The following is a 144,179-nucleotide window of genomic DNA, read 5'->3' on the forward strand; positions in this document are numbered from 1 at the left end:
GAAGTGTGCGTGGTTTAATTAAGTTTTACCAGCGCACGTACTTCTTGCATAGAGAACGTGTGTTGAACATGTCATAAGAACTCTTGACTATAAGATTCTGAATCGGGTTGGATAACGTCGTTAGAACCGTTTAACAACATTCTGCCTTTAAGATTCAGGAGGGAGTTAGGCAAACGTTTTTATAACCGTTCAAGAACATATCGTGGCAGACAAGAATGTTTAACAGGCTTTTCATAAAATGTGTTCAAGGTGTTCGCTCATAAGTTATTTTTTTCTTCATTTAATCCTTTATTTGTGAGAAATGTCGCTTTACGATATTTAACTACCAGTTTTTTTTTGTAATTTATTAGTTTGGACAGGGATACGCCATTTATGAATGATGGATAATAAAAAATATCAACCATAAAAAATCATTCATTTTCTTAATTATGTCTTTAGGATTTTTTTTCAATAATGTTTGAGTGCTAATTAACATCGCTTGCTAACACTACTACTCTACTACTGCTGCTGGAACACGAACGCGAACTTCACATAAACAACTAGTTTACGAGAAATCCCAGCCGAAGCCAAAGGTCAAATCTGCTATGTTATCACGTTTAGCAAACTGAAATGAAACATCATGTCTGCAAATGTCATTTTGCTTTTCGAGTTCTACAAGCATGTTGCATTTAGGTCAGAATAAACTTCAAAATGAACTGTTCGTAATCCGTTGCTAGATTTGGCATTTGTGTTACACAGCCATGTTGAACAATGGTTTTTTGGTCAAAATGTGAACAATTGACCAAATTTTTTGACACTTGTTCAATAATTAACGAATAAAAACACTTATGCAACAATTGTTGAACAACAAAATAAAGAGCGATGTTTTTCTTGCTACTTGGGTGAAAATCATCTTTTTGGTGGATTCAATAAATTTGCTGTAATATGAAATTTTGCGATTTTCTACATGTATGTAACCCCTTAATTAAATTGAAGATTGGAGTCTCATTCTAATATTCCTACATTTTCTATATCTGCCAATATTTCAGCAACTAATGGTCCAATTTTCAATGTTGAATAATTATACATTTGTGAAATTTTATGATTCTTTCGAAAAAAATATTTTGAAATTGAATGAAATTTTTGATCAAGACTAACATATCAAATGGTCGTAATATTGAATGTGTGGCCACAAATCGATCAGAAATTCCTTTAAAAGTTGCAGATTTTCGAATATTTACGTACCTTTTTTGGATTTTTTTTTTATATTTCAGATCATTTTCTATTTTTGTAGATGTACAAGAGTAAATGAATCATTTTTATTGAACCTTTATTTTTCTAGCATTCAAACTTACTGAGAGCATCGCGTTTTGCAAACAGGAAGGAAATTGCTGTCAGATAGCGTGCGCCAGCCTTTGGAAAGGCAGTTGACCACCCCCCGGAGGAGGGAAACCCGGAAAGAATACGTCAAACGGCGGCGATGATGCCTCCACTGGCTATGTACTCGTTTGGGCGTGCCGGAATTTATGGCGATAATAAACACATTCGCTCGTTCACTCTGTATACTTCATACGGTTCAGTAGCAAGTATAGCGTCTCTGCGATAGGTTCCGGAAAACATTGGCGTCATCGGTCGGCCAATGTTCAAGATATGGGGTACCTGTTGCAGCCGGCGTCGGTGGGAAACTTGGCCGGGGAAGTTGTTTCAACGAGGTTGAAGATTCAATCTTGCACATCCTGCGGTTGATTTATTGGAAATTAAATGCAGTAAATCTGGCATAATTTAATATTTGATGGACTTAAATGTGAATTATCGTTGATCAGCGTGGAATAGTGGGAACAGATTGAAGTCAAAGAAAATGAAGAGAAATTCAGCCTCCACTTTGCCGTCTATTGTTCAAAGAGTAATTTTATGTAAAGAAGAGCATTGAAACCCTTAGATCTTGAAGAAACACTCTGAAAAAGTGAACAAAGGGAATTCTCCAAAGCAGAACGAGCAAAAAGTCCAACTTTTGTACGACAAACTCTCATCGTTCCCTAGTAGTAACGATCCTTGACGACGATAGATGTTGGAAAAACTTACACATCTCAACAAGATGAAACTGAGTCTTTGTGGCAGCATGCCTTCCCCGATACACGTTTACATACCGCCAGGGCAAAAGATATCGCAGAACGTGGGAGCACTTCAAACCAGACAAATTCTGAGTGTTTTCGAGTTTTGATTTGCGCCGATTTCGATACACACACTTAAAATCGCGGTCGCTTGCCTCGGAAAGTTCACGAGAGTGATCTCCAGGTGATTCCTCACCATTGACATTTGAATAAACGAAAATGAACTTCCGCTCGCCGGAGGCTCCTCCCTAGCGCTGTGAAGTGGTTCCGCCAGCACAATAACGAGGCTTCCGGTTCAATAAGTGAGTACCGCCACCGGCTTTTGAGCTTTCTTTTTGTGATTTTTGCTAAAATGTGAAGAGTGCCAATCAGCGCACAACACTCGAACGTTTGGGCGAAAAAATGGTCAGAAACAACTACAGGTGGGTACTTGAAAAAACAAGTTTGATGATCCTTGAAGAATCTTGAAAAAACAATGTAATCTTCTCAATCTGAGGTGATACTTACTTGATATCCTAATGATTAAAATATCATTTTTTGAAAGTTTAATATTGAAATAACAAAAAATTCAAATCAACATGAGTGCAAACATTGAGATTACTTGATTTATTTATTTTCAAAGCAAACAAACCTCCGGAAATTGAACTTTATCCCAAATCCTGAAGCAGTTTGTGCAGAGCAGTTTGTTTTGCAAACATTGTCGATCTATCTTAATATTCCCTAGTCTTGCAGCTGATTAGAACAAATAGCCTGTCTGCCTTCACTCAGAGTGGTAAAACGTCAGCAGCAGGTGTTATTGGTTTATTCAGCTGCTTAAATTCATACACCATACCGACAAACCGACACACTTTTCATCCCCCCAAAACCCCACATTTTTGTGAGGCTTCACCGCTGGTGGCTTTCCTTCCAATTTTCCATATTGATTCCACACAAACTTTGAGCCAAATTACGCAAATTAACCCTGGAAGCGCCACCACCCCCCTGCTCTGTCCCACCAGGTAGCAGCTTTGATGAGGTTCGATGGAAATCATTAAGGCAACCAAGCGCGCGCGAGAGGAAACCGCTTGCAATGGAGATGGAAATTTGATCGATCGATAAATGCTGCTGGTTTGCGTTTTATGCGGCGTTTTCACCAGCTGGCAGGCAAATGGTCCTGGCAAGCGGGAGGGGATGGGGGAAGAAATGGTGTTACCACCTGGAGTTCTAAGTTGTACAACCCCGACCGGCTGGATAATGGCAAGTTCAAATAACGACTCACCAGGAGAGAGCGGTGCGTAGTTGATTGAGCGACTAAACAATTCAATTAAACCTGCTCACCTGGGGCTTGCTTATAGTGATGAATTTAACCCTTTGATGGGATTTGGGGGTAGTGGAAGAAAAATAAATGTTAGATAAGTAAGTGAACAGCCAATGGGTTAAACCCCACATAAATGTTTAAAAACAATAGAAAATTTCAAATAATTTCAATAGAAAAAAATATAAAATAATAAAATGAGGCGATTTCAAAAGTAGGCTCCATACAATTTTGCTCTGGTCTTACAAAATGGGCACGTGAATATTCTAAAATCTGTAACTTTTAAAAGAGATTTTCTGATCGATTTTGTGTCTTCGGCAAAGTTGTAGGTTATGCACAGAAAAAAATCAATTCCCGTAATTGTGATAAAAGTTCACGAATGTGAGATCCACGAAGGAATTTATTCATGAGTATGGTGCATTTGCACCATAAACGTGAATATATTCCTTCGTGGTTCTCATACTCGTGAACTGACTTCACGGTTTCGAGAATTGATTTTTTTCTGTGTGATTAGGAGTCAGGAGTAGGTACACAGACAAAAGTGTTATTTCTTCTTCAATTTAGTTTTATGGCTATATTTATGTTGAAATCCAAAAATACTTTTTTGCATTTTCGTTTTTCTAACCCTACCACGATTTGCGTGCAACTTTGTTCTTAGAAGTAATTATTTTAATTAAAAAAAGAAAATACAAAAAAATAGCTTTAAACCCTCTTTTATTTTTTATTTCTTAACTGTACACATTTTAGGAATATGTTTTTGGGAGCGATAACCCAAAAAGGTCATAATGGCACTTAAAACAAAAAAAATCATTTTAAGATAAGAGTTTTTTTTTGCAGTATATATAATAATAACGGGTATAACCATAAAGGGTTTGGTTGTATTTGTAACCATTACGAGTTATCGCGATATTACGAAACAAAAGTTTTGAAAAGGTTGGGTGTGCTAATCATGGCCGTTCAAGGTCACTTGTGACCAGGGTTACCATGGCTACCTGCCAGGTCAAAATTTGAAAAATCTGGAAAAATCTGGTAGTTTTGAATGCTGAAGGGGGATGAATTTATGGATTAATTAAACAGTTTGTTGAATTTAGATGGATTGACTGATTTTATGGCCAACATATAAGAATTACCATTTTCTTTTAGAAAAACACATGCTAAATTTTTCGATTTTCAACTAAATTCGTTCGTTTTAATCAAAAAGTTGTTCAAAATGGCCATAAAGTGAAAAATCTGGCAAAATCTGTCAATATCTGGCACAGAAAAAAAAATCTTTATTCTGGCTGACACTTGAAAAATCTGGCATTCCCAGATTTATCTGGCTACCTGGCAACCCTGCTCGTGACAGACACGAACAAACAAACAGAAAAAGTTACTTTTTGCAATTCCGTCGTGAAACTACTTACTTTTCCTGTCATTCTTGAACGACGAAATAGCCTACTTTTCTATACCAAAAATAACAGAATCGAATGGCAACACTTTTCAAAATAAATGCTGAAAAGTTCTACTTTTCAGCACTCAAATGGGTGCTGAAAAGTTTAACTTTTCAGCACTTGTTTCGAAAAGTAACACTTTTCAACATTTTTTTGATTGAAACGATTTATTGACAAAATACATGAAAATTTGACATAAAATTTCACTCAGTGTGTGTTTTTTGGAATTGCAAAAAATGTTGTATAGAACTCGTTGCAAAACTTGATTTTTTCAGCACTTTTCGTATTTATCCAACTCGGTGAACCTCGTTGGATAAATGTACGACTCGTGCTGAAAAAATCCTCTTTTTGTAACTTGTTGCATAAACTACTATTTTTAATTAAAACTTTGTTTACAAAAAAGCGATAACTCGTGACTCTTGTTGCTGTTGTTAATGGTCATTCGCATACAGGCTCGTTATGGTTAGGGTAGAGTAGTCATCAATGAGACACGGGGAACAATGATAAAATGGCTCTCACAAGTCGTAGTTTCAACCAATCAGGCTCATATTTGGGGGAAAGGTGTATCTACTAGATACACGTCTGCTATAAAAGTGGCTTTGGTTATGGACGCTCCCTTGAAAAGTTATTCATAAATGTTTGATTCTGGGGTGTAAAAGTAATTTATGGACAAAAATTACTTTTTCGCTCGTAGGCTGCCATTTACACCAATACTAATATTTCTTTAAATTTCTTTCGACGTTCCATAGGGATTGAGTTAGGCTACAATGTCCTTTCATTAGGTTTGACCAAAATTTCATTTAACCAAGAATACAAAGTTATTTGAAATAAATAATTGGATTTTACTAAATTCAAATACTTTTAAGTACAACTTTTGTTAATTAAAGTTTCATGTTGGCAAAATTGCTCCAAAATGTTCAAGGCAAGTCACCTGTAATGGAACAATACAAAAACATGATGTTTTACTAAAAAAGTATTGATTTTCGTAGAGTGTCTCATTGTCTCCCAGCTGTCTCATTGTTCCTGCCAAGTGCGTCTACAATGAGACAGTTGAATAACTCTGGCTGTAGAAGTCGGATCGATCTCATATTTTGGTCAATGTTAGAACACACTAAAAGAAAGAAAATGCAACAAAAGCTCATTAAAACATGCTGATGAAAAAATTAGAAAAATCGATGAAAGTTGAAAACCAAAAGTGTCTCATTGATGACTACCCTACCCTACAAACAAACCCTTTATGTTTGTACATTAAATTTTTAAATTGTTTTTTTCCAATCTAAAAATTAACCCTGAAAACATAAAATTTTAAAATGACAAAAAATGTTCTGAATGAAAATAACCCTTCTGGATTATTGCAGATTCGAAAAGAGCATCAAAGTTTCCACAAAACCCGAGCATGGGTAAATAACAAGGGAAATGCAAAATAATACCATTCAATGGTATCAATACCAAATGTTGGTTTTCGCGAGCCCTTGAAAAAATGTCTAAAGTGTAAGTTAATACCAATCTCTGGTATTATACCAAATTTTGGTATTGTTTTGTTATTGAGCAAATGTTAGGAAAATATCGAATTTTGACATACTGTTACTTACTTACATACTTAAAAACGCAAATCTACTCCAAATTAAAGCCAACTATTTTATTTTGGTCTAAAAAAGTCATTTGATGATCTTTATAAATTAGGGAATACCATACATTGGTATTGTAAAGGTATTTTAAATAAAAATATTATAAAATAAAGGTGATTCATAAAAAAAAACTATTTTAAATGATGTTTAACATTCTTAAAAGTATGCTGATACATTTGAAATTGATAAGAAAAACATTTATATATTTAGACGATTAACTTTACGACAACAATAGGTTTAACGTGAAAAAAATAAATTTTAGAATGGATTTTATTTAACATTGTGTGCCTTTTGCGTCATAATCGATAAACTCAAAAAAATAATGTCAATCTTTGTTAATTTGATGAAATAACTCTTTCAATACCAAAATGTTGGTATGCATGTGGTATTCGAACTTCGTTCTAAAATCCTTTTAATATTGAATTTGTGTTGAATCCTATTCAGTTGGAATCATGCATCCTCAAAAATCTCACGAAAAATGCCACGCTGCCTGGGCTATAGCCTTTCTCGTTCTGGTTTAGTTTGTTTCTCTTTCGTTGAATTTCCTGATATTTTTGCCTGCAGCTAAAACATGTTGATGCAGCAGCAGCTCGTTTCCAACAAGCGTTGATTGCTCAGTTGGTAAACGGGTAGCTAAAATGGTGTCTGCACCTTACCTGTCATGAGTTCGATTCCAGTATTTTCTTTACCTGATATTTTTTGGCTCTCCAAGCAAGACTTCGTTTTCCTGCCTGTTCGAAGAATTTAAATATAGCATCAAAATTCTACCCATATCTCATTGCAATCCCATTAGCCAAATTGAATTCCCGTTGTAATTCTATAGAGAATTCTCATTTTTTTTTGTCCAACGAGATTTTTATTTACCCGGAAAGTTGTAATTTGTCAGGTATTCATTTTCCCTTGGAATGGCACGTTTTGGTATTGCTTTGGTCTTCCCCATACAGTTTTTTGGTATGATTTCATGGTATTATACCATCTATTACTGGGCAACCAAGGGCACATTTTGGTATTTGTTATTATGCCAAGTAATACCAAAATATGGTATTCCCGTGTTATTTACCCCTGCTCGGGTATATGACTGATAATATGACTACTTACAACTGGTAATAGATCTTGCTTAGTTGTTGGGCAACAAAAATAATGCTATTATGGATTAACAAAATATATTTTAATTTTGGTTACCTTTTTTAACGAAAATTATTGTAATATCATTTGAAAATAAGATATCAACTCTTTCTGGCCAAGATGATGTTTTTAAAAGTTTTTTTGTTTACCGTAGCAAAATTGGATGAAAAAACTATTTGAAAGGCAGCATTTGTATATTTTCTTAATGTTGTATATTTTTTTGCAAGCAGACAAGCCATTAATTGATCATCACTTTTATTTTTGACCATTATAGTTGCCGTTCTGCAAAATTTTGTTGCAAAATTATTTTCAGAAACGGGATCAGAATAATTTTTTTGAAAATTTCCCGTTTCCCGGGAAATTTTATAACCCCGGGAAATCGGACTCTTAATGAAGGAAAAGCACCCCAACAAAAATATTTTCAACAATTATCTAATTTTGACTTTTTTGATCGGACTGAGTCCAAAACTCAAAGCTCTCAGTTTTCAATTCGCAATAATTCGAAAACTATGGGTTCAATTTTCATTGTTAAATTCGAAATGTTAAAATTAAGACCAACATTTGAAAATGTCAGAAATAAAGTATTTTACTACTTTCAATTCATTCATTCAACTTATTCAATATTATTTATTTCAAAACCCAATTTGGTTACTCAAAAAAAACCAATAAAGTTAAAGCAAATTAAGATAATATATTGAAAATAACAGATTGTATTTGTAAATACACGTAGCTATTGCTGGTTATTCAGCAATGTTCAATTAATAAGTTCTTCGAAGTGCAAAGTTACTTTCACATCCACCGGCTGCACAATAAACCGAATAATAATTTTCGAGGAAAGGCAAAAAAACCACAAAGTCCTTTTAATTTAATTAAACCCCCCTTTTCCAGCTTAACAACAATATACGCACACACATACAGCAAAAAAATAATGCTCGCACACACTTACACTCACAGCCCGGACAGAGTACCAGCCGAACGGTTTTGACATTTAATTAGCCGATCCAATTTAAGTGATGTCACCGGACACATGGCCCAAGTCTCGGTACTGCCGCACAACACCACTTCCATTTGGAACCCCCTTGTCTGATGGGCTCTGTTGTGAGCCTGTGTGTGTGTAACTCTGCTGGTGGTATTGATTTTGGAAGAGGGGAAGGTGGGTCCAGAATGCGTCCTTTTTTCATCGATATATGTACAACACACAACCATTCAGAACTAATAAAAAAGGGCTCAATGGTTAGAATGGTGTGTGGCCATACGGGGGCGCCTTTAATATACAGGAAAAGCGGTTTATTAAACTAATGCCGGCGGTGATCGGATAAAATATCAATTACTAGTAACCACTGAATAAATCATGTTCCGACCTCTTCCCTGTTGCACTGGTGGGAAACCCCGTTGCGAGTAAATAAAGCAAAAGGCAGCCCGAACGTTGTTCTAAACTAAACATAATGTATTGATGTGAACGTTCATCGGCTGATGCCGTGTTCTTGATTGTAGCAGCGATTATCTTTGCAACTTTTTATTTCAAGTGTTTGAATTATGAATGAAACATTGACTCATTTTGATACTGTGCTATATTCAGTTGAACACGGTTATATTTTTTTCAAAATTCATCGGATCATTGCTACCAAAAAATATAGAGGGAGAGGGGGTAATATGCACCCCCTAAGGACAAACTATGAATTCTCAACCATACATAATTTCTGTGCAAGAATTTTGTTAGATGTTTCTAACACAACTTTTATTCTTCTTCATCCATGTGCAAAAATTCTTCAAAGGTTTAAAATTACCAAATTCCTGAAAACATTTTTGATTCATTTCAAACAATCATGCGGGACAATATGCACCACAACATTTGGGCAAAATGCACTACAACAACGGGGCAAAATGCTTCACAAAAATAGGGCAAAATGCACCGGGTAAAAGCAGTTTTCACTAGTCACCACTAGATGACACCGCTGTTTTTACAGAGGAGCATCACAGCGGTGCATTTTGCCCCGACCACGCTTTTTGCATAAAATTCAATTAAAAATACATTTTTTAATGTTTTGGACTCATCTATCTAAAGAATAATAAAGATAATGGCAAAAACTATATAAATCAACACTTACAATATCAATAAATGCTTTTTTATATTGTCCAAAAATAATATTGAAAGTTCAATAAAAGTTAGATCAAAACACAACATTTTAAAGTTTTGCAAATAACTTTAGCTGTTTTTATTCTACGATCCTCAAACTCTTCCCAATACCGAGAAAAGCAGGGGTGCATATTACCCACTCTCCCCCTAAACCGGTAGAAAAAATGATTTCTGTTTTCACACAGTGTGTTTCCTTGGACAAACAGAACATAAAAAAAATCGTCAGGTCTGATATTTGGCACTATGACATTTTGCGGGGACCGTCGAAATATTTCGTTGAGAGCCTAGAGCACTTTTTTAAAGCTTTTTTTCGTTTTTGTAGTTTTTTTTAGAAAAGTTGCTAAACATCGATCGATTCATGTACATATTTATCAATTTCTCGTAAATATGGATTGGCCAATATTTGACCTCCGGACCAAATTTCTACCTTCCATTGAAACAACCCCATAATCAAAGCTAAAAGCCTCAATACGACCAAATAACACAGTCCAACAAGATCTTGTCTCTGAGACGAGTATATAAGAATTGCTCCAAATGGTCCCAATTTTGAGATACACTCGTTTGAAATGTTAGTTTAGGCCAAAATTAGCTACTTTGTCGACTATTTTACAAAAGAACTATTGAATAAACAAATAAACCAATACATGTGTCTTAAAGTTTACGTTTTCCCCTTTCTGAAACACCCCTGGTTTTTAAAATTTGATTATTTCTACGCATATTTATAGCAATTTTAAAATTATATTTTCAGTTGGTTCTCATTCAAATTTTTCCAACTTGCATGCAAGTCAAATTCTAATTTTAAAATGGCTATAAATATGCGTAGAAACAATCAAATTTTAAAAACCAGGGGTATTTCAGAAAGGGGAGAACGTGAACTTTAACCCTCTAACGCCCAGAGCTGTTTGCATATCGTAAAAATAGTAAATGGCTTAATTTTGGTACAATAATGCAGGAAATACTTTACTTTGACCCACAAACATCGAATTGGGGCAAAAAAGTAGAATTTGAAGTGGTGCACCAGAGCACCATCAGGAAGATGAGCAACTTTTTTTTAAACCACAAAATCTCGTTTTCTTCAAATCTATTGGTTCATTTGTTTGAAAAGCTTCGAAATGTGTTAAAAACTACTTATTCTTTGCTGTAAGACCATATTTCTGAAGTATTGACTACAAATTCTAAAATCTCTGCATTTTCAGGTTTCTTTGATTGGCTCATTCAAAACCCACAAACAACCATTTTCATGAAAAATGAGGAAAATAATAAAACTATCGGTCTAATAACAATGTTTTGTCTTGTTTATGAATAGTCAAAACGTTTATAAACTTTTGTTTTGATAAAAATAAGCTTTTTCTGTAATTTAGAAAAAAGTGCTCCTGAATATTTAGTTGCTCATATGCCTAGGTGGTGCTCTGGTGCACCAAATAAAAAAGGTTGAAAAACACTTAAAACCGGTCCAAACTCACAATGTTATTCACAGGGGTTCTTGTCCAAGGTTCAAATGATAGCAAAACATTTTTTGTTTCATAAAATTTTGTGTTTGGTAATTTTTACGGGCTTTCGAAAACAGGTCTTATTTATTTCCCTAAAATTGGCCCATTTTTGTTTACATTTCACACTGTAACTTTGCTTGTGCTTAACCAAATTTGATGAAATTTGGGGAGATGTTAGTATACATTCTACATGAACACCTGCAACTTAAAGCATCATGAAAAGTTGTGTCAGTTCCGAGATATTTGAGTTCAAAGTGTTGGTGCTCTGGAGTAACCATGGGCGGGAGAGGGTTAAGATACATGTTTTGGTTTATTTGTTTATTCAATAGTTCTTTTGTAAAATAGTCGACAAAGTAGCAAATTTTGGCATAAACTTACATTTCAAACGGGTGTATCTTGAAATTGGGACCATTTGGAGCAATTCTGGATCCGGATTCGGATTCAGCAGGCAAAAATCTACTAGGAACACATATTCTCGTCTCAGAGACAAGAAACATTTGATTTTTTGTTGAACTGTGTAATTTACCAACAAGTTCTCTAAAAAAAAGTATCAGATTAGATTCATTATAAGCACAGATATGCCCAACTTCGTAAAATAAAAAGTGAATGTCTCAATTAAGGGGTTACATACATGTAGAAAATCACAAAATTTCATATTACAGAAAATTTATTAAATATTAAATTTATTAAAAGATGATTTTCAATCACTCCTGAAATTTCCATGAAGATATTTCATGATTTAACTGAGTAAGAGCCGATTTAGGCTCAGAATTTTGCCATGCGCAAAGCCAACTGTCTAACTTTCTGAGCGTTTTTCTCTGAACACCAAGTTGATTTACGGGTGCCACGATATCTCGAGATGGGACGGACCAAATTGGTTGAAATTTTGGGTGAAGCCTCTCAAGACATATCCCGTGTGCATGACAAAGCCCGATTTTGAAATTTTGAATTATCAAAAAATACAAAAATCAAAAACTGGCAATTTTTTATATGTAAAACAGAAAAATATTTTTATCTTTTTTTTTTAACAAACTTTTTGAAAATCGGCCTTCGTCATGCACACGGAACCGCTTTAACGAGTCTTCACCAAAAAATTTTTTGAAGCTGCTAACTTCAAATAGCTATATCTCGGCAACGGTACAACCAAATGGCTTCAAATTTGTTTTGTTAGTAAATGAAAATGTATATTTTAATGCCTTGAAAACGGATTTTGAAAAAAGTTTAAGTGTGTGCTCAAACCAACCTCTGACATTTTAGCCGATTTACATGTATGTAACCCCTTAATGAATTCGACGAAGTTTTTTCCACTAGGTTCGCTGTTGTTCCAGCGGTGTTCGGAATGACAGCCCCCATAAAGTTTGAGCAGTTTTTAGGAAAAAAATGCGTTTATAATGAAAAATCTAGCATTTTCAGAAACGTGAGGTATTGCAAAGTGTGACAATTTCGCTAACGATCATAATGTGTGGTGATTTGTAGTGATTAATTGTGGCTGGCATTTTATTTAAACGATTTTTCTCAAATGATGATCGATATTTTGGATAACTTAAGTTAAATGTTGCAAAAGTTGAAAGTGATGATCAAATTTAATGTAAAAGTGTTTAAACATTACTTTTCTTCCTATTTGACCAAAATATTGACCTTCAAAAGCTTTTCGGTGATTTTTTGATTTTTTTTTTGGAAAAAATCTAATAACTGGTAATTTTATAAGAAAATTATTGTAATTATGCTGTAATATGACTCTAATAGTTGCTTCTACCAATAATACACACATAAGGAGCTTTATCAATCAATTAAATCTAATTTAAATCAATTTTTCAAAAGAGCTTTTTGGTTAATTTGAGGAAAAAAGCATGAAAAACTAACTCAGCCCATATGAATTATATATCATTCGATTCGTTAATGCGATTGTCACACTTTACAACAACTTTCACATCGATGCATATCGAGCATATTTAAATGAATTAAAAATCAAAGCACTGTCAAAGCGCTGTCATTCTGAACATCGTCGCGTAGTGCTTCTACTCGCCACCAGAATGCGTGCACGTTTCTGTAAGATCTTTCAATCTGTTGCTTTATTTTCATGAAAAATTGTAAAAAAAAAGATTTTTATTTGTTCGTTTCGGAATTTTCAGCTAGGGTTATGAGTTTTTATTGTAATTCTGAGTCTCTCAAGGCACACCGTGAATACACTCGAATACACTGCTCGAAATTGCAAAATTACATTAATTCTTTTCAGATTTAGCAATCAAATTTCGTGCATGGTTATCAGTTTGTCCCGCCCGTGTGGATCAATCGGACCGCGCACTGGACTCACAATTCAGAGATCGCCGGATCGAATCCCGCGGCGGGCGCTCTAAAATTCTTTGTGTAAACATGGGTACTCGGCGCCGTCGCTCCGTGTCATACTTTCATACTCTTAGGAGCCCATGGCGGCGAAGTCCTTGTAGATAAAAAGGAAGACACTAGTGGTTGGTACTAGCAATGGTGGCCGACAGCTATAAAGTCAACTTCGTTTTTATCAGTGATTCATCATCATCTGCATTTTCCGTGTAATAATCACACGCAAAACGAGATCCATCGGTCACCTTGAAAAAAAAAAAACAACGCAAAACAATTCACAGAGAGAGAGTTGATACATTATTCCCGTCACAACCTGTCCTCGCCCCTCAAACCAACACTGCTGGGACGACGAGAAAATTACGTGGGAGTTTGTTGCTGCGGGGAAAAGATGCTGCTCTCTATACCTGAAGTCGGATTCGTGGTGGGAAAATATGTAAATTTGTCATGCTTGTCGTTCGTTTTCGATGAGTAGGGTTAGTGAAAATTTCGAAATGAAAAAACCCGTTCGAGTGTGATATTCAATAAAAACAATGGGAGAATGCAGAAAATGTCAAGACAAACCCGGGGACCGGGCATCGGTCCGTGTATAATGTGAGAACCGACGACAATTGGCGACCTTCTTGGGTTTTATTTGAGCTGTCCCACATTGGGAATCGGAAGGATCTTCGTGTTTTTTGTATGATGTAACCTCTTAGAATTCATTACGCAGATGGTAATCATATTAAATTTTGATAAAATCCAACCAAATATTTTTTTTAATTCTTCAAAATTACGGTTGTTTTTAATATATTTGAGCAGATGTACCAGAATTGCTCTGAAGGTTAAACATTCGATCCATAGTTTGATCTCAATTACCGGCAAAACAACGCCAAAAAAGGAAGAAAAAAACAAAGAAACATCGTTAGGGGGGCACGCTCGAAATGGGTCGCAAGTTCAGTTCCATCCAATATCTGAAGCGTTTTCCAAAGTGGCCACATTTTGACTCGAAGAAGCTGTCCCCCTCCCACACCTCGGCTCCCACGGGGACCACCGTAGAGAGAGCAAGCGAATGGCATTATTATTCTAAATTTAGCTTTGCAAATAACAGTCCAGACTGTATCGTCTTCCAGTATTTTTTTTCTTGTGTCGAACATTCATGAATTCAGAGTAGTATAGATAGACAGGCCAGTTTCTGGAACGAAATGCGTCCCGCCCGGTATGTTCAGTGGGGCGATCTAAAGGGAAAATCTGTCATAATTATGAAGCTTTGCAATGGTTCAGTGAGTTTTAGCAAAGACTCGGAGGCAATCATCGGTAAGCTTGCAAATTTGTCGAATCGGCTCGGATGCTTTGTCCTTGGAGGTCAGCTTGTGAAATATCTACTATATCACTAGCGTGTACAGGGATACGAGAGCTGGGCACGCTAGTCTGTCCATTAAAATTATATATCATGAAAATTTTCACCAAAATGCACATTTTTCCTGTATTTTGAAAATGCAACGTTTCTCGAAAAAATACTCAAAATTATTGTTATTGCAATATGAGCATCAAATGGTTGGCATTTTTTCATACATTACAAATGTAAAATCATTTTTTCTGAAAACACACAAAATTTTCACAAAACCACGTATTTTCGAAAAAAATACTCAAAATTTCAGTTTTTACAATAAGGGGACAAATTATCGGGATTTTTTCATACATTTTGAATGTAATAACATCATTTTTTGGAAATACTCAAAATTTTCACAAAACTACGTATTTTTGAAAAAATACTCTAAAGTTCAATTTTTACAATATGGTTATCAAACGATTAGGATTTTTTCATACATTTCGAATGTAATAAAATTTTTTTTTGAAAACACTCAAACTTTTCACAAAACTGCGTATTTTGGAAAAAAAATATTCAAAATTTAAGTTTTTTAAATATGGGTATCAAAGGATTGGGATTTTTTCATGCATTTCGAATGTAATAACAACATTTTTTTGGAAATACTCAAAAAAAATTCAAAAACTACGTATTTTCGAAAAAATACTCAAAATTTCAGCTTTTACAGTATGGTATCAAACGAACGGGATTTTTTGATGCATTTCGAATGTAATAAAAAGATTTTTTGAAAATACTAAAAAAAAATCAAAAAATCTCGATGGTTTGATACCCATATTGTAAAAACTGAAATTTTGAGTATTTTTCAAAAAATACGTAGTTCTATGAAAATTTTCAGTATTTTCAAAAATGTTGCTATTACATTCGAAATATATGAAAAAATCCCAATCATTTGATACCCACATTGTGAAAACGGAACTTTTGAGTATTTTTTTTTTTTTGAAAATTCGTAGTTTGTTGATTTTTTTTGTATTTTCAAAAAATGTTGTTATTACATTCGAAATGTATGAAAAAAATCCTGATCCTTTGATACCCACATTGTAAAAACGAACATTTAGAGTAGTTTTGTAAAAAAAATTAGTATTTTTAAAAATGTTACTATTACATTTGAAGTGTATGAAAAAATCCTGATCGTTTGATACTCATATTGTAAAAACTGAAATTTTCATTATTTTTTTCAAACATACGTAGTTTTGTCAAAATTTTGAGTGCTTTAAAAAAATACTGATTTAACCTTCGAAATTTATGAAGAAAACTAATTATTTGATACCCATATTGCAATAACAATATATTCTTGGTTTATTTAGAGAATGAAAATGCAATTTCAAAATACAGGAAAAATACGTATTTTTGTGAAAATTTTCATGAAATTATAATTTTAATGGATAGCTGACAGCATCCCGATTCCAAAACACTATAATTTTCTTAGGTTTGCATGATTTTTCATACGATTATAGCCAATGTCTCCAATATAGCCAAAATCCCATAAGCTCTGTGCCTCGGTTATGCACGCCTCGGTTTTGCATCCCCCATATGCGGTGCTTAACCGAGGAATGTCTGTAATATTACAATCGTAAAGTTGGTAAAAAGTCAACCCTTGGCTCAAAGTCACCCCATTTCATATAAGTTTTGTGCAATCTAGTTTTCCTTGGTTCAATTGCCTTATGTAGGAGTCTTTATTAGATATTTATGTACAAACTTGTAAATTATATACTTAAGTCACTTAACTTAGGCTGTATCCGGCTAAGTCAGTCCGGTTAATCGTTTTATATCATTCTGCTACCTGTAAGAACAATTTAAAACCATGACCAGTAACAGTTAACACATTGAAACTTTTAACTTTTCCTACGCATTTTACATGCGATTTCCCCTTAATTTCTACTCAAAACACTAAAACTGACCGTATTCGAAATTTCTACCTGCAAAGATTTCGAAACTCGGCCGAAAGATGCAGAATGGTCCCAGGAACCATGTCCAATCATTGGTTTGGATAGATGTTTTTTGAAATTTTAAAGTTATCGCAACTTTTTTTTATGAAGGTTGCTTTTTTGCCGATTTCTTAATTTTACCGTTTTTGCGCGTGGAGCGTCGAAAAATCCAGTACGGTTCGACTTCGCCAATTTTTTGATGTGTTATCCGAGGAATCTGACAAAAATATTTTCAGGCTCTCTCTCTTACCAAGTAACATTTTTAAACCAACTAGCCACCCCCTAGTTTTATTAAGGTTTTATGGTAGCGTCTTGATTGCTTAAAAGTTTTATTTGGGCATTCACCGCAACCAATAAGCAAGAGCTAATTGATAGGTTCTAACAGGGTTTTAAGCCTCGGACATAACACCTTGTGACAGTAAAAGCTAAATGGCTTTCAATAAGGTTTTATGAAAGTTTTAAGAGAGTCTTGAGTACCCAATGGCAACGTCAAACCAAACGGTTTCAACGCACGCTTCTTTAAAACCAAGGGTGTTTTAGCTGTTAAGTGCCAATAGGCATGCAAAAAGCTTACTTAAAACCACAAGCTCCTGAAAAAGCTTTTAACGCGGCCAATTAGCAGTGCATAAATATGGCGCTAAATGCGTGTTCTGTTTGAATGTGATTGACCGCCATCTTGGTTGAAAAAATAGAGAACTGAGAAATTTGATTTAAATTTCACGAAAACCCTCATTTATGCTGAATTGCTGATACAATTAATATAGTGATAGATGTATAAACATATTTTGAACATTTTTTCAAAGAATTGCAATTTAATATTTGTTAACATTAAAAACTATGATTACCAAATAATGATTTTTTATGAAGCGAGTTGATTTTTTTTTGCGCTATCTCCCCTACATTTATCAATAAAATTTCAACCGCAACTGAATTTGAGCCCCGAGCAGACGGAAATAACTTGGGAAGGTCAGTTTTTGATATTGTGAGAAGATCGAAATATGTTATTGGGATGATCGGATTAGTTGTTAAAATAACAAAAATCAATAACAAAGATTTGTTCGAAGAATAACTTAAACTGTTATTATGTTGTTATTGCAATAACAAACCAATAACACAGAAGGAATCATGAAGGAATAACAATTTGTTATTTTGTGCAGAGAGGTGGAGCAGCATAATAACAAAAAATGTTATTGAACTGGTATGTCTCCATAACAAAAAAAGTTATTGTTTTGGTTTATTTGTAATTTGCAAATAAACCTGCAGTTGCCATAACTCCTCTGTGCTAGTCAGGGCTGCAGAGTCGGGTACCTCCAAGCGACTTTGAATCCATACTTTGAAGACAACTCCGACTCTGGATGCAGGATATGACGTCAACGACGACTTCAGCTCTCCAAAAATACCCGACTTCACAGATTCCGACTCCAAGTAAAAGTTGCTGAAAATTTGCTGAATCCGATGCAGTCTCCGAGGTCTCACTCCAGCTCGAACTTCAACGTCAATTCCGACTTCCTGGCTCTGTGAAAATAACAACAGTTTTTGTTATTCACACTTCAATAATTCTCAATAAATAAATCAATTCCGTTAGGGAATATAACAAAATTAAAAAAAAAATGAACTCTCAAAAGTTAATTTTATCGGATTAATTTTAGCTTGAAACTCCATTTCAAGGTGAAATAAATGACCCCGATGTAATTGGACAAAATTATTCCATAGTTCTAACCATTTTAAACAAAGTCCTTTAGGGGGTATATCAAATAATTAAAAAAATCAGCTTTCAAAATTTCAGCTTTTCAGAATAATTTTAGCTTAAGGACTCCATTTCATGGCCAAAATAATGATCCCGACGAAATTGGTCAAAATTATTCCATAGTTCTAGCCAATTTTAGCATAGTCCCTTAGGGGGGTACATCAAATAATTAAAAAAGTCAACTTTCAAAATTTCAACTTTTCAGAATAATTTTAGCTTAAGGACCCCATTTCATGGCCAAAATAATTATCCCGACGAAATTGGTCAAAATTATCCCATAGTTCTAGCCAATTTAAGCAAAGTCCTTTAGGGGGTATATCAAATAATTAAAAAATCAACTTTCAAAATTTCAACTTTTTAGAACAATTTTAGCTTAAGGACCCCATTTCATGGCCAAAATAATGACCCTGACAAAATTAAACAAAATTATCCCAAAGATCTAAACATATTTAACATAAGAAAAAATAATAACAGATTGTGTTATGGACACTTAGAAACTTTTCCATCTGTGCGATTTATGGTAAATTTATTTCTAAGTCAGTATACCGAACGAATAACAAATTTTGTTGAGTAGTGCGGTGCCTGTGTGGACGCTCAGTCCTGTTTTTTCGTGTTATTTTCCGTCTCTTTTGTGTCGCTGTTCGAGTGCAAGGGGTGATTGGTCATTATAATTAAATAATGGCATCAGTAGTGCGGTGCCTGTGTGGACGCTCAGTCCTGTTTTTTCGTGTTATTTTCCGTCTCTTTGTGTCGCTGTTCGAGTGCATGGGGTGATTGGTCATTATAATTAAATAATGGCATCAGTAGTACGGTGCCTGTGTGGACGCTCAGTCCTGTTTTTTCGTGTTATTTTCCGTCTCTTTGTGTCGCTGTTCGAGTGCATGGGGTGATTGGTCATTATAATTAAATAATGGCATCAGTAGTGCGGTGCCTGTGTGGACGCTCAGTCCTGTTTTTTCGTGTTATTTTCCGTCTCTTTTGTGTCGCTGTTCGAGTGCAAGGGGTGATTGGTCATTATAATTAAATAATGGCATCAGTAGTGCGGTGCCTGTGTGGACGCGAAGTCCTGTTTTTTCGTGTTATTTTCCGTCTCTTTTGTGTCGCTGTTCGAGTGCATGGGGTGATTGGTCATTATAATTAAATAATGGCATCAGTAGTGCGGTGCCTGTGTGGACGCTCAGTCCTGTTTTTTCGTGTTATTTTCCGTCTCTTTTGTGTCGCTGTTCGAGTGCATGGGGTGATTGGTCATTATAATTAAATAATGGCATCAGTAGTACGGTGCCTGTGTGGACGCTCAGTCCTGTTTTTTCGTGTTATTTTCCGTCTCTTTGTGTCGCTGTTCGAGTGCATGGGGTGATTGGTCATTATAATTAAATAATGGCATCAGTAGTGCGGTGCCTGTGTGGACGCTCAGTCCTGTTTTTTCGTGTTATTTTCCGTCTCTTTTGTGTCGCTGTTCGAGTGCAAGGGGTGATTGGTCATTATAATTAAATAATGGCATCAGTAGTACGGTGCCTGTGTGGACGCTCAGTCCTGTTTTTTCGTGTTATTTTCCGTCTCTTTTGTGTCGCTGTTCGAGTGCATGGGGTGATTGGTCATTATAATTAAATAATGGCATCAGTAGTGCGGTGCCTGTGTGGACGCTCAGTCCTGTTTTTTCGTGTTATTTTCCGTCTCTTTTGTGTCGCTGTTCGAGTGCAAGGGGTGATTGGTCATTATAATTAAATAATGGCATCAGTAGTGCGGTGCCTGTGTGGACGCGAAGTCCTGTTTTTTCGTGTTATTTTCCGTCTCTTTTGTGTCGCTGTTCGAGTGCAAGGGGTGATTGGTCATTATAATTAAATAATGGCATCAGTAGTACGGTGCCTGTGTGGACGCTCAGTCCTGTTTTTTCGTGTTATTTTCCGTCTCTTTTGTGTCGCTGTTCGAGTGCATGGGGTGATTGGTCATTATAATTAAATAATGGCATCAGTAGTGCGGTGCCTGTGTGGACGCTCAGTCCTGTTTTTTCGTGTTATTTTCCGTCTCTTTGTGTCGCTGTTCGAGTGCATGGGGTGATTGGTCATTATAATTAAATAATGGCATCAGTAGTGCGGTGCCTGTGTGGACGCTCAGTCCTGTTTTTTCGTGTTATTTTCCGTCTCTTTTGTGTCGCTGTTCGAGTGCAAGGGGTGATTGGTCATTATAATTAAATAATGGCATCAGTAGTGCGGTGCCTGTGTGGACGCTCAGTCCTGTTTTTTCGTGTTATTTTCCGTCTCTTTTGTGTCGCTGTTCGAGTGCAAGGGGTGATTGGTCATTATAATTAAATAATGGCATCAGTAGTGCGGTGCCTGTGTGGACGCGAAGTCCTGTTTTTTCGTGTTATTTTCCATCTCTTTTGTGTCGCTGTTCGAGTGCATGGGGTGATTGGTCATTATAATTAAATAATGGCATCAGTAGTGCGGTGCCTGTGTGGACGCTCAGTCCTGTTTTTTCGTGTTATTTTCCGTCTCTTTTGTGTCGCTGTTCGAGTGCATGGGGTGATTGGTCATTATAATTAAATAATGGCATCAGTAGTACGGTGCCTGTGTGGACGCTCAGTCCTGTTTTTTCGTGTTATTTTCCGTCTCTTTGTGTCGCTGTTCGAGTGCATGGGGTGATTGGTCATTATAATTAAATAATGGCATCAGTAGTGCGGTGCCTGTGTGGACGCTCAGTCCTGTTTTTTCGTGTTATTTTCCGTCTCTTTTGTGTCGCTGTTCGAGTGCAAGGGGTGATTGGTCATTATAATTAAATAATGGCATCAGTAGTACGGTGCCTGTGTGGACGCTCAGTCCTGTTTTTTCGTGTTATTTTCCGTCTCTTTTGTGTCGCTGTTCGAGTGCATGGGGTGATTGGTCATTATAATTAAATAATGGCATCAGTAGTGCGGTGCCTGTGTGGACGCTCAGTCCTGTTTTTTCGTGTTATTTTCCGTCTCTTTGTGTCGCTGTTCGAGTGCATGGGGTGATTGGTCATTATAATTAAATAATGGCATCAGTAGTGCGGTGCCTGTGTGGACGCTCAGTCCTGTTTTTTCGTGTTATTTTCCGTCTCTTTTGTGTCGCTGTTCGAGTGCAAGGGGTGATTGGTCATTATAATTAAATAATGGCATCAGTAGTGCGGTGCCTGTGTGGACGCGAAGTCCTGTTTTTTCGTGTTATTTTCCATCTCTTTTGTGTCGCTGTTCGAGTGCATGGGGTGATTGGTCATTATAATTAAATAATGGCATCAGTAGTGCGGTGCCTGTGTGGACGCTCAGTCCTGTTTTTTCGTGTTATTTTCCGTCTCTTTTGTGTCGCTGTTCGAGTGCATGGGGTGATTGGTCATTATAATTAAATAATGGCATCAGTAGTACGGTGCCTGTGTGGACGCTCAGTCCTGTTTTTTCGTGTTATTTTCCGTCTCTTTTGTGTCGCTGTTCGAGTGCATGGGGTGATTGGTCATTATAATTAAATAATGGCATCAGTAGTGCGGTGCCTGTGTGGACGCTCAGTCCTGTTTTTTCGTGTTATTTTCCGTCTCTTTTGTGTCGCTGTTCGAGTGCAGAGTGCATTATTGGCAAAGGGAGCGCGTGGTCGTAAAAAATATTCGGAGTGAAAAGTGATTTTTTTTTGTGTGCCTTTTGTTTCGCATTTTTATCGTGTATTGTGTGCTGCGAGGAGAAGATTACCCTCTGAAAATGCAGCGTCATCAGTGCATAATTGGCAAAGGGAGCGCGTGGTCGTAAAAATATGCGGAGTGAAAAGTGATTTCTTTTGTGATTTTCAAAGCCCTTCCTATATCATCGTTGATCGGAAGGCACGGCGTCGGGTGGATTGTGCTTAAATTTTTCGAATAAGGTTTATTTTTTTTTGCGGTGAAAAAGCCAATTCTATATAATGAACGTAATACGCACTGACAATTTGGATCGTTGAGTTAATAGTGGAGCAAAATAACTGTGTGTGAGTGATTTTGTGTGTTAACCAGAAAGACCTTCCCATAGCATCGTTGCTCGGAAGGCTCGCCGACGGATCTGTTATGAAAGTCCTCCCCATAGCGTCGTAGCTCGGGAGGCATCGAAAAGCCAATACCTTATCCCACTAACCCAAAAAAAATTTAATCACGTGATGCTTGAAGGAGATGCTGTGGATTCAACGGTCTCAAGCGGTATCAACAAGTATAAAGCGAAAAACTATGTGCTTGATGAGTCTGCAACTTCAACTATCGGACTAACATTCCTCCCTTTCGTTGAACTGCAGGCTTCTTGGGAGGGCGCCGGTATTGACTAATAAAGTCGGGGTCTTCAGGGGTTAAACAGTGAACGGGTGGTTGGCTCCCACTGATCATTTTTGATTCATTGTTTAACTTCAGCTGATCTGTCAATAACGGAGTAGCAGCTCATTGGCAGTCAACCATGCTCATGCTCATGCTCATGCTCAAGTCAGTATACCGAACGAATAACAAATTTTGTTATTAGGAGAGTTTTTGAAATGTATAACATTTCCTCTTATTAGCGTGTTATTAAACATGTTCAATATAATATCACTTCAATACCAAATTTTGTTATTTATCAGAAACTGTTATTAATTTTTCTTCATGAAGTTGAATTTGAGGATAAAATAATAACACTTTTTGTTATTTTAACAGGATTTGTTATTGATATATTATTAATTTTGTTATTACCGTCTGCCCGGGCCACCAATTGCGAGAATTAATCTTTCAAATTATTTTGATTACCTCCAATATCTATTATTTATTGTCGCCTTTTTTGCTAACCATCTCCATTCTATGTTTAGCCAAAATAAAACCTTTTTGGCATAAGACGTTTGAAGACGTATGAAAAGTCAGTTTTCCTTAACTTCTGACTAGGTTTTAACAAAGGTTTTATCAAGGTTTTGAGGATGTTGTTAGGATTCAGTTGTAAAGCATTGAACTCCTATGTAGGTTTTATAAATAGGCCGTCACAACCTTTTGTGCAGGTCTTTTTGGGTTTTAAGTGAGGTTTATCTGGGTTCTGGGGAGGCTGTTAGGACTTAGTGGTTTCGATGTTGGTTTTGGTGGGTAGATATTATAACGGTTGTGACAGCTTTGATAAAGCATAAAATTTCACTTGGGATAATCTCCTTTCATTTGCGTCCGCTAAAATCTGTTGAAACGACACGGAGTTATGATTTAAAAAAAATGTGTTTTTTTTTTGCGAGAATTGGCCATATTTGGGACCACCCTAGCACGGTGCAGGTCCTCCTTACGGCCAAACAAAAAAAACTAAAATAGAAGTTTTATTATTTCGTTTTATTACCCTCAGACAAATTTTGAGCCCCACCGAAGAACTTTTTTTTCGGTTTGGAAAAACAGCAATAATTTGGCAAAAAACCTGAAATTCCGGGGTCCCAGGAAATAGCGAAAATCAACTCTCGATACCCGGAAAATTGGAAATCTCGAGAATCGCCACCCTAATGTCTTTGAAAAGTAAAGAGTCAATTCACTAAAAAATGAATGGAAGAGATAATAGTCTTGTCAAAAATAATATTTCCATCATCTTGTTATGCGTCAAAAATGTTGGAAAAAGAATTGGTGGACAAGTCTTAAATAGCCGGTTTCTAGATACATAGCAAAAAATCTTAAACCTATCAAAATCACCCCATTATACGGTGATTGATGTTCCCAGGCGAAACAATAGCCCTTATCTGACGGTTGACTTCCCGCAGAATTGTGCTACGCTCGACGCTTTTGTTCTGACAGCTAAAGTTGTCCTTCCGAAAACGACGACGATTTCCACTTTAGCCGTCAACAGCTCCTCTGATGAGTGCATCCGCGACAGCAGCACTACCTCACTGTATCGACCTGTCAGCCGCTCTAAAGTTTTCCCGGCATCAGTTTCAATTCCATTACGGCCACTTCATTGCTACAAATTAAATACAGCACACTATCGCACTCTGTGTGTGTGTGTATAGGATTCACCAGTCAGAACCACAAAGCCCGCCGGCTGTCGTTTGATATTTTCATAACCTGCAACTCTCGGGCACAGTACAGCCAGGCAACACACAAAGTTGTGACTGTCGACGGAGATGAGATAGCTCGGGAAGCTTCCCGTTCAAACAGTATTCCCAACCGGCAACCTACCCTCCAAACCATCATGGAGTCGAAACTGTCAACAGAGCTGTCAGCAGAATTGAGATGCCGACGGATGAAAAAATATATATATGTAGAGTGGAGCGTATGTGGTCTGTCTCTCTGAGTCTGATAAAAAAAACTTAAAACAGCATTAAAAAATTGCTTCATCCAAACAAATTTCAAAGAAGCTATTCTTAATTGTTTGATAAGAGCTTAAAAATGTTATGAAGATAACTTTCAAATTAAACTAAACATCTTTTTTACTGTGCAAACCCACAAAAGAAGGATCATATCTGCCTACAGAAATGCAGTTTCACAGTCTTTCATTGATTCGATTCGCCTCGGATACTGGCTAGTGACTATAGATTAAACTTTGCATCGGGCATCGTCATCATCGATATCTTTGGGACCGTTAGATTATTGAAAAAAACGAAGTTTACTTTAAAGCTGTCGGCCACCATTGCTAGTACCAACCACTAGTGTCATCCTTTTTATCTACAAGGACTTCGTCGCCCTGGGCTCCTAAGTGTATGAAAGTATGGCACACAAAGAATTTTAGAGCGCCCGCCGCGGGATTCGAACCGGCGACCTCTGGATTGTGAATCAAGTGCGCGGTCCGATTGATCTAACGGGTGGGACTACGTTAGATTATTACGATACACAATATTTCACAATGATTCTGGGTTCGATTCCCATCTGCTGCAACCTTCCATCGGATGAGGAAGTAAAATGTCGGTCCCGGCCTTGGTTGTTAGGCCGTTAAGTCATTCCAGGTGTAGGAATCGTTTCCATGCCATAAGTACAAACAACACACCAAACCAAGCCTACTCCGGTGGAATCGCTGGCGGCGGTTGGACTCACAATCCGAAGGTCGTCAGTTCAAACACTGGGGTGGAAGGTTTCTGGAGTAAAAAGAGGTTTGGGTGCCCTCCCCATTCAAGCCTTCGGACTCCTAGGTTCGAGCAGAAACTTGCAATAGAGACCACAAAAGACCCGGGGGTCGTTAATGTGGATGGTTTAATTTTTTTTGAATATTTCGCAACTTTTGATACCCATTTTCCAACGTAACTAAATTAGACAAAAACAACCTAACTGAGTTAAGTAATGTTTGAATGAACCTTTATGCAAAATGCATTGGATTTTTTTTTAACCGAAATGTGGTCTTCGTTTCATAAAGAAATTTGATAAAATCGACATAATGCTATATTATTTTATATTATTTGTATGACAAAATGATACGAAATACTGCGTAAATCGTGGATGGCACACAAAAGAAGAAATAAAACGTACGTTTAAAAACAAAAATAAACATGTTTTCTAGATTGTGTATTACCCTACACAGTAAAAAATTTGGATGGTGTATAATTGTCTCTTTTATGGTGAGCAGTTCTCTCAGATTTCAGTCATTCGATTTTTTTTTTGTTTTTTTTTAATCCGACTGAAACTTTTTTGGTGCCTTCGGTATGCCTAAGGCTACCAACTCTTGCTGAACAAAAATCCGTACACTTTGCCGATATGACACCATGGTGTAACAAAAACTGTCAATGAATTATTTAGATAAATTAAATTTAATTCAATTCAATTCAATTCAGTTTATTTCTTTAGTTTATCGACTAACAGTAGTTTTGTAAGTGCAGTACAGAGTTTTGGGGGATCCTTTCAGCTGTGTATGAAGCATTTATCACAATGGATACAAATAAAGTTGGTTGTAAAGGAAACAGAAAACATGAAAACAACTCGCAAATAACCTGTCACTATTGCTGGCATAGAAGGGGGATAGGAGGAGGAAAAGGGTTTCTTAAAAACTAGATCACAGTATCACGGCACCAAACTCGATATCAGAGCGTTCTCCGACATCGTGCAACTAGTCCTAAATCGTTGTAGCAGCTTGCTGGTCCAGGTTTCCAGCGATTCCGTGTTGGCCGCCTCCTCGAGCTCGTCCGTCGGGAAATTAAACGGCAAGTCCAGTATCATTTTCAGGATCTTGTTTTGGCGCGTCTGCAGCTTTTTGCGGCGGGTTGAAGCACAGCTGTGCCAGGCTGGGAATCCGTGCGTGAGCGTCGGACGGAAGATGAGCTTGTAGAGCAGAAGTTTGTTGGCGTTTGGCGTTTGTTGTCAATGAATTATTTAGATAAATTAAATTTAATAAATTTGAGAATTAAAAACATAAAACTGTGTCGTTTTTACAGCTAACAAATTTCACAAAATGCTATCAGAGTGCTTATGACTTGCACGTTTAAAAGTATTCATAAAATAAACCGTGATTTGAATCAAATCATTATGTTCTTCAATTTTTTTTTGTTAAGCGTTTGAAAGTTTACGAAATGTCAAGTTTGCTTTTACGAATGATATCGTTCTCAGTGTTTCACGAACACTTTTCCAGAGTTTTTTTTTTCATTGAAAAGGTCCTATACTGCCGCTCTAATCGTGTCCGTCCCATAGGTAAAAACAGCAAGCCGAGAAAAACGCGTGTCAAAGTTGTCCCGCCCATAAGGCTACGTGTTAGAATTTCACGAAAAAAAGGATTTTCTCCGGCTTTCTAGAACAAAGTACTACATTTTATTGGTTTTTCTGATAGTTTACATGATTTTGAACCAAACTGCATCATTTCCTCAAAATTGACGAAATTACATATGGGACGGACTAGCTTCGAGCGGCAGTATAACATGTGAAACACAACAGTTTATAGGACCTTTAAAAAAACTCTAAATTTGTTAATTCAAATGTTCAAATGTTTTCACATGTTTTCGAAAGCCTTTGAAAATGGATAAATATATTTAGTAAGGAATTTCTAAAAGAACAATTCTGGAGTTATTTTAAAAGGTCCTATCAACATATGAAAGACAATAGTTCAAAAACTCTAGAATTATTGATAATCAAGTTTGAATTGAGGAAACCCCGGAAAACTCTCCCTTTTTAAATCAAACTCACAGAAAAATAAAAATTTCTAGTTAACAAAAGCTTGGACTAAATTAAAAAAAGCAATAATTCAATGATTAAAAAGTTGTTAAAATTCCTTACAAATTGGTATTATGCGTAACATTCCCTACAAAAATTCCGGCCTGTTAAAAACGTACGTAGGGGAGAGTGGGGAGACTTGATCCCCTTTTTTTGTATCGCACATAACTCTGTCAATTTCTCACAAAACCATGATCTTTTTGCATGAATTGAAAGCTTAAACATTCAACTATGTTTGGCTGATAAGGGTATTTCATCAGATAAACTCTTAGAATAATGCCAAGCGTTTTAAAAAAATATTTTAAACCGGCATTTTCAAAATGTTGGGGGTAATTTGATCCCCCTTTCAACATTTTGAAGAAATCTTAAGCAAAATGTTTCTTATTAATACAAACTTTTAATTTTCTATAAGATACAGCAATTTCACATTGAACCTGTACGTTTGTGTTCAAAATATAACAAGTTTAGCATGTAAAATATTTAAAAACCTAAAATTTTCTTTTTTAGACCAAAATTGAGCATGTTTACAAAAGCTGGTAATTTTTGTTTACAATACTTTTGAAAAATGGTTCAAACTGCAGTAAGTAATGTACAACTATACTAAAGGAAACTATGTACGAAAACCCAGCCCAATTATTTAATCTTGAGGCTGATTCCAGTGAATGTAAAAATGCAGGGAACAAGTCTCCCTAAACGCACTTTTTTAAACAATTGATTGTAAAAATAGTATGACGATAAATTTAACGTAAAATGCATAAGGATTTTGGAGTTGATATGTTTATCAAACAATTCATGTATAAAAAATATTTTTTTGAATAATTTTTGAGTGTTTTCTATACTTATCAAAACAAAGATAAAAGATCTCTTGGAAGTTTTTTGCAGCACTTCTTCGAAAAATGTGTGTAACTCAATCTAAACATTTTTTATTTTTTTTCTTTGTTTTCTACAATGAGTTTTAGTCAATTTCGCACAACTTTCTAGAACAAAGCTAATTATTTTACCCACATGCTGACGAGATACAGGCTTGGGATCAAGTCTCCCCGGGGATCAAGTCTCCCCACTCTCCCCTATGGTAAGGAAAAAATCCGTACAGTTGGTAGCCTTAGCGTATGCCCATTGGGCCAAACATTCAATATTACGCCCATTTGAAATGTTAGTCTTGATTTTAATGTTTTGAAGTATTTTTTTCGAAAAGATCGGAAAATTTCACGAATGTTTCATATTTTAACATTGTAAATCGGACCTATAGTTGCTGAGATATCGACATTAGAAAATGGTGGGTTGTTTGGGTGAGACTTACAAAACATCAATTTTCCTGTTTTTTAACATTTGCATGGCAATATCTCAGCAACTATGGGTCGTATCAACAAAGTCCGAAAAAGCAAAATGTAGAGAATTTTCTCAGCTTTTCAAAAGTATTTTTTTCAAAGGTGGGCAAACATGGGCACCAATTTAAAAAAATGAAAAACTGCGACTATTTTCAAAAAAGTTACCTAAAAATGGCTATAACTTGAAAACGGTGCAAAAATACACTTAAGTACTTTTTGATTGCAAATTCCATTTTACATCGAAAAATGAAGTTGAAAAATTTTTGCGACCAATATTTCGATTTTTTGAAAAAATCTGTATTGATTCAAAAAATCATAACTCGGTCAAAGATTTTTTGCCCATTCTGGAAATTTCTAAAAAGTTGGCATTTTATGTCCTCTAAAACATACATACATGTTTTTTTTTGCAAATCAAGTTGTAATGACAAAAAGTGAAATTAAAAATCACCAATTTTTTTTTACCGTGTATCATTTTTTTTCAGTGTAGTCTATATCCATACCTACAACTTTGCCGAAGACACCAAATCGATCAGAAAATTCCATCAAAAGATACAGAATTTTGAATTTTCACATATCAATTTTGTATGGACAGCTGCCAAATTTGTATGGAAAATTATATGGACAAACTAATGATGCAAAATGGCTTTTTTGGGCATACCGAAGGCACCAAAAAAGTTTCAGCCGGATTAAAAAATACAAAAATTAAAATTAAAGAAAAAAAGACCGATTCCGTAGAGAACTGCTCTGCTCTAAATGATTGATGCCGATGAGCTCAAGACGCGGCCGCTCGCCTGTGCTTTGAATTGTCAAGCAAAAAAGCCTCTCCGACCACGATTGTTGAGGCTTGTGAACTTTAGCGGGACTGATTAATATATTAACTCAAAACAAACAAGAAAATTGAAAGCATTTTCAGTAGGATTGTATTGCGATTTGTATGGAGGCAAGGATTTTAGGACAAAAAATAGGTATTCGGACTCACGAATTGTGTTAAATGTAAAATTTTTTGAATGGCTAAATTAGATTTTTATGGAGAATAAAATATCAATTCAACAAGGAGAACTGTCTAAACATTACTGCACGGAGAAAAAAAGAGTTCCGAAAATCGTGAACATGCGTTCATGAAAATGGAAATCCCGAACAAAGTGTTCAAATTGCATGGTACGTTTTCCAAAAACGTGAATTATGAACATTTTGTTCGTGGTTCCATTTTTCATGAACTCATGTTCACGATTTTGGGAACTCTTTTTTCACCGTCAAATGGGGTGTAAACGGAACAATACTTTACCCCACGTTCCGGTCATTAGTGACAAAAGCCCTACAAATAATATCCGTTTATTTGGCTCGCGGTTCCCGTCAGTGAGTTATGCAACTCGACTTGTCCATCTCTCTACCTTCCACTACTCTCATTACGGACATAGCCCGTCCGTTCGTCCATCCATCAATCGCCATTCTCCGATGGCCATTGATAACTCCACGCGGCTTACACAAATTGGATATTCTATAATGGTATATAGTTGCTCGTCGTGGGACGAGAATGCATTAGCCTCAGCACAAAAAAGGAGGACAAACGTGTAAGTGCTGCCACCTGGAGGGCAAAAACCCCCACACCAAAAACTTCACCCAGTCAGACATGACCGAGTACGGCTACACTCACTGTGGGGACGGGGGGTCAAGAAGTGCAAAAAAGAACTCCCAAAGCATAATACAAAATCAATAAACATAAAGCACAGTGGAGCGCAATGAGTGCAAGTCGTTTCTTTATGTTTTGTTGATTTCTTTCATTTTCCCCCGATTCATAAGCTACGACCCCGCGTTCCACTAGCAATGGTTGTGTGGCTTGAATCAACGGCGGGGAGCCCACAAATAGTGTGTCACACACTCACTGGCACTGTCATAAGGATAAGAGCCCGCTTGTGGTGAGTGTGTTGACACATAGTCGGCGGCGACGACCCAACCAACCCAACAACAACAGTCAACGTACCTGTTACGGATGAGACGTCGTCGTCTGGTGATGAGTCCTCCCCCTCACTGTGGCCTGCTAGGCTCTCTCTCTCCCTCACACTTCCTGTTCCTGTTTCCCTTTCTCTCACCACACTCTCACTGAACTGTTTCGCTACATTTGTTGTCACTACGGATGTTGTTGTGCTAGTGTTTTGGGTTGTTACCGATTTTCCACAAACACAAACACACAACACGATCGACTCAGCTGTCAAACTGCGATGAAGCGGAGAGGCTGTTCGGTGATGACGTCGACACTGTCGGTTTCTTCCGGAAAGATTTTTTTCCGTGCTTGCACTTTTGAAGTTTTATAGCTGTTTTTTTTTCTTCTTCTTCGTCACCTTGTTCACTTCTTCGAGTTGTTCTTCCTTATGCTACACGTCACGTCAACGAATGAAAGAGAGTGGAAATTCATTGAATTACAAATTTTCATTGCACTAATACTACTGTGCGAGTGGTGTGCGTCAGTGTATGTGCGTCCGAGTATGTCGGAGTAGCCACAAAGGATGGGCGTGCTAGGGTTTCCCGAAAGGAGTGATTTCTTGCAAAACTTGAAACATCATGCGCCTCCATTAAATTGTACTAAGTCAACATACTTCTTTATCATGAGTGAGACTTGTTGTTTTCTTTCAAAATTGCTTTTCAACAGGGTGTAACTCATTCGCATTTTTAAGGAGACACAATAAGCATTATCCGCATTATTAAAATTTTATGGAGACGCATGATGTTTTACGTTTTGGTTTTGGGCACAGTCAACTGAGGTGAATAAAAGGCGACTAAGAGGGCTATTACAAACAAACATGGTGGATTGTAGAATAACAATGCGATAGTTTCAATTAGAGCAGATTTAGAGAACAGCATCAAAATATACATTTTGAATTATACCCATATAAAGTCATTTTTTCAGATTTTCCCAAACCAATTCCACGATATATCGTTAACATTTACTGGTTTGCGGTGGATAACAATGAGAAGGCTGTTAACAGAAATAGAAAGCTTCTGGGATATGTTGATGCTGCTTTAGAATTTTGAAAAAAAAAAACGTTGTCAAGGTTTCAGATAAATATGTGGTTATACAATGCCTAAGCAAAATATATTTCATGTTTTTGTTTTCCCGCCTCCTTCAAACATTTTCCGGAGCAAAAAAAATATTGTAGAAAACATGTAAACTATTTTCGATACTTTTTATCCTGAAATTCAAATTCAGACTTTGCTTTTTGCCACTCGAAAATTGAATTTGTCACTCGAAAATTTAACTTCTTAAATATACCTTCTAGATATACCTTCACATCTGTGGGGATGTGTGTAGACATAATTTTTTTTCCACACGATTTTCTCAGAACTGGCTGAACCGATTTTGGCCGGGTCAGCATCATTCGATTCGTTTTGGGGTCCCATAAGACCCTATTAAAATTTATTCTGTTTAGTAAAGTATTCAAAAAGTTATGCTAAGAAAAAGATATTTGTATCTACAAAAAAGGGTGATTTTTTGCATAACCTCAAAAGGCCGGGTCTTTTTGTTTACGTGCGAGAGTCGCGCCAGATGCGAAACGCCCGGTTGCCACATTGCTTCAAATGAGAGTCTGCATGTTTTCTGGAAAAGTCTGTATCAGGTATATATTTTTTCATAAACTTATTTTCATTATTACTTTGTAAATATGAGGAAGGCACCAACCACCAAATGGTGGATTAAGAAACGTTTTTCAGTTAAAACGCCCAGTCGTCACGAGATACAGGGTGGCCAATCAAATCCTACTTTCGAATTTCCGTATTTTCTAGAACCTCTAATAAAAGGATTTTTTACCCAAAACTTGATAGTCAATCGAAAACTGTTCATGAAAAAAATCTTTCTCGCCAATCGAACAATGTTTTAATAGTAGTTATGCAACAAGTTGCTACAAGAGGTTTTTTTCAGTACGAGTCGTACATTTATCCAACGAGGTTCACAGAGTTGGATAAATACGAAGAGTGCTGAAAAAATCAAGTTTTGCAACGAGTTCCATACAACATTTTTTGCAATTCCAAAAAACACGCTGAGTGAAATTTTAAGTTAAATTTTCATGTATTTTGTCAATAAATCGTTTAAATCTAAAAAAAAAACAGAAAAGTGTTACTTTTCGAAACAAGTGCTGAAAAGTTCAACATTTGAGTGCTGAAAAGTAGAACTTTTCAGCAATTATTTTGAAAAGTGTTGCTATTCGATTCTGTTATTTTTGGTACAGAAAAGTAGGCTATTTCGTCGTTCAAGAATGACAGGAAAAGTGAGTAGTTTCACGACGGAATTGCAAAAAGTATTTTTTTAAACGAGCTATTGGCAAAAAGCTGAAAAGTAAAAAAAATCTTAAAAATTTATAAAATTTCATGTTTTGCTTATAAAGTTTACGAACATAAATATTTTGTTCCCTGATGGCAAAAGTTAAAAATGATCAAGTCTGAAATTGTATTCTAATTATGTTTTAAGTTTTAATTATTTCAACAAACATTTAAATTTTGAGAATTTATAAACAAATTATTTTATATTTATACAGCAATTCCATTTGAAAAGAGCCTAAACCGAAAAAAAAGTTCTCCGATCGGGCTCAAAATTTTTCTGGGGGTTCCTTGGCCAAAATAATTAGACCCGTATTTTTTTTTTGTTTGGCCATTAGGGTGACCTACATCGTGCTAGGGTGGTTCGAAAAATGGCAATTTTTGTCATTTTTCGCAAAAACCACTTTTTTTTGAAAAATCATATCTCCGCGCCATTTTATCCGATTTTAGCTGTCTTAGACGCAAAAGAAAGGTGATGAGTTTGGCTATTTGAAAAAAATAGTAAGAAGTTCCAAAAATCTAGCTTAACTATTGAAAAAGTCGTATGAAAACTTAAAATGGCGTTTTGACCGTGTCTGGACCAAAGAGCCTATGTCTGAAAATATTTTTATCGGATTCCTCGGAAAATTTCACAAATATTTTCAAAAATTGGCGATGTCGAACCGTACGTTTCCGAGATATGATTTTTTGAAAAAAAAAACTACGTTTTTTGACGCGCCGCGCGCAAAAACAGGAAAATGACGAAATCGGCAAAAAATCATTTTTTTCACTAAAACTGCGATAACATAAAAATTTCAGCGATGACCTATACATGTCTGGGTACCAAAAGTTGCGTCTTTCAATTACGAACATTTTGATACCCAGACATGTATAGGTCATCGGTGATTTTTTTTAGTTATCGCAGTTTTAGTGAAAAAAGTTGAATTTTTGCCGATTTCGTCATTTTCCTGTTTTTACGTGCGGCGTGTCGAAAAACTCAGTTTTTATTTTCAAAAAATCATATCTTGGAAACGTACGGTTCGACATCGCCAATTTTTTGATATGTTATGTGAAATTGTTCGAGTAATCCGATAAAAATATTTTCAGACATAGGCTCTTTGGTCCAGACACGGTCAAAACGCCATTTTAAGTTTTCATACGACTTTTTCAATAGGTAAGCTAGATTTTTGGAACTTCTTACTATTTTTCTCAAATAGCCAAACTCATCACCTTTCTTTGGCGTCTAAGACAGCTAAAATCGGATGAAATGGCGCGGAGATAAAAAGTGCCATTTTTCGAACCACCCTAGCACGATGTAGGTCACCCTAATGGCCAAACAAAAAAATATGGGTCTAATTATTTTGGCCAAGGAACCCCCATACAAATTTTGAGCCCGATCGGAGAACTTTTTTTTCGGTTTAGGCTCTTTTCAAATGAAATTGCTGTATAATTAGTTTCCTTTTGAATTTTGTAAACTTCAATAATGATAATGATAATGAAAACCTGAACCCCTGAACCAGAGCTTTTTGTCACCCAATCCCCTTTCTCCTTTGAAATCGTCTTGAAACGTTAGGAGGCAAAAACATATTTTTTCAAAAAATTTCAAAATTTTACGGAATTTTTTAAGTGCAATCAACTTTATTCAGCTTAAAATGCATCGCTCTGCGTTTAAAATCACTCCTAGTATGTTCGGGTTTATTAAAAAAATAGAATTTTAGTAAATTTTCGATGAACATAGGGGAGAGTGGGGAGACTTGATCCCCTTTTTTTGTATCGCACATAATTCTGTCAATTTCTCACAAAGCTATGAACTTTTTGCATGAATTGAAAGCTTAGACATTCAACTATGTTTGCCCCCCCCCCCCCCCCCCCCCTCGGCTACAGTGGAGGAACTAAAACATTTTAAAATATTCGCAATTGAACTTTAAATTGTACAAAATATAACAAATTATTAATTAAACTAAAAAGTAATTTTTGAACAAGTATGCTTGTATCACAAATTTCCTACTTTTTCACAATTTTATGAGGATTTTGACGAATTCCCGCCTTTTGCTCGACTTTACCGATTTTCCTTGAGTGGTCACCCTGCGAGATATCAAAAAATGGATCTCGAATTTTTGATCAGGCAGAGGTCATGTAAATTTTTGGCGATGCAAAACTAATCACTTGTTTGTGTTAGAGTTAGTAGTTAGAGTTATCATGAGGAGGTTAAAACTTTGAAATACCAATAAACCTGTTAACAGTTTAGAACATATCAATAAAATCATGAAATAAACTTTAAAAAATATTATTGTCAAAGAGTTTACAACAGCCATCAACAACATGAGATATAATAAATAACATTTTTCTAATGTTTTTAAAGATTTCAATGAAAACAAGAAATCATTTCTAATTGCATTTGGAATAACATTTACCAATCTTCGTTTTCTTGAATTGCTTGAAACTTATAAAAATGCTCAAATAATTTAGATCAAAAACCATATGGTTTTGCATAACCTATTTATGGATCAAATAACTAAATCTCCTGAAAAAAAAACAAAAACAAAAAAAAAACAATGAAACAGGTAAACATTACAAAAAAAAATACACATTTCGAGGACATCCTAACTCAAAACCATGGAAAATTCAATCCACGAACACGACTTCAATTCCGCGTCGCCACCTGAATACAAATACAGCACTCTTCAACGAACTCCAACCCATACAAACAACCATCGTCGTCGCCAGGACGAAGCGGTGGCTCCTGTAGCGACGTCGTCGTTTTTCCGACTTTTCCGACACACACACACACTTGCACCTACCCCGCACACTTTTGACGTTCCCTCAAAGTGACAAAACCGAGCCGAGATATCATGTATTACATCAAAATTTTCACTTTTCTTTTGTCTTCAAGGGGTTTGGGGGGTTCGATTTTCGGTCTCATGTTTCACAAACGCCCCCCTTGCCGGTGGAAATTTACAAAATTTGCCTTTTCACTAAAATACGTTGAACGAAAATAAAATACGAGACTCAATCAATTGGACTAAATGGTGTTTTCTCGTTCGAAATTAATCTAGCTTCCCCCTGTCGGAGTCGGTGGTTTGGGGACATTCCACAAGTTTCCACGATGACATGAATAAATTTTCACGACACACACAATCGACACACTGAATCGAGAAAAAAATAAACACAAAGGAAAATAACCCAACAAACAAAACACAATTTTTCCAACAGCTCATCAAACCTATTTGTTCGTGTGTGTTTGTCTATTTCACGGTAAAATGTAAATTATGTTCTCCCCCACACTTCACCCCCCACCAGGTGAAAAAGACATGTTCCGACCTTGTCCCGGCACACACCCCTTACCCCTCACGAGAAGAAAAAGGAAAACGTTTTCCCGGTGGAACTGCCTCCCAAACGATGAAAGTGTCCTTAGTGATAGTGCGCCGCAGGCTTTCACTTGACTTGGCATAAATTAACACACACTCACAAACGCTGTTAAAAAAATGGCACTAAAACTAAAACAAAAAAAAACATAAAGAAAATCGCGCGCGCCCGTCCACTTCTCGGAACAATCAGTAAAAATCGAGTTTTTCTTACACTCTTACCCGAGTTTTGACAAAGAACGAACGACGAAAACCATCGACTCGAGCTGTGAACGGCCAAACACGAACTGAGCTGTCTTTCTCCAGAGATTTTTCACTAGAATGAAATCGGGCACGGTGTGTCTGTGTGTGGGAACTGTGGTCACACACTTTGATAACTTTGCGTTGTGGGGAGAGAGTGAGCGCGAAATTGAAGAGTGTGGAGCAGGAGAAAGAGAGAGTTAAGTAGTGCAAACATAATGAGTGTAGGGGAGAGATGGATTTTTTTGAAGAAACAAAAAACTAATTACCTACAATATGAATAACAAAAAAATAATAAAGGCCACCAGATTTCGATTTTCAATTTCCCGGTTTTTTCCCGAGACCAGAAGGAATTTTCCGGAATGTTTTTAAACCAAATTACAATGTTTTTTTTAGGCTAACGTTGGTATCAACATACTTTTGGAACGCATACATTTGGTTCAAAGTTTGAGTTCCTCAAGAAAGCTTTCAAATATCTTGAGTACAAAGTAAGTAAGTTGAAAACGAAGCCGTTTTTATCTGTTTCCAATCCAAATCTCTAATTTTTCTAATGATTGGGATTTTTCATCATCATGTTCTATAGATTTTACAAACTAAAAATAAAAAAAAATCTTTTTTATTTTTTAGAATAACATAAATTATTATTAGAAAGCAGGAAATGGCATTTACAATTTATTAATTTAGTAGAAAAGATTTGCAAAAATACATTGTTATCAACATTTATATAAATGCTCGTAAAGTTTCTTTGAAAAAAGGTTTTGTGTATTCAAGAAGAACGATTCTTCCAAAAATGATCAATTTCTGTGAAATAATTATTATTTTTTGGTGAGTACTTTTTTTTTTAACCAAAAAAGTCTTTTTGAATCATTAGTCCAAACAAAAATGTATACACTTTGGCAGCAGTGCAGGAAAGTTCCATACAAATGTAAAAAAAATCGGTATCTTGACACTTTTTTTTATCGATTAAGTATCTTCGGTAAGTTGATTGATGGGATAAATTTTCGAAAATAATTTTAATTTAGAAAAACTGTCTGAAAACCCCAAAACACAAAATGGTAAAAAATCATAAAAAATGATCGAGTTGCGATTTTTTCAACACATAAGGCTGGTACAAATTTTATTTAAAGTTTTTGTCCCTCCCTTCAAAGTTGCCCCGAAAAATCAGGGGGCAAAATTTTTTTTCATAGAACATCTAAATTTCAATCGAAAATTGAGTGCAATCAGCTGAAATCTCTTTAAAATACATTCCCCTGCGTTTGGAATCATTTTTAAGCATGTTTGGGTTGATTTAATAATCTTTTGATTTTTTTTTTTAATTTTCGGTCTTTAATATCGCAAAAAGTTTTTTTCCGTACATTTTTTGAAGACTAATGATTGCAAAACAACTGAACTAGTGTAAAATACATTTTTAAACACTTTTTGCATTCAAATGTTGAGGCTATGGCTTGTTCTTTTTTTTATATATATATACAGCAATTCCCCACGAAAACAGCATGGAAAAAAAACAAAAGTGATCGGATCGAGTTCAAAAATTTTCTGGGGGTTCCCTGGCCGAAATAATTAGACCCGTATTTTTTTGTTTGGCCATTAGGGTGACCTATGTCGTGTTAGGGTGGTCTGAAAAATGGCAATTTTCGTCGATTTTCGCAAAAACCACTTTTTTCGAAAAATCATAGCTCCTCGACATTTCAACCGATTTCAACTATCTTACACGCAAATGAAAGGTGATAAGTTGGCCTTTCAATGAAAAATAGTAAAAAGTTTGGAAAATCTAGCCTAACATATGAAAATTGCGTATGAAACTTTAAAATGCCGTTTTGACGGTCTCTGGACCAAAGAAATAGTGGAAATATTTTTATCGGATTCCCCGGACATTTTTACTTAACATACTAAAAAATGGGAGGAGTTCATTAACAGGATTCCGAGATATGATTTTTTGAAAATAAAATCCGTGTTTTTCGACGCGCCACGCGCAAAAACCGGAAAATGACGAAATCAGCAAAAAATCAACTTTTTTCACTAATACTGCGATAACTTTGAAATTTCAGCGATGACCTATACATGTCTGGGTACCAAAAGTTGCGTATTTTAATTACCCGATGACCCGATAACCCGATGACATACATTATGTACATTTCTTCAAATCAGTTTTCTTAGTAAAGCTTCAAAATAAAATGTTTTTCTGTATTTCTTAAACTATCTGCTGAAAATGCCAATATATAGATTCTTTCTGTAAATTAAATTTTTATTGACTTTTTTTTATTTTTTCTATTATTTTTTCTTCTATATTAAAAAAAAAAAATTTTGTATAAATTTATGATGACCAACGAAATGTTTTTGGAACAGAGATTTTTTTAACTGCTCAAAATATACATTTGAAAGATTTTCAAAAACTGTTTTGATTTCAGATTTAAACATGCTATTTAATAGTATTTTTTGGATTTGTAGCTATTTTCAATAACAAATCATTCAATTTTATCTTTAAAAAATCGAATGGTTGAGAAAATTGTTTACTGCTTTCTTTGAAGGATAAATCTTGATCATGAAATTAAAAAAAAATCCTGACTTAAATTTTATGCAAAACTAATATTTTAGCAAAGAAAGGTCGAATTAACAATATCCAAATTATGAAAAAAAATGATTATTTTTATAAATATTTTGAATGTTTTAATTTAAATGGTAGTTGGCACAATTTACAAATTTGAATCAAATATTCGTATAAAAAACAAAAAGAAAAAACTCTAAAACGGCGCACTTTATTTTAAATTCTTAAAATTTCTTAACGAATGCAAATTAAAGGTTTATCATTCAAATATTTTTTAAACATTTTTTGATTGGTCAAAAATAATTCGCCCGTAATTCACTGCACCTTAAATATGGTTGTTAGCTTTTGCTTCAAATCAATTTATTTTTTTTTGACATAGGACTATGTCTTTACTTACTATATTGGGGGGCCAGTTCAGAAATTCGATCCAAAGCGTCACTTTTAAGCGTTAAAAAAGGGGACATTTTGAACGCTTATATCTTTTTTCCCTGTGAATCAATCCAGATGGTTGGACCACCAATCGAAAGAGGAAGACTTCAGCTATTATTTAACTACATAGATAGTCTGACTAAACATAGTTAAAGCACTTAAAACATGCAATCAAAATGAGTAATTTTTCAGCACAAATCGGACAGATGACCAATCAGAGCGAGCGTATGCATTCGAGACCGCGCCCCTTTTGTGCCGTTCTCCGGCTGTGCCGCTATTTAAGCAGAAAATTTCGCAAAAGCAAGTCACTTTGGAACGAGCACTCGAACTGTGCACGTCGGGCCGGCGCGGAGCAGCAGCAGCAGCGGCCAGTAGAAGAAGAGGACCAGCAACCAGAAGGAAGAACCACCGGCAGCAGAAGGAGGAAATTCGAGCGAAGCGGACTGCGTGGAAGTCGCTATGATGCGGCGGTTCTCATGAAAAATGGCCAATTCGACAGTGGTGGCCAAAACCAGGAGTGGCCGGTGGCCTCATAGAAGGTTCCCCCGGGGCTTGGGGGGACATTTACAGAAACATACGAGTTGTGGCAATATGGGTATCAAAATTCATGGATTTTTATACTGAACATAATAATGGCCATTTCGACAGTAGTGGCCACAACCTGGAGTGGCCGGTGCCTTCAAAGAAGGTTCCCCCGGGGCTTGGTGGGACATTTACAGAACCATACTAATTGTGGCAATATGGGTATCAAAATTAATGGTTTTTTATACTGAACATAACAATGGCCATTTCGACAGTATTGGCCACAACCTGGAGTGGCCGGTACCCTCAAAGAAGGTTCCCCCGGGGCCCGGGGGAACTTTTACAGAACCATACGAGTTGTGGCAATATGGGTATCAAAATTCATGGTTTTTTATACTGAACATAACAATGGCCATTTCGACAGTAGTGGCCACAACCTGGAGTGGCCGGTGCCTTCAAAGAAGGGTCCCCCGGGGCCTGGGGGGACATTTACAGAAACATACGAATTGTGGCAATATGGGTATCAAAATTCATGGTTTTTGATACTGAACATAATGGCCATTTCGACAGTAGTGGCCACAACCTGGAGTGGCCGGTGCCCTTAAAGCAGGTTCCTCCGGGGCCCGGAGGACTTTTTACAGAACCATACGAGTTGAGGCATATTGGTATCAAAATTCATGGTTTTTAATACTGTACATGAAAATTGACATTCCGACAGTAGTGGCCACAACCTTGAGTGACCGGTGATCTCAAAGCAGGTTTCCCCGGGGCCCGGAGGGTCTTTAACACAACCATACGAGTTGTGGCATTATGGATATCAAAATTCATGGTTTTTGATACTGAACATGAAAATTGACATTTCGACCGTAGTGGCCACAACCTGGAGTTGCCGATGCCCTCATAGAAGGTTCACCTTGGGAGAACATTTATGACAATTTTGCCGACAAATCTATGAAACAAAATAAAATAATCTTATTTCAGATTTCACTAGCAATCCAAAAACACATTCAAATTGTTTGGTCCTATGTCTTTCGGTTATGTCTCTGACATACCATCTTGAACTTTTTTTCTCTTAAATATTTCGCTTGTGGGGTTTTTTTCTGGACCCCCTGAGACCGCTCGTTGTACCCACAGGGGTACATGTACCCCAGGTCAAGAACCGTTAGTGTAGAGGAAAAAAAAAATGCTAGTTTTCACGAATTCTTCATTTAGAATAACAGGAATAATATTCTATTTGAGAAAAGAACATATTGAATACATTAAAGAGAGGCTTTTGTCAAAATAGCATAGCATAGCATAGCATTGGTGTCTACCCGTAGCTGCTACTTCGTTATTGACCAGGACCCCCAAACATTGCTCCGTGGACCACAGATGAAAAGTAGGAACCAATCATCACCCCTTCGCAATTTTCAAAGGTCCCTATCGTGCTGATCAATACCGACGCCGGCCACGACCAGTGGTAAGACACGGGGAAGTGGATGGGAATGTTAGCCGATACTTGAGTGATGGGACCGCCAAATCGACTGCGTCTCCGACAAAGTATCACATGAGTTTTGAGGGGTTAGTAAGATGGGTATGAGGTCAGGATTCACTGTGGTAGGTGATGCGACCATGAGCAATTTGTTTATCGGTTGAAATTTTAAAAATCTTAGGCAGCCGGCTGCGGAAAGATACCTATCTAGGGATTTAAATATAGTATTAATTCGACCGCGATTCTCCAGAAATTCTCCGTCGGCGTGCCTTCCGATCAACGGTGATGTAGGAAGGGCTTCATTCATAAAAATTATTTTATATCATAAGCCTTAAAACATATCCGTCGACGTGCCTTCCGATCCTCGATGATATGGAAAGGACTTAATACAGCAATACGACTTGCTTGTCTCAAAAAAACAAAAATCGGATCGTTTCTATCGAAAACTATATGAAGAGAACAAAAATAAAATTCATCGGCCAACGAACGCGCGAACAAAAAATAAATAAAAAAGAAGAAGAAGAAATCCAATCACCCCATGTACACAAATAGCGACACAAAAGAGACGAAAAAAAAACGAAAAAAACAGGACTGCGCGTCCACACAGGCACCGCACTACTGATGCCATTATTTAATTATAATGACCAATCACCCCATGCACTCGAACAGCGACACAAAAGAGACGGAAAATAGCACGAAAAAACAGGACTGAGCGTCCACACAGGCACCGCACTACTGATGCCATTATTTAATTATACTGACCAATACCCCCCTTGCACTCGAACACAAAAGAGACGGAAAATAACACGAAAAAACAGGACTGAGCGTCCACACAGGCACCGCACTACTGATGCCATTATTTAATTATAATGACCAATCACCCCATGCACTCGAACAGCGACACAAAAGAGACGGAAAATAGCACGAAAAAACAGGACTGAGCGTCCACACAGGCACCGCACTACTGATGCCATTATTTAATTATAATGACCAATCACCCCATGCACTCGAACAGCGACACAAAAGAGACGGAAAATAGCACGAAAAAACAGGACTGAGCGTCCACACAGGCACCGCACTACTCTTAAAGAGAGGCTTTTGTCAAAATTTAAATAAACTTAAAATATTTTCCCGGTTTGTCAGTCGAATTCCCGAGTTTTTTTCCGGTTTTCTCCCGGTGGATAAAAATCCCGGGTTTTTCCCGGTTTTCCCGGTTTTTTTTCCCGAGGTGGCCACCCTGTAATATTATTATTTATTTTTTGATTAATAACCATGAACCGTGGGTAACTTTGATAGGTGATATTTTTTTGCGAAATAAACAAATCGTCACTGTCGTGCTAACTTTTCGTACGTGTATTTTCGGCCAAATTGAGTTAAGAACGTCATTTTGATAAAACTCTAAAACTCTGTGCATTGTTGTCACTTTTCATATGAAAGAAGTTTCAATCTTGTCGTGCTATCTTGACACAGCCTGAAAATTGATGTACGTGCGACAATTGGCCAAAGGGATTTTAGGTCAGAACACGTTTGACACAAGTACGAGCTCGACTACCGTAAACATTTTCAATTTTAACTCTGGTTTCCAGCAACCATTTGCAACCAAACTTCAGGACAATGCACAGAATGGTCAACCAAACAAAACGTGTTTGTTATTGTTTACATTGGGCAAACATCAAAACGCGTCGGAACGTCAAAAAGCGACGTAGGACAAGATAGCACGACTACGTCGAAATATACGGAAAGAAGTCAAATCCCGGAATCGTGAATTGGGTTCATGAATTTGAGAAACACGAAAGAATATATTCACGTTTAAAGTGCAAATCGATTTTTGTTTCTAAAATAGGTCCAATAAACATGTTTTTTTTCGGATTTCGCTTTTTGAGTGTTTTTGAAACCGCTTGGAGTCAGGGGTATTAGAAAATATTAGAGAAGTAGAAAATGAAAAAAAGTTTACTGATTGATTTTCTACGACTTAAAATCATATTTAATGAAAACGGCTCGTAATCCGAAGTGCGATTATCTAAAGGTTTTAAATGTAAAGCACTTAAGATGATCGAATCATGTAAAAAATATTTGTTTCGCTTTTTTTTTATTTCCAGTTCAAAGAGAGTGCGTGATTGCCTGTTCCGTAAAATGCAATTTAGCAATATTTCTCCACCAACTTGAGTTACAAATTCCCAGATCACTTTAAAGCATTTTTTTAGCACAACGCCTCAAAACATACGAAACATTTGTTGTTTCGTCATTTAATTAGAAATCGTGCAAACTACGAGGCCAACAAATTTAATCAATAATTTGAATTTCAAACAATTGAGTGGACAATTCCTTCAAAATGTCAACTTTTAGAATATGTTTTTTGCCCCCCCCCCCCTCCCCCCCTCCCTGTTTTTTTTGGAATTATTTTGTAGGGGAGAAGGAAGAGGGACTTATAACGACTTTTTTTCAATTGTTTTCTGCCACCACAATTTTGTTTGAGGGGATATCTCGAGATGAGATAGACTAAATGGGCTGAAATTTGGGGTGAAGACTCCCAAGGCATATCTCGTGTGCATGACGAAGTCCGATATTGAAATTTTGTATCTTCAGAAAGCGCACTGGCGATTTTTTATATATATTTTTCTTCGGAATTATCGGACAAATAAAACAGATTTTTAACTTTAAAACCAAGATTTTGTTTTTAATATTGCAATTTTGAATTAAAAATTTAAAATAGATTAAATCCTGAAATTGAAACAAAATCTTAGGTATTTTGAAATTATATGATGGCTTATTTTTGCATCAAGTAAAGGAGTACAATGTGTTGATGAGCAATTCAATAAAATTTGAATTTTTCTTTTTTTTGAACAGTTAAATTGCATGGTTTCGTATAGAGGCAACACATGAACTTTTAAAAATGTTGTCTGATCACGCCTTCCGTCGGACGGGGAAGTACATGTTGGCCCCGGTTTAACCAAGAGATTAGGTCTTTAGCTCAATCCAGGTGTAGGAATCGTCTCCCTATAGGTCCTGCCTCGGTGGAGTCGCTGGTAGGCAGTTGGACTCACAATCCAAAGGTCGTCAGTTCGAATCCCAGGGTGGATGGAAGCTTAGGTGTAAAAAGAGGTTTTGAAATTGCCTCAACAATCAAGCCTCCGAACACCTAGTTTCGAGTAGGAATCTCGCAATCGAGAACGCCAAGGCAATGCTGTAGAGCGAATAATTTGATTCGATTTGAAACATGTTTAGTTGAATCCACAACAATCGCCAGCAACACTTCAATAGTACGTTTGCAACTTTGAACCTGAACGGTTAGAGAGACAGCCGGAACCGCTCACAAGTGCTTTCATGGTTACGAGCATGCGCATTACCAAACTCAAGTTTTGCTACAATCGCGAAAGACAGATGAGTTCAACCTGTTGAAGGAAATGTTTCTTCTCGCATAAACATACGCCACGAGGTGCGACGGAACATTACAGCTTGCAAGATGTTTTTTTTTTTGTTTACGACTTCTCTCCGTGCGAGAGAATGTGTGTACCTCTACCTAAGTAGGATTGGCATAGCTTTGCAAACGTTTTTGAAATGATTTATTGCGTTTCTTAAAACGGGAGCATGTTGAAAAACTTGGTTTAAATCACAGATATGCATTTTGGTATCACGAAATGTTTATGAATTGTGCAAAAGTACAATCATGCTGAATAATATTATTCTACGTGAAATCTGTTTTCCCCTTTTTCCTTGGTTTTTTTTTTAGAATAACCATGTTTTTATTGGCTAGGACTTAATCAACAATGTTTTAAAATTTATATGCATTTTAATATTTAATGATATTTTTTTATCTTGAAAAATTATTTTAAAAAAAACCTTTGTTCAAGAAATCGTGAGTTTAGTGATTTTAGTATTTCCATATAATTTTATCAATGCATTTTAAAATATATATTTATGGTATACATTTTGGCCGTGCTTTTAATAGTATCCTCTATTTTTTATGTCAAAATGAGTATGCAGTCATTTTTGTTTTCCCAAACTGTGTTTTAACACGATTCATCTTAAAGGCGTTTATGTTTACGTATTTCACATAGTTTTAGTTTTTAATTGCTATACCATCATTAACACCTAAATCACAAGAAAAATTGAAATCATTTCACCCGAAAAAGCATTTGGATTTATAAACATTATATATCATAATAAATTGTAGAATAGAGTTCGCAGAATATTTTCAGAAAATAAAATATAACCGTTTTATTAATTTGAGCAGAAATCGACGCAGTTTTGTAAAATTAATAGCAATTTTCTCCAAATTCATAAATTTAAGTTGGAGTGCACTCCCCAGTTATTCGAACGATTTAATCGGAAATTTTTAAAATAGAGACTGCCAAGATTTTCAGGCAATTTTTTTCATTTCAAGTTTTGCCACTCTCAAGGGAAATCGCCTTGACGGAAATTTGGTAACAAACATTAAAACGCATTTTTCTCGAAATACTTGGTTTGGCACAATAGCCGAATTTTCAATTATGGGAAGTTTAATAGACATTTTAAATTTTAAACGTTACTTTATCCACCGATGGTGGTTGGTGCCTTCCTCACAATTATGTACATATTTGTTTCTGTAGTAAGAATGTCAAACCTACAAATTTTATCTAAATTTTACTTCTTACAACATATCTGGAGTTTTTTTAAAAGGTCCTATAAACCAAATTTTCAATTTTTGCTTTTTGGGTGTTTTTAGAGCCGCCTTGAGTCAGGGGTATTCAAAAACACCCAAAAAGCAAAAATTGAAAATTTGGTTTATAGGACCTTTTCAAAAAAAACTCCAGATATTTACATGGAGTATGGGGTCTAGATTCCCAAAAATCATTGGACGTAATGTGTACAAATGACTCGTAGATGCTCATAACTTTTGATAGGGTTATCAGATCTTCAATCTTTTGGGCTTGTTGGAAAGGTCTTTTGATTACCTATCCAACGATTGGTCGCATTATAGATCCGGACAACTTTTTCATCAACATATTTGAGATCCGGCCTCTAAAATGTGTACAAATGACACTAAAGTGCTCATAACTTTTGATAGGGTTATCAGATCTTCAATCTTTTGGGCTCATTAGAAAGGTTATTCAAATACCTTTCTAAAAATGTATGATCAGACGGGTTTTCTTACAAAATTCACCCTTTTTACAATCTTTCAAACTTTAGCCAGAATCGTTTTTTAGCATAACTTTTGAAATACTTAACAAAACTTCATAATAGTTAATATAGGTCTTGTGGGATCCTAAGACGGATCGAATGAGACCAGAACGGCCCAAATCGGTTCAGCCAGTCCGGAGATAATCGAGTGCATTTTTTTCGGTGCACGGACTTACAGACATACACACGCACAGACATTTGCTCAGAATTTGATTCTGAGTCGATAGGTATACGTGAAGGTAGGTCTACGAAGTCGAATTAAGAAGTTCATTTTTCGAGTGATTTTATAGCCTTTCCTCAGTAAGGTGAGGAAGGCAAAAAGGGCAAAAGAACCATTCAAAAGCGCTGCTCATTTTAATGAGCGAGCGAAAATAAGTGGCTCCTTAAAAGAGCGGTTTTGCCCACCTCGTGTTTTTTACCATAACATAGAATCAATAGCTATTAAGCTGCTTCAAATAGTTTGAAAACATTATGCTGGACTTAACAAAAATTACAACATAGTTGTATGGATATAACAACTACACTCAACCACCGGTGGTTGGTCACTTTTTCGTTTGACACTTTTTTGGTTGGTCAAAGTCAAACTAAAAAGTGACGAACTGTCAGTTTTTACACGGCGCTCACGCACACCACCAAAACAAACGTTTGGTAGTGTGTGTGAATTCCGTGTAAAAGGGATGTCAAACTTAGAAGTGAAACCGTTCGTTTGACAATAGTTGGTGGCAAACCATCGGGGTTTGAGTGTATTATAATTTAGTTTAACGTGAAGACTTCCATCATTGTCATGATTTTTCCTTCAAAGATATAAATTTTGCGTCGCTTTCAATATTTTGACAAAATTCCTTTAACAAGTTGTTTAGAAGAGTGTCCTACACATGCTGATTCCTTTTGGTAATGATTATCCCATTCCTTGGTAAGTTATGGAAATCGTCATTAATCAATGATTGCCAACTAGGACGTCAATGACTGTGCCACAAAATTATATAATTTTTGAAGTACAATTAATTTAGATCAAAAATTCCTTCAGTGGCTTCAAGAAGGCAACAACCGACACATGCTGATTCCTTTTGGTGCTGAAACTCGTTAAATTGAATTTAATATACAATATTTTATAGTGATGATTAATTTTCTACAAAAATGTTCAACGGTTTCACCTTAAAACTCGACAAAAACGAACCAAAAGGCAAAACAATTAAAAATTAAATGAAAAAATGATATTACTAGCATTCTTTCAACATTTCAGCATAAACATTGAATAATATTTGCAGCGGCCTAATTTCGTTCATTTTATAAATTCAATCCATTGAACCACTCTATCGCCATGGTGAGTTTGGCCATCCACGTGTCCACTATTCACCACTCCAATGTGCCTTCCGATTACTTTTTCAACACGCCTCGGCCCACTGACAGTACAGCCACGGCTCGGCTCGCGCGTGAGGAGTGAAGTTGTTTTGGTCCAAAGAAAAACATTATTGTATAACCGGCGGTCGGAACAAACTTTAAGTGAAATTAGATGATTTTTGTGTGAATTTCTCGTGCTGACTGCACTTTACTATGTTGGCCCGACGACCTGTTCAGGGTAAGATACAGAAACGTTATTTTTTAAAGAATATTTAGTTAAATTTCCCTTGATTTTAGCAATTTCGAGCCTGATTCGGAATTTCTCAAGCATTTCACTCAACGAGACTTCCAGGGCGGCAACGGTGATACCCCTGAAGGCAACATCATGCCAAACGAAACCGGAATTACCCAGTGGCAGCACATCCCGGCTAGTGTTTCTTCCACGTGAAATTTCACTGGACATCGGCCAAGTCCGGATCAATCCGCTGTTGCCACGGAAAGAAATCCTCGACCTGCCGCTGATTAGTCGAATCATCGAGAATCCGAACCAATCCCGGATCACCGAGATCGGAGACCTCCCGCGGTCCCTTCCCGTGATAGACCTGCCCAAGAGCAACACGGTCGACGACGGCGGAATCCAGGCCGCCCGGTTGATCGTGATCCGACGCCGGAAGATGCGCAAGCACAAGCTGAGGAAGCTGCGCAAGAAGATGAAGTACGAGTGGGCCAAGGTGCGTCAACGGCGTGAACTTCGCAAGGAGAAGGCCTTCCAGGCGGATCTGATCGCCCAGATTAAGGACGCCGAACGGTTCTCGGCGGAGGCGTACGTGGCGGACAAGCTGCGTCAGGCGACGGACACGCCGATTCCGCGCTTCTGGAAGGGAAAGCGACTGCCCCAGTTCCTGATCAAGCAGAAGCTGGGCATTGAGTGAGAGCGTGCGGGTCGGGATGAGTACCGGCTTAGCAAGTTATGATTATGGTAATAAAGCGTGTTGACATAAATAATATGCACGAGTTTCAATTTGAATAAATTACTATTGGTGAGAGCATGAGGGGGAGCAGCATGCAATTCCTTCAGTCACATAATGTTGGCATCTAAGTATTTTGGCGATTAATATTTACAGCTAAACGCGTTTTCAATCGAAATTGAGTAATCAATAGCTCAGTAGGAAGTGAAGCAAAATAAATTATTCAAATAGGTAAAATCGATAAATGGATCCTAAATTATATCAAATCTTTAAAATTATACAAGTTTGCTATATTTTGTTGTTCATAATTCGAACTAAAGTTAAAAAAAAGGCTCTACCGCCTCTCCGGCCTCTAAAAACTTATAAATAACACTTCAGTTCTCCAATGTTTTGGACGAGTTGGAAATATTTAAGGTCTTTTCAATACCTTTCTTCGATTCCTCGGTTCGATTCCCATCTGCTGCAACCTTCCATCGGATGAGGAAGTAAAATGTCGGTCCCGGCCTTGGTTGGTTGTTAGGCCGTTAAGTCATTCCAGGTGTAGGAGTCGTCTCCATGCCATAAGTACAAACAACACACCAAACTAAGCCTACTCCGGTGGAATCGCTGGCGGCAGTTGGACTCGCAATCCAAAGGTCGTCAGTTCAAATACTGGGGTGGAAGGTTCCTTGGAGTAAAAAGAGGTTTGGGTGCTCTCCCCATTCAAGCCTTCGGACTCCTAGGTTCGAGCAGAAACTTGCAATAGAGACCACAAAAGACCCGGGGGTCGTTAATGTGGATGGTTTGATTTTTTTTTCAATACCTTTCTGAAAATGTATAACATGAGGTTATCTTGCAAAAACACCTTTTTTAGAATCTTCCGGATTTCAGTCAAAATTGTATTTTTTTTGCATAACTTTTGAAGTACTTTACTCAACTTCATAATTTTCAATAGTGAATTATGGGACCCCAAGACGAATCTAATGAGACCTCAAACGGTCTCTAAATAAGCAGACCGTTTAGATCATGAGCACACATCGAAGCCGATTTTGCGATTGTCCACGCTCCATGCGAAAAAGATTTCTGGAGTTTTTTTTGAAAAGGACCATTAAACCAAATTTCCATTTTTTGCTTTTTGGATGTTTTTCAATACCCCTGACTCAAGGCGGTTTCAAAAACACCCAAAAAGCAAAAACTGGAAATTTGGTTTATTGGTCCTTTTCAAAAAAAAAACTCCAGATTTGTTTTGTATGAAAATTGGGTCCTAAAATGAAGCTTAGATTGCTGATGTTATTGTTTACCGCGATAAAGCTTATTTTTCTGAGTCCAATGACCCTTTGTACGTCCACAAAAAGTTTAAAATTGATTTTTAAATCAATTTGGAAAAATTAACCTCGCGGTCCTTCTTGACAGAAAAGTTCCTACTTGACAGCTCGTTCCAAGGGGACCATAGTTGATTCATCGAAAAAATGTTGTCTAGTCATTTTTTTTGCATTAAAATGAAAAAAAAGTGATCAGAAATGGTTTGCAATCGTGTTTTTACCGTTGTACATAAAAATTGACGTAGGGCTTTAGGACCCAATTGCAGGGTTGTTACGGGAGAGTCGAAAATAAATCCCGCTCCAAATCCGCGCCGACATAAAATCCGAAACCGCGCGAAATTCACGCCATATAAAAAAATATCGCGACCAACAATTAAGAAATTTTATTTTTTAATGAAAAAAAACTAATTCAGAAAGTATTTGATTAAAAAAATCGTTTTATGTTTAAAGGCTCCAAAAGAATGAAAGCAATAAATCCATTAAAAAAATCCTCAAGAGACGGTCAAGGCAGGTCATGAAAAAAAACTTCAAAATAGAAAATACAATATTTTAAAACCCAAAAATTGAACTTCAAAAATAACCTCAAAAAAAAAAACAAAATCTAATATTATAATATGACAAAATTTTAAATTTCGAAAGTCTAAATATTCAAAATCTAAGAATTTTTATACAGCTTGTAATCCAAAATCCTCGCTAAAATTTCACTCCGAAAGAAATTTAATTTCCGATATTTAAAATAACGTCTTCTTATAATTTCAAAATCTCTTACATAAAATAGGAATTCAAAAATTGTGGAATTCAAGAATAAAAGAATTTAAGATTTAAGAATTTAAGAATTTAAGCATTTAAGAATTTAAGAATTTAAGAATTTAAGTATTTAAGAATTTTAGAATTTATAAGCTTAAGAATACTAAAATTATCTTAGATTTGAGAATTTTTTTTCTATATTGTTTTGAATTTGATATTTTTTAGTTTTTAAATTTTGACTTCTAAATTTTGATTTTTTTTAAACCTTCAAATTTTCGATTACCCAATTTTTTGGTATTTTGAATTTCAGATTGCTAAAATTTTGAATTTCGAAATTTCAGATTTTTTAAATTACGACTTAAGAAATTTTGAAAAATATAATATGTATTTTAATTTTTTTGTTGTAATAAAAACTATTTAATCAATTTTTTTTGAATTTTTGAATTTCTGAAGCTTTGAATTTGGAATGTTTTTATTTTTGCTAAGAATGTTTAAATTTAGAAAAAAAAAATATTTCTACCGATTAAATTCCATTCCAAAATTCAAAAGTGGAGGTCAGTTTCTGTTACGTCAAATCAAGCTCATATTTGGCGCCCACCAGAACAAGCCCCAATAATAGTTTTTGTTTCACATTCTGATGTCTATATCTTCGGGAAAAGTTTGTAATATTTGATTTACAAAAAAATAAAAATTGAATAAATCCAGTATAAAATTAAATAAGGTTAAAAATCATTACTCAAAACATAAAAGAAATTAATTATTCAGAGCCGGAGATGTTAAAAATGACAAGAAACATATAAAAAATAATAATTTCTACATAATCTTCATCTTCATTTTTCGACGTTTCGTACTAAGAAAATACAAACAAACATTTTCAGAAGAAAATTCAATTAATAAAAATTATGAAATTCTTGCACTCAAAGGAAAAAAACAAATTATCGTAATTCCTGAAAATATTTTTCTTAATAACTTGAAAGTAATCCTATCTCTCTCAATTAATTTACTTATCAAAATTGCCATCCGCGCGAAATCCGCGCCTGAGCAAAATTATCCAGCAAATCCGCGCCAGATCCGCGCGATCCGCGCCTTCCGTAACAACTCTGATTGGAGCAAGTTGGTAACGCGACATAATTCGAATTATTCGGGATTAACATTGCTGATAGCGCTTTTATGACTTGGTTTTTAAATTATTATTTTTTTTTTGCACAATAACAAATTTTCAAACACCACTTCCGAACGATTCATGAATCAATCTCAAAATCATTTGATTAATTACGCGCTCAGGTCAGACATGACAAAGGGACGTGATTAATCGTTCAAAACAACGTGAAATATCTTATCACAAAACACAGATAGCTCCAAACCATCTCTCTTTCTCGCTATGTGTACAATTTCAATCTACCGTCCTCCTCAAAATAAGATCCAATTTTAACTGCGGCGCGTCGACGACGTAGAGATCATGCCACCCAAGCAAAAGTTCATCATTCTTGGCGCCGGCATCAACGGGCTATCCTGCGCATACCGGCTACACCAACGCTACCCCGACGCGCATTTGGAGATCATCAGCGATCGGTTCAGTCCGGACACCACCTCGGACGTGGCCGCTGGCCTATGGGAACCATTTCTGCTCGGGGACACCCCGACCGAGTTGGTGAGGTAAGGTCGATAACTCAAATCGAATAAAATAAGATTTATTCGAATTTTTTCTTAAGAAAATGGTCCCGCGAAAGTTACCACTACTTTCACGACCTGTGGCGGTCGGGACGGGCCGACGAGTGCGGCATATCGCTGGTGCCGTACGTAGCCGTCACGGCCAAGGTCGACGGGCTGGAGGAGCCAATCTGGAAAGATTTTGCCTTCGGGTACGGCGAGCTGTCCGCGCAAAGATTAGACGAGCTGGGTCGCGAGCATGGCGTCAAATACGTGTGAGTAGTTCTTTGTGAGTCGTATGAGTGGTATGAGTATAGAGCAGAGGTCATAGACAATCGGGTATGTACTGGATTGGATTGATTTTCGACTTCTTTTTTTGCAGGTTGAAAAAAATTGGAGGAATTATTTATCTCACTTCTCATTTATGACATGGGCTTAAGATATTAAAGTTCTTTTTCTGTCAAACAGAAACATGATATTTGAAAAACTTTCTGTCTGCGATCATTTCCGTCAGCACTTGATTCGAAAAGTAAGAATTTCAAAATTTAATAAAGAACATCGAAATTTAATAAAGCACATAGAAATTCAACAACACAAATATTTTATATATCAACTATATCTTAGATCAAAATTTTCAAAAATTAAATAATGGAATCAAAAACCATGAAAATTAAAAAAAATGTAATTTATAAATACCGTCATCAGGGGTGACATTGGGTCTGGGGGTGAGATTGGGTCATACAAAAATGCGGAAATTTGTATGACCCAATCTCACCCCCCAGACCCAATGTCACCCCTGATGACGGTAATTAAAAACAAAATTCTTAAATTCGAGTATTTTTTTTTAAATTTTGGAATTCACAAATAAAAATTCATTTAGAATTTAGCAAATTCTACTAATTTAAAAAATTACGAGTTCAATAATGCAGAAACCTGAATTTCTCGAAAAAAATGAGGATTATGATATTTTTTTAATAGTTTAAGAATTTCAGATCAAAGAACTAAATGATTAGAAAATGCAAGATTAGAAGAATTGCGAGATTAAGAATTAAAAAATAACATGATAACAAATCACGGTTTTAGGAACTGGATTTTAAAATTCTTTGAATCTTGGTATATTGCATTCCAAGAACCGCATTTTTAATTTTTAATTTGAAAATTTTAGAATTTTCAATTTCTCAATTTGTGAATTCTTGTAATCTTAATTTTTTATGTTAGAATTTATTTATTCCAAAACACCTAAAAAAAGAAGAATGCGTTATTTTTTTGGACCGCGTTCATTTTGATCTTTAAACTTTGCATTAGAGTATAGCAATGCAAATTGTAGGATTATTTTCTCTATTATTTTCTCAGCTTTTCAAAAAAAAAATGTGCAGATAGGCATACCTACATGAATACTACTTTTAAAAATAAATATTTAGTTATTTTAACAAAAAATTTACCCCATTAAGCTATAACTTCTATTAAAAACAAAAAATGATGTTCTTTTTATTGTACATAACTTAACAATCACCACTAAAATATCATTTCCAAATTCCCGACTTTTCCAGAACCTCAAAAAATATATATTTCTTATCTGAAGAATGATTTCAAAAGTCAAAAGTCAATATGAACCATCGGGCAAAATTTCTAAAAAAAATCATTGACAGTTTTAGTAAAAAAAACTTAAATTTCAATAATGAATTCCTTAAAAATTCAATTCAAAAATGGAACCATTATTTGATTCAGAGTAAAAAAATGATTCTTTGAAAAATAACCGAAAGCTTAACAAGACCTATTATTTCAATGTTCAGTTTTAAAATTACCAAACATAAAGTTTTTTTGAAACTTCGTTTCGGCTGGCAGTAAAAAAAATGATGACGAAAAGTTAAAGACAACTGAATTTTATTCTTATGATTTTATTTATTATCAAATCTTTACATATCTTTACACTTGATTACAGTTATTATTCTTTCCAAGAATTTAAAAATATCTTTGAATTCGTTTAAAGGTAATTTAACAAGTATCCTTCAAAATTTTGAAAATTTTTATATTGAATTTTTTGAATCAATGTAGATTTATCGAAGTGTCACTATTTAAATGTTTTAACTATTTTTTTCAATGACAGATCCAGTATGACAACACTTCATATTTTACCACTTATTTTATACTAATATTTCTAGACATAAGTTCTTTAAACTTGTTTGTGATAACTCAAACAAATTCTTTGCGACCAAGACATCCAAAATCTGTTAAAATCATGATTTTTGGCAACTGAAAACATTTCTGGGTCCCAGGACTCGGAATACCATTCGTGTATGTGGAAACGAAGACCATGGGCAGGGTAATTAACCCTCTACTGCCCAATTTTTTTCCGAACATTTTGAGGTCATTTTGAGCAATTGTTGTTCAACGAAAAACTTTATCTCTCTTGTTTTATGTTTTTCTTGTTTCATTTTTAATATTTTAATTTGCATTTATCTTGTTTAGTTAATGTTTGTTTTTGATAGTATTTGGCCTATTCTACCACCTCCTATCATTACATTTTACCTATCTATTTTTTCATGTTTTTACAGTCACTTTTTATTTTTTTGGCTGTTTTTCACATTTTTGCTATAAAATGGCACCATTATCATTTAAGTTGTAAAACAATGCGTAGAGGCCTAGTCTGGGACACTACAAAAATTACTGCATACTTCTGTTTACTGAAAATATAGGAAATGTTAGTAAAAAATACAGCCAAAGTTGACCCCTAAAAAATGACATTTTTTAAAATATTGGCAAAGTCACATAAAACAAATATAACTTCCAACCCATAAATTTTCTAAAATTTTAAGAGTTCTTCTTTCCAATGCTTTTTAAAGATCAAAAATTGGTAAAAATAAATGATTTTTGGCGATTTTTTTTAAACCGAAACCCGTCTAAAGGCAGGGTTGGGTTGTAGAGGGTTAAGTCAAGTTAAGTTACAAATTTTAATTCAATTTGACTCGTCTTTTTTTCGTTAAAAAAAAAACCTGTCTTTTACATGCTATTAAGAAAACATTGTTGAGACTTTTTGCAAATTTTGAATTTTGAGAGCACACAACGAAAAGACGTAAAACTTCAGAAAAACAATATTTTCGTGAATTCATTAATATGCTGACCATAGCTGACGGTATAAAACATTGATTAAACATTTTACCAGCCTTATTTGCAATTTAAAGATTTTTAAATATTTTCAACGCGTAAAAAAGTTGTTTTGCATTATTTCTTTCAGAACGAAAAATATATGGATATTTTTTTGATATTTAAGTTTTCCGCTTTATCTGTAGTTTTATTTATAGTTGTGGTACCCATAATCACACAAAAGTTTAAGGGAATCAAACATTTGGAAACAATATTTGAAATGACTGATGATGAATTTTGTTTAGGATTTTAAAATATTAAACTGTATTCAATCTGTAGTTGGATTTGTTTTTTTTTATTATTCAAGCAAACTATTTTTCATATTGGCTTTTGTTGTTGTTTAAAGTTAGATGTTACCTTTTGTTTAATAAACATAGTCAAAAATAAATAACAATCTCTTGATTCATAAAAAAATATTATAAAAATGTGGATGTATTGCATGCCACCATAATCATTTAATATTTATTAGGATTTTTAATGTCTTAGGTCTCAAATAGCCTTTTCATTCTCATATAGATTGAACCAGAAATTTGAAATAAGATGTTGAAGACGACTTTTTCCCGACTTTCTCGATTTCCCGACTTGAGTGGCCACCCTGGACTTAACAACGATTCCACGTCAAACAGGAAGTATCCAAATCAAATATGCTCCGATTTGGCTCAAATTTGACATGGTAGTTCCATGGCCAAAATAATAAGATCCGTATTTTTTGTATGGCGATTAGGGTGCTCCTATCCGAAATAGGGTGGTCCAAAAAATGACGTGGTTCGGCGATTTTCACAATAAACACATTTAAAAAAAATCATGCCTCCGGAATATTAGTTGGGCTTCAGGAAAAATATGATGAGGTTCTAAAAACCTAGCTAAATATTTTAAAAGGTCCTATGAAAAATGCATTTGCTGATCTTAAGGTCTCGGGAGCAAAGAGCTCATATTTGAAAATATTTTTCCCTGATTCCTTGTAATATTTAACATAACATCAAAAAATTGCGAATACCCATTAACACGATTCGGAGTTATGATTTTTTGAACATAAAAACTGGGCATTTTGAAGCGCCTCGCGCATAAACGAAAAAATAACTTAAAAATTCAAGCAATGACCTATACATTTTTGAGTGCAGTTACGAAAATTTAAAATTTTCCAAAAAAGGAACCAGGAAATTTTATTTGAGCATAAAAATAAAAATAACAATACAATCCCAGATCGTAGCTTCTTTCTATGAGGCCCCCTGTTGTTACTATAGGAAAGGTTATCGCACCAATTGATAATAACAAAATCTCTCTCTTTCCCGCACAGCTCAGGCAACGAATTCGTGACGTTCACCTGCGAACCAACACGGCTGCTGCAATTTTACACCTCGGCGTTGCAGCGCTCCACCGGCGTTACATTCCGTCGGCAGAAGATAACCACGCTGGGGGAGATTCTACCAGCGGCCGATACCGTGCCCAACGCGATCGTGATCAACTGCTTGGGGCTGGGATCGAGCCAGGTGTTGGGTGATGATGGCGGTTCGTTGGCGGCGACACGTGGCCAAATAAGGCGCGTCGAGGCTCCCTGGATGTTCCAGGTGCTGATCAGCGACGCGGGCTATGTTATTCCCAACACCGGAGCGGTCACGCTGGGCGGAACCAAGCAAAAGGGTGACTGTGATCTGTTGGTCAGGGAGGGGGACTCTGAGGGGATTAGTCGCGGCTGTTGCGCGTTGGTTCCTGGACTGGGGAGGGCTCCCGTGGTGGGTGATTTGGTCGGGTTGCGTCCGACGCGGAGTTCCGTGCGGCTGGAGCTCGAGTGGATCGACGGAGTTGTTCCGGTAGTTCACAACTATGGCCACGGCGGTGGGGGCATCACGCTCGCTTGGGGTTGCGCTGGCCATGTTCTAAGCTTGGTGCAGCCGCTTATCAACGGGCCGGGAAGTAAGCTTTAGAATGACTTCCTTGCATCAACAATGACTCCAAGGATAGAAAGCTATAAAGTGTAACATTTTTTCCATTGCAATTCCAGCGAGGAAATGTAAATACAAATATTTGCAAAGATTCACCACTGGCCTTTCATTTCTTTTTTCCTCCTGGAACGATCTACATCTCGCTCGTCCAAGCCAGTTGATAAGGGCAAAACGTTATTTAAATTAGTACCATCGAACGATGGCCAGCCTCAGTACGTGTTCGGTAATTGATGGAAGCAGATCCTCAGGGCAGAATAGTTAGTCAAAGTCATGAAGCAAATTGTGGTTCTCGGAGCGGGCGTGAACGGGTTGTGTGCGGCGGTTCAGCTGGCGGAACACTACTACAACGTGGCCAATGTAACACTCATCTCGGAAGACGTTACGCCCAACACGACGGGGGACGTCTCGGCCGGGCTGTGGGGACCGTACTACTGTGGGAACACGCCGGACCATAAGATTGTGTGAGTTTGTCGCAAGGAAAACTTCGAAAAACGGAGGTGAATTTTTAGCATCTTGAGTTACGAACTTTGCTAATTTGATTCTTCACGAATTCTGCAAAAGGATGAATTTTTTTTTTCAAACTGAGTTACAAAATTACAGGTGAAGCATTTTGGGTGAGGTACCGCATCCCTTACAAATAAAATAGTGAAGTTTGAATCACTGGCTAATGATCATGAGTTATCAGCACCGACCGTTAATAAAAAGCAGTGCTACAGTAATGTTTGGTCCCCAAAACAACTGTCATTTGCGGTGTTCAAAATATATTGCGCAACTTTATGTAATTGCGATAATTAGATCATTTTTTTTGTCTCACACAGAAAAAAAACCATTCCCGTATTCATGAATTGTATTCATGAATTTCAGTACCACGGAGGAATTTATTCAAGAGTGTGGCGCATTTGCACTATAGAGGAAAAAACCGTGACGTCAGAAATGAACTCAAATCACTCAAAGTTTATTTTGTGAGTAACTTTAACAGTATGGCCTTGTTTGACAGCTACTTTGTCCCCAGTTTTCTGTGGGAGAGAAAAGAAGGGGAATACTTTATGAAAATCATACCTGTCAAAATTCCTAGCTTCAAAATTTTGTCACGAGTTGCTTTTCTCCTCTATTAACGTGAATATATTCCTTGGTGGTTCTCAAATTCATGAACACAGTTCACGGTTTCGAGAATTTACTTTTTTCCGACATAACAGTTTCGTTTAATTTATTATTTTTCATATTTTGTTAGCCTTACTCACTGAGGTAAGGCTATAATCCTGCTCTAAAAAGTTTTCTCAGCACTGCACAGTGGTCCAGATCGCAAAATTAAGTGGAAAATGGAATTTTTCGAAAAATGGTGATGTTTTTGAGCTCTGGTGTCTTCAGAAGAGCTGTTACAAATCAGCAGTTCTCTACGAAATCGGTATTTTTTCTTAAATTTTAATTTTTGTTTTTTTTTTATCCGACTGAAACTTTTTTGGTGCCTTCGGTATGCCCAAAGAAGCCATTTTGCATCATTAGTTTGTCCATATAATTTTCCATACAAATTTGGCCATACAAAAATGATGCATGAAAATTCAAAAATCTGTATCTTTTGAAGGAATTTTTTGATCGATTTGATGTCTTCGGCAAAGTTGTAGGTATGGATATGGACTACACTGGAAAAAAAGATACACGGTAAAAAATTTTTTGGTGATTTTTTATTTAACTTTTTGTCACATAAACTGATTTGCAAAAAAAAACTGAGTTCAATTAGTTGGGTGGTGACGCGCGGTCAATTATGTGGCATTGTGTGTGAAAAGAAGAGAATTTTATTTCGTGTTTCATCCTGGTTGGCTTGCCCACAAGCTGAAGAAAATCAGTTCAATTAGTTGGGTGGTGACGCGCGGTCAATTATGTGGCATTGTGTGTGAAAAGAAAAGAATTTTATTTCGTGTTTCATCCTGATTGGCTTGCTCAAGTCCTTCCTACATCATCGTTGATCGGGAGGCACGACGTCGTGTGAATTGTTGCATTAAAATAAGTTTAAGTGTTACTGTAAATGACTGTAAAAAAGTCCTTCCTATATCATCAATGTCGTCTGGGAATCGTGATGAAAAATTACATTTATTCAGTATTTAAATACCTGTGCGCGAGTGTTTTGGTGTGCTAATTAGAAAGACCATCCCATAGCATCGTTGCTCGGAAGGCTCGCCGACGGGTTTCTGAAAGTCCTCCCCATAGCGTCGTAGCTCGGGAGGCATCGAAAAGCCAATACCTTATCCTACTAACCCAAAAAAATATTAATCACGTGATGCTTGAAGGAGATGCTGTGGATTCAACGGTCTCAAGCGGTATCAACAAGTATATAGCGAAAAACTATGTGCTTGATGAGTCTGCAACTTCAACTATCGGACTAACATTCCTCCCTTTCGTTGAACTGCAGGCTTCTTGGGAGGGCGCCGGTATTGACTAATAAAGTCGGGGTCTTCAGGGGTTAAACAGTGAACGGATGGTTGGCTCCCACTGATCATTTTTGATTCATTGTTTAACTTCAGCTGATCTGTCAATAACGGAGTAGCAGCTCATTGGCAGTCAACCATGCTCATGCTCATGCTCATAAACTGATTTGCAAAAAAACCCTTTTCTATATGTTTTAGAGGACATCAAATGCCAACTTTTCAAAAATTTCCAGGTCGTGCAAAAAATCTTTGAGCGAGTTATAAATTTTTGAATCAATACTGATTTTTTTTAAAAAATCGCAAAAAAATTTCGCAAAAATTTTTCAACTTCATTTTTTGATGTAAAATCAAATTTGCAATCAAAAAGTACTTTAGTGAAATTTTGTTTGTCCACTTTTGAAAAAAATATTTTTGAAAAGCTGAGAAAATTCTCTATATTTTGCACTTTTGAACTTTGTTGATACGACCCTTAGTTGCTGAGATATTGCCATGCAAAGGTTTAAAAACAGGAAAATTGATGTTTTCTAAGTCCCATCCAAACAACACACCATTTTCTAATGTAGATATCTCAGCAACTAATGGTCCGATTTTCAATGATAAAATATGAAACATTCGTTAAATTTTCCGATCTTTTCGAAAAAAATATTTTCATTTTTTTTAAACCAAGACTAACAGGTCAAAAGGGCCAAACATTCAATATTACGTGCACTTTATCAAAATTTCACTCAAGTACTTTTTGATTGCAAATTTTCGATTTTTTGGTCATAATTTGGGTTTATATGATAATTTCACAAGGAAGCCCAAAATATGACCAAAATTTCGAGTTTTCGACACTTTGGCTTAATTCTGAGGGCAAATTCAGATTCAGCGGGCAAAATTACATGGAAAAACATATATTTAAACAATTCTCGAATATCGTTAGGGTGGTTCCATATGGTTTTCCCTTGAAAATTAGACTTTTTCTAATGAAGATATCTCCAGTTTAAAGAAAAACACCCCTGAGATTTTTTCACCCTTTGTAGTTCTAGATCTCCTGTTTCGAATGCAACCTGGCGATTAAAGTTTGGCTTGCACCTATTCGAGATATTTAAGTTTTAAATTTGCATATTTTTTACCTTAAAATGGCTGTAACTTTTGAGCATGAGCATGAGCATGAGAGACCACCCATGGTTGTCCTTCTCCGTTGCTGAACAGGACCATAATATCCCATCAGCACAACCGGTCACACGCTTCAACGATCAAATGATGTTTCCCTTATCAACAGCATGCATGAATGCGCTGAAAAGATAAAACACCACGATCATCATATTGTACGATCAGTTCCTAGCTGGACTCGGTCACTGGAAACGACCGGCGACTCAGTGACCGACGAAATAGGCGGCGGGCCAGATGCGGGCATAAAAATGTCAAAATCTCTTCCCCCCTCACTTCGTCTTACCATCCAGCTGCAGCTTTGTTGACAAACAAACGGAGCACGCGGTCGCATGATGGCGGCATCGAGCCAGAATTAGGGGTGACCATGTGATTAAAAATGAAAGTTTTTTCAAGAAAAATAATATTTTTCCGACCGAATAAAAAATTGCGAGCATGTTCATACAATTATTCCTGATGTCGAAGAAGTGATTAAAAAGCAAAATTTTAATCCATAATTTTTCTATAAATTGAATTTTTTCACTCCAACTGGGAACCCCTAGGTCTATCCACGACCGTTTCCAATGACCGTGAGAAGATGCCAGAAAATCCAGCTACGAGCTAAATCCACAATAACTAGAGCCGGTGCGAATAGGAAACAGTCGTTGGCCACCAACGGCGCCCGCCATGTCAGTTTGTAGATCTCGAGGGAATGGGACGGGAATGTTAGTTAGCACAGGCTGCTACCAAGGGTGGGTTCTATACGATATCCACACCCCCGCGTGTGCCGGAAAACTACTTCTACTTGGGATTTTGTTAGTGGGTAAGGGTAATGGCCAGGATTCAACATAGAGGATGATGATGCGACCCAATAATCAATCAATTTTGTTTAATGGTGTGATGTATTATGAGACTATTCCCGGTTATTTGGTGTTGAGTTTAGCATAAATGATTTAATCTTAGACAGCCGGCTGTGGAAAGATAAAACCAACTAAAATGCGAAAACGCGAAACCGCCCGGATCGAAATACACACACAATCGGGGAGACAACAAAGACGGAAACGGCACCGAAAATCCTGCGTGAGGACCGCGACGCACGCCGTTCAAATTCTCCAACGCAACTCCCTTAAAATGGCTGTAACTTTTGACCTTTAAGTCCAAATTGACATGTCAAAAAATAAAATTTTTCGTTTTTTAAAGCTCTAAAATTGCTCCGAATATAACTTTTCTCTTTAGCTTAACCCTGAAATGCCACGTTTGAAAAACTGATTTTTGAAGGTTTGCTCAGATGCTTTTTTTAAACTTGATCATAGAAGGCGTAGATTACGAGATAAAATTGTGGTGTCTTGGACAAAGTGGCTTGGATTGGCAAGCCCAACAACTTTCTAGAAGACAAAAAAAATCCCAAAAATATTCCTGTAAAGTTAGACTTTCGAAATCACCCCAATCGTGAACCACCCTAATTTTCAATCAAACCAAAAGCCCCTTTCCATTTGCAACAACTCTTCTCAAGGCACCGGAAAATCCATTTTCCATATAGCAGATTCTCAAAAAAGTGTCCATGTGGTTTCTGGATGGTCCCAAATCGACTTTTCAAGAGGAAACAAAAACTGAAGGGACAAACGAAAGATTGTTAAAATGAAACTCAAATAATCATCATCTGGAACACACACATTCCAATAATCACGAACTACTTGGGTAAAATAGCTGATAAATTGACGATTATTTCACTGAAAAAAAAAAATTCAAGTGGTGTTTGCATAAGAAACATTTTTTGTAATAAAATCAACGAAATAAATTTGCTAAGAATAAGTGCAACAAAGGCTAAGAAAGTGAATTTAATTTTCCCACCAATTCTCCCCCATTTCCAGTCAATGGTCCGCCGACACGCACGTGTTCTTCCACCAGCTGTGGCGAAACGGCCTCGCCGCTCGCATCGGCGTCAGTCTACAGCCCTGCACCCGCCTCACGACCGATCCCGCCGGTTATCCGGACCCCGCCTGGCGAGACAACGTGTTTGGCTGCACAAAAGTACCGCAGTCCGAGCTGGACCGGCTAAGTTACGAGCACGGCCGCAAGTACACCGGCGGGTATCACTTTGCCACGTTCACCTGCGAACCTTCCGGCCTGCTGCCGTACCTGTTCAACCGGTTCATCAACGTGGGTGGGCGGTTTGTGCGATCGCGGGTCGAGTGTCTGGACAGCTTGCTGCGGAGCCGGAAGGCGGACCTGGTGGTCAACTGTACGGGGTTGGGATCGCTGGAGCTGGTGGGCGACAAGGAGGTGCTGCCGATTCGGGGACAGGTGGCGCGGGTGTGCGCTCCTTGGGTGTTCGAGATTCTGCTGGACGACAGCGATGACGGAAATTACGTTATTCCCAAGTGAGTTTCCACATTGGGTCAAATTCAATTATGGTCATTCTAAAATCATCTCCTCCCATTCCAGCACCGAAACGGTCATCCTCGGCGGAACGCACCAGATGAACGACTTCAACCGGACGGTCAGCCAAGAGGACAGCAAGTTCATCTTCGACGGGTGCGAGCGGATGCTGCCCAGCCTCAAGTCGGCGCTGGTCGTCAACGAGCAGGTTGGCCTCAGGCCGGGCCGAAGTGCCGTGCGGCTGGAGCTGGAACAGTACCGAGCCGGTAAGCGTTCCCCTTGGGCGTGTTGTTTTTGTTGATCGCGAGAGCGATCGTGAGGTTATCAGCGGATGTCATCTCTGGCCTTATCAGGGCTCAGGTTGTTATGAAACGTTAAGCTCCCTGGGGGGAACTTGGCCATCCTTTTGAACTGTGTTTGCCTGGCAGCAGACAAACGTGCACTTGACTTGTACACTATTTACAAAATGCATGAAGGTTTGTGTTGATTCCGGCTGGAGACTGTGAAATTATTTTTAGACTTTCGTCAGACATTGTTGATTTGGGTTAAAACAATATATTTTTTGAATCTGTTTGTTAAATAACTGAAAAAATATTTTGAATTCATCACAGCTCAGATGCACACGTCGGACTGACATACCCCCAACCTCCACCCTTTCACACACTTGTTCTATACCTTTTACATGGGCTGTCACAAACTCCAGAGTCCAGACAGAGTATCAACACATGTTGGGGAATTTTCTGAACAATTTGTTGAAGGATTTTGTCAATATTTATATACACTGATGAAACCCCGACACCAACACCAACTCTCCACTAACTCACACAGCAACTTTGGCCTGAGAGGTAATATTGGTCCATGATCACGAATACGAGGTCCATTTTCTGACACGTACTCAGAGTTTAAAAATAGTAATTTTCATCGAAAAAATACAAACATGTTTTTAACCATCACAAGTTAAAGCAGTTTGACGAAAATGTTTGTTTTGCCGATGATGGCCGTTTAAGGCCACCCGCGACAGAAACGAACGACAAAACAAATAGAAATATAGGACTACGGCAAACAAACTAACAAACTCGCACATTTTAACAGTTTGCCTGTTTGACTGCGTTTTTTGTTCGCCAACATTTGTTTGCAGAAACGTCAGCTTGCATACATTTAGTTTGCCTTAGTCTTATACCTCCTTGACTAAAAAAAACTATTTTTAAGAAGAGTGATAACGTGTGATGGTTGTGAGCAAATCCTATAAGTTTGTATCTAAATATGAAAAAATACCCTTCTGGATTATATGTATTTTGATATTTTTTTTGTACAGAAAACACGTTTTTTCAGTATTTTGAATGCGCCATCAAATTGGTCGTTCAATTTTACATAAAAAATCCATTTGACACCAAATTTTCAAATCATCACCATTTCAAGCTGAAAGAATATTGAAAAACACCAAATCTCATAAACTTTGAAAAATATTTGCAACGGCCATTTTTTTTTTTCTTTAATTAGTCTCAAAATGTCTCGAATATCTAAGTTCCGCAGAAGTACTATTTGATCGCAACAATAAATATTTTTAAGTTTATTTTCTATACCTTCCCAATGTTAGGTCAAAAGTGTCTACTAAAAAAAAACAAAAATCAGAATAGTTAAAAGTTGTAAAGGAGCAACTCTCTACGAAATCGGCCGGTTTAGACCATTTTTATTTTTTGTATTTTTTGATTTGACTCAAACTTTGTGGGGGTCTTCCCTATGACCAAAGAAGCTATTTTGTGGCATTGGTTCACCCATACAAGTCTCCATACAATTTTGGCTGCTGTCCATACAACAATGGTACGTAAATATCCAAACAGCTGTAAATTTTGAGTGAATTTTCTGATCACTTTGGTGTCTTCGGCAAAGTTGTAGGTATTGATGAGGATTATTGAGAAAAAAAAAGGCACGCGGAAATTTTTTTTGCAGATTTTGTAATAATGGTGTCGATCCAAATCCCAAAATAAAATTCCCTGACTTTTCCCTGACCTCTCCAGACCACCAATTTTTTTTATTTGCTATTTTTTACTAACACATTGTTTGGAGCGTTTTCATGGTTTCATGCATTTTCCTTGTTGAATATTGCAAATTTAAGGTATTGAAAAAAATCAACGACTTTTTTTTTTTGATTTTTTTAACCATGAATTCTGCAAAAACTTAAAAACTTTTTTTTTATTTTGTCAATCATTTTTTTCTAATCGAACATCCAAAATGAGCAACCATAAAATTGTCCTGTGTTATTTTTATCTGGTGATGCCAAAAAATCTAGAGTTTTTTTGTTCTTTTTTTTTTTTGATGGGTCCTATAAACATATGAAACACAATAGCTTAGGGGCCTCAAAAAAATTGAAATAATTAATAATTACAATTGTTGCAAATTTCAAATTGCGATTAGTAAGTTTCACTTCATTTCCTAAAGAAAATTTAAAGTTAAAAATTAAAAAAAAATGAAAATTTGAATTAAAGTAAGAAGTCATGTTTAATTTTAAAATTGTTGCCTTTTGCGGAATTTTCAAACGAATTAGGCCGATGCCATTTTTGATTGTGTTTTTACAAAAAAGCTAAAGGTTTTGGAGACAAAAACTAAAAAAAAATGTAATTTTGTAGAACCTTAAGAAAGATTAAAACAAAACTGAAAAACTAAGAAAATGTACGATTAAATGAAATTTTTTCAAGTAAATGTTTAAGGTTTTGAAAAAGATCTAGGTCTTTTTCAACAAGGATTGTATTTAAGGTAAACGGCTTTCTTGAAAATATCTTCTTAAAAAATAAAAAAATATTTTTTTTATGTAAAATTTAAAAAAAAAAATTTTTTACCTTGACCAGCACCTAGACGATCATTCACTCGATCAATACATTTTATAAAAATAAAAACAAAATACAACCTGCTCGAGCTTTTCAAAAAGTCATTATTTATCAAACTTAGATATTTGGGTGTTTTGGAATAGATTCCAAATTTAAGCTCGATCTGACCACGGGAACTCCTCCTTGTAACCCCTTGAATGTTGTTTGGGGAAAATATGTAAAATGTAGTTGTACAATCCCTATGAAATCTCGGATGCTGGAAACAACTCTTCCGAAGAGACCATATTTTATAAATTCTTGAACTCTCAAATTCCTTTTTTTCAGAAATGTTAAGGAGAAATAAAAAAAATCCGCGCCATCCCAAAACCCAATCCGCGCAAATTCCGCGTCATTTTATGAAAAATAATTTTCATAATAAATTCAATTTTGTAATCTCAGAACGCAGCATCTTGAAACGCTGAAAATGTATTTTTGCTAGGATTAGGTAAACTAGAGGAAAAAGCCAAAACAAACATTTTGGCAAAAAAAAAAAACAAAAATTCCAACATTTTGAAATTTAGATCTAAAAACTCAATGAAACTCAAATCTTTAAAAAAATAATAAAATTTTAAAATTGTAATAAATTGTCGATCTTGAGGTTTTAAATTTAAGATACAGTTAATGATGATCTTACCAAAGCGTAGCTTAGAAAAATCGAAGCAAATTTTCCTACACCTTATTCTTAAAATTTTAGAAGAATTTAAGAATTGAAGATTTTAAGATTTTAAGAATTTAAGAATTTAAGGATTTAAGAATTCAAGAATTTAAGAATTTATGAATTTATGAATTTAAGAATTTAAGAATTTAAGAATTTAAGAATTTAAGAATTTAAGAATTTAAGAATAGTATTTTTTTGTTCTCTTGATTGTTGTTTTTTATTTTTATTTTTTTTGCATATTGATATCTTTGATTTTTGTTTTCAGAATTTATTTAATTTTTGATTTAAAAATTTCGGATCTTTTTTTTTATATCAATTTATCTTTTTTGGGTTTTTTAATACTATTTTTTTAGTTTTTTTTTCCTAATTTCTGAATAATCTAATTTTGAAAGCTGGAGTTGTAATTTTTGAATGTTTTGATTTTTTTTATTTTTCTTCAAGAATGTTCAAATTAAAAAAAAATATTTCTTCTTGTTGAATCCCATCTAAATTTCAAAGGCGGAGAAGCTTCTGTTACATCCAATCAAGCTCATATTTGGGAAAGAAGCACAGTACACCCACTGGAACATAGTGGAATATGCCCAATAATAATTTGTGATACATTCAAATGTCTGTATCTTCAGGAAAAGTTTGAAATATAATTAAGATTCACAAGATTAAAATTGATTGTATCCAGTATAAAAGAACAATAAATAAGGAATAAAAAACATTACTCAAAACTTTAAAGAAATCAAATATTCAGAGTCAGTATGTTTAAAAATAAGTTGAATGTAGTCCGTAAATACCCTGTTTTTCCATATTTTTTTGTTTTATTTCTTTAATTCTTGAATTTAATTCTTTAATTTTTAATTCCATTTCACCATCACTATTTTGCTTACATTTTAGATAACACACATTTAGACTATTTTGGATCATTTTTAAATCATAGTCCAGTTTAATTTTTAAAAAATAAGATTTTAGATTACGAATACTTGAGTGAAATTTTCTTGTTAGAATTTTAGAATAAGAATTTAAAAAATTAAGAAATCAGCAATTCCAAAATATCAGAACTTCAAAACTTTTAAAACTTAGAATCTTTATGCTTTAGAATTTTAGATTTTTTTTAATTTTCAAATGTTCGAATTTTTTAACTTTGGATTTTTTAAATCATTCAATTTTTCTGACAAAATGTATGATTTTCTCTATGGTCCCTAAGCATGCTAAGCAAACAACCAATTTTAGAACAAATCTCTGAGGATGGTGGGGCAACTGCCTCATATTGTCCCACCCTGTGTGCGCTAGTAATTTGTATTTTTTAGTTGAACGGAAATCCAAATCAAATCCAAATTATTTGATTTTTAAACCTAAACATTGCAAACAAGCTACGCGCTATTCATCGTGATCCTTTTCTTAAGCATTTTTATATGGAGTTCTGCGTTCCTTCCGGACTGACCAATATAAAAAATTAAATACATATTATCAATGTTGCAAAGTTTGGCCTGGAAGACATTCAAATACAAGATCAAGGGCGAATTTGTAATAAGAAATGAAATTTTGTAGTAATATTTTTAAGATCATCGAAATTACCTGACCCAGCATAAAATTCCCTGACTTTTCCAAGTCAAATAAAATTCTCTGACAATTCCAGGTTTTCCCTGACTTTTCCAGAAATCGACACCATGTAAATCAACTTGTTTTCACAAAACTTCAGTTTCCCAAAATACTTATTTTTTTATTTTCGAGATTTTTTGATATGTTTTAGGGGACAAAAACTCGCAACTTTTGAGCAATAGAGAAACATGGTCAAAAATTCTGCCACTGAGTTATGCATTTTTGAAAAAATAGTTATTTTTGGAAAAAAATCGAAATTTAATGCAAAAACAAATTTGACGTAATTTTTAATGTAAAATTGAATTTCCAATCAAAAAGTACTTTGCAGATTTTTTGATAAAGGGCTCTGTTTTCAAGATAAAGCCACCGAAAGTTTGATTTTAGCGAAATATTTGCAGCTTTTCGATTTTTAAAAATAGTGACCATGAGTGACCAAATTTTTTTTGTTGAAAAGTTCAGAAAATTTGCTGTAAAATTGTAAAAGAGACATTGAAGATTGGACCTGTGGTTGCTGAGATACAGCGGCTTAAGGAAAAAGAAACAGGAAAATAGAGGAGAAAAGCAACTCGCGACAAAATTTTTAGGCTAGGAATTTTGACAGGTATGATTTTCATAAAGTATTCGCCTCCTTTTCTCTCCCACTGAAAACTGCGGACAATGTAGCTGTCAAACTAGGCCAAACTGTTAAAGTCACTCACGAAATGAACTTTGAGTGATTTAAGTTCATTTCTGACGTCACGATTTTCTCCTTTATTGAAGTTTTCTAAGTCTCACCCAAACTACCCACCATTTTCTAATGTCGATATCTCCGCAACTAATGGTCCGATTTACAATGTTAAAACATGTAACATTCATGAAATTTTCTGATCTTTAAAAAAAAATATTTTGAGAAAATATTAAATCAAGACTAACAAAAGGGCGTAATATTTAAACTTTTTAAATTTCAATTTTACACTGAAAAATTACGTCAAATTTGCTTTTGCATTAAATTTCGATTTTTTTCAAAAATCACTATTTTTTTCAAAAATTCATAACTCAGCGTGTTTCTCTATGGCTCAAAAGTTGCGGTTTTTTGTCCCCTAAAACATATCAAAAAATCTCGAAAAAAAGGAATTTGGGAAATGAAATGAAAGTGATTGTTGTTTTTCTCATCCAGTCTGTTTTACTTGTTAAAAGATGGTTATAATTTAAATTTTGATGCAAAACTGAATTTTATACTCAAATTTGACCAGCAATCACCATTCAATCTCTCGTTTCAGGATCCCAAACGGTACCCGTTATTCACAACTACGGCCACGGTGGCTGCGGCGTTACGCTCTGCTGGGGATGCGGCATCGAAGTATTGGAACTTAGCAAATCCCTCAACCTGGCCACCACAACGCGATCCCGATTATAAACTGCCTTACTGCTTGTTGACTTTTGGAGTGTTCGGATGAATAATTCTACGTCGTTATTTTAGTGCATAATTTGTAGATGTCAATGTTTTCCAGTGTGTTTAGTTGCATTTAGTTTGTAAAATGAAATCTTATAGTGCGTAATAAACCTTAACACGTAGATATCTGCTTACTAGTGAGATAACAAAGATCTTGCAAATTCACTTTCTCCGTCGAAAGATTGTCCCCAACTTACCAACCCATCATCAGGACTCAGAACCGATCGAACTGGATGACGTCCTTCATGAGGAAACCGCGCAGCTGCCAGATCGCGTCCACGACGGCTTCCGGCTTGTCGCGGCCCTTCTTGCCGAGCCAGTGGACGGGCAGCCGGTTCGGGTCCTGGTTGGGCAAGGTTTCGCGCGTCACCGTTAGGGTTTTGGGCCAGGGTGTCGTGTACTGGGCGCCCGCCTGGAGGCCCTCAATGTACCGGATGTACGCTTCGGAGTGGAGCACCCGCTGGGGCCGCGGTGGCACCGTTACGAACAGCGGTTCGGCTGGTGGAGCCGGGACGACTGGGGAGAAAGAGATAGAGGATTGTTATTGTGAGGGTAATTGGTAGAACTAAGTTTTTGAAAAAGCATGCAAACGGGTTTTCTTGAGATGGCTAAACTTTCTAAGAAACTCACAATTAGCTATTTTGTTACTAGTTTAATTTGAATATCACATTCCAAAATCAATCACTCAAAAAGAACACTAATAAAATTAAACCAGAAATATTAGGAAAGCGGCTCCGGTCATTTTCGTCATTTGGATGCGACCGTCAGTTGATACACACGAAGTTGACACGAAAGAATGCCGACCTGAACACTCAAACAGTCGGGCGGCACGACTGCACATGCTTTCTCTTTCGCTCTTTTGTTATCTTCTTCTATCTTGTAGAGGTAAGTGTGGTGACAGCAATCATTTGAATGCAGTCATGACATATTTTTCTCAGATAAGTGTGATAATAAAATTTTGCAACGAATATCCTATGATTGACTTCATTTCCCACAACAAACTAAAATTTCAATAATTTCATGCTAAAATTCAATGTTTGAAATTCTCCTGGCGTACGTACCCAAATAAAATAATGCAAAATAAAAGAAAAAATCAAATCAACAAACCAAAACTCACAATTATAATACGGCGCAGGTATTAAATTACTTGACTGATTGTTAGCTCCAGCTGATCCGGCTCCCGCAACCGACTGGCCGCCGCCCTGAGCAGTTCCACCTCCCCCCGACCCGGCCGCACCTTCCACGGTCGGACTTGCCGCGGCCACCGGAACCTGTGACGACGAGGCCGACCCTCCTGCAGGCCCCAACCCCGCCGCCGACGGCCTATGCTTCATCGTCGAGGGGTGCGCCTGCGAGATCGATTGCCGCTTGGCGTACACAAAGTTCTTGCTGCGATCGGACGGGGCGACAAACTTGGCCGGGGTTTTCGTCAGGTGGACCTCCCGGACGTGCTTCACCAGCCGCTGCATGTGCGGGAAGGGTGGCATGCTGCGCCGCAGCCGGGCGCACCCGCGCCAGATGCACGAAAATTCCTGCTCAGCAGCTTTCATGAACGTTTTATACACGCAGCCGGTGACGTCCGTGACGCAGTGCTCCATGCAGTCGAACGGGTCCTCGAACTGGTAGTCGCACTTGTCCCAGCTGCACTCGTACACCTGTTTGGGAGGGGAAGTGAAAAAAAGAATTAACGTCTGAATCGATAATAGGCCAGACTACCATCGCAGAACATTTGACGAAACATGTTTGGCATGTTAAACAACAGAGTTATTGTTCGAATAGTCCAATTTCCCGTCCCGGGAAAAAAATTCCCGGAAATTCCCGAAAACATATATTATTCCCGTTTCCCGGGAAATTTGTAAATTTCCCGGGAATTCCCGAAATTAAAGCGGAAGTATAAATTTTCCTATTTTTTTGGCACCAATATTTTGAAAATATACAAGAAAAAATAATGAATGAATTAATCAACTTGTCTGTAAATTGCATGTTAAGGTTTGATTCAGATAGTATTTATTTCTGAAGCATTCACAACTGGGAACAGATCTTGCTTATTTGTTGGGCAACAAAAATAACGCTATTATAGAATGAAAATAAACTATTTTATTTTAGTAACCTTTTCTAACCAAAAATATTTTTATATCAATCGAAAATAAGGTATTAACCCCTTCTGGCCAAGACCAAAATTGAGATATTTTTAAACGTTTCTGTTTCAATGAAAATTTAATTGATAATTTTAAAAAAAGGGGTTGTGCAAGAAGAGCTTGTTTAATAGTATTCGAAAAATTACAGTCTTTAAGGGCGGGCGTTAGAAAGTTTATTAAGAAAAACATGTATTATTTAATAAACCACTTTTTGAACAATGAATATTTTTTAAGCTAAATCATTTATTAGCCTGAATACCATGTTACAAAAACTATACCATAAATGAAACCATAAAAAATCATACAAAATCATATGAAAGGTGCCCACGTTTGAAAAACTTTGAATTGTGATTTAATGAAATAGTATTTCAATTAAAAAAGCACGAGGAGTTAGATTCTTAAGCTAAATTCAATGATTAACTTTTTATTCATAAGCTGAAACCAAATCTTACTCAATTTCCAAACACCTTGATTTAAAAAATAACACTTCACAACAAAAAAAATACGAACGATTTTTTTTTACTTGGTACGAGACAGCATATAAAATTAAAGTTTTTATATTTTCATAAATTTGTATGATTTTTTACAAGCAGTTAAGTCATCACACTTATTTGGACCATTAAAGTTGCTGTTCTATACAATTTTGTTACAAAATATTTATCAGAAGCGGGATCAGAATCATTTTCGATAAATTTCAAATTTCCCGGGAAATCGGTTGAAAATTTCCCGTTTCCCGGGAATTTTGTATTCCCGGGAAATTGGACGCTCTAGGCTAGGCTTTATTATTTTGTTTTGTTGTAAAAGGATCGGTCACTGACAGAAATTGCATGATATTTGGCAAAGCTCGGGAAACAGGTATCATAATAGGGACTGTTCTTTTATTACGTAACGCAGTTAGGGGTAACAATTTGTTACTATAGGGAGCAGTGTTGAAAATCTGACGACTATGATTAATTTGGCGATTAATCGCTTTATTCTCAAATTGCCACGACTAGCTGTCATTCATCAAGAGTGCAGACGATGATTGTAACAACCCATGACTGCTTGTGTTAAATGGGGAAAATTATAATCAGATCGCAGCAAGTTGACGACTATACCCAATCATTCAAATTTTTATTCGTCTATGCCACAGCCAGCGAACAAGTGTCAGTCGGGAAAGAAACGATCAAAGCATACTCAGAAGGGCTTTCTTCAGGCAATCGTTATTCGCTCGAAGGGATTTTTTTTCAACCTTGATAGGGAGAGAGGGGAAGGTCAAAAACCCAAAATTTTGCGTTACGTAATAAAAGAACGCTCCCATAAACCCGATCGTTGGATGTCTACTGGTTTTTTCTTTTGCATCTTTGATGTTTTTTTTTTAATATTGACTTAAGGCGGTTAAAAAAAAAATCCAAAATCCAAAAAAGAAAATTGTCGTGGTAATTATTGCACTCGCTCGTAATCTCGCACGAAATATTACGATCTTATTTTTTGAACGGTAAATTGTAATTGAGCAGTTCTCTAGGATTTCGGTCATTCGATTTTTTTGTATTTTTTAATCCGACTGAAACTTTTTTGGTGCCTTCGGTATGCCCAAAGAAGCCATTTTGCATCATTAGTTTGTCCATATAATTTTCCATACAAATTCGGCAGCTGTCCATACAAAAATGATGTATGAAAATTCAAAAATCTGTATCTTTTGAAGGAATTTTTTGATCGATTTGGTGTCTTCGGCAAAGTTGTAGGTATGGATACGGACTACACTGGAAAAAAATAATACACGGTAAAAAAAAATTTGGTGATTTTTTTATTTTTTGATATGTTTTAGAAGGCATAAAATGCCAACTTTTCAGAAATTTCCAGGTTGTGCAAAAAATCACTGACCGAGTTATGAATTTTTTAATCAATACTGATTTTTTCAAAAAATCGAAATTTTGGTCGTAAAAATTTTTCAACTTCATTTTTCGATGTAAAATCAAATTTGCAATCAAAAAGTACTTTACTGAAATTTTGATAAAGTGCACCGTTTTCAAGTTATAGCCATATTTAAGTGACTTTTTTGAAAATAGTCGCAGTTTTTCATTTTTTTAAATTAGTGCACATGTTTGCCCAGTTTTGAAAAAAATATTTTTGAAAAGCTGAGAAAATTCTCTATATTTTGCTTATTTGGACTTTGTTGATACGACCTTAAGTTGCTGAGATATTGCAATGCAAAGGTTTAAAAACAGGAAAATTGATGTTTTCTAAGTTTCACCCAAACAACCCACCATTTTCTATCGTCAATATCTCAGCAACTAATGGTCCGATTTTCAATGTTAATATATGAAACATTTGTGAAATTTTCCGATCTCTTCGAAAAAAATATTTTTGGAATTTTCAAATCAAGACTAACATTTCACAAAGGCCAAACATTCAATATTACGCCCTTTTAAAATGTTTGTCTTGATTTGAAAATTCCAAAAATATTTTTTTCGAAAAGATCGGAAAATTTCACAATTGTTTCATATATTAACATTGAAAATCGGACCATTAGTTGCTGAGATATTGACGATAGAAAATAGTGGGTTGTTTGGGTGAAACTTAGAAAACATCAATTTTCCTGTTTTTAAACATTTGCATTGCAATATCTCAGCAACTAAAGGTTGTATCAACATAGTCCGAATAAGCAAAATATAGAGAATTTTCTCAGCTTTTCAAAAATATTTTTTTCAAAACTGGGCACACATGTGCACTAATTTAAAAAAATGAAAAACTGCGACTATTTTCAAAAAAGTCACTTAAATATGGCTATAACTTGAAAACGGTGCACTTTATCAAAATTTTAGTAAAGTACTTTTTGATTGCAAATTTGATTTTACATCGAAAAATGAAGTTGAAAAATTTTTACGACCAAAATTTCGATTTTTTGAAAAAATCAGTATTGATTAAAAAATTCATAACTCGGTCAGTGATTTTTTGCACAACCTGGAAATTTCTGAAAAGTTGGCATTTTATGTCTTCTAAAACATATCAAAAAATAAAAAAAAATAAAAATAGTGTTTTTTTGTAAATCAAGTTTTAGTGATAAAAAGTTAAATAAAAAAATCACCAAATTTTTTTTTACCGTGTATTATTTTTTCCAGTGTAGTCCGTATCCATACCTACAACTTTGCCGAAGACACCAAATCGATCAAAAAATTCCTTCAAAAGATACAGATTTTTGAATTTTCATACATCATTTTTGTATGGACAGCTGCCGAATTTGTATGGAAAATTATATGGACAAACTAATGATGCAAAATGGCTTCTTTGGGCATACCGAAGGCACCAAAAAAGTTTCAGCCGGATTAAAAAATACAAAAATTAAAATTGAAGAAAAAAGACCGATTTCGTAGAGAATTGCTCAATTGAGATCATTCGATCGTAATTTCCCGATCTAAAAATCAAAATATCAAAAATAATTTAAAAAAATAAAAATTCAAATCTTTAAAAAAAATTAACTTAAGAATTCTAAAATTGAAATGTCGAACATTCTAATTTTAAACATTTAAATTAGAAAAAAAATAGTAAAAACTAAAAAAAAAAAATAACTTTAAAATGAAAAAAAATGCAAAAAATATAAAAAAATTCAAAAAAGTCAAAAAATACCTAATTTAAAAAAAGTGAAAGATATAAAAAGAATTAAGTGTTTAAAAAAAACATAATTATTTTTTTTTATTCGTTTAAAATAAAAACAAAATTGCTTTTTAAAATTTAAAATCTACATTTATTTTATTTTTAATTTTTTTTTTAATTCTGGAGTAATACGAGAAAAGGGCGGATAAGCATTTTGACAGTTCGATCTATTTTTCTAAGCTTCAGGAAACTTTTTCACAAAACTCGAAGTGTAAAACTATAGCTGGCTTCCCCAGCTACATCTCAACACTTCGGGGTTTGTTAAATAGTTACTTGTTGTCTCGTTTTTTTAAGTTGCAGCTGTCAAAATGCTTTTTCGCCCTTGTCTAATGTGGCTCCGGAATTTTTGTTTTTTTTTTTAATTTTTGGGATTAAAATTTTATGAACTTAAAAAAAATAAAAATTACCTTTTTTTTTATTTTCAAAGGTTTAAAAATATTAAGCGTTTGAAAATAACATTTAACTAAAATATTTTTTGTTATTAGAATTTTTAAATTTTTGTTTTTTCAGCTTTTTTATGAACGTTCAAGTTTTTAGATTTTTGTTAAATCTTTGCAGTTTTTGTATTTTTTTTTTAATTCTATTTTATTTTTTTTTTGTTTAGATTTTTATAATATTTGAAATTGTTATTGCAAATCGACCAAAACAATGTGCCAATGCCAAAGTGTTAACAAAGAGTCTATTCGACTCGTCCCTAATGTAAACATCAACTGACAGGACTCGCTGTTTACACCTCCACATTGATTCATTTACATAGTATAACTTGAAATTTTCATCGTAATTTCACGATCCATGAAAATTACTGTAACTCAAAGCGTATCAAAAAGTGGACAAAAATAAACTTGTAGGAATTTCGACGGGCTTTCTGAAAAAAATACACTGAAAGAAAAATACACGCCACTTCCATGAGATTTTTCAACTTTTAAGTTTGAAAGTTAAATTTGAAGGTGATGTCACGATTTTTTTCGTTCAAAATTTTTGAGGAAATAGCAAAAAATGTAACAAAAAGACTCAAGAAAAATGCAGGATGTTATGTCTCTCCCAAAAAAAAATACAAAAAATCATTTACTAAAACTGTTTTTTTTTTTTTAAAGTGGTCTACTGCCGTTCTACGCATTATTGTCCCATGTCATTTTTGGACGATTCTGACTTTTTATCATTTTTAAGTTCAGTTTGACGTAAACATTCAGAAAAACACATAAAATCTAGTACTTTGTTCGGAAACTCATTAAAAACAACACCAAGTCTGTTTGTCCCATCGTTGTACTTCTACGCATAATTGTCCCACCAAGTATTTTCTATCACGAAATCATTAGTTTTACGAAGCAATTTATCTTGTTTATCTTTTGTATAGCAAGAGGATTACAAATAAGGATGATAAAACGATAACCGGGGTGATTAGGGACATATAGAGCTAAAAGGGACCCACGGGACAATTATGCGTAGAAACGCAAAAATCGATCGAAAAATTTCAATCGCGTTTTTCTCAGTTGTACTTTTTCGAACATGGGACAATTATGCGTAGAACGGACTGCCGTCAAAATTTTCAAAAACCGATAGTGGGAATCGATTCCCCAGACAATTTTACATAAATGTCTCCATATTGACCATTGTTCTATGTCCAATCCTTGTGAAGATACAGCGGGTTGAAAAATAAAAATGTTGGAAAAATAGGTTTGTTGATGGTTTTTTTGCAATTTATGACAGACTTGATTTTTCAGTTTCGAAAATACCGGAAAACGAGATTTCCCAAAAGTTTGTCTTTGACAGCATTTCAATTGGAAGTATGGGCTTACAGATATGACCTTAATTACGTTGCTCATAACTGAAAATAGTATTTTTTTTTTCAGTGTGGTAAAATCCTGGATAGTAAATAAGCTTACATAAATATTAAAACGAGTAAAATTAAAAATCTTTCAAAAACAAACTTATGGGAAATTGTACGAGCTTTCCGATAAAAATATTTTTGAGACTGAAAAATCAAGTCTGTCATATAGAAATTGCAAAAAAAAAACGTTACTTAATCCACCTTTAGGTGGTTGGTGCCTTCCTCTCATTTATAGAGTGATTACAATCCCCTCAAGTGTCCACATGGTTTATGAATCTTCCCTAACGTGATCGCAGCACCTAAGAGGTCCTAATAAAAATAAGTGACGTGTAAAAAAACCAGACTTCCTACAGACTTGTTGTCAAGATTATACAGACACCGCCTATAAGGAAAATGGCATCCCTCTACAAGGCTTTTTTCGTGGCGATCAAACGGGACCATTTGAGGTTATGTAAATTCAGACCATTTTTGAAACTGCTTGTAATTTTAGATTGGTAAGTCAGATCTTAAAAATTCTTAATCCACAAGAAAGGTCTTCTCATATGCTTTCTAAAAATATATAACATGTGAGTGTTTCATGAAAAAACCACCCTTTTTACCATAATTTTAATTTAATATGAAACAGTTTTTTAAACACTTTTTAAATACATGATATAACTGCATTAATTTAAATAGCAACTTAGGGGACGTTAAGACGGATCGATTATAACCATTCCGGCCAAAATCGGTTGAGCCTGTGACGAGATATTCCAGTGACATTGATTTGGTACACATGTCTACATACAGCCAAACACACAGACATTTGCTCAGCTGGTGATTCTGAGTCGATATGTACAAATGAAGGTAGGTCTAGGAGATCTAACTAAAAAGTTCGTTTTTCGAGTGATTTAATAGCCTTTCCTCAGTAAAGTGAGGAAGGCAAAACCATCAACAAACCTATTTTTCCAACATTTTTATTTTTAAAACCTCTGTATCTTCACAAGGATTGGACATAGGACAATGGCCAATATGGAGACTTTTATGTAAAACTGTCTGGGAAATCGATTCCCACATTTTAGGCTATTTCCTCAAAAATTTTGAACGAAAAAAAAATCGTAGCATCACCTTCAAATTTAATTATTAAACTTAAAAATTGAAAAATCTCATAAAAGTGGCGTGTATTTTTGTTTCAGTGTTTTTTTTTCAGAAAGCCCGTCCAATTTCCTAAAAGTTTGTCTTTGACCACTTTTTGAGTTACTACTTTGAGTTACAGTAATTTTCAAATTACAAAATACAAAAAAATATTTAAATTACTTGCGCCCTTCTCAAATGTCATTTTCGAGTAAAATTGGCTCCAGATACACAAAAATGGCTTATATAGGCCTAGGATAACATGCCTAAAAAGTTTCATTGAAATCGTAGAGGGTCGGGTACAAAAGTACCAGAAAAATTCCTGATTTGAGCTGGAATTGCTCCATAAATTTTGGTGTATTTTCTGGAAACATTTCATCGCACAAATTTAATGGCACATGTCAGGCTGAGAATTGGCGAGGAAGTGTCATTCCCCGCCAAACATATCACCGACATGACATGAGAAAGCTTGAGACGTCTATAACTCAGCGCCCAAAATTTATGTGCGACATCATCGCACGATCACGACTAAATGTGACAAAACTGGAGAAAGAGGGAATCAATAGTTCCCTCCTTGAATTTAACAGTAGGTGTATTGTTTAACATGCCTGAAAAGTTTCGTGAAAGCCAGAAATAGTCGCTGGAATTATTCTTGCCATCAATAAAAAAAAAGAAACATTAAACATAAATAAAAGCTACACTAAACATAAAAAATCAGAAATGAAAAATAAAGATTTGAAAAATGTAACAAGTAACCCTACATGATTCGTCGTAATTTCCTGCACCAACGGTCCGTCCGATTTGCCCGGCGCCGGGCTCGGGCAGTTGCTTTCGCCAAACTCGGCCGCATGCTTGGCCGCGTTCTCCTCGTTGATTTTAGACGCTCGCTGCTCCCACGCTGCCTTCTCGTGATCCGGCAGCGATCGCCACTCGTTACCCACGATGCGGGACACCTCGCCGAAGGTGCAGTCCGGATTAGAGGCGCAGATGCCCTTCCGGTGTTCGCTCGAGTACAGGATGTACCCGGTGACGAGCTTTTTGCCCGCCTTTTTGTCCTTTTTCCCCGTGCCCGTCTGGGGGGTGGCGAGGGCGTTCGACGGAATCGGCGAAGCCGTCATCAGCATGTCGGAACCGATCGACGGTGGCCCATCGATCGAGTCGTCGATGATGCCGAACTCGTCCTTGCAGTCCTGGAATGAGTCGGGCGTGGAGCGCGGTTGAGGAAGAAATTTGATTTGTGGTGAGTTGGTGAAAGTGTATGATGATTGTATGGGCATGTGATTTATTTGTTGTTATGAGTTGATGAGTGATTTTTTGTTGAGGGATTGGTTTTGGCTTGATTACATCTTTAAGCAGGGTGACCACTCAAATCCCATTTTCAAATTCCCGACTTTTCCAAAAGCTCGAGAAAATAGGCCTTTCTTATCTAAATAATTAAACACAAAACTATTTATAAAAAAAAGTTAATACCATCCATCGAAAAAAATCTAAACAAATAAAAAAAAAAACAAACTATTTACAATTTTCGTAAAAAAAGAAACCCAACAACAAACTTCATAATTTTAAAGAATTTAGAAAAATATCAAGGAAATCGCTTAGAAAAAAATAGGTTTCCTTCTATTTTTTTTTTAAATTTTGATATTGATTTTTTTATCAATGCTGATGTATCCAGTTATCAGTATTTATCTGAAATGAAAAATGAAATGAAATGAAAAATGAAAAAAATCAGCTTGATAAGATTCCATGTTTAACAACTTATTTTATGCGAAATGTTCGAAGAGACAAACTCTTTAAACATATTTGCAATATCTTAAATCAAAATTAGCAAAAAAGAAAAAAATATTTGCAATGGCTTAATGGATTTAGTTAAACCTTCAAAATATTTACTAAGCAAGGTTGTGAATCGATAGAATTATTGTCGATAATATTATCGTCTAACGATAACGATAATCTATCGTAATCGTTGTTCCGATAATTCTATCGGCGATAATTATATCGACGATAAATTACAATTAATATATTTCTAAAACTGACTAAACCAGCCAAATTATGTTGAATTTTAAAGCTTCCTCTTAGTCAATATTTTTTGATAATATGGTAATTTTCAAAGTATAAATACTACAAAAAATTACGAAATACCGTATTATTTTTTTAAAGTACTCAAATTTATATGATTCGCAATATGGATATCAAACGATTCGAAATTTTTCATGCATTTCCACTGTTTTTGAGTTTTTTTGAATGAAATACTTAAATTTTCACGAAATACGGTATTTTCTCGAAAATACTCAAATGATTATAATTCACAACATAGGTATCAAACAATTCGAAATTTTGCATGAATTTTCACTGTTTTTGAGTTTTTTTTTTTGAATGCGATATTAAAATTAGATTAGATTAGATAAGAATGAAATATTAAAATTTTCACAAAATACCGTATTTCCTCGAAAATACTAATATTTTTATAATTCTTAATATGGGTTTCAAACGATTCTAATTTTTGCATGTATTTTAACTGTTTTAGAGTTTTTGAATAAAATACTCAAATTTTCACAAAATACCATATTTTTCGGAAATACTCTAGTTTTTATAACTAGCAATATGAGTATCAAACGAAGCGACATTTTACATGCTAACTCTAAAACAGTTAAAATTGCTAACAATAAAAATTAGAATTTTCGAGAAAATAGGGTATTTTATAAAAAATAGTATTTCATTCAAAAATCTCTAACACATTTACATAACATTTCAAATTTCGAATCTTTTAACATAGCGAATTATAAAAATTTCAGTATTTTCGAAAAAAATACGGTAATTTGTGAACATTTTAGTATTTCATTCAAAAAACTCTAAAACAGTTAAAATACATGCAAAATTTCGAATCATTTCATATCCATATTGCGAATTCTAATAATTTGAAAAATTTCGAGAAAATACGGTATTTTGAAAATTAAAGTACAGTAGTTGTTCGGTAACTGGGTTGAGAACATAGCCCAGTCAACGAATGCTGTTCGCTAACTGGACTGAACGAAAAATAACGAGGAGACTGCCGATGCATAATATTTTTTTTGATGAAATATTAAAGTAAAAGTAACTTAAATTCAATTACAATGATTACTTTTCATATTTCTCTAATTGTGACTTGAAATTACATAAAAGTTTAAAAAAATGTTTTTTTATTTGTTGAACATGATTTTTGCATCCGTTAACCCAGGGATGCCACATTTGAAGATTTTCGAGCACAGGCTCAATGCTCAAACGTATTGTTTTGCCATGTTATTCGATGATTTTTAACACGGTGGGTAAGAAGGGGATTATTATGCAACTTGCATGCACCTCGGAAATTCCTTCTGGGGTTTGTTGGGGGGACTATTCTGAGTCAGAAAAACCGATTCCCAAAATATTCTGTCGGTGAAAACTGATTTTATCTCGATTTGAAGTTAAAAAACATAATATATCACCTAAAACCTCAAAAATACGTCTAAAATCTCGGTCTAACTCTGGACAAAGAAGTTAATTTTCATCAAGATATCAATTCTTAGTTCCCAAAATATAATCCTGACAAAGTACACCTTAAATCGGTCCATTACTTGAGTCCCAGCGTCATCAGGAGGTATAAAATAGTGTTATTTGAAAAAAAATATTTTCAATTTGCTCTGGTAAATCAACTGTCATGTCTGAATTCGAAAACTAATGTTGTAGCATTGTTGCAAACAAAATGAAGAACAATTTTGCAGAAAAAAGTATGACATTTTATCCATTTTCGGTAATGTTATGACTATATTAGTGGGAAAGTTGCTGCCAATTTTCAAAATTCTTCGATATTGAATCAATTCCTGTTATAAACAGCTACTATGATCATACTCAGTAGGATGTGACAAAAATTACATTTTGGCGGGCATTCAGGAGCTGGTTACGGTGGGCATACTGAGTCCAAATCCCAAATTGTCACGAACTGTCACTTTTTACACGGCGCTCACGAACACTATCAAAACAAACATTTGGTAGTGTTTGTGAACTCCGTGTAAAAGGGGTGTCAAACTAAAAAGTGACCCCGTTCGTTTGACAACAGTTGGTGTCAAACCATCGGGGTTTGAGTGTAACGATAACCAAAGATTATCGTTATCGTCCCGACGATAACGATAAAACTATCGTTATCGAACCTCTTGGTTAGCAGAAACGTCAGTCTGAATACATTTGGCTTTGTTTGCATGTTTTCTGCAAACAAAAAATAGTGCGAGTTTGTTTGTTTGTTTGCCATAGTCTAATACATCCTACATCGTGGTAGGAATGTACTGTTAAATGTTTTTGATGAAAAATTGAATTTGTAACCGAAAAAAGCAAAGCAATCCACTTTAACGACCCCCGTGTCTTTAGTGGTCTCTGTTGTAAGTTTCTGCTCATTTCTAGGCGTCCGAAGGTTATGTGTGGTGAGTCACCCAAAACCTCTTTTACGCAAATGGACATAGCAACTTGTAACCGAAATGAAGGGTAAAAATACCCATTTTAAGTTTTTTTAAGATTCATGGAAAACAATGTAAATGAGCCAAATCAATAGGAACAAGCTGCTTGAATTTCACAAATTCAAAAAATGAATGTGTCTTAAATTCTTAAGATATGAACGTCAACATTTTAAAATTAGAAATTTAGTCTTTTGAAGAATTTTTAGATTTTTGTTGGTTTGAATTTTTGAATTTGAAATTCTGAATCAATCAAAATATTTCTATCATGGAGCAGTTTTGATACTATTTTCTACTGGAGCATTCTGAACTGAAAAAATAAAGTAAATAACAAAGTGAGGACACATACACAGATGACACTTTTACTCATGACTCATCACTGATTCAAAGCAAGCTGGTAATCAAGAAAAAACTTCTCACTCAAACGTGTTATTCAACCAGCACTCAATGCCACAAAAGTAACGCTTCGCTTACCAGATCGCCCAGACCGAGTGTCCGATTCTCCTGTCCGGCGAGGATCTCCCCACAGGACACCTGCAACAAGAAGAAAAGAAGAAAACACACAAAACGGAAACAAGAAAGAAACAAAAAGAGAAAGAGAAATAGCTCACTGTAAAACAGGTGATTTCTACTAAAAACTATTTGGTGACACATCTACACACAGACACACAAGCGCGCTCGCTCTCACACACACACACCCATCGAACTCACCTTCGGTGGATTAATCGGCCGCCGGAAGAAGAATATCTCGTCGGTCGTGACCGCCTGGGTGTGGTTGAAGCGCTTCAGATTCCCCGGCACGACCTTGCGAATCTGCTTCTTCATCTCGTCGTAGATCGACTCGCACAGGAACACGTCCGGCTCGGCAATCTCCGTGGGACGGCCTGCAAATTACAAAGTGTGTTTATTAGAAAAAAAGAGGGTTTGTGGGAGGTCCTTTGCGGTAACTCACGTGTAATGTACTCGTGATGCTCGAGGACGGCGCACCGTCCCACGATGGCCACGGTCGGCGTGGTTTCCTGCACCGTCGAGAGCAGCATCTCCTGGCGGTAGAACAGCTTGCTGATGGTGCCGGGGACTTCCGGTGGAGTTAGGAGCCACGGGCCGCGGAAGAAGGACTTGTTGCTGGAAGGGTTTTGGTAGGTTGTAGCTTGGACAGGAAGAAGATTTGATCAACACTTACTCCTTGGTCTCCCAGATGGATTGAATCTGCGCCACGGATTGCTTGCCACCCTCGGTGGCCACGTACACAAAGTCTCCTGTTTTGACGACCCCGCTGCAGACGGTGTTGTACTGTTCGTAGTACACGTTGCCCTCTTCGGCGCCGTTCACAAACACCACCACGTTCGGTTTGTCCTTCTCAACCAGGGCTTCCTGCATCTGCAGTTCCGACAGTTCTTCCTTGTGCTTCTCGACGCGCTCCTTGAACACCGACATGACGCGACGCATCTCGAGCGAGGTCTCCCGCGGGACCAGTTTAACGGGATCGTTGGCGCGGGCCAGGTTCCAGGTTTTGATCTTCTTGAAGCACCGGCCCCGAGCGCTGTACCGTGACTCGCACACAAACACGTCCTTGTCTGCGAAACCCTCCGGGCGCATTTTGAAGTAGTCCTTGACGTGCATTACGAAACACTTGTTTTGGGCCTGCGTCAGCGGAACGGCCTGGTGCTGGTCACTCTTGAACACCTCCTGCTCCATGAACTTGCGCGTCTGCAGATGGTACGTCTCGTACGGCCGCAGAACCATGTTGCCGTACATCATCTTGACGCCCTCGCTGTTGGTCCACAGCCGTTCGATGTACATGATGCCTGGAACTGCGAGAAAAGGTCAATTTTGCACTCAAAAAAAGCTCAACCAACACTCACTCTTGTTATCCGGAAGGTCAACGTAGACAAAGTCCCCGGGGGAGAACACCTTCTGGTCGATGGTCATACTTTCGCCCTGGGACGGTTGCTGAGAAATGGAAAGAATGCAATAAAAAAAATCAACTCATGTGCCGAAACCCGGGATTGAACCGGGGACATTTAGATCTTCAGTCTAACGCTCTCCCAACTGAGCTATTTCGGCTGATGAGAGAAGCGTGTTCGTAGTGCATCTTGTGCGAAAGTTTCGACTGAGAGGGAATGAAACGGAGAGCTTTGCCTCTCAACAGTGTTGCCAGTTTGTTCAAACTGTTCAACTTGCTCACTTCTAGTACGGACTTCACTGTCTCACTCATCACCCTCACCAACACTCACCACCCCATCCGTGTCCGTGTCGGCTTCCTCCTCGAGCAGCTTGGACTGCCGGAGCGCCTCGACGGCCGCGCTCAGGTGCATCGCACTGTAGCTGAGCGCCGGCGAGTCCAGCACGTTCCCGTTCCGGCACAGTTCGTCCCGCTTCTTGATAAAGTACGACTGCAGCTCGATCGAGTCCTCAAACACCTGCGAGTCCGTCCGGCTCAACTTCCGCGCCCGCTCCATACACGCAAAGATGTCCTCCTGGAACATGTCCAGCCGCTTGTACAGGCCCTTGTCCAGCCGGCGCTTCACCAGATCCAACGAAATCCCACGAACCTTCGCCCCCTCGGGCGTTTCATCGTGCTCCGGCAGCTCAAACAGCGAATCCGAGTAGCACCGGTTCTCCTCGTCCTGGTAGTTGTACAGCGTGGTGAACAACGACAGCAGCAGCTCCTGCACCGCCTGCTGCACGTCCGGCACGGTTTCGTCGCTGCGCAGCGCCTGCTTCGTCTGGATGATCAGCTGCTGCAGGCACAGTGCGTCCTTGTAGATTTGCGAGTCCGGCTCGTTGTACTTGCACGCGTTCTCGAACATCAGCATAAAGTCCGCGGACAGCTCGTCCACGCTGTCGTACGCGTTCTTGCGCAGCTTCTGCTCGATCCGGTCCAAATCGAGGGGGTTCTTGATAATGTCGTAATAATCGGGGTATTCCTGGAAGAAGGGTAATTTTTGAGATGAAAACAAATTTTCAAACAGCTAAGACCAAAAAAATTTCCCATACCGGGAATCGAACCCGGGCCTTCTGGGTGAAAGCCAGATATCCTAGCCACTAGACCATATGGGATATTGAGAGGAGAGCGATTCGAAAGCTTTCAAAAGCGAAGCTTCGGCTGAATATGCAAGCCATGCAATGAAAAAGCTCACTGTGCAGTGATGCCATCGACCCAGCTAAAAGAATTGCGTTAATTTTAAATTTAAACTTTATGGTTCAAAACTGGATTTATAGCTTCGCAACTTTTACCATTTTTTTCAATTTGATTTAGGTTTGTTGTATTTCTCTTTTTGTTTGTAATTAAGAAGTCATTCCTATATCATCATTGATCGGAAGGTACGGTGTCGTAAAAAAGAAACAAAGTGTGTAAAATGTTCAAAACTTGTGCATGTAATAAGTCCTTTCTATATTATCGTTGACGAATCCTACTTTTTAAAGTCCTCCCCATAGCATCGTAGCTCGGGAGGCATCGAAAAACTAAGCCTTTATTCTTTTAACGTAAGGAAAAGAGGCAGACCGATTCTTAATGAAGCTACACCAAATTTTTTTTATTTTTCAATTTTCAGTGTGATTTTTTCAATGAAAGAATTCATTTTTATTATGATTCAATTGTTATTATTTTTTTTAAATCTGCTCCTTTTGTTGTCATGTCACGTAAAGAAATGACTGGCAAAAACTCAAATTTCCTTCAGGGAGCAAAAGATTCGTTTTTCAATTTTTGGTAATGCGTAGAAGACGAAATCAAACTGGCAAAAACGTAGGGATTGTTTTGGTGTGCCTTTTTTAAAATCCAGTATTACGATGTCACGCTACATTTTAAAGTCAGGGGAAGCACAGGTAATTATTAATTATCTTTTCAAATATTTAAAAACATTGCGGGGCTTCTTCTTTTAATGTTCCAGGATAATGATTCGATTCTATTTTCATTCATTTCGCTTATTTGCACTATTTAAACAACTTATTTGTCAAATCTGCTGTCTACTAATAACAGTTGAAAGCGCATAATTAATTCGCATTCAGAGGCTTGTTCTGGTGGGCGCAAATCCCAAATATGAGCTTGATTTGACGTAACAGGAGCCTGCGCTTTGCATTTGAATTGTACATGTGATTTAGCCCATAAAATCTTTTTTTTTTCAAAAATGTAATTTTTTGATGCATTTTTGCCACTTATACGTTTACTTCAAACATCACTGTAGGTCAGGACTTTGCACATATTCTGGTAAACAGTTATTGAAATCAAATCCTGGTGACGAGTTCGCTGGCAAACTTGGTTTGCTGTTGAACCTTCATTCGTATTTGACCTTGAACACTGTTCTGTTTGAAACAGGGTTCGTCGGGTTCGCCGAACAACTGTTCGAACCCGTGTTTAAACAGTTGTCTTAAACAAAAAGTTTAATGAAAAAAATGAGCTTTTACAGCCGATAATTAGTTGTTTTATTGAAATTTATGTAATTTTTGAGACAAACAATCCTTTTTAGCTGAGAGAATCGTGCATACCAAACAGAGTTCAAATCGAATTTTGAAATACAGCGTGAACTCGGGTTTGTGTTCAAACATCCGCACAGAATGGAATCAGAAAAAAGTTGCTGTTTGGACGCGGGTGACAAAATTTTGACAGAAGCTCAAACACTGAACAGTTCGACCGATGACTGCTGGTAAATATAACATTGAAGTTTTTAACAACCTGAAGCTCGGTGCAGGTAATTAACCCAAATATTTTTTTTTCGATTTTTTTTTTAAATTTTGCCCTTGTTCAGGAGGTCTTTTGTGCTACGAAAAACTTGACTTCTCTTGTTCTATGTTTTTCTTGATTCAATTTTAGTATTTTAATTTATTTTTTATCTTGTTTAGTTTATGTTTGTATTTGGTAGTTTTGGCTTTTTGTACCACCTCCTATCATTACATTTCCTATCTAATTTGTTTCATGTTTTACAGTCAATTTTTTAAATTTTTTTGCTTGTTTTTCACAATTTATGTTATAAAATGGCACCCTTATCATTGAAATTGTAAAAAAAATGCTTAGAGGCATGATTTGAGACTGCAAAATTACTGCATACTTTTATATTAAAATATAGAAAATGTTAGTAAAAAGCACAGCCATAGTTGACCCCTAAAAAATATTTTTTTAAAAACATTGGCAAAGTCACATAAAACAAGTAAAACTTCCAATCCTAAAATTATTTGAAATTTTAAAAGTTGTTGCAAAGAGTATTTCCATTCTCTCTGGTTATTCTTTCCAATGCTTTTTTTCAAGATCAAAAATATGTTGAAAATAGATTTTTGGCGATTTTTTTTAAATCGAAGCCCGTCTAAAGCCGGGGTTTGGTTGTAGAGGGTTAAAGTCTGGCCTGTTTTCTATCGAAAATTTGGCGCCAGCAAAAACGATAGGAGTGCATGCATTTTGTAACAGCAATAAAGCAACAAGAAAAATTGAAAATTTTGGAAAATCTTAAGAGATACTCCCTGGTTCGATTCTTTAGGTGTACATTTTGTGCCAAATCGGATAAAGTACGTAAAGATCGTTGAATTTTGTATCGGAAAAATCAAAAATTTATGCGGAGATTTTAATTTAAAGGTAGCGTTACATGTGTCGGATCATTGTCAAGTGTGAGATTCTTATGTAAAATTTAAGGGGTTACATACATGTAGAAAATCACTAAATTTCATATTACAGAAAATTTATTAAATCCACTTAAAAAGATGATTTTCAATCACTCCTGAAAGTTTCATGAAGATATTTCATGATTTAACTGAGTTAGAGACGATTTAAGCGCAAAGCCAACTGTCTAACTTTCTGAGCGTTTTTCTCTGAACATCAAGTTGATTTACGGGTGCCACGATATCTCGAGATGGGATGGACCAAATTGGCTGAAATTTTGGGTGAAGACTCCCAAGACATGTCCCGTGTGCATGACGAAGCCCGATTTTTTAATTTTTAAATTTTCACAAAATACAAAAATCAAAAACTGGCGATTTTTTAAATGAAAAAGAAAAAATATTTTTATCTTTTTTTTAAATAAACTTTTTGAAAATCGGCCTTCGTCATGCACACGAGACCGGTTGAACGAGTCTTCACCAAAATTTTGAGCCGATTTGGTCGAAGCAATGTTGAGATATCGTGGCACCCTCTTTCTGAAACTGTTAACTTCAAATAGCTATATCTCTCCTCTGACATTTTTGCCGATTTACATGTATGTAACCACTTAATGAAAAACAACTGCAAAACGATCCGGGTTAACCCACACATCAATTTTTGATTACTGAATTCAGTTAAATTCACTGAAACCTGCACTACTGAAATTTTCAGTAAATGATAACTTTCTGAAATTTCAGCAAACTTTGACAGCTCTATACAAATTTTGACTGAAATTCAGCGAAAAACTAACTGGAAATTTTAGAAGTGCAATTTTCAGTAAATATTAACTGAAAACGAATATCAGAATTTGCTGAGCAGACAAGTTATTAGCGATCTAAAGAAGACGTTTTAGCATGAAAATTTTTTTTATTCGTCAACTCTAACGATACGCGACCCTTAAACCTTAACCGATCTGGATCAAAATTGGCACAGTTACTAATATTTTTACCTTAAGAATCGAGCCAGGGGTATCCCTGGTGACGATTTTTTTTTATTTTCACCCTAGTATGCAACCTACTATTCAAATTTAACAAAAATCGGCTCGCAGAACTCGAATTTAATGATTCGATTTACGAAACGATTTTTTTTTTTGATCATGATACGATTTTCCGAAGGCCCATGCAAACGTAGGATAATCGAAACTTCGGATAATTGAGACTTCAGATAATCGATAATTTATCGATCCACCATCGACAAATTAAGACTGTCGATTGAAGAAAACCTCGAGATGCGTTCGAAGCTTGTTTTCAAAAATTCAAAAGTTTGAAAATTCAAAAAAAAATAGTTTTGAAAATTACAATTTAAATAGTCAAATATTGTAGAAATAACAAATTTCTAAATTGAAAAATTTAAAATAATCGAATGAAAAAATAAGTTTCTGAAGAAAAAAACTAAAACATTTTATAAGTTTTTAAAATTAATTCAAAATTAATATTTTTAATTATTAGGGGAACAGCATCTAATTCCAGCGTGCCTCTAATGTTGGCAGGTCAGAACTTTGACATGCAATTAAAGCTAATTAAACGCGTTTTCAACTGAAATCGAGTGATAAATAACTTAATAAGAAGTGAGCAAGCAAGTTTCTACCAAGAGTTTTGCAAAATTAGTTGTTTAAAAAGTGAAAATCAGCAAATTGGATGGAGTTAGGAGCGAGAGCTTAACCTGCCAAAGATACGAGAATTTCCCCTAAAATGTTTTAATTTTTTTAAATACAGTCGACTCTTTGGCTGCCAATCTCCGCGACATCAATATTGCTCTAGATATCAATAAAATATTCATTCTCTTCAAGCAGCATACTTTGATTTTTGTTCTATAATTTGATACCTCCTGCTCTCGATGGTCCCTTTAATATCGACAACGATAGAGTCCACTGTATGTAAATTTTAGAAATGTTGTTTTTTTTCAAATTATTTTTTTTTTTTTGAAAATGCTGTTACAAATTTCTTTCTTAATTTTCAAAAATGAGGAATTGGAGAGAAAAAAGAACGTCAATTTTCAAAAAAAAACCTAAATATCTGTCAAAAGGAAGGTTTGCCATCACCATTAAAATAAATACAGCTGAAATATAGTTTAAACTGCCAAAAGTGGATTAATTTTCCAAATTTTGATATTGAATTAAAATTTTGTTTATCCTTTGAAAAGAGATATTTGTTTTAATTTTTACACTTTCCACCGATCTGGCAACCATGCACGCGCGAAAGCTTTTTGCATCTAAAAATAGCACACGTAGCCAAGACATAAACCAGCGCGCCGCAGATTCTGCTTTATCGACTGTACACGATCATACGAAATTCCTCATTTTAGAGTTATTCTCACTCAAATTTGGTCAAAAGTGAGTCTCCTCCGAAATGAGGAATAAAAGTGAACTTTTTTACTCAGTTTTTAGAGAACCTTTGTTTGGCGAGTTTCACTCAAGTTTGTAGAATTAGCCTCAAATATGAGAAAAAAAATTGACTAAAGTTGAGTTGGTTCTTCTTGGCAGAATCAAAGTAAAAATACCTTTAAAATGAGTTATTCCAGAGTTTTACCACCACCTCTCCACCAGTAGTTTTATAAAATTCAGTGGGCAAGTTTACAACAGACAGGAGCGCCGACTGTGGCTTTAGCAAAGCCCTATTTCGCCGGAAAAAAAAATCTCAAAATTTTGCGTCGGCGCCCCTGACAAAAATTTGTAGTTTTTAAAACAAGTGGCAAAATTTACCTTTTTCTTTCCCCACCGGTGTTGCGGGTGTCGGTTGGGTTTCCACGAACACACACACACACACACACGCGCACATGGAGGGAAAAGAGAGGAATAAAGAAAGAAAGAAGAAATCGTTTGACCGGGGGGTGGTTTCGTTGCAACGGGGGGTTTCGAAAGAAGTGGTCTTGGTACTTACGTTCTTCGAGGGGAGCTTCATAAAGATGAACGCCAGCTGGCGGTTGGCTTTGGGTTCGCGATACTCGCGGATCGTGTCGTACAGGTGTTTGAGCTTGGCTTCCAGCGACATGCCCTTGGTTTTGGTTTTGGTGCTACGATTAAGGGGAAGTTTTGGTGGAGTGAGCGGGATTGATTGACGAACTTGGACTTACTTTTTCGGTGTGTTGGTACGCTTGCTGATGTGGGAGAATTCCTTGAGCTTTTCGTTCAGCACCTTCTCCAGGATGTTGGCGTCGTCGTAGATCTGCGAACCCTCTTCGTTGTACTTTCTGCAGTTGGAGAACATCAACCGGTAGTCCCCGACGACGTCGTCCAGCGTTCCGTACCGGTCCGATTTGATGTTGCTTTCGATGGTGGTCATATCGATCGGGTGCTGAATGATCTGGTAATAGTCCGGGTACAACTTCTTGGAGGGTTTCTCCACGAACAGCGCCATCGGTTGGCGTCCCCCGGTCGTGTACTCCAGCAGGTAGTCGTGCAGCGAGATGAGCTTCTTCTTGAGCGTGGCCAACGGCGAGGGACGCGACTTGACCATCGGAGTGCTGGTGGCGCCACCGGAGCCGCCGGATTGGGTTGGCGATTGCATCGGGATGACCGAGCGGGCACGGCTCTTGCGGCCGCTGGCGACTCCCTTGGCGGGGGTGGCCGCCGCCAGCGAGGACGAATCCGTGTCGTCCTCGTCGTCGCTCTCCTCCAGATCGCCGGCGTCGATCAGCTTCTGGTTGAGCAGTTTTTGCATCTTGACGGCGTCCTTGTAGATCTTGCTGCTTGGGGCGTTCGCCTTCTTCGCGTTGTCCAGCATCACGTACAGGTCGGCACTCATGTCGGTTACGTTCGCGTACAGGCCCTTCTTCAGCTTGTTCCGAATCTGCCCCATCGAGATGGGCTTTTTGATCAGATTGTAGTACTCTGGGTGGAAACGGCGCGCCGGCAACTTCCACAGCGTCTCCCCGAGCGGTGCCCCTACGACGTTGGGATCTGGGCGTGAGTTTTGAGTTTTGGCAAATCGAACCAAAAAGACAAAATGAACGCGGAACCAAAAAGTGTTGGAAAATAAAGATTAAATCAAACTAAAATTTAAACAAAACAACATCGAACACTCACCATTTGTATTCGCGGTGTTGTACAGCTGGTCAAACAGCTGCCACAGCGGTCCCTCGCCTTCGGTGTCCATCGAGTCGTCCAGATCGTCGTCGCTGCTTTCCGCCTCCTCCTTCAACGCCGCCACCATGGCACTCAAACTAGCTCCACGCCCCTTCCGGTTCGAACTCTTCCGCGACCGACCCGCCTCAATGTCCAACTTCCGCGCCATAAAGATCCGCTTCAGCGTCTTCGCGTCCTTGTAGATCTGCGATCCCGGCTCGTTAAACGTACAAGCGTTCTTCACGATCTGCAGCAAATCCTTCTCCATGTCGTTCAGCGTGGCGTACGCGTTCGTCTGGATCTTCACCGCGACGCATTTCAAATCGATCGGATGATCAATCACGTCGTAATAATCCGGATACAGCTTCTTCGACGGCAGCAGCTGAAACATCCGGTGCAGCTCCCGATTCTCGTCCGTCGCCGTCATCACCGAGTTGAACAGCTCCTCGTACGGATCGAACCCATCGTCCTCCGCCTCGTCATCGATCGCCATCGACTTGCGATGCCTCGTAATCTTCCGCGCGGACTTCACCTCCGTCGACCCCCCTTCCTGACCATCCTGCTCCACCAGCTTCGCCTTGTTCGCGTTAAAAACCTCCAACAGCTGGCACGCGTCCCCGTACTCGGCCGAATCCGGCTTGTAAAACGCCTTCGCATTCTTCACGATCAATTCGATGTCCCCCCGCAAATCCTCCACGTCCTCGTACGCCTCCGTCTTCAGCTTTTGCTGCACCTTCAACAAATCAATCGGATTGGCCACCACCTCGTAATAGGACGGTTCCTGTCTCCGTTTCGGCGCCCGAATAAACGTATCGCACAGCGTCGATCCGTCCTCCTTCTTAAAGTTCCGGATCGACTCGTACAGCTGCTGGCACAGCTCCGACTGAAAAAATAAAACTTTCAGAAAAAGAACAACAAAACCAAGAATCCTCCTACCGGATCGAGCTTCTTCTTCTTGCGGGCGGTCACCGAGGGCGCCGGGGACTGGGCCGGATTGCTGCTCTCGTCGCTGTCGTCACCGTCCTCATACCGGCTCTGGGCCGAGCTGTTGCGACGACGTTTGCTCATTTTCTCTGAAAAAAACAATGAAAATCAATTTTGAGGCGTTGCTCCGTCGAGGGGCGGAACTTTGGATGCTTCAAAACCCCCCAAATAACAAGTTTCAACGGGATATCTCACTTTAACTTTGTGGCACGGGCACTGAACAACAATTTCACGATGTTTTAGCAAAGATTTTATCAAGTTTTCTTCGTAAATTTTAACAAAATTGAAGGACGCGCACACAATTTGCTTTCGCGCACTAAAAACAAAATGTCAGACAACGAGAAAAAGCGACGTCGCGACGGCAGGGTTGCCAGTATTCTTGTTTTTGTCGATGCTCGCGATGTAAACAAATCGCTTGACGGTGCCGGCTCGAGGAGATAATTTTCTTGCAGCACAACTAGAGTCGCTTTTGAAATGGTTGAAGCGGAGGTTGAGAGAAAATAATGGGGACCTTATTGTGATTTTATTTGCTAAAAACTATTTCATTTTATAAGACGCAGCGTATTTCCCGCTATATTTTTAAATTTTATTTTATCACCTTCATGTTTCAAGTTGAATAAAAAAAAAGAACGGTGCAAAGACAAACAGATATCAAGTTAATACACATAAAGAAAAAATATTCTAAATTTAAAAAGATCGTTCGTTGGATTAAAAGTTCGCGTTGGTGTATATTCGTAGAAAGTTCAAAATTTTCAAATAAAAAGTTGGAAAGTTTTTGATACTACCATGCTTTTATGGAACAAAATCGTTGTATCGGTTAAAGCGTTTTACTTTTAGTTGGAAAATAAACGTGAAAAGAAACCTTTTGTAGCAAGAATAAACAACTTTAAATAAACAAATTTAAACTTGCTTTAAATACTACAGAGATAATTTCAGAAGAATGAGCTTGATTCTAGGCTTGATTTTATATTTATTTTTAAAAGTTTTAAACAGTATGTTAAAAAAAGACGTTTCTGGACAAAATCCGAGTCCAAGCTGTACCGATTCATAGGGTACGCTACCGGTCACTTCCGAAGACCCCAAGCTGGACGGTTCCAGAAGGACGTTTCGACGCGCAACAGCAAAGTAGAGAACAGGATGGTCACGTTGCCGGCCTTCATCAGCGGGCCTGGAAGCGCATCCGGAACATTGGGTTGATGAGGCCCTTGGAACGGAATTCGATTTCGAGCACTTCATCCTCTTTCGAGAATGACACCGATTTTTTCGACACGCTGCCCAGGTTCATTCGGCTGGAGCTGCGCCGTCGTGAAATGAACATTTGTGGGCGGTTAGTTGCTAAAAGAGATGGAAGTAAGTGAAGTTGACAAGCCACTGCACACATTCTCATTACTCACCGGTGTTGTAAACCGCCTGCACCGAGTGCAACAGCCGCTCTGGCCACCTCCGATTATCCCGCTTCTTGTCGTTCTCCTCTTCGTCGTCTTCTTTTCCTTACCGTGAATATCACCTGTCTCGTACTTGACCAAAAATCGGATGTTTATCTTCTTCAACGCAAACTTGTTGTTCATGCAACGCTTCGGCAGCGCCATCTCCTCGATAATCTCGCCCCAGTCCTCGCGGGAATTGACCTTCAACCACCAAGCCCGGGCCACCACCACCGAATACAACCGGTGCGAATCCACATTCCTACCTCCCATCCTACAAAAACAAACAAAATCAATCACAAACCCCCAAAACACTTATGCTACCTTCTTACCCATTCCGGTCCTGGAACAGCTGCAGTTCCAGCAGGTCTTGTCCTTTTCGAGCACTCGACCTTGTCCCGCACCCGCACCACCCTCCTTCGAAGACGTTCCGCTGCTGCTGCTTGGCTCACAAAGGTTTCCGCGTCGGCTTTGCTTTGCGTCCTAGACTCATCAGCACCACCGCGATGCACCGGATCCACCAAAGTATTTGTTTATATTTGGAACTTAGGCATACACGGTTACACGAGAACGTCAAACTGAAAGAAATTATAAAGTCGTATTAAAAGTTAAGACTTTTAAATAAGTCAGTAAAGAGATTTTCAAAAACATTACCAGTAAAAGTTTTCATTTTTAAAACAAGAAAAAAACTTTCCATCAAGTGAATTTTAGTAACTTTTTAAATCAAAAATAAATTACTTTTGTCATTACAGTAATATTTTTTTGTGTGCACCATTATGTTTTGGGACGAGCTGTCAATTAGGACCTTTTCTGTCAAAAAGGACCGCGAGGTTAATTTTTCAAAATTGATTTAAAAATCCATTTTAAACTCTTTGTGGTCGTACAAAGGGTCATTGTACTCAGAAAAATAAGCTTTATCGCTGTAAACAATAATATCAGCAATCTAAGCTTCATTTTAGGACCCAATTTGGTTAAAAATCGTGTGCTCTTTCAAACGAGCCAGTACTTTGTTCTAGAAATCAGGAGGAAATCCAGTTGTTTCGTGAAAACTTAACACGTAGCTATCAAGCAATGATGGAACGAGAGGAATCACAAATCCACATAAATAATTTCAAGGTTGTTCAAGTGTAAACCGAAAACGTGATCAAAAATTAAAGTTAAATGTTTAAGGCGTTTAGCTGCTCAAAATTCTCAGTGGGTTAAGTGGTCATTACCTTAGACAGTGTTGTCAGATCTTCAGATTTTTAGACTCAAAGGCCTTTCGATTACCTAACCAACGATGAGTCGGATGATGGATCCGTACATAGTTTAGACCAAATCCTTATATTTTTATTTGTTTTATTTTATCACCATCGTGTTCCCCGGACAATTTACATAATAATCAATATAGACCTCAAACTCAAATGAACTATTGGCAAGATTTTACTGAAAAAAGTTTGATTTTTAGCAGCAATCGGAAGTACATGGTGTACTTTTTAACAAAAAGGGATGAATCCCGCATAGTTCAGTTTTTATATGTGAGAAACTTATTTCTGATGTGAATTCAGTAAAATCGCTGTATCTCGCCAATAGTTCATTTTAGTTTGAGGTCTACATTAATTATTATGTAAAATTGTCCGGGGAACACGATGGTGATAAAATAAAGCAAATAAAAATAGAAGGAATTTCTCAAAATTAAATTTTAATACTTAAAACGTTAAAATATAAATTAGTGGGCATTTAAGAATTCAATTTTTTTTATCGCATTCCTTGGACAATTTTCTATAAAATGCAACCTGTAGAAAGTCTTTTGCTCAAATAGTTGCAAAGTTATGGTTAAAAGAAAAAAAAGTTTTTTAGAAAATCGTCAAAAACGAGGGTGGTGCCAAAAATAGACCAAACTTGGGATTTCTGTTAACTATCAATAGATGATCGTTCCCTCCAAGTTTGGTCCAAATCGGTGAAGGTCGAGTCCAAAAGTGTACTCAGTTGATCTGGAATGACCCATATACTTTTAATAATGCTGCGTACGAGAAATTTTAAAGTTATGTTTGATCTATTTTTAATTGTATTTCCAAAGGTTCAATTCAAGGTTCAATTACTATTTTTCAAACGTTTGCGTTGAACCCAAGCAATCAATTCTGCCGAATCGAGCTTGATTTGCGCGCTCCCTCAGGGCACACATTTAAGTATTCAACAAGGGGGCGACTTAATTCGATTAGTTTAGTCAGCACAAAAATAAACCATAATCTACTAGAGCATTTCGGAAGCCGATCCACATGGGGTCTCCCTGCACAGTATCCACACTCTATTAGTATGCCCAGTGTGGCCGCCCCCGGAAACTCTACACGGGTCTTGTTCTGTCATGCAGGCCAATCAACAATAGAGCCGTAAAAGTTAACTGCGCAACTGCGGTTGGTTTTTCGATTTGAATTGTTATTACAATTACTTCGAGCAGGGGGGGAAGGGGACCGTGTGGGAGGGTTCCCTCCCAACAGCGAGTCGCCTAACGCCGCGGCCCAGTTTAAATTATGGCCGTCAATTAATCTTCGATTTAATTAAAATTCATATCACATAATTCAGTGCGGCCGCGGGTGCTGATGCTGTCAAGCAATAAACGGTAATTGATGTGGGCAGGGCCGACGCTGCTGTTGGGACTTGTCAGGAAGTTGGCCGGTTGGAATTAATGAAGAAATTGAAGTCGCGATTGGACGCGCGATTCCGGAACACGCAGCTCGGCCGGGTGATTTTATGTCCAGATTTCACGACTTTCGGGGGCAGTGACTTCAACGCGTGCGCCGGCGACGAAACTGCAAATTTTGCATTATTGGGCGCAAGTTAGGCGTTTTGCTGAATGAGTTCAAAATGGTCTATGTGGATCTAGGTCCTGGATTGCAGAAAAGCTAAAAGTGTTCAATTTAAACCCAATGAACCATTTAAAACAATTTCCGTCACACTTTTAGAGAGCACTTATTGATGATGGGCTCCAATTATGTGAAATAACCTCTTTTCTTGGAAGGTCCACCTCAAAGCAAATTCACAGACAAATAGACATTGCTTTAAAGTTTTTCATGCAAGCATGTTAAAAAAAATCGCGGAAAACAAAAACCGGTTTGTAAATCTGATCCTCTGTGGTTAATTCGAGTTATTTGCTGGTGACTGGGGTGAGCGCCGGCCTCAGAAGACGAACCCTAAATTGTCATGCATTTTCCGAAGACCTTTGGCTCAAGTGAACCTCGCAAACACCTTCATTCGAGATGCTTCGGCACACAAACAACGGAGTACGGAGGTGATAATAGCCGTAATGGTCTGCAATCATTTTATCGCCATTCTGAAAGCTCTGTTCCTTTTGCGGGCATGAATTTTTCACTATTTTGCTTGATTTTGTTAAAATAAAACGACCTCAAATTCGATGGGAAATTTCGGGTGACGCACCCCCCAGGATATTGTTCAATTCAAAATAAACCGTTCCATTGTCGTTGCTGCAGCTGAGAAAGATGTCTCAAAATTTAACCGGAACCGTTAGGTTCTGTAAATTTGAAATATAATTTTAAAGAAGGAGAATATAATAAAAATTTCAAAGCTACCTCCATCAAAAACGTTAAATTTCCCCCCAAGACTTGAAGTTTATTCTTTTCTCTCGCAAATTCTGGAGCCAAAAGCTGCCAACTCGTCGGCCCTCTATGTTAAGGGATATCGCACGGGATGCGTGTGTACAATATGGGTTCGTCGCCGTCGTCGTCGTCGTCGTTTTTTTATCAGTCTCCGGCAGCAGCAGCAACAACTCGCTGCCTCCTCCCGAAACGTGCCAACGCATGGCACATACTTTAAACAATAACATAACCTCTGAACCTTATTCAAATTGGTTTTGTATGCAAATTTTATCGGTCACATGCATAAATCAACCCCTTCCAGAGGTCTGGGGCGGTCGGACCAGATTCGGGATGGGACCAGGCTTGCCACAAATACAGATTTTTCAGCACAGGCCCGGAACACAAACGAATTTTTTTTTTACTGTTAAAATAAATTTGAGCAGTTTTTGTTAAATTGGCCAAAAAGATAAACATTATTAGCATCTTTTGGCATGTTCAGTTTTTGGTAAGAATATTATTCTTTAAAGTTATACTCGATTGAGTGTTTGGTATGTGCCAAAAAAATCTGTATTTGTGGCAAGCCTGGATGGGACCGTGTGCCGATGGGAGTAACAAAGGGCCCAAAATGTGTGTGTGTGTGTGTGAGTGACTTTTAAGAAAATATTGTCCAAAAATTCACACGCTGTCATAATTTACAGAGTAGAATTTTAAATGAAGTTTAAATCAAAAATCTTTTAGTAGGGGTTGTTTAAATATTGCTTTCACAGATTTTGGTAATTTTATGAACTTCCTCTCCCACCCTGTGTCGAGGGATCTGACAAACATGCAGTTTCCTGAAGATCCCACCAGAGGCGCTGTCAATATTGTTTACGTATTGTTTTTGAAAAGGTCGTAGAATTAAATACACACATTTTGTTCCCAAATTATTGTTTTGTTACTTTTTACTACAATTCCAATTATTACGTAAATTTTTCCACATTATCAAATCAACAAAACTAATTTCTTCTGGACGATTCAAGTAAAACAACACAACACACTAAACCAAACCTTGAAATAAAATGAAATTAGGGAAAATATACCTATTTTAAGCCTAATAAGCGGTCGTGTTTGAAGGATGCTGGATAATCTGGAGTGTTTCTGAAATTTACTAATACCAAGTGCACCAACGAGTAGAGCAACTTTTGGTGGACATTTTTGTTTATGTTCACTTTTATTAAAAGTTATGCTATTCCTTTTACAAACATTAAAAAAAAATCCGAAATGCATTCTAATCAGTCGAGTGCATTGGGCATGCCCATTTTCCTATTTTCAGCTTAGTTCTTTTTTTCTCTCTTCTTTTCTGCTTAGTGCTGCCAATTGTGATGAAATTTCAAACGAACACTCACAAAAAGTAGCATTTGTTCTTTTTTGCCTTCGCTTCTCGCTCGGTTTTCTTCAGCATTCGATTGGAATGGGTCGTCAAAAGTCAAACGTCAAAAGGCTTGGCGCGTTTGTTTTTTTTATGGCACTTGCTATTTATTTACATGTTTCGGGATTATTTTTCAAGTGAGCGACGAACTAATGTGCAAAAGAACATGTTGCCGAAAGTTGAGGGCAGTTTTGTATGGAAAGCGCCGTGAAAAAGTAAGCGAAAGTGAAAAGTTGATTTTGGCGATATTTATTAAGCGTTTTAGGGTTTCTCGCGTGTGTCACTGTATGTGCCAACAAAATGATGAGAAATGGTCTCTCAAAATAAAAATTATGATCAAAAGGGCGGGCTAAGGCGACAGTTCTTACTGTTGTTGCGGGGTTTGATTCCGTCAGTAGCAACTTTTGTTTTGTGTTTACAAAAATTGTACATGCAGTGGTGATGTGCCTTCTTTTGCAAGCGATTTTACCATCGGATTTTTTGTTGTGAAGATGGAATAGAATCTCAAAATAAAGTTTTAATTGCAATCCCCTATAAGAAAATAAATTTCATTAAACGCTCGTTAGTCAATTTGCTAGGTAGGACTTCAAAGCCATTCCCTCTCTTCTGACAGGGGTGGGAAACACATTGAAAAATATTCAATTATCGCGGTTTTCAACTCACCTACCCCCAAATTTGATGATTACATGTTTTGAAGCGTTTTTAACCGCCGTTTATTCCACTTGCGGCACCTCTTTTCTGAAATCATTTTTCAACACAGAAGCAAACGGGCAGTCATTGCAAGATCGATTGCTAAATGGTGCGAGAGAAAGGGAGTAATAAACGATCAGATAGTGTGTAGACGAAAATAGATTTCACGCCATGACTGTTCGACGTAATTCAATTTGGAAGTCACACCCTGCTGCCCTGCTTTGACCTGCTGAGAGGTTCGGCTGAGGTTCATCGCTTCACTAGTGCCAAGTCACCGACCTCGAGCTTTCCTGCGTGACAGCGCTGCTATCAACCGGAAATCTCCGGAACGCAGCGCAGTGACGATGGTAATCTGTAGGAATAAAAAGTTATTACAATTAGTATGCCTCAATTGTAATGTGTCCCCCTCCTTGCAAAGCTCTGGTTCCCCGAACTTGAGTCAATCAGTTATTCACCAGACCCGCTGCCGAAGCGCGCCGGTAATGAGCAAATTATGCTAATGCTCGCGCCCTTACTCTAGAATTGAATGTTGGCGCTATGCTTTAAAAAAAAAGAACAGAGAAACGTAGAAACAATGGACCGCCTACAAGTTCTAGCGAACAACGGGCGCGATTGATGAAGAACTCTACTGAATGGGTGATGATGTTCATCAACGGTGGGCACACGCGCCGGTCGGAGGAACTTCAAAGTGAAAGGTTCCGCGGTTGTGTCTAGGCGCCACGAGTTGGCCGGAACAGGGGTCGGATCTTAAGAGGCACGTGCCACGAGGTGATCTTCCGGTAGCGTGCCACACGAGGTCAATGATTTGATAATGAGGAAAGGATGGGTTGATGAACAAGTTGGATTGACTTCAGGATATCCGGCGTTTAATTTCTAACTAACCTGTGAGCATTTCACCGTTTGTACATAATATTTGATTAAGGTATTCTTTACAATTTCATGATATAAACTGTATGTAACATCTATTTTGATCAGACAACAAATTAAATGTAACTATTTCGTTGAGACTGGAGTGCTAATGTCTTGATGGTAGTTTAAGAATGTTCTTCAAGTGAACGGTGACAAAATTTAAGCGAACTATCCAAAATTGGTACTAGGTCCAAAATGGGGACATTTGCTCTATTTACATTTGTTTTATTAGAACTTTGGATTCCAGCAACAAACTTCAATCAGATTTTGGGACAATGCACGACTGCACAAAAAGGGTTTGTTATTGTTTTCAATGCGTGTTTATTTACCTCATTCTCGAAACGTTAAAAAAAATTGCACACGGCAAGATCATCAATTATCTCGAAAACAGGTAATGTAGCCAAATAAAATTACAATTACAATTACAAAATATTATAAAATGATTGAAAAGTAATCAAAATGCAGCTTTCAATCAAATGTATGCATTGAATAAATTAAAATTTCAAGCTTAATTTTACCTACAATAAATGGATTTCAAGAACAAAATTCATTCAAAGCTTTGAACATTTTGTTTACACATTTGACATTTGCTCATTTTATTGTATGATCAGTTCCTTACTAGACTCGGTCGTTGGAAAGACCGTCGAAATAGGCGGCGGGTCAGGGGACCATCCATAAATCACGTGGACACTTTAGGAGGGAGGGGGGGGGGGAGTTTGGCGATTGTCCACGATCCATACAAAAAAGTTTTTTTTTGTATGGAGAATTGTCCACGAAGGGGGGGGGGGGGGTAACAGATTCCCAACAAAGTGTCCACGTGGTTTATGGATGGTCCCCAGATGCGGGATTGCAAATGTCACCTCTCCCCCTCACTTCGTCTCATAACACAGCTGCAGCTTTGTTGACAAACAAACGAAGCACGTGGTCGCATTGGGGGATGGCGTCGCTATTTTAAGACCGCGTTTTCCATTTTTTCTCCTTCGAAATCGACTATTTGATCGACTTCATTTTGGTGGGCGAGATAGGATTTTTAGAAGATGACTCAGCACTTTTCCACTTTTAAAAACCAGATGGCAGCACGATGTAACGCCACGTCCCTATTATGGCGGCATCGCGCATAAACTAGGGATGATCATTTAATAAAAAAAGAAACTTTTTTCAAGAATAGTAATATTTTGCCAACATGATAAAAAATTAGCAAGAATGTATTTTTGATGTTTGAGAAGTGATTTAAGACCAAAATTGCCAACCATAATGTTTCTTTGAATTGAACTTTGCACACCATTTGGGCATCCCTAGGCCTAACCACGACCGTTTCCAACGGGGGGGATGGCAACCCTATTCCGACCAAAGCAAACTGACAACAGTCGACATTAGCACGGTTGTCAAATGAGAGCCCATACACACAAAGAAAAAATACTCTAAATTTAAAAAGATCGTTCGTTGGATTAAAAGTTCGCGTTGGGGAATATTCGTAGAAAGTTCAAACTTTTCAATTTAAAAGTTGGAAAGTTTTTGATACTACCATGCATTTATGGAACAAAATCGTTGTATTGGTAAAAGTATTTTACTTTTAATTGGAAAAGAAACCTTTTATGGAAAGCATACACAACATTTAGCACAACAGGGATAATTTCAGAAAAATGTGCTTGGTTTTTTACATTTATTTAAAAAAAATTGAACAGTTTGTTAGAAAAACACTTTTTTTGTATTTAACGCTTCTCCACTAGCTTCTGCTTCATACGGTACGCCACCGGTCACTTCCGAATACCCTAGGCTGGACGGGTCCTGATGGAGGCTTCGACGCGCGACAGCAGTGTAACACGATGGTCACGTTTCCGGCCTCAATCAGGACAGTCTTGGAGGAGTTGGCCATTGATTCGTGAAGGGTGGTCGACGTTTCCCGGCTGGAAAGTAAAGTTCCCGATCCTGGAAGCGCATCCGGAACATGGAGTTGATGAGGCACTCGGAACGGAGTTCGATTTTGAGCACGTAATCCTACTTCGAGAATGACACAGTTTTTTTGGCTCACTGTCCAGATTCATTCGGCTGAAGCTGCGCCGTCGCGACGTGAGTGTTTGTGGGCGGGAAGTTGCTAAAAGAGATGGAAAGTTGGCTAGCCACTGTACACATTCTCAATACTCACCGGTGCTGTAAACCGCCGGCACCGAGTGCAACATCTGCGCTGACCACCTGCGATTATGTAACTTTTTGTCGTCCTCCTCTTCGTCGGAGGCCCATCGTGAAAATAAACTTTCGCGAACTTGTCCAAAAACCGGAAGTTAATCTTCTTCAAAGCAATCTCGTTGTTCACGCAACGCTTCGGCAGCGCCATCTCCTCGATGATCTCGCCCCAGTCCTCATGGGAATTGACCTTCAATCCCGGGCCACCACCACCCAATACAACCGGTGCGAATCCACATTCCTAACTCTCATCCTACAAAAACAAACAAAATCAATCACAAACTCCACAAAACACCCAAGCTTCCTTCTTACGCATTCCGGCCGTGGAACAGCTGCAGTTCTTGCAGGAAGCTAGCTCGACCTCGTCCCGCTCCTGCACCACCCTCCTTCGAAGGCGTTCCGCTGCTGCTGTTTGGCTCACGAAGGTTTTCGCGTCCGAGTCCTGGCTGCTGCCGCGGTCGGTTTTGCTTTGCGTCCTAGACTCACCAGCACCACCGGACCCACCAAAGTGTTTGTTTACATTTGCGACTTAGGCGTACACGGTTACACGAGAACGTCAAAATGAAAGAAATTTTACAGTCGAATTTAAAGTAAAAACTTTTAAATCAGTGAGCAATGAGATTATCAAAAACTGTAGCAGTAAAAGTTCTCATTTTCAAAACAAGGAAAAAAACTTTTAATGTATCAAATTTTAACAACTTTTTAATTCAAAAGTAAGTTACTTTTGTTAATACCGTAATATTTTTTTGTGTGTAATGCCCAAAACAAAAGCACTAGCTGTCAAATGGAAGCCCATAAAAAATCATTTTTTTTGATTTTCAAATTTCCCACAATTCAAACGATAAATACCTGAAAAAACACGTGAATTGTGTTGCTTATGGCAAGTTCTATCATATCCTTGGAGATTCCATCCCAATATTGGCTGAAAATTCATATCGAAAAAAAAAATATTTTTCTGTTTACCTTTTTTGCGCCCGTACACTGAGAATCGGCATTAAAACATTTTCAGTTTGGTTTTGCACATTTGCATGGGACTTTTGAGTTTAACCAGGATAACACACTTCGTGTAACCAAAGTAGTATGCATAATACTGATTCTCAGTGTTTGTTATCTGAACTTCCAAGATGGCGGCTTCTTCGCTACCCCCTGGTTTCCAACGACCATGAAAAGATGCTAGAAAATCAGCTAAATCCACAATAAACTCAAACCCCGATGGTTTGACACAAACTGTTGTCAAACGAACGGGGTCACTTTTAAGTTTGACACCCCTTATGTTTTGATAGTGCGCGTGAGCGCCGTGTAAAAAGTGACAGTTCGTCATTTTTAGTTTGACTTTGTCAAGCCAACGGGGTTCAAAACAAAAAGTGTCAATCGAAAAAGGGTCCAACCACCAGGGGTTGCGTGTATTTCAATATTATTTTTGATGTTTTAACCTAGTACATCATCTGGGGTGAAACGGTACACATGAGGCAACTTGGGATAGCTGTTTAAGCCTTATTGCTGTACAATAATTGGATATTTTTTTATTTGTTTCAGATGAAACAGACACAGAACAACAAAAATAGTGAGCAATTCTCTACGAAATCGGTCTTTTTTCTTCAATTTTAATTTTTGTATTTTTTAATCCGACTGAAACTTTTTTGGTGCCTTCGGTATGCCCAAAGAAGCCATTTTGCATCATTAGTTTGTCCATATAATTTTCCATACAAATTTGGCAGCTGTCCATACAAAAATGATGTATGAGAATTCAAAAATCTGTATCTTTTGAAGGAATTTTTTGATCGATTTGGTGTCTTCGGCAAAGTTGTAGGTATGGATACGGACTACACTGGAAAAAAATAATACACGGTAAAAAAAATTTGGTGATTTTTTTATTTAACTTTTTATCACTAAAACTTGATTTACAAAAAAACACTATTTTTAATTTTTTTTATTTTTTGATATGTTTTAGAGGACATAAAATGCCAACTTTTCAGAAATTTCTAGGTTGTGCAAAAAATCATTGACCGAGTTATGAATTTTTTAATCAATACTGATTTTTTCAAAAAATCGAAATTTTGGTCGTAAAATTTTTCAACTTCATTTTTCGATGTAAAATCAAATTTGCAATCAAAAAGTACTTTAGTGAAATTTTGATAAAGTGCACCGTTTTCAAGTTATAGCCATATTTAAGTGACTTTTTTGAAAATAGTCGCAGTTTTTTATTTTTTAAAATTAGTGCACATGTTTGCCCAGTTTTGAAAAAAATATTTTTGAAAAGCTGAGAAAATTCTCTATATTTTGCTTATTCGGACTTTGTTGATACGACCTTTAGTTGCTGAGATATTGCAATGCAAAGGTTTAAAAACAGGAAAATTGATGTTTTCTAAGTTTCACCCAAACAACCCACCATTTTCTATCGTCAATATCTCAGCAACTAATGGTCCGATTTTCAATGTTAATATATGAAACAATTGTGAAATTTTCCGATCTTTTCGAAAAAAATATTTTCAAAATTTTCAAATCAAGACTAACATTTTAAAAGGGCGTAATATTGAATGTTTGGCCTTTTTGAAATGTTAGTCTTGATTTGAAAATTTTGAAAATATTTTTTTCGAAAAGATCGGAAAATTTCACAAATGTTTCATATATTAACATTGAAAATCGGACCATTAGTTGCTAAGATATTGACGATAGAAAATGGTGGGTTGTTTGGGTGAGACTTAGAAATCATCAATTTTCCTGTTTTTAAACCTTTGCATTGCAATATCTCAGCAACTAAAGGTCGTATCAACAAAGTCCGAATAAGCAAAATATAGAGAATTTTCTCAGCTTTTCAAAAATATTTTTTTCAAAACTGGGCAAACATGTGCACTAATTTTAAAAAATGAAAAACTGCGACTATTTTCAAAAAAGTCACTTAAATATGGCTATAACTTGAAAACGGTGCACTTTATCAAAATTTCACTAAAGTACTTTTTGATTGCAAATTTGATTTTACATCGAAAAATGAAGTTGAAAAATTTTACGACCAAAATTTCGATTTTTTGAAAAAATCAGTATTGATTAAAAAATTCATAACTCGGTCAATGATTTTTTGCACAACCTGGAAATTTCTGAAAAGTTGGCATTTTATGTCCTCTAAAACATATCAAAAAATAAAAAAAATTAAAAATAGTGTTTTTTTGTAAATCAAGTTTTAGTGACAAAAAACTAAATAAAAAAATCACCAAATTTTTTTTACCGTGTATTATTTTTTTCTAGTGTAGTCCGTATCCATACCTACAACTTTGCCGAAGACACCAAATCGATCAAAAAATTCCTTCAAAAGATACAGATTTTTGAATTTTCATACATCATTTTTGTATGGACAGCTGCCAAATTTGTATGGAAAATTATATGGACAAACTAATGATGCAAAATGGCTTCTTTGGGCATACCGAAGGCACCAAAAAAGTTTCAGTCGGATTAAAAAATACAAAAAAAATCGAATGACCGAAATCCTAGAGAACTGCTCAGTGCATCGTTTTCCAAATTTCAAGTCTAAATCAAAATTAATTGTCTCTTTGGAAAATCATATTTTTTTCTACAATGTACTAAAGATGGTTGAGATTCTAATATAACATTGTCAATGAGACATCAATCTCTTTCCAAATGTATCCACAAACCCCGTTGTTTTCTTATTTACAACCACTCGTCCCCGTATCTTAACCACTTTTAATAATCAAGCAATAAATAATATGTTATTTTACAAGCAATCAGCACCCCGTCCTTAGCTCAATCCGCCACTACGGGAGAATGCACCCAAAGAAGTGTGCCGTCGAATAGAATTCCTCAAAACGCGGCACTAAAACCGTCGACAGTCAGCAACTGCTCGCTGCCAGCTCGGAGAGATACATCTCAAAGAACAAGCCGCAGAACACTCTCGGCATCTCAGAAGAAGTGTTTAAAACACGATAAATCAGCAAAAGTGACTAGGTTTCAACATGTGCGCAATGTGTACGAACGAGAGAGTTTGTAATATTATTGCGCGCCAAAGCCAACGTGCCGCCAAAGGAGGGCCAAATGCGGGGGGCTCTTCAGGAAGGCCTCTTGGTGGCGTTCCGGGCTTGAAAGAGGACACCGCTCCGGGGTGGTAGCACAAACTCACTTCCAGGCCCTTGTCAGGGCCACTTCAGCTGTCTCGCGGCCGCGGATCTCCCCGAGGCCCACCATCGAAGTGAGGAAGAAATAGTACACCAATGTGAAATAAAATTAATTAAATTTCTTTCCTTAAATTCAATAGGCCTCGCGAGTTGGCAACTTGGACGACCAGGGACGGAGGGCTGCCCTCCAAACTACACAGTACACACACACACACATAATGGACAAACGTGATCCGGCGAATGGGCCACTGGCCAGCAAGTACCGGGCAATCACGTGGCAGTGGCAACAACTGCCACCAGGCGTCTCATACTACTAGGCTAATTCAATAAATACGTCGTCTCTCGCTCTCTGAATGGAGCCCTCTGATTTCAAGGCAGGGAAGCCGCATGCAGCAATCGCTCCTCGTTTGACAAACTGAATAAAATATGTACAAACAGCGGCAGGCTGGACAGTACAAAGTTGGTGTCCGAGCAGGTGGATATCACTGAAAAGGGCTGTTCAAATTCGACCTGTCGGAAAAAGAAATCTAGATTTGATATGTTTTAGATTAGAGAACCTAGAGTTATCCAGGTCCTCTACTACTTTATATAGTTGAAAACAAGGGTTCAGATTTTCGGCTCAATGAGCAATCAGCAATTATACACTTTATGCCAACCTTTACTTTTCAGCACTCGAATCAATTTTTAATCACAACTGATCGCAGGCGATTTGGAATCGCAACCATTCGCGAATGAATAAGACTCGCAAGCTGCCAGCGTCTTGGTCGATCGCTTCACACAACGATTCAAATAATTTTTGAATTTCTCTGCCTACTCCGTCCGTTGACCCGAAATATGTCTGGAGTTTTTTTTCTGAAAAGGTCCAATAAACCAAATTTTCAGTTTTTGTTTTTTGGGTGTTTTTAATACCCCTGACTCAAGGCGGTTTCAAAAACACCCAAAATGCAAAAACTGGAAATTTGGTTTATTGAACCTTTTCAAAAAAAAACTCCAGAAAACTGCTCTACCACAGTTTGAATTAAATTTGTTTTCGGCTTGGTGGAAACAGCAGTCATATGATTCTGTAATACAGTTAAACCTCGTATAAGAGCGCCTCGCATATGCAACTTTGCATATACGAGTCATTCCACCTGATTCGGTTTTGTCGCAAGAGTTGCATATGCGAGGTACAGGGCTTATGGGATTTTGGCTATATGGGAGACATGGGCTATATTTTTATAAAAAATCAACTAAACTATACAAATTTATAGTGTTTTGGAATCGTTATGAAGTCAGCTTTACAGCTACACCAAATTTACATGGTTTACGATGTTCTAGGTCATCCGAAACTTCGTCAAGTTAAGGCCTATGTGTTCAACGCCGTACAAGTATGAGGTAGGCGATTTTACTGTGGTTTTTGACCACAGATCATATCCGGATAGCCTCAGGGAGGTTCAGGGACTAGTCTACCGATATGTGGTGATGTTCTGGGTCTTCTGTAGAGTCCCGGGAGGTACGTCCGATGGGTCTACCGCCGTAACACGGCAGAGGTCGGTGTTTTTTGACCTCAGATCATATCCAGATAGCCTCAGGGAGGTTCAGGGACTAGTCTACCGATATGTGGAAATGTTCTGGATCTTCTGTGGAGTCCCGAGAGCTACGCCTGAAGGGTCTACCGCCGTAATAAGGCAGAGGTCGATGGTTTTTGGCCTTAGATTATATCCAGATAGACTCAGGGAGGTTCAGGGACTAGTCTATCGATATGTGGAGATGTTCTGGGTCTTCTATAGAGTCCCGGGAGTTACGACCGACGGGTCTACCGCCGTAACAAGGCAGAGGTCGATGGTTTTTGACCTTAGATAATATCCAGATAGCCTCAGGGAGGTTCAGGGACTAGTCTACCGATATGTGGTGATGTTCTGGGTCTTCTGTAGAGTTTCGGGAGGTACGTCCGATGGGTCTACCGCCGTAACACGGCAGAGGTCGGTAGTTTTAGACCTCAGATCATATCCAGATAGACTCAGGGAGGTTCAGGGACTAGTCTACCGGTATGTGGTGATGTTCTGGGTCTTCTGTAGAGTCCCGGGAGGTACGACCGATGAGTCTACCGCCGTAACACGGCAGAGGTCGGTGGTTTTGACCTCAGATTATATCCAGATAGCCTCAGGGAGGTTCAGGGACTAGTCTACCGATATGTGGAAATGTTATGGGTCTTCTGTGGAGTCCCGAGAGCTACGCCAGAAGGGTCTACCGCCGTAATAAGGCAGAGGTCGATGGTTTTTGGCCTTAGATTATATCCAGGTAGACTCAGGGAGGTTCAGGGACTAGTCTACCGATATGTGGTGATGTTTTGGGTCTCCTGTAAAGTCCCGGGAGTTACGGCCGATGGGTCTACCACCGTAACAAGATAGAGGTCGGAAGTTTTTGACCTCAGATCATATTCAGATAGCCTCAGGGTGGTTCAGGGACTAGTCTACCGATGTGTGATAATATTCTGGGTCTTCTGTAGAGTCCCGGGAGTAACGGTCAATGGGTCTACAGCCGTAACTAGTCTACCGATATGTGGTGATGTTCTGGGTGTTTTGTAAGATTTCGGGAGCTACGGCCGTTGGGTCTACCACCGTAACAAGATAGAGGTCGGAGGTTTTTGACCTCAGATCATATCCGGATAGCCTCAGGGAGGTTCTGGGGCTAGTCTACCGATGTGATAGGTCTTTTGTAAGATCCCGGGAGTTACGGCCGATGGGTCTACCGCCGTAACAAGATATAGGTCTGTGGTTTTTGATCTCAGATCATATCCGAATAGCCTCAGGGCCGTTACTCCGGGACTCTACAGAAGACCCAAAAGATCATAACACATCGGTAGACTAGTCCCTGAACCGTCCTGAGGCTATCCGGATATAATCTAAGATCAAAATCCAGTGACCTCTGCCTTATTTCGGTGGTAGACCCATTGACCGTAACTCCTAGGACTCTACAAAAGACCCAGAACATCACCACACATCGGTAGACTAGTCCCTTAATCTCCCTGAGGCTATCTGGATATGATCTTAGGTCAAAATCCACCGACCTCTGCCATGCTACGGCGGTAGACCCATTGACCGTAATTCCCGGGACTCTACAGAAGACCCAGAACATCACCACATATCGGTAGACTAGTCCATGAACCTTCCTGAGGCTATCCGGATATGATCTGAGGTCAAAATCCACCGACTTCTGCCTTGTTACGGCGGTAGACCCATTGACCGTAGCTCCCGGGACTTTACAGAAGACCCAGCACATTACCAGAAATCGGTAGACTAGTCCCTTAACCTCCCTGAGGCTATCCGGATATGAACTGAGGTCGAAAACCTCAGACCTCTATCTTGTTGCGGTGGTAGAGCCATCGGCCGTTACTCCTGGGACTCTACAGAAGACCCAAAAAATGACCACACATCGGTAGACTAGTCCCTGAACCACCCTGAGGCTATCCGAATATGATCTGAGGTCAAAAACTTCTGATCTGTATCTTGTTACGGTGGTAGACCCATCGGCCGTTACTCCCGGGACTCTACAGAAGACCCAGAACATCACCACATACCGGTAGACTAGTCCCTGAACCTCCCTGAGGCTATCCGGATATGATCTGAGGTTTAAAACTACCGACCTCTGCCGTATTACGGCGGTAGACCCATCGGACGTACCTCCCGGGACTCTACAGAAGACCCAGAACATCACCACATATCGGTAGACTAGCCCCTGAACCTCCCTGAGGCTATCCGGATATGATCTGAGCTAAAAAACCATCGACCTCTATCTTGTTATGGCGGTAGACCCATCGGTCGTAACTCCCGGGACTCTACAGAAGACCCAGAACATCGCCACACATCGGTAAACTAGTCCCTGAACCTCCCTGAGGCTACCTCGATATGATCTGAGGTCACAAACCTCCGACCTCTGTCTTGTTACGGCGGTAGACCCATCGACCGTAACTCCCAGGACACTACAGGTGACCCAGAACATCACCACATATCGGTAGACTAGTCCCTGAACCTCCCTGAGGCTGTCCGGATATGATCTGCGGTCAAAAACCATTGACCTCTATCTTGTTACGGTGGTAGACTAATCGGTCATAACTCCCAGGACTCTACAGAAGACCCAGAACATCACCACATATCGGTAGCCTAGTCCCTGAACCTCCCTGAGGCTATCTGGATATGATCTGGGGTCAATTACCTCCGACCTCTATCTTGTTACGGCGGTAGACACATCGGCCGTAACTCCCGGGACTCTACAGAAGACCTGGAACATCACACCATATCGGTAGACTAGTCCCTGAACCTCCCTGAGACTATCCGGATATGATCTGAGGTCAAAAACCTCCGACCTCTATCTTGTTACGGCGGTAGACTCATCGATCGTAACTCCCGGGACTCTACAGAAGACCCAGAACATCACACCATATCGGTAGACTAGTCCCTGAACCTCCCTGAAGCTATCCGGATATGATCTGCGGTCAAAAACCACTGACCTCTATCTTGTTACGGTGGCAGACCCATCGGTCGTAACTCCCGGGACTCTACAGAAGACCCAGAACATCACCACACATCGGTAGACTAGTCCCTGAACCTCCCTGAGGCTATCCGGATAAGATCTGAGGTCAAAAACCACAGTCACAATCGCTACCTCATACTTGTACGGCGGTGAACACATAGGCCCTAACTTGAGGAAGTTTCGGATGACCTAGAACATCGTAAACCTTGTAAATTTGGTGTAGCTGTATAGCTGACTTCATAACGATTCCAAAACACTATAAATTTGCATAGTTATGATGATTTTTTATAACAATATAGGCCATGTCTCCCATATAGCCAAAATCCCATAAGCCCTGTACCTCGCATATGCGTGCTTCGGATAAGAAACCCCCATATGAGGTGCATATGCGAGGTTTAACTGTATTGTGTTTATCAACAAGTTTGCTAAATATTTTTCATAACATTGATTATAACAATGATCAAAACGAAGCCGATCGCAGACTATTTTGAGTCAGCTTTGAGCGAAACAGCGCAATCGGTCTCTCTGGGCCATTCGCTGTTACAGTACCGTAAACCGGGGTGACTTTGATAGGATTTCAATTTGTTTTTAGAATATTTTCCAACAGGTAAGGTTTTTCTCCAGATTATTATTTTTAAAACATGTACTGTGGTAGGCCACACAAAGATCATGCACTATTTTGGAAAAAAAGTTTTTTCAATAGTGTTTAGAAAAATAGTTACGTTAAAAATTCTTGGTTTTAATTCCGGGGTGACTTTGATAGTCATAGTTTTTCTTGTTAAAATCATATTTAAGATGTTCAAACTTTATTTGTACGTTAAATGTACCATCACTAAAGTAGCTGATATAGTTTGTAAGAAAAAAAATCAATGTTTATATTAAGTTAAATAAGTTTATAAGCTTTTTAACAAAATACATATAAATTTTAGGTAAAATTGTGAAAAAGTCGGAATTTTGCCTGAATTTGTTTAAACTGGTTTTGTTTATAAAATTATCGATTTATATTGCATTTTATACTGAATTCGAAGCACGAATCACAAGTTTTCACATTTTACATGAAATTTGTTCAACTGAATTTGTCTATAAATTTGGAGATTTTTTTTAATTGTGTTTCAAAAACACATATTATTTATTATTTACAAACTTATTTAACCATCTCCTAGTGGAAAATTGTCCAAATAATCCGAAAAAGCATTCCGTTTTCCGATTAAAAATCATGTTCATTGAGAAATCAGACACTTTGAGAAGTTTAAAATAATGACTTTCATCAACATTTTCTTAACTATAGTTAACTATCTTTATAAACTTTTCAAAAATTTATGAAAAGTTCTTCATGAGGTACTTTGAACACTTCTCTACCACGGTCAGTATGTTTCTGAACCATTCCTTACGTATTTTAATTGTACTCTTCATTTTGCGGAAAAATCGCAAACCTATCAAAGTCACCCCGGCTATCAAAGTCACCCCGTTTTACGGTACTAACCGATTGGAGTGAGAGGGAGAGCGAAAGAGAGAGAGAGAGAGAGAGTATTTCAACCGGACCCTAAGATGACAGTTTTCGTGAGTTGCGCGTATTCACCGACAGATGGCAAGTGGGTCTCGTCGGAGTCCGACCATCAAATACGCAACTCAAAATTTGCATAGGAAACTTTTTTTTCGTGACGGCTTTTGCGGCACGCACATTTTAACTGTTCTAGACTAATATTTGAACGTGGCGTATCTCTAAACAAGTTTTTAAAGAAAATGATTCCAGAATGTTTATTTTGTCGTTTTACACCAAAACGACCAAAAAACTATATTTATTTAAACTCGCCATTTTCAAAAGTTTGGCTAGATAATATCGAAGGCCGCCATCTTAGGCCCACTGGGCCCACAAAACGGTGCACGCTTAGTTTGTATAGGAGCTGTCAACATGCTCCCGGGCTGGCGTATTCAGTTGCGATTGATGTGGAAGTGACAAACGTTAGGAATGGATTAGAGCAGTTTAGCGTCACGTTCGATTTGTGCTCGCGAGTAAAAGGGTCTGTTTTGAGCAATCAGGACCCTTGCGTGCAGTCTTTTACGCTCTGCAATTGCAACAACCTTTTTGTTTATGGTCCAATATAAAAACGCGTTTTTCTCGAAACATTAAAAAGAGGACGTGCGAAAAGATAGCATGATCACGTTGACATACTAGCTGATCCGAACGAGGGGACGACCAAAAGAGAGAGTATTCAGTAGTGATTGGTGTGGTAGTGATAATTCAGTTTTGCGAGTAATTTTTAGCCATTACAACTGTTCAACAAATTGCATGTGCTACTTGGGTACACAAAAGCGCAAACAACCTTTTCGTGTCATCTTCCAGCACTCAGGCTACGGCGGCGGCTTCGGACCCCCGGCTAAGGAGTCCCTCCGCCTCATCCTAGTCAACTCCTCAACTCCTGACGAGGTTCGGAAAAGAAAAAAAAACAGTTCGCTACTACTTGACAATATACATAAATATTATCATGCCTTTTTTCGCACGTACCAACTTCTCACCGGCTGCCGCGAGGGTTGACACGTCCTGGACAAGAGCACCACGACCTCGACGACAACCCGTCTGGTGGTGGAAATTCAATCGCCGGAATCCTAGCGTAAAACCAGGCCGAATCTGGTCGTCGGTATCATTAGTCCCGTGAGCGGTACCTTCAAACAAGCGAAGATTCGCTCATTAGAGCCTGTGGACGGAACTTGCCGGCCTTTAGGTGGCAAGTTCCTCGTCGGATGAGTGACGTTCCAAAACAACTCAGGGAGGTCGGCAAATTTAACCGCCAGATTAGGAAGTTTTTGTGCTCCCGGAAAGGAAATAATTACGCGAATGTTTGGCTGGTGTTTGGAGGTCACGGCTAGTTCAACTTTTTGAAGAGTTTGAAGAGCCTTACGGTGAGGCGCCAACCTCGGGAAGCTTCCACCGTTGAACAAGGCCCCATTTGGCGCGGGGGGCATTAAAACCAAATTTATAACTTCATTCCGATGCGCTTCATAAAGCAACATTATTACCGTCATAAAATCCATATTTTCCGCGGAACTTTGACCAATAAATTAATATATATTTGCGCTGCAGCGTGTACTTCAGTTTGTTTGGTTCTCACACAAAGAGAGCTCGTGGCTGAAACACTCCCCCAGCCTTGCGGAGCTTAATACAACAGCCTAAATTAAAGCATCGATTCCAACGTTGATCCGCCGCCAGGTAACTACCGAGCCGGCGCGGTGCACATTATTGGCCATGGGAAAGTGCACGGGATATTAATTGCGCGACCTGGGTCTGGGTCGGAGTTTCTGGACGAGGAAGCCAATGATATCTTCATTATCTGCCCTGGAACCATGTAATCAGCAGTGGGGTTCTGGTTTATGAGATTGAGCGATCCCAACCCAATCTCTCATGTTTTTTTTTATTTTTCAAGGGACAAATACTCGATTTTTTTAGCCATAGAGAAGAAGGGACCAAAATTTTGCCGCAGAGTTCCCAAGTAACATTTTTAAACCAACTAGCCACCAGCTAGTTTTATTGTGGTTTTATGATAGCATCTTGACTGCTTAATAGCTTAATTTAGGCATTTACCGCAACGACTGCAACCAATAAGCAAAAGCAAACGCAATTAGGTTCTAACAAAGTTTTATGACTTGGACTTAAAACTTGTTGAAAATAAAAGTTAACTGGCTTATAAGGTTTTATGACAATTTTAAAAGAGACTTTAACACAAGATGCAAACGCCATGCCAAACTGTTTGATTGAAATTTGATAAAAACACACATTTATGATGAATTTCTGGCATCGGTAGCATAGCTATAGAAGTTTAGATATAATTTAAACACTTTTTGCAAAAAAATGCAAATTAAATTAAATTTTATTAAAAACTTTGACTACAAAAGTAATATTTTTATTAAAGCGAGTTGATTTTTTTCGCTCCAACTCCCCCACATTATTCAATAAAATTTCAACTGCAGCTGAATTTGAGCCACCGATTGCGAAATATAAGAATTTAAACAGGGTTATGGGCCTTGGAGAAATTTCACAAATTGTTTTTTGGAGAAAAAAAAAGAAAATTCACCATTTTTTTTATGTCAGTATTTAATGTAATATCAAATTTGCAAACGAAAAGTGTATTACAAAAAATAAATTAATAAATAAATGAGCCGTTTCAGAGGTACAGTAATTTAAGGTTTGATTTTATCTTAAAATATTTTTTTTATAGTCACTTCTGAACAGATTTTTTTCACACATGTTCAGTCTCCTATAAATTTGTCTGAGAATCTTTAATTTTTTTTCGTGATCATCTTTAATTTAACAATTTTTTCAATTAGTTTTTATTAGTAAATAATCAATTCACAATTTCGTAATTCTTATAACCTAATAGAGTTTTGGAGTACCTTTCAACTATGATTTGTACTTTAGGTCATTTTTATGAAATTGGATATTCTAACTATAGATTTTCCAACAGAAGGAAAAAATATTAAAAAAATCTTTTGAAATTTGCTAAGGAAAAGGATAGAAATAGAAAAGCTTAAAACTAGATCACAGTTTGTTTTGTCTTTTGACGTCGACAAACTTCGCTGCACAAGGCAGCTTATCCGTTGTAGATATACTTCATCATCAGCTCACTAAGAGCTTGGAATTGTTCTGCCTTGTTCCGGCAGGCACGACAGCGCGTGAGCATCTCTCCAGCAAGAGCGAAAAACTCGGGAAGCGTGAAGAGGTCATCTCCGGTAACGTCTGCTTGTCCCGGTGAAGTACCGCTCCCAGAAGCGGCTATTCTAGCGTACGAACCTCCCCAACCGGGAGGGAACGCTGGGTTGGTCGATGGAACCGCTTCACCGCCAGCTGCTGCAGCGTTCGTGTTCGAAGTCTTTGGAGGTTGAAGGGACGCTGGCGCTTTCTTCTTCATGTCCTGCTCCTCGAGGTACTTTTCCGCGCGGCACAGCCACGGAAATTCGCCGTGTGGTTTCCACCACAGTTCGCGCACTTGACGCGCGCTTTGTGCTGCTGGGCGTTTTCCCCCAGCTGGTCTTTCCGCGGAAGATTGCACCTTTCGGTGAAGTGAGTCTCACCGCACTTTACGTACCGAGGCGGAAGATTACAGTTTCTTGAACCGTGTCCGAATTTTTGACAGTGGTGGCATTGCGCTGCGTCGGTCGGATTCTTCGTGTAGAATCGCCACGTCACGAAGAAGCCGTCCTTTAATTTAACAAAAAATAGGGGAAATCTACCTTTTCTAATCAACCACCTAGCTTCGTCATATGGAGAGTTTTATACTCGATTAAAGCTCCAAAAATACTATTTAGGCTATAAACTTGCCAGCAACAGCACCGTTTCGAGTAAGCACACATACAGTATGTAAAAAAAGTATTTACACCCCTTGGGCACTATGCACATTTTGTGATGAAACATGTAAAAAAATTAAAGTTTGACAGGAACCTAGTACTACGTTTTGTTCAGAAACTCATGCCAAACATTTTGCTACAAAAAGCTCATGAAAAGATGATTTCTATAAAAAGTTATATAACAAATACTATTACGAAAATAAAAAAGGTGCAAAAAAAGTTTGTACACCTTTCGAAAAATTAACATAAATAATGTTATTTGTTGACAAATCACCATAAATCCAGTCTCCCAACTCCAAATAGGCATCCTTGACTGATTAAAAAAAGAATTTGGATTGAATATAAAGTTTACTAACTACTTAGTATAAAAGTTTATATAACTCTGGAAATTCTATATAAAACTTATCAAAACTTAATTTTGCAAACTTTTAATTCAACTAAATGTCAATATATTACCATATAATTGCTAAAAAAACATTTTGGAGTGGGTATAACACCGTTTTGGGGGTATTTGTATCGATAGAATAGATTTTTCGTTGGAATTTCGTACCAACCCGGAATTACGTCGTAGGAAAATCCGCCGGCATCCGAACCGGTCCACGATTCACAAGTCAACCTATGTGGAATCGGAAAGGGCATAAAATTTCCGATCTTTTGATACCCAAACATCTAGGTTTTCTTCAAAACCTACGTTTTTAAATACCTAAGCAAAAACGTTGTTATGGTTTCGTTTGAGCAACCTGCCAAAAATGTATGGAATTTCGTAATTTTTGTTCTCGTGGATCAAACTTACTTTTTGCCCAGGTATTTAAAAACGTAGGTTTTAAAGAAAACCTAGATGTTTGGGTATCAAAAGATCGGAAATTTTATGCCCTTTCCGATTCCACATAGGTTGACTTGTGAATCGTGGACCGGTTCGGATGCCGGCGGATTTTCCTACGACGTAATTCCGGGTTGGTACGAAATTCCAACGAAAAATCTATTCTATCGATACAAATACCCCCAAAACGGTGTTATACCCACTCCAAAATGTTTATTTAGCAATTTTATGGTAATATATTGACATTTAGTTGAATTAAAAGTTTGCAAAATTAAGTTTTGATAAGTTTTATATAGAATTTCCAGAGTTATATAAACTTTTATACTAAGTAGTTAGTAAACTTTATATTCAATCCAAATTATTTTTTTAATCAGTCAAGGATGCCTATTTGGAGTTGGGAGACTGGATTTATGGTGATTTGTCAACAAATAACATTATTTATGTTAATTTTTCGAAAGGTGTACAAACTTTTTTTGCACCTTTTTTATTTTCGTAATAGTATTTGTTATATAACTTTTTATAGAAATCATCTTTTCATGAGCTTTTTGTAGCAAAATGTTTGGCATGAGTTTCTGAACAAAACGTAGTACTAGGTTCCTGTCAAACTTTAATTTTTTTACATGTTTCATCACAAAATGTGCATAGTGCCCAAGGGGTGTAAATACTTTTTTTACATACTGTATGTATTAGGATGTAACAAAAATGACTTTTTGGCGGGCATTCAGGGGTTTGTTCCGGTGGGCATACTGAGCCTAAATCCCAAATATGAGCTTGATTGGACGTAACAGGAGCTGGCGCTCCGCCCTTTAATTTTAAATGGGATTTAACCCGTAAAAAAAGATTTTTTCAAAAATGTCACTTTTTGAGACATTTTGGCCACCAATGCGTTTACCAAAAACATCACTGGCGTGTAGGCCAGATCCTTGCGCATCTTTTGGTATATATAACATTGAAGTTTGGAGCATCCTGGAGCTCGGTACAGACCTTCAAAGTTTAGCATATTTTCGAAAAATCGGTCCCAGCAAAATCAAATGGCGTCTCGGGCGTCGCGAGGTGCGACGCATATCTTTTTTTGCCGGGGCTTTTTGACGTTTGACTTTTGACGACCCATTCCGATCGAAGGCTGAAGAAAACCGGGCGAGAAGCGAAGACCAATAAAGAACAAAGGGTGGCCACCAACACTACCAGCATGCGCCTGCTGGAGTGAGCCAGTGATGCAAGGAAACTTTCTCTATAAATGCTATTTTAAAATTTCATCACAATTTGCAGCACTAAGCAGATCCAAAAGAGCGCTAGAAGAAAAAAGAACTAAGCTGAAAATAGAAAAATGGCGTGGCTCAATGCATTCTCATCTAATTAGAATACATTTGGGATTTTTTTTGAATGCTTGTAAAAGGAATAGAATAACTTTTAGTAAATGTGAAAATAAACAGAAATGTTCACAAAAAGTTGCTCTACTCGTTGGTGTACTTGGTTTTAGTAAATTTCATGGAACACTCCAGATTTTTCAGCATCATTCAAACACGACCACTTATTAGGCTTAAAATGGGTATATTTCCCCTAAATGGGAAGTTTTTCCATTTTCTCTTTCTCCCTATTTTTGACGAGTTTTGTTTTTTTTTTTAATTTTTCAGCAAGAGACAAGTGTTAAATCCAATGGTGAATATATTTTCAAAAAAAAAAAAAAAAAAAAATGAAAGCATTGTCAATTAATTAAGGGGGTTTGGTATGAAAAAAGTCTCAAAGGTCAAATGGGTCTCATAGAATCATATAATTCTGTAAGAAATCCTTGACCTCCTACTCCTCCTATATTGATTAATGAGGATTTTCATAACGGCATATGAAGTTATATCGATACTAAAATGAGTCAAAACTTTTGGGGTACTATTCTGAACAATTTGTAGCAGAAAATTTGTCAAAATTTTGTTATCGAAGCCAAATGTAAACCTCGAACGAAAAACTAACTTAATCCACCTATGTGGTTGATGCCTTCCTCACTCTTTTCCAACAATGGGTGATATGTGATATGATGGGTTTGGACACAAATTTCGTTTAATTTCGTTAAGTTCCGGAACACAAAAAAAAACACACATATCACTCAAGGGCTCATAAGTGGTCAGAACTCGAGATAGGGTTGCCAGATCATCAATGTTTTAGACTCGGCCTTTCAATTATCTTACCAACGATGGGTCGGATGATGGATCCGGACATTGTTTACATACATTTAAGTGAGATCCGGCTACAAAAAAGTGCATAAATCTCACTTATGTGGTCAGAACTCGAGACAGGGTTGCCAGATTATCAATTTTTTAGGCTCGTTGGAAAGGTCTTTTGACTACCTAACCAACGATGGGTCGGATGATGGATCCGGACATTGTTTACATACATTTAAGTGAGATCCGGCTACAAAAAAAGTGCATAAATCTCACTTATGTGGTCAGAACTCGAGACAAGGTTGCCAGATCTTCAATATTTTAGACTCCTTAAAAAGGTCTTTCGATTACCCAACCAACGATGGGTCAGATGATGGATCCGGACATTGTTTACATACATTTAAGTGAGATCCGGCTACAAAAAAAGTGCATAAATATCACTTAAGTGGTCAGAACTCGAGACAGGGTTGCCAGATTATCAATGTTGTAGACTCGTTGGAAAGGTCTTTCGATAACCTTATCAACGTTGGGTCGGATGATGGATCCGGATATTGTTTACATACATATAAGTGAGTTCCAGCTACAAAAAAGTACATAAATATCACTTAAGTGGTCAGAACTCGAGACAGAGTTGCCAGATCTTCAATGTTTTATACTCGTTGGAAAGGTCTTTTGATTACCTAACCAACGATGGGTTGGATGATGGATCCGGACATTGTTTACATACATTTAAGCGAGATCCGGCTACAAAAATAGTGCATAAATATCACTTAAGTGGTCAGAACTCGAGACAGGGTTGCCAGATTATCAATGTTGTAGACTCGTTGGAAAGGTCTTTCGATTACCTTATCAACGTTGGGTCGGATGATGGATCCGGACATTGTTTACATACATTTAAGTGAGTTCCAGCTACAAAAAAGTACATAAATATCACTTAAGTGGTCAGAACTCGAGACAGGGTTGCCAGATCTTCAATGTTTTATACTCGTTGGAAAGGTCTTTTGATTACCTAACCAACGATGGGTTGGATGATGGATCCGGACATTGTTTACATACATTTAAGTGAGATCCGGCTACAAAAAAAGTGCATAAATATCACTTAAGTGGTCAGAACTCGAGACAGGGTTGCCAGATCTTCAATGTTTTATACTCGTTGGAAAGCTCTTTTGATTACCTAACCAACGATGGGTTGGATGATGGATCCGGACATTGTTTACATACATTTAAGCGAGATCCGGCTACAAAAATAGTGCATAAATATCACTTAAGTGGTCAGAACTCGAGACAGGGTTGCCAGATTATCAATGTTGTAGACTCGTTGGAAAGTTCTTTCGATTACCTAACCAACGATGGGTCGGATGATGGATCTGGACATTGTTTACATACACTTAAGTGAGATCCGGCTACAAAAAATTACATAAATATCACTTAAGTGATTGTGGTTTGGTTGAGCGTTTTAGCAGAATGCATTACTGTGAATACAAAGAGACGAGTTGTTCCTTTTAATTCCGCTATATATTTTAATATCTTGACAGATACGTATTTCGTCTACTACTTGCAGACTTCATCAGTGTTCTGTTCTCGACTGAAGGTTCATCGCTGGTGTATCCATATTTGTAGTTACTGTAGGTACTACCTCCTCGTTCTTCTTTTGTGCCTGTATAGGTAACAGCTTAAACAGCCACGTTGAGCCGTTACCTGAATCCTTGTTGAGTAAACGTTTGTTGCCTGCCTTGAAGATTTCCAAACTTTCAGCGACAGCCAGCTTCGATGGGTTAGTGATGTGTCTTAAGATGACCGCGTCGCTAGCTGTGATGTTATGTTTTTCTTCGATGATGTGTTCGGTTACTGCTGACTTGAAATGGGGGACAAATCCTTTCCGTTTTTCCTCCATGGCAATTTTGACATATGTGTGTATATGCTCATCCAACCTGGTTTGCAGCAATCTCTTAGTTTGTCCAATGTAGCTCATATCACAGTGGCCGCAGGATACCTCGTAGATGCCGGGTTTGCCTAAAGTCGGTATGGGGTCTTTCGTTGAACCTAAGATGGATTCCAACTGGCTGTTTCTACTGCTGAACACTAAATCGATGCCAAATTTAGCCAGTTTTTGTCGTAATGGGCGTGTTATCTGCTCTTCGCAGTGGCTCTGCTGATGGCGTAAGGGTTGTGAGTGAAGTTCTGTGCAGTTTTCTTTCCTTCTTATCGATGATTGCTTGGATAGTTGTTCTGCTGTAACCGTTGATTTCCGCTGTTTCAAATATGTACTCCAATTCTTTCTGTTTTCCTGCTTCGCTGAGGGGTAAAGTTGTCATCCTATGTATAAAATAATGATATGCTGCCATCTTATGTTGGAATGAATGGTTTGACGTGGCTGGGATCGTTCTTCTGGTGTTTGTTGGCTTCCTGTAGATCTCGAAAGAAAACGAAGATGGGCAACCTGGTTCTCTTAGGATTAGGATGTCTAAGAAAGGTAACTTTCCTTCGACTTCCATTTCGTAAGTGAACTTGATGCTCCTGCGTGCACTGTTTATGGTGTCCAGTACCGTTGTTAGTGAGTCCCTTTTGATGATGCAGAAGATGTCATCTACGTATCTCCACCAACGTTCTGGTAGTAGGTTTTTGGTTTGTAGTTCGTGTTCCAAAGCTGCCATATAAACATCGCTCATGAACGGTGACAGTGGGTTACCCATCGATGCTCCCATCCTCTGTTGGTAGATGCAATCCCTGAACTGGAAGTAGCTCTGTTCCATGCATAATTTGACGAATGTTATATACTGGATCGTTTTTTGTCTCCATGTCTCTCCTTCCAAAAGTAGAGAACACCATCAAAGAATGTGCAGGCCTTTTGAAATCGGTTGGGAAAACTGCAAAATCGTTGAGAGTACCGAACCCAACTCTACCAAGGATTAAAGCACTACCTAAAGTGCATAAACCAGGCAACGAGATGCGAGAAATCATTTCAGCAGTGGATGCCCCAACCAGTCGGATCGCAAAGTGGCTTGTCGAGGAATTCAAGAGTATGCCGAAACCCTTCCCGAGCCGTTCGATCATCAGTTCGCAGGTGTTCACAAAGGAGCTCTTAGAGTCGGGACCGATAGCTGAGGATGAAATAATGGTTTCCTTCGACGTAACAGCACTGTTCCCAAGCATACCAGTAAAAAACGCAATAGGAACTCTACGGGATTGGCTGCAATCACAATACGAGGGAGAACCATGGAGACAAAAAACGATCCAGTATATAACATTCGTCAAATTATGCATGGAACAGAGCTACTTCCAGTTCAGGGATTGCATCTACCAACAGAGGATGGGAGCATCGATGGGTAACCCACTGTCACCGTTCATGAGCGATGTTTATATGGCAGCTTTGGAACACGAACTACAAACCAAAAACCTACTACCAGAACGTTGGTGGAGATACGTAGATGACATCTTCTGCATCATCAAAAGGGACTCACTAACAACGGTACTGGACACCATAAACAGTGCACGCAGGAGCATCAAGTTCACTTACGAAATGGAAGTCGAAGGAAAGTTACCTTTCTTAGACATCCTAATCCTAAGAGAACCAGGTTGCCCATCTTCGTTTTCTTTCGAGATCTACAGGAAGCCAACAAACACCAGAAGAACGATCCCAGCCACGTCAAACCATTCATTCCAACATAAGATGGCAGCATATCATTATTTTATACATAGGATGACAACTTTACCCCTCAGCGAAGCAGGAAAACAGAAAGAATTGGAGTACATATTTGAAACAGCGGAAATCAACGGTTACAGCAGAACAACTATCCAAGCAATCATCGATAAGAAGGAAAGAAAACTGCACAGAACTTCACTCACAACCCTTACGCCATCAGCAGAGCCACTGCGAAGAGCAGCAGTAGAATTCGACTACAGGATAACACGCCCATTACGACAAAAACTGGCTAAATTTGGCATCGATTTAGTGTTCAGCAGTAGAAACAGCCAGTTGGAATCCATCTTAGGTTCAACGAAAGACCCCATACCGACTTTAGGCAAACCCGGCATCTACGAGGTATCCTGCGGCCACTGTGATATGAGCTACATTGGACAAACTAAGAGATTGCTGCAAACCAGGTTGGATGAGCATATACACACATATGTCAAAATTGCCATGGAGGAAAAACGGAAAGGATTTGTCCCCCATTTCAAGTCAGCAGTAACCGAACACATCATCGAAGAAAAACATAACATCACAGCTAGCGACGCGGTCATCTTAAGACACATCACTAACCCATCGAAGCTGGCTGTCGCTGAAAGTTTGGAAATCTTCAAGGCAGGCAACAAACGTTTACTCAACAAGGATTCAGGTAACGGCTCAACGTGGCTGTTTAAGCTGTTACCTATACAGGCACAAAAGAAGAACGAGGAGGTAGTACCTACAGTAACTACAAATATGGATACACCAGCGATGAACCTTCAGTCGAGAACAGAACACTGATGAAGTCTGCAAGTAGTAGACGAAATACGTATCTGTCAAGATATTAAAATATATAGCGGAATTAAAAGGAACAACTCGTCTCTTTGTATTCACATCACTTAAGTGGTTATAACTCGAGACAGGGTTGCCAGATTATCAATGTTTTGGACTCGTTGGAAAGGTCCCTCAATTACCTAACTAACGATGTATAGCATGATGATGTTTGGTTCAGTTTACTGCCATTTATTCAACTTCTGAAAATATGCGAAAACACATTTTTATACATAACTTTTAAACTACTTATCGAAACTTCAAACAATTCAATAGCACCGTATGGGACCCTAAACCAAGTCGAATGCGACTGGTTTGGTCAAAATCGGTTCAGCCAGTGCTGAGAAAACTGCGTGACATTATTGGTCACATACACACACACATACACACACACATACACACACACATACACACACATACACACACACATACACACAGACATTTGTTCAGTTTTCAATTCTGAGTCGATATGTATACATCAAGGTGGGTTTTCGAGCTTAAAATAAAAAGTTCAATTTTGGAGCAGGATTATAGCCTTACCTCAGTGAGGAAGGCAAAATCATGACAATGATGGAAGTTTTCATCATAAATATCATTAAAATCATCATCGATATTTTTTCATAAAAATGAACGTGATGATAATGAGCGAGTTGTGGCGCTATAACCACGGCAAATAGTGTCCTGGGCATTCGTGGAAATACAATGTCCCATCCTAGAGGGTCCCGGAGCACCAAAACTTCTTAGCATGGTGCTCCCAACGAATAATAACCTAAAACCAAAACTCGGAGCGTATGGTGGTGTGTCCCCACGCTTCTTCCTCCCCTGTAGATTCAGAACTGTATTGTGGTTTGAACCCTGTGCTCAAACTCAATCCAATTCAACGAATCATCTCTGCGGTAAACTTTACGCAGTAGGCCTGGCCGGTTTAACGTTTTGTGATGTTTTAATGCATTCTAATGCAATGGTGCACTACAAATGTTAATAAATGACAAGAAGAGGCTAGGCGTCATCTAACCTAAGGCACTCTCCAGGATCCCTTCGAAAGATTTTGGCTGCGCTAGGGTTTGATTAGATTAGATTAGATTAGATAAAAATGAACGTGATGATAATTATAAAATATCACGAGATACTTAATTTATATGTTAACCTTTGACACTATTTTGTTTTTGCTTTTATCAAAATTGTTGTTAATTCACAAAAAACACTAAATAATTAAATAAATTACATAATTCTAATTCTACTTAGACCTTAAATTGTCCAAGTCCAATACACATTCTCATAAAGATAGACTAGACACGGTGTTCTTTCTTTTGTCACCCTTAGCTTCCCTCCATAAATGGTGCTCCCTTTCGTTGTTTCGCTAAACAGCAGTGTCACCCGATGATACTTAGCAAAACCACAAAACATAAACTTTGTGTGCGAAAAATAGTGGTGCATGAAAAGGCAAGTGAGCCGCGCATAAAAGCATCGTTGATTTGCGCGCGCGTGGTTTTTCGCTTTCTGTTCCGTCGTCGTCGTCGTAGGTTTGCCCGCAACTCATCGACAGAACCGTGGAAACTGGGTCAAGCTGAGTCGTTCGTCGACGGTGCAGATTCCCCCTTCGTGCACTGGACAGGGATCCCTAGGTGGTTTATTTTTCGGTTCTTGGTTTGGTTCGTACAATAGGACTAGTTAAGGTGGGCAGTGGTTGTCAAAATTTTATTAAATATTTGTGTTGCAATTTTAAAATCTGCTACTGCAATTTTGAAGATCATTTTGAGCGCTCACGTTTTTGCCTTCCTCACGTTACTGAGGAAAGGCTATAAAATCACTCGAAAAATGAACTTCTCAATTAGACCTCCTAGACCCACCTTCATGTATACCTATCGACTCAGAATCAAATTCTGAGCAAATGTCTGTGTGTGTGGTGGGATGTTGATCAAAAAATTGTCACTCGATTATCTCGACATTGGCTGAACCGATTTTGTTCGTTTTGGCGTCATTCGATCCGTCTTGGGGTCCCATAAGTCGCTATTAAAAATGATAAAGTTAAGTTAAGTACTTCAAAGTTATGCTAAAAAAAACGAGTTTAACAAAAGTCCGGAAGATTGTAAAAAGGGTGGTTTTTGTAAGAAAACCCGTCATGCTATACATTTTTAGAAAGGTATTCAAAAGACCTTTCCAACGCGTCCAAGACATTGAAGATCTGACAAATCTATCAAAAGTTATAAGCACTTAAGTGTTATTTATACGCTTTTTGGAGGCCGGATCTCAGATATGTTGATGAAAACGTTGTCCGGAACTCTCATGCGACCTATTGTTGGATAGGTATTCAAAAGAGCTTTCCAATGCGTCTAAAACATTGAAGATCTGACAACCCTATCAAAAGTTACGAGCACTTAAGTGTTATTTACGCACTTTTTCGAGGCCGGATCTCAGATATTTTGATGAAAGTGCTGTCCGGATCTCTCATGCGACCAATCGTTGGATAGGTATTCAAAAGACCTTTCCAACGCGTCCAAAATATTGAAGATCTGACAACCCTATCAAAAGTTATAAGCACTTAAGTGTTATTTACGCACTTTTTGCATTTTGGATAGCACCTTTTAAATGTGAGGAAGGCGCCAACCACCTAAAGGTGGATTAAGTAACGTTTTTACATAATAGTTGAAAAAGGCCTCTTCACAATCTCAAGAACCACTGTCACTGATGCATTGTTTTACATTCAGTGCAAACACCTACACCTCGTTGCATCCATAGCCAGTAGTGCTGATTTGGCTCACCTCATTTTGACTAATATCCTCCGGGTCCCACCACCGCAAGCTCGTCCGATATGCTGCTGCTGCCATGCATAGACGGTAATGTTCCACGATCTACCCATCGTTATGGGGTGGCATAAGTAGGTACATATGTCACTAAGCTTCGGAGGATCGCCGGGGCCGCATTATGCCAGAATTGGTTTCACTTTTTTGTCGCGATTTCTTGCAGACCAAGGAAGGGCCACCACAGACATTCCCGGGAATCCGGCTGAGTCAGCAAAGCCGTTGAAACAAAAGCCCATTCCGGGGAACTCAATCCGCAGTCTGAGGAGAGTCTCTTTGTTTTAGTTATTATTCAATGTCAGATTCTCCCGGCTGAAGCCCCGGCCGTTTGTGTGTGGCAAAAGGCAGGCGATTTGAAATGATGATGAATACTGAGCTGAGCCTTTCAATGGAGTTTTATGTATAAATCTACGGTTGATTCCGAATCTACAAGCGGAGACCCATAGCAGCGTATTCAAATGATTGGAGTTCTATTCATGCACACACACCGTAATGACCACGCCGATACGGGGCTGATGGCCACCACACCGCGTCGCTCTGTGTAGCTAGAGGACCCCAAGCGCCAACCGTCGACGGAGCGTCAGAACGAAATTTATGAGTTCCATTGACACAGATAACCTGCTCCCTTCTTGCGCCGTACCTATGCTGCTTTCGGCAATGTAAGCTTGGTGGCTGTTGAGGGGAAATTCTCAAGAAAATTAGCTGAATTTTAAACCAGCAACTTAAAATACTCATAATTAGGGTTAGTGAAATTTCACGATTTCGCGGACAGCGTGATATTCGTGAAATTTTAAGAATTCCGCGAAATCCCGTGAAATAATTTTCTCAAAGAAATTCTTTAAAATAATAACAAAATCAATTTTTCATTAATAAAATACTTTTAAAGTAAATTTTATTAGTTTTCAACTGAAAAATGTGATATGGACCATTTGAAAAATTGTTAAAAAAAACCTACATTAACATGAAATTGGTAAAACATTTACTAAGAAATGAATGTTGCGAAAACTCAAATGATGTGAACAAAAATTAGTCAAAGAAAAACAAATATTCTCGCAATTTTTTTATAAACTCTGTGTTTTGAAACGAAACTTGTTAAACTTGATTGAATAAGTACATTGTGATATTTTTTAAAGATTGCACAGATTTTTTTTAAAATATTATTGTTTTTTTAGAAATCAATTAAAAGCAAACATTCTTTTAAAAGTAACATACAGTGAAAAAAGTCGTCTTTCCCTTTTCCTCCAGTCAAGGATTTAACGGAGGAGCAAAAAAATACATTGAAAAATTGAAATTCATGGAAGTAAAGAAAATATTTAGAAAATAGAGTGCTATTTACTTGAAACTTTTAAAAATATTTTATCAATTTTATTTAGGAAACAAACTTAATTCAGCAATATTTTCGTTAGCCGAATTTATTTTTTTTTAATTGAATCATTATTTAATTTGAGATTTGAAACATATTATTTCAAAAGAAATGAAAAGATTCATGCTAGGTTTATTAAACATTTAATTAATATTTATTACTTAGTTTTTTTTCGATTTATTTTTTTATCTTTAAAGTAAGCTTTTAAGAAAATTTCACCTGTTTAATTTTCACGATATTTAATTATTTGGGTGGATGGCTCCCGTGGAAATTAAAAAAAATGTTTGTTTTCTGTTCGGATTTGAATTAAATTTTGAAGATTTCGTTACAGATTAAATTATTTTTGCCTATTGATTTTAAATTAAGTTTTTGAAAAGTGAGATGAAAACTCTAAAAATATTTTCTACTGGGAAAAATGTCGCAAAAAAAGTTATTTTGATTGTTGGATTGTTTTATTGAATTTGGCTTTGATATGAAATTCAATAAAATGTAAATGATAAAAGAGTAGCAGTCAGCGAAAACTGTTTAGCTATATTAGTGGAACATTAAAAAAACCAGCACAATTAATGACAATACGCATGCCCTACATTTTAGTTTCAACATGGATCCCTCCAACAGAGCCCATCCATAAACCAAGTGGATTTTTTAAAATTATTAAAAGTTTTTCTAGTGTCACGTTGAACGTTAAACGTTGAAAGTTAAGATTTTTTAAGTTTATTGAAAACAATTTATAACAAAGCAAAAAAAGTGGTTTCTGTAGGTTTAGCATAAGCTTTTAATAGTTATTTTAATATTTTTCATGTTCCGCGAAATTTCCGTGAAATTTTTGAGCGTGAAAAATCACTAAGCCTACTCATAATAGAACAAGAAACAAGAAACAAGAAACAAGAAACAAGAAACAAGAAACAAGAAACAAGAAACAAGAAACAAGAAACAAGAAACAAGAAACAAGAAACAAGAAACAAGAAACAAGAAACAAGAAACAAGAAACAAGAAACAAGAAACAAGAAACAAGAAACAAGAAACAAGAAACAAGAAACAAGAAACAAGAAACAAGAAACAAGAAACAAGAAACAAGAAACAAGAAACAAGAAACAAGAAACAAGAAACAAGAAACAAGAAACAAGAAACAAGAAACAAGAAACAAGAAACAAGAAACAAGAAACAAGAAACAAGAAACAAGAAACAAGAAACAAGAAACAAGAAACAAGAAACAAGAAACAAGAAACAAGAAACAAGAAACAAGAAACAAGAAACAAGAAACAAGAAACAAGAAACAAGAAACAAGAAACAAGAAACAAGAAACAAGAAACAAGAAACAAGAAACAAGAAACAAGAAACAAGAAACAAGAAACAAGAAACAAGAAACAAGAAACAAGAAACAAGAAACAAGAAACAAGAAACAAGAAACAAGAAACAAGAAACAAGAAACAAGAAACAAGAAACAAGAAACAAGAAACAAGAAACAAGAAACAAGAAACAAGAAACAAGAAACAAGAAACAAGAAACAAGAAACAAGAAACAAGAAACAAGAAACAAGAAACAAGAAACAAGAAACAAGAAACAAGAATAGAAATCGATTGAATTAAATATTTTCAACTTTCTATTCCATTATACAGTTGTTTTGATCAACGGGCGAGTAATAAAGCATCATTTCACTCATTGTGAAATTCTACCTTTATCAATCTCTTAATTTTGGTAACAACCCGCTCTGTCTTTGGCAACGATAGATCAATTTTTTTTTAGAAACGTAAATGATTTAACTAAATTCCTCTAATTTTCAGATCAATTTTGAAATGGCGCTTTTTATCATGGGACCATCCATAAACCACGTGGACACTTTAGGGGGGGGGGGGGGTATGGCGATTGTCCACGATCCATACAAAAAAGATTTTTTTGTATGGACAATTGTCCACGAAGGGGGGGGGGTAACAGATTCCCAAAAAAGTGTCCACGTGGTTTATGGATGGTCCCCATCTTTCTATTCACATTATTTTCCTCAAGGTTGTTAACGATATCGTTATCATGTTTTTTAACAATGACGATATTTTTATCGTTGTTGTCGAAAGTTGTCGTTATTTTAACGACAAAACGGTAATCGTCATCGTCGATATCGTCGTACGATAAAATTAACAGCTATAATTTTATCGTTTAACATCGTTACCTATACTTTAACACTTGTAGCACCAACGGGGTCAAAACTTACGCGAAGCACCAAGGGGGTCAAAAAAGTTGGAAATGCAACTTCATCCGGCTGTATCCGGAAGAATTTCAAGAATCACCTCCAACAAGGTAGATCCAAAACAGATGCGTCTACCTTAAGTTATAATAAAAAAAGCATTTCCAACTTTTTTTCAGACGGTTGTAAAATGCATTTCCAACTTTTTTGACCCCGTTGGGACTTCAAGTGTTAATGCACGTTTGATTTAAATTTCAGCACTTTTGTTTGTTGTTTGACCAAATCTTTATCATCGCTTGTTATTATCTCTCACCACGCACTGATAACAGCTGAATGGCATTAAGCTTGCGACGCTAGTCATTATATTTCTAATCAACGTTCAGTCAACATGTGGCAGCTCTCGGTCGTAGTACTGCTGGCCGTTGCCACCGGCAGCGGCTTCGGGGCGAACATCTTGTACATCGCTGGCGTCCCTTCACCTAGTCACTTTATTTGGTGAAATTTGTACTCTTTCTGAAGTAATTGTGTGATTTAAATCCTTTCGAATTTGGCAGGTGTAGGGTCTGATCCGCTGAGTGTCATGCCCCTTGACAGATAAGCTGAGAGAAAACAGCGTGTGGGGAAAAACCGAAGAGAAAGAGTTAGTTGAGTGGTAGCTGTGAACGAGGACGGTGCTGGCGGCGATGGTGATCGAGTGTGCGGCATTCCGGACATGTGGTCAGAGGGCGGTCGGGAGGATGATCGGCAGCCTGCGAGCTGCGTCCGGAATGGCGAGGACCCCACAAAGTTGGCGACGAGGATTAACTACAGGTATTTAAGGAACAAGTGCTAAGTCGGGCCATGGTTTTGAAGCCGCCTATGGTGGCGTTATTTTCAAGTGATCTACAAAAAAAAAAACAGGAAGGGAGGAGGAGGAGTAACGGTCTCTCTCTCTCTCTCCTTTAGTTGACAGATTGGCTTGACGTAGGATTCGATGATTCAACGTAGGACTACAATAAGCTTGACGTAAAACTTTGTTAGTTTTGACTTAGAGGATCAAAATAATTATGACTGATACTTCGAATGATCTTGTAGGCCTACAATAATTTTGACGTAGAACTACAATTACATTGACGTAGGACTAATACAACTCTGACAATGAACTTAAGTTTTATCAACAGAGAAAATATTTTTTGACGTAGAACTTCGTTTGCTTCATTGTAGGATTATTATGTTGACGTAGATATGCGAGTAGTTTAACGCAGGATGACAATGATTTCGACTTAGATTTTTAATTGTTTTACGGAAGACTACTTTGATTTTTACATAGAGTTTTAATTGTTTTACGTAGGACGAAAATAGGTTATCCTGAAATTTGGGTTGCGGTACTAGTTAAAGCAACAAAAAGACGAGCTTACACGCGGAGCGTGGAGGGATGGTTTACTTTATTCCGGGTTTAGACAGTCGTTGGTAAGTCAGGCACCAAGATAATGTCCCTGTAACATTGGTTGCAGGTGGTGAACAGAAAGCTGTTCACGGGTGGAATGTTTCCGGGTAAATGTCCCTGTAGTTGAACAGGTGGTGAACATGTAGTTGTTCACGGGTAAATGTCCCTGTGGTTGAACAGGTGGTGAACATGTAGTTGTTCACGGGTAAATGTCCCTGTAGTTGAACAGGTGGTGAACATGTAGTTGTTCACGGGTAAATGTCCCTGTAGTTGAACAGGTGGTGAACATGTAGTTGTTCACGGGTAAATGTCCCTGTAGTTGAACAGGTGGTTAACATGTAGTTGTTCACGGGTAAAGTGTTCAGTTGTCTAGCTGTTCACGAATCGTAATGAGTTGTCCCTATAATTATTATAGGTGGTGAACCAAAGGTTGTTCACGGGTAAAGTGTTCAGTTGTATAGCTGTTCACAAATTGGATCTAGTTGTCCCTATAATTATTATAGGAGGTGAACCAAAGGTTGTTCACGGGTAAAGTGTTCAGTTGTATAGCTGTTCACGAATCGTAATGAGTTGTCCCTATAATTATTATAGGTGGGGAACCAAAGGTTGTTCACGGGTAAAGTGTTCAGTTGTATAGCTGTTCACAAATTGGATCTAGTTGTCCCTATAATTATTATAGGAGGTGAACCAAAGGTTGTTCACGGGTAAAGTGTTCAGTTGTATAGCTGTTCACAAATTGGATCTAGTTGTCCCTATAATTATTATAGGTGGTGAACAAAAGGTTGTTCACGGGTAAAGTGTTCAGTTGTCTAGCTGTTCACGAATCGTAATGAGTTGTCCCTATAATTATTATAGGTGGTGAACCAAAGGTTGTTCACGGGTAAAGTGCAGTTGTCTAGCTGTTCACGAATTGGTTGTAGTTGTCCCTATAATTATTATAGGAGGTGAACAAATGGTTGTTCACGGGTAAAGTGTTCAGTTGTCTAGCTGTTCACGAATCGTAATGAGTTGTCCCTATAATTATTATAGGTGGTGAACCAAAGGTTGTTCACGGGTAAAGTGCAGTTGTCTAGCTGTTCACGAATTGGTTGTAGTTGTCCCTATAATTATTATAGGTGGTGAACAAAAGGTTGTTCACGGGAAAAGTGTTCAGTTGTCTAGCTGTTAACGAATTGTTATGTAGTTGTCCCTGTAACTGTTGTTATGGGTGGTGAACAAATGGATTGTTCACGGGTAAGATGTTCAGTTGTCATGCTGTTCAAGAATTAAATTAGAATTGCTCCGAAATCATCGTTATAGGTGATGAATACATGGGATGTTCAAGGGTGGAGTATGCAATTGATTGCAAACCGTAATGACTCTTTAAATAGTTTTATGGTGTGTCAGAGGGTTTCTAGAGGAATCGTAACAGCTATTGTAGGTGGTAAATCAGTTTACTCTCCAAGTAGTAAGTTAAAAGAAGGTGTGAATTGTCACAAGAGATGAGCAGAAGTGTTTATTCACGAGTAGTTCTTGGGTTAAAAGTTCGTTTAATCTGTAATTTCTAATGCTTCAACGAATGACATTTGTTACGTTCAATAATTGGTTATGTATATTTTGTTCTAAGATGAAATGTTAATTCAAGAGAGGATCACTGCCAATGTTCCGGAGGTTCGAAAAAGGGAAGGTCATGTAATTAATGTTTCTTGAATGCCTGGTGTTAATTTGACTAGTGATGTTCACTAGCCAGGGTGAGGGTATTAACTGTAAAACTGACGCTGAGGTGGATTGTGGATTTTTCTGGAAGGTCTTGTAAAAAGAAGTTTGTGGATATTATTCGGCGTTAAATTGTAATCCGGTAAAGGTTGTGTATATCATCGAATCAATGGTTAGGATTTTTGACTGGAAACAAAGTACAGCTGTGTTATATCTAATGATAACAGTTTTAGTCTAACTGAAGATAATGGTTTACATTTTATACGCTAACATATTAAAGATAGAGATTAAACGCAACGGGGGAATAATTCGTTGTTTTCATTATGGTGTAGCGTAAGTGAGCATCAACTGCCAAGTAAATTGACAAATCAGAAACTGCGCTAGTGACGAGCTCATTTGCATTTCTTTTGTGATATTAACAGATGTTCGATGGAAGTGAAAGGCAGATAGTTTTATCGTTATGTTTATGTTGTTGTTTCGAAGACATGTCTGGACTTAGATAACTTTAATGAATATTTTGAGTAAGAATTAAGTTATAAGAGGATTTTCTAGTAAGGAGGTTATTCGGAAGTGTTCATGTTCATTGTATGGAATGTTATTCGAAGTTGTTAGATATAAAGATTTTTAGATGACATGGTTGAACATTACTTGTAACACTGTTGCACAGGATTTTGTTTAAAAAAATGTCTTACTAAAGTTTTCTGAAGTTTTCACTGCTCAGAAGAATAGATAGATGTTGGTAAATGGTTGAAGATTTATCGAGAGGTTTCTAAATTATTGACGATGGCACGACACTAGAATAAATGCTATTTACTGGATAATATAGTAGGCTTGGGTGGTAAAAGTGCTGATTAGTTACATAACTGAAGTTTATCAATCACTACTTTATAAAAGGGCATCAAGAAAGTCTGAAACTGTAGTTCTCATTTTAAATAACTGTTTCTGATTCGGGCATATATCATATAATTTTGCTTAGATGCATGGTTTAGATTAAATTGATTGATAGTGAGTTTTCTGTCCGATTAAATATTAAATAAATAAATTTTTAGATGTTTCTAAGCATTATAACAATCATAGGAAATTTAGAATTGATTTAATTCTGTATAACAATATCGATGTTTATGAATTGCAAAACTATATGTTTTGTTGAACTAGATTTGTTTGATAGTTTAAAGTAGTGAACTATGATTGTGAATAATAAGTATGTTTTATTATAAAATCTTAGGAAATTTTCACTTTACTTAGACGAAGTGGCACTCATTTGTCTAACAGTATGCATGCCTGTGACAGGAATTGAGCAATTATAACTGAGGAAATATATTGTGGTTAATATGAGGTGATATTGAATAACTCAATGAAGTTTCAACATAAGACATTTGACATTTGCATTTGATACTGATTCATTGGAATATTGTTTCAACTTTATTTTGTTCGAGGGTTGGATAGGATCTGAATTAGAATTTATTTGTAAACGAATCATTCTTGTGTTGAAGAAGAAATCGAAACCAAGCCCATCGATACAATATTTTACCTTTAAAGCAGGATATAACTGAGATTAAGATCATGGGATGTTTTTCCGTTACGTTGTGTTGGTGTGTTTTGTTATATATTTTCAGACGTTGTGTAAGACGAATATAGTGAATTGCGCAAGGGCCATAACGGATATATTTTTAAATTTGTTGATTCAGGATATTGTGCTGAGGTAGACGTTCTACATGGAGAATATATTCCAGTGATATATTTAGTCAAACAAATATAGTTCTCGAGTACATCTTGATGTGATTACCGACATCATCAATATTAAAACAAATAGAGATTCTGTATCCTAGATAAACAAATGTTAAATCAGTAATTTTTAATGTAACATGGCTAAGTTCACAAAAGGTTGAACATAGTAAAAGCGTTTATGTATATGGAAATTGATTATGCATCAACAGATGAAGAAGAAGAATTTATTCAACTTTTGTTATGTAAGATGTATACATTAGAGTAGCATAATTGATAGGTCACCTTCACGATCTGCATCACATTATTACCATGAATGGGTAAAACAGGTCTCAAGACGATAATATGTATAACAGTAAGCAGTAAGTTAGAGTAGAGTTTCACATATGACAGATACTATTTTATTTTAAAGAAGTTAGAGATTTCTATTGACATTGTTAGGTTTTGCACTAGGTCAACATAATTCAAATAAAACCAAGGGGGGATTGTAGGGTCTGATCCGCTGAGTGTCATGCCCCTTGACAGATAAGCTGAGAGAAAACAGCGTGTGGGGAAAAACCGAAGAGAAAGAGTTAGTTGAGTGGTAGCTGTGAACGAGGACGGTGCTGGCGGCGATGGTGATCGAGTGTGCGGCATTCCGGACATGTGGTCAGAGGGCGGTCGGGAGGATGATCGGCAGCCTGCGAGCTGCGTCCGGAATGGCGAGGACCCCACAGCAGGCATCGTGCTCTGATGTACGGACTGGCGGCCAAAGGTCACAACGTGACGGCACTCAGCGTGGACGTCGAGGACAATCCGCCACCGGATGTGCACTTCATCAAGATTGAGGGCGTTTATGAGGCGTTATTTGAAGAGGACTCCGAAGGACTGGATTTCTTCGCGATGGGGGAGCTCGGTCCGTTTGCGATGGTGTCAATGTTCAACGAGTACATGGTGAGCGGTTGTGAAGTGGCGTTGAGATCCGAGGGAGTGCGAACGCTGGTGAGGTATCCGGATGATTTCAAGTTTGACGTTATTATCAACGATTTCCTGCTGGGACCATGTTTGTCCGCACTGGCACAGCACAAATTTGGACGGCCTCCGTATATTGGTGCTACGGCGTTTCACGGGTTGTCCTCGACGGCTCCGTTGTCCGGTGCGTATTCCTACTCGGGATTGATCCCCCATAATGAGTTTGATGCACCGGAAGGTATGAGCTATATGAACTTCCTCTACAATCACTGGGAAGAGGTAAGCAAATCGTACCAAGTGTACGACAAAATAGATGAAATGGTACGCCGAATCAATCCTGATATCCCGCACGTTGGACAAATAGAGAAAGATGCCCGGATAATCCTCTTAAACTCTCATCCGGTCGTTCAGTACTCAGAGCCGGCAATGCCGAACGTGATTTCCGTTGGAGGTATGCAGATTACCGAACCAAAGCAGCTCCCAGACGACTTGAAATCTATCGTTGAAAACGCTGAACAAGGCGTCATCCTCTTCTCACTACACAGAAAAAAATATTCATGTGAATTTACATTATTTATCATGTACCAAAAGATATCATGATAAATGATGTATATTTACATTAGGTTCATCGGAAATTTACATTAGATTCATTGGAAATTTACATTAGTTTTGAAAATTTACATTAGTTTTGGAATTTACATTACTTTTGGAATTTACATTAATTCAAATCAACAAATTCTAATTAGCCAATGGGAATGAGAAGCTCGACTTGGATTGCAGTAGGGAAAGGGTGTGGCCTATGTTCTATTTTAAAATGATTGAAGCGGGCAGCAAAAGGAAATTATGATTTTAAAAAGTTGTTTCACAGGTAGGGGACGCTTTCTCGTCGAAGGCCAAGTGGAATAACGCTGGACTGGAATCGAACGGACGACGGGTATAGGATGTTCGGTGTTACTGCTGCTACCCGCTGCCGACTGAGCCATCTTCGCATTTTATAAACGAGCGGCAAAAGCATCAACTTGTTCAGGTCGAGGCTCAGGCAGTGGGCCAGCGAAGTATGAGAGCGATAGAAAGAGAACCAAATATAACTATTTTTAGTTCGGGTGTTTTGAAGTTAACGTTTGGCAGAAATACATTGGATATATGATTTACATTGAATAGGAATTTACAGGAAGCCGAACACGGGTAGAAATTCATCAGATTTGAGTTTCCATGCTCAACGTTTCCATTATATTCATGATTTACATTAGATTTCGATTTACATTGGAGCAATTTCCATGACTTTTTACTCTTTACATCATATTTCAACATTACATTAAGTGAGTTTACATAAGAAACAGTAATTACATGCTGTGTAAATTTACATATTTTTTTCTGTGTAGGCACCAACGTACGGTCGGACCTGCTCGGCAACGATCGAGTCGTTGAAATCCTCAACGCGATGGAACAACTACCTCAATACAATTTCCTGTGGAAATTTGAATCAGACTCAATGCCTATGAAAATCCCAAAGAATGTTCACATCCGCAAATGGATACCCCAGAATGACCTGCTGGCCCACCCCAACTCAAAGCTGTTCATCACCCACAGTGGACTGTTGAGCACGCAAGAGGCCATTTGGCATGGCGTTCCCATCATCGGATTTCCGGCGTTTGCCGACCAGAATCGAAACATCAACTATTGCGTCCAGTTGGGGGTGGCCCGACGACTGTCCCTCAGGAAGATCAACAGCCAAGACTTGGTCACTGCCATTCGGCAAATAATGACTGACCAGAGGTAATATTCCGGATTCGGTTGTCACTCGGACCAAACTAACACCATCCACATTTTAGCTATCGCGACAAGATGACCCAACTGTCGAAACTGTTCCGGGATCAGAAAGAATCTCCGCTGGAGCGAGCCGTCTGGTGGGTTGAGTGGGTTCTGCGGAATTCCGCGGGAAGTACCGTGATGCAGTCCAATGCGGTCAATATTGGCTGGATTTCAAAGTACTCGCTGGATGTGATCGTACCGCTGGTGATGGCTGCAGTTGTGGTGTTGCAGGTTCTTGTGAAACTTGCTTCAGTGCTGCTTTGTAGGAGAATTGGTTCAAATAAAGTGAAGCGTGAATGACAAAAACAATACACAGAAAAAAATATTTCTGTAAATTTACATTATTTATCATGTACCAAAAGGTATCATGATAAATGATGTATATTTACATTAATTACATTGTAAATTTACATGACTTTCATTGTAAATGTTTCTTTTGAAAAATTTTGGAAATCGTGTAAATTTCCAATGAATCTAATGTAAATTTCCCCGTACCAAAAAAAATTTTTTTTTGCTCCATTGAATCCATAACCTGATTTTAAATCGTAGTGTGTGTGTGCTCTCTTGTACTATGTACAAAGATTTTGATATCACAAGTGAGCACACAACCATCGATAATCAGATTCAAGATTCAACGGAGCAATACATGCCAAAGTTCAACTTTAAATCGACTTGTTTAAAGTGATACTAACACGGCGGAACACACTTACAAGTGTTGACGTACTGCGCCAACAACTCATCAATTCCAGCGTGTGGTCCAGACGACAGAAAAACATGCTTCAGCAGCTTCATATAATCCGGCTGACAACCAATGGACGGCCGAGCCAGTATGGTCCTGGAGTTTCTTGAGCGGCCGAACTAGTCTTCGTACCGGAAGCACTCTCAAGGGGTGCTTGTTTTGGTCCGAGCAGTTGAGCACCGACAGATGGAGACATCACCGCTGGTGGCCAACTTGGACAAGGGGTCCTCTCGATGAAATAGCAGCGTTGATTCTTGAATACCAACATCGTTCTTCTGGCTGATTTGACTGCAGACTAGACGATCGGACCGGGTCCTTCAGTTGCTGCGACGTACCGGAAGCATTACTCCTCGAATTCGTCTTACACAGACCAGTGTCGTCGTCTCTTTGGAGAATCCGACTTCTCAGTCTCCATCGTCATCTCCGCTGATGTCCAGAAGTGCAATAGTGCCATAACCATTCTGAACTGAACCTGAAATTGTGCAAATAAAATTAGAAATTTGAATAGTGACATGAAAAACAAACTCACTGCTGATGGTATGAGTTCGCCAGCTGAGACAGCTCGCGCACGCAGCGCAGACTATGTTCCGTTGCTCGACGATTCCCTCTTGTAGGTGCGCGATGTTCTGCTTGCTGGCCACTGTACATACTTGCACGTTAGTATGTTCGTTGACGAGCATTGTTACTACTTCTGAAAGACCGGCTTGAAGTTGTCCCGTTCCTTTCAGATGCAGCCGAAAGTGTCAAACAATCCAATAGAAGATTGCGGGCTTTTCGGGCGGCTCACGCCCTGGTTAAAAATTGATCCACGAATCATCGATCGATCCGCGGGGAATCTTCTCCGCTTGGGCAATCTCGGTGCGATTATTTTGCGTCAACATGATCGTCAACTTTGACAGTCAGACCAACGGCTGGTCAATTTGGATCCGACGCAAGATGTTACCACCACTTCCAGCTTGGCTTTGTCCACCGGAACGCTGGCATCCTCCGGTAGCAGCTTGATGATGTTCTCCAATGCCTTCCCGTGCGCCAAGGAATGTTGCTCAGGAACTGGTTCTATCGTCACCTTCTCGTCCTGAATGCGGGCAATTATACTTTTCGCCGCCAGATGTGTGTCAATCTCAAGCAGGATCGCATTATCGTCAATGATCATCACGATTTCGACCATCTTATTCATCAGCATCTTCAGCATGGCATGCGGTCCCAAACAGGTGCAGATCAGATCGGCAATCGTCTAACGGAGAGAAAATAAAATGAATTAAATTAACCACATTCAATAATCCACCTAAAAATAACGAAAAAAGAACGAAGACTATTGACGTTCATGACTCACCTTGCCGGCAGCTATTATCCAGATGTTCTAACCGGAATGTTGCCAATTTTGACCTGTTTTATTAATGCGCCCGGTTAACCGTCCGCTTTTCCATTGTTAAAGTTGGTGCCCACCTAAAAAAACAAATAAACACAAAGTATCCTTTCATAGACAAAAATAAAATAAAAAAATACTTATCTAAATAAAATTTGTACTGATTCCTCCTACAGCTTCTTTCAGGTTCTCTATTCAGTTCAGGGTCGAGTTCCAAACTTGCTGCTGCGTTGGTGGCATAGGTGACGGGGTCTCACGGAAGATGACTCGTGAAATGAGCGAAAATCGTCCTGGCGTTGACTCCTGCGTCTCACTGACAGCACCTGTGTGTGGAGGAAAAGCATTTCAGAAACATGAAAGGCAGCCTTCAGTCCGGCTTTTTGGCCTCCAACAAGGAAATACGACAGCTTACCTTATCTTCGCCACCACCGCAGCTGCAGGTGCAGATCGCACTGAAAGTTTGGGACTCGTGCCGGAACTGGTCCGTGAGTCCGTCTGTTGCAGAAGCTTCACGACGATCATCACAACACAAAAATATCCAGCCTACCGTGTTTTGACGGGTCAGATTTGACAGTTTTTGTTGAAAACGTTGACGAGGGAATGCCCGGTGCTGCACATTCGAGCGAATCGAGTTTTTATCGTAGCATAAACAAAGGCGTTAATCACAAAAACATATTTTAAAACGACCGCTCTCAAACAACTTCACGTTCGATCTGTTTTGTTTTGATTTGCTGTCACTCGAAAAAAAAGTGTGGCACTTCAAATTTACATGTGTTTTGTGATTACATTATACAATGTTTACATCTATTTCAATTTTTACATGTTCAGATTCATTATATTTTGACAAAATCATTTCCAGTTACATGAAATTTACTATTTACATTCGATTAGATTTTACATGATTGCTAAATACATCAAATTCAGCGATTTACATTGGATTTCAAATTTACATTTAGTGAAATTACATGAAAAACACACTTTACATGACTTGGAAATTTACATATTTTTTTCTGTGTAGTTAAAACAATAGATTTTGCAATGATAAAAGCCAATAAAATCCAATAACTTATTTTACTGAGAATTTCACTAAAACAGAACCATTTTGGTGTTTTGCTCTGGGGACCATCCAGAATCTATGCGCAACGACGCTGTATGGGATGGAAGCGCAAATGTTGGCTGTAGAAAACGGACAATTCTTTGTCCATAAATGGCCACCGTCTGCTGGGCTACGAGGCATTAAAGTTGTCGTCGTCGTCGAAAATAGATATTCATGTTCGCTACCTCCATTTGGCAGATAACTTCATACATGTAAATATATTGTGCGAGTCTTGTGTTGGGGGGAAAATGCATCTACTCTATAGGCCATTTGGATGTCGTAAAGCTTGGGGCCACGTGGACGTGGACATAAAGGGGAGGTTGATAAAGTTTAGAGGAGCTTTTTTTTTGAATATATGATTAATCGATCCATTAGACGTTTTAGGAAATGCTAGCGTTGGCTTCAGGGTGGCTGTGAGCTTGAGGTTTGATCACTGGGAAGACGAATTATGCTACTTAGTTATGCAATAGCCATAGATCGACGAGAATAGTTGTTGAGACAAAGTTTAGTTAGAGAATTCATTTGAAAAATGTGTTTCAGATTTATTTATACCCTAAAATTCACAAACAAAATCCTGTTAAATTTTGTTAAACCTCGAAATATTCCTCAGTTGACTCACCATGCGCAACTTGGCCCAGATTGTCGGAAGTAACCTCTCTAACCCAGTCAACTCAGAAGCCCCTGAAACCTATAAAACAAAAGAGCACTCAACAGAAGAACCTTCATCGCAGCCCTATGAATTTTGAAGCACCCCCCTCGTTTCGCAAAAGAGCCCCCTCCCCCCTTTGCTATAGAGTTGATCGACACTTTGCGATAAACATCAATCAAAAAGTGAGATGTTTATGGCTGAACTCGCGCCTGCGCTAAAAACACAACAACATTAGCGCGCGCACGCGGGTTATGATTGAGGGCTTCGTTGTCTTGTTCTTTGGAGGAGTTTTTTTTTTTCTAAGGTGGCCACACACCACGCAAAACATATGTGGCG

General features: G+C 37.6%; 7 protein-coding genes and 2 non-coding genes across 12 annotated transcripts; 4 read left to right on the plus strand and 5 right to left on the minus strand.

Annotated features, from left to right (window-relative positions):
• The first annotated feature begins 48,413 nt into the window (after nt 1-48,413).
• On the plus strand, nt 48,414-49,340 carry LOC120423377 (uncharacterized). The gene is made up of 2 exons (XM_039587161.2): nt 48,414-48,573; nt 48,633-49,340. Exons 1-2 carry the CDS (start codon nt 48,549-48,551, stop codon nt 49,265-49,267), a joined length of 660 nt encoding a protein of 219 aa, XP_039443095.1. The 5' UTR covers nt 48,414-48,548; the 3' UTR covers nt 49,268-49,340.
• A 3,208-nt stretch (nt 49,341-52,548) lies between these two features.
• LOC120423371 (D-aspartate oxidase-like) lies at nt 52,549-58,183 on the plus strand. Its single transcript, XM_039587154.2, has 3 exons — nt 52,549-53,007; nt 53,064-53,276; nt 57,443-58,183. Exons 1-3 carry the CDS (start codon nt 52,811-52,813, stop codon nt 58,068-58,070), a joined length of 1,038 nt encoding a protein of 345 aa, XP_039443088.1. The 5' UTR covers nt 52,549-52,810; the 3' UTR covers nt 58,071-58,183.
• A 107-nt stretch (nt 58,184-58,290) lies between these two features.
• On the plus strand, nt 58,291-70,715 carry LOC120423370 (D-aspartate oxidase-like). The gene is made up of 4 exons (XM_039587153.2): nt 58,291-58,549; nt 63,514-64,023; nt 64,088-64,287; nt 70,393-70,715. Exons 1-4 carry the CDS (start codon nt 58,359-58,361, stop codon nt 70,527-70,529), a joined length of 1,038 nt encoding a protein of 345 aa, XP_039443087.1. The 5' UTR covers nt 58,291-58,358; the 3' UTR covers nt 70,530-70,715.
• A 55-nt stretch (nt 70,716-70,770) lies between these two features.
• On the minus strand, nt 70,771-94,738 carry LOC120423369 (protein polybromo-1). 4 transcript variants are annotated; one of them, XM_052709462.1, is made up of 14 exons: nt 94,603-94,738; nt 94,360-94,496; nt 93,385-94,306; nt 92,433-93,243; nt 92,240-92,372; nt 85,972-86,664; nt 85,600-85,687; nt 84,918-85,548; nt 84,687-84,859; nt 84,446-84,618; nt 84,209-84,268; nt 80,036-80,464; nt 71,683-72,220; nt 70,771-71,081 (listed from the first exon to the last, which is right to left on the minus strand). In XM_052709462.1, exons 2-14 carry the CDS (start codon nt 94,489-94,491, stop codon nt 70,780-70,782), a joined length of 5,085 nt encoding a protein of 1,694 aa, XP_052565422.1. In that variant the 5' UTR covers nt 94,492-94,496; nt 94,603-94,738; the 3' UTR covers nt 70,771-70,779. The 4 variants fall into 4 exon arrangements, with proteins under 4 accessions (XP_052565422.1, XP_039443083.1, XP_039443086.1 ...); XM_039587149.2 differs by having other exon boundaries at nt 85,972-86,634; nt 92,433-93,258; XM_039587152.2 differs by having other exon boundaries at nt 71,713-72,220; nt 92,433-93,258.
• Nucleotides 85,729-85,801, minus strand: Trnaf-gaa (transfer RNA phenylalanine (anticodon GAA)). The gene has a single exon. It is a non-coding gene; the product is annotated as a tRNA-Phe (tRNA).
• On the minus strand, nt 86,726-86,797 carry Trnae-uuc (transfer RNA glutamic acid (anticodon UUC)). Its single transcript has one exon. It is a non-coding gene; the product is annotated as a tRNA-Glu (tRNA).
• A 725-nt stretch (nt 94,739-95,463) lies between the features above and the next one.
• On the minus strand, nt 95,464-96,104 carry LOC120423375 (AT-rich interactive domain-containing protein 2-like). The gene is made up of 2 exons (XM_039587159.2): nt 95,802-96,104; nt 95,464-95,742 (listed from the first exon to the last, which is right to left on the minus strand). The coding sequence occupies exons 1-2, from the start codon at nt 96,102-96,104 to the stop codon at nt 95,689-95,691; spliced, it is 357 nt and encodes a 118-aa protein (XP_039443093.1). The 3' UTR covers nt 95,464-95,688.
• Nucleotides 96,105-132,772: 36,668 nt separating this feature from the next.
• LOC120423373 (UDP-glucosyltransferase 2-like) lies at nt 132,773-140,293 on the plus strand. Its single transcript, XM_039587156.1, has 4 exons — nt 132,773-132,879; nt 137,950-138,719; nt 139,561-139,957; nt 140,014-140,293. Exons 1-4 carry the CDS (start codon nt 132,773-132,775, stop codon nt 140,291-140,293), a joined length of 1,554 nt encoding a protein of 517 aa, XP_039443090.1.
• A 345-nt stretch (nt 140,294-140,638) lies between these two features.
• On the minus strand, nt 140,639-142,411 carry LOC120423381 (T-complex protein 1 subunit gamma-like). Its single transcript, XM_039587165.2, has one exon. It carries the CDS (start codon nt 141,922-141,924, stop codon nt 141,619-141,621), a length of 306 nt encoding a protein of 101 aa, XP_039443099.1. The 5' UTR covers nt 141,925-142,411; the 3' UTR covers nt 140,639-141,618.
• Between the last annotated feature and the right edge of the window lie 1,768 nt (nt 142,412-144,179).

The sequence above is a fragment of the Culex pipiens genome, chromosome 3 (assembly GCF_016801865.2).
Source record: "Culex pipiens pallens isolate TS chromosome 3, TS_CPP_V2, whole genome shotgun sequence".
Taxonomy (NCBI): domain Eukaryota; kingdom Metazoa; phylum Arthropoda; class Insecta; order Diptera; family Culicidae; genus Culex; species Culex pipiens.

What these genes read in the sequence shown, in the direction of transcription:
- LOC120423377 (XM_039587161.2), top strand. Translation starts at nt 48,549, where the DNA reads ATGTTGGCCCGACGACCTGTTCAGG. An exon ending in GGCCCGACGACCTGTTCAGG is followed by an intron (nt 48,574 to 48,632) that starts GTAAGATACAGA and finishes CCTTGATTTTAG; the next exon opens with CAATTTCGAGCCTGATTCGG.
- LOC120423371 (XM_039587154.2), top strand. Translation starts at nt 52,811, where the DNA reads ATGCCACCCAAGCAAAAGTTCATCATTCTTGGCGCCGGCATCAACGGG. An exon ending in ACCCCGACCGAGTTGGTGAG is followed by an intron (nt 53,008 to 53,063) that starts GTAAGGTCGATA and finishes TTTTTTCTTAAG; the next exon opens with AAAATGGTCCCGCGAAAGTT. An exon ending in GAGCATGGCGTCAAATACGT is followed by an intron (nt 53,277 to 57,442) that starts GTGAGTAGTTCT and finishes TTTCCCGCACAG; the next exon opens with CTCAGGCAACGAATTCGTGA.
- LOC120423370 (XM_039587153.2), top strand. Translation starts at nt 58,359, where the DNA reads ATGAAGCAAATTGTGGTTCTCGGAGCGGGCGTGAACGGGTTGTGTGCG. An exon ending in GGAAATTACGTTATTCCCAA is followed by an intron (nt 64,024 to 64,087) that starts GTGAGTTTCCAC and finishes CTCCCATTCCAG; the next exon opens with CACCGAAACGGTCATCCTCG. An exon ending in GCTGGAACAGTACCGAGCCG is followed by an intron (nt 64,288 to 70,392) that starts GTAAGCGTTCCC and finishes CTCTCGTTTCAG; the next exon opens with GATCCCAAACGGTACCCGTT.
- LOC120423369 (XM_039587146.2), bottom strand. Translation starts at nt 94,491, where the DNA reads ATGAGCAAACGTCGTCGCAACAGCTCGGCCCAGAGCCGGTATGAGGAC. An exon ending in ACACGGACACGGATGGGGTG is followed by an intron (nt 85,688 to 85,971) that starts GTGAGTGTTGGT and finishes TCCATTTCTCAG; the next exon opens with CAACCGTCCCAGGGCGAAAG. An exon ending in TGACCTTCCGGATAACAAGA is followed by an intron (nt 85,549 to 85,599) that starts GTGAGTGTTGGT and finishes CTTTTCTCGCAG; the next exon opens with TTCCAGGCATCATGTACATC.
- LOC120423375 (XM_039587159.2), bottom strand. Translation starts at nt 96,104, where the DNA reads ATGGGAGGTAGGAATGTGGATTCGCACCGGTTGTATTCGGTGGTGGTG. An exon ending in GCAGGCGGTTTACAACACCG is followed by an intron (nt 95,743 to 95,801) that starts GTGAGTAATGAG and finishes CATCTCTTTTAG; the next exon opens with CAACTAACCGCCCACAAATG.
- LOC120423373 (XM_039587156.1), top strand. Translation starts at nt 132,773, where the DNA reads ATGTGGCAGCTCTCGGTCGTAGTACTGCTGGCCGTTGCCACCGGCAGC. An exon ending in AGGCGTCATCCTCTTCTCAC is followed by an intron (nt 138,720 to 139,560) that starts TACACAGAAAAA and finishes TTTTTTTCTGTG; the next exon opens with TAGGCACCAACGTACGGTCG. An exon ending in CAAATAATGACTGACCAGAG is followed by an intron (nt 139,958 to 140,013) that starts GTAATATTCCGG and finishes TCCACATTTTAG; the next exon opens with CTATCGCGACAAGATGACCC.
- LOC120423381 (XM_039587165.2), bottom strand. Translation starts at nt 141,924, where the DNA reads ATGCTGAAGATGCTGATGAATAAGATGGTCGAAATCGTGATGATCATT.